Source organism: Micromesistius poutassou (genome assembly GCF_964030765.1).
Source record: "Micromesistius poutassou genome assembly, chromosome: 24".
In the NCBI taxonomy this organism is placed as follows: domain Eukaryota; kingdom Metazoa; phylum Chordata; class Actinopteri; order Gadiformes; family Gadidae; genus Micromesistius; species Micromesistius poutassou.
In genome coordinates this window covers 3,058,663-3,202,841 of record NC_140294.1, presented here as the reverse complement: position 1 = coordinate 3,202,841, position 144,179 = coordinate 3,058,663, and the positions used below count along the sequence as shown (strand labels likewise).

The 144,179-nt window shown below is 44.6% G+C and overlaps 2 protein-coding genes and 1 pseudogene across 3 annotated transcripts; 1 reads left to right on the top strand and 2 right to left on the bottom strand.

Moving 5' to 3' along the window:
* Positions 1-48,856: 48,856 nt before the first annotated feature.
* tmtops2a (teleost multiple tissue opsin 2a) lies at positions 48,857-78,029 on the top strand (the record flags this gene model as incomplete). The annotated part of the gene is made up of 4 exons (XM_084487980.1): positions 48,857-49,214; positions 72,225-72,550; positions 76,598-76,831; positions 77,994-78,029. 4 exons carry the CDS (start codon positions 48,857-48,859, stop codon positions 78,027-78,029), a joined length of 954 nt encoding a protein of 317 aa, XP_084344106.1.
* Positions 78,030-78,751: 722 nt separating this feature from the next.
* LOC311369578 (beta-galactoside alpha-2,6-sialyltransferase 2-like) lies at positions 78,752-112,400 on the bottom strand (the record flags this gene model as incomplete). Its single annotated transcript, XM_084487785.1, has 5 exons — positions 111,829-112,400; positions 110,867-110,964; positions 95,824-95,925; positions 90,190-90,364; positions 78,752-79,014 (listed from the first exon to the last, which is right to left on the bottom strand). The coding sequence occupies exons 1-5, from the start codon at positions 112,340-112,342 to the stop codon at positions 78,752-78,754; spliced, it is 1,152 nt and encodes a 383-aa protein (XP_084343911.1). The 5' UTR covers positions 112,343-112,400.
* A 7,573-nt stretch (positions 112,401-119,973) lies between these two features.
* LOC311369777 lies at positions 119,974-122,270 on the bottom strand (annotated as a pseudogene). Its single transcript has 5 exons — positions 122,261-122,270; positions 121,320-121,732; positions 121,008-121,169; positions 120,720-120,815; positions 119,974-120,292 (listed from the first exon to the last, which is right to left on the bottom strand). The product of its transcript is annotated as an uncharacterized misc_RNA (transcript).
* Positions 122,271-144,179: the final 21,909 nt, after the last annotated feature.

Genomic DNA, 144,179 nt, shown 5'->3' with positions numbered 1-144,179 from the left:
GCTCAATGTTCAACCGATTTTCAAACGGTTTGGTTTCTTACAAACTACTACTATTTGTAAAGGGAAATCTTGTACCTATTTTAGATTATTACATTTTTTTAGAACATAACATAATTATTCATAAGTATGCAGTGTCATAAAGTTACATCTCTGACGTTTATAACGAACCAAACCATTTGAAAATCGGTTGAAAATTGAGCAAGTTATGGTTATTTAAAAAGTACATGTACCACTACCAACACAATGTTATGGGTTAGCGAGCTTACTGGGGCAAGATGGCCGCCGGTGCGGACGTTCGTCTCCATTGGCCAGCAGCGCGGACGAGACATCTAGTGTTCTATATCTATGTGTAAATCGGCCACGCCGACATGTTCTATTTTACCCAGGTAAACCTTTGGTCCGTCTTGGTTTGGGTGGAAATGGCAAAGAGGCCATGTTTGTAGTGTCTAACTTATCTAAAAACTCATAAGACCTTATATGGTGTTGTCCACTATGTGGAGAAGAAACCTTTCATAACTGGTGTTAGCTTGTAACATGTGGTGATAATAAAGCATAGACTAAGATAATTTACATCAAGCTACAGTACATTGAAATCACATTTATAGTATGCAATGTGATTCATCTAAAGTCTGATGAGATGCTGATGCTGATCTGATGGCTTTATTGAATGTGTGTAATATTCTTTATTACACAGCTCTTCTTAATGCTGTAGAATGCTCCATTCACTTGCATGGGCCTTCCCAACGTTCGGCGGTCAATTATTTTTTTGATAATTGACCGTTGCTAAGCATAAATGACCGCTGTCAAGGAAAGTGGATTTTTTGCCTCTGATTCACATCTTTTGTAGCACTCTGCAAGTAGTCTGGTAACTTATCAACCCCAGCGTATTTGGTTGCTAAGCAACGTCACGACGAATATTGAAAAGTGGAGTAATAGACTATGGCCTTAGTGATCATTCTATGTATTGTATTTTTTGTACACACAAAATCAAGAAAGTGCAGTTCAATTGCCATAATTAAATTAAAGCCAGATCTCTGAAAAATTACAGCAAGGAGGCTTTGTTTACACTGCTAAGGGATACAGATTGGTCGCAAGTATTCAATTGTGCAGAGGTGGATAAAGCTTGGGTATACTTTAAATCATTGTTTCTGGTAGCGGTTGACACTCTTGCTCCAGTAAAAAACATTAGAATTAAAGTCAGAACAGAGCCCTGGATAAATGAAAGGTCATTTTGAAAGCCACGAAGACAAGAAATTATCTTTTTAATTATTTTAGGAAGAGTAAAGATGAGCATTTGTTCATGGAGTATAAAAAACAAAGGAATGAGGTAAACCGATTGATTAAGAGAGCCAAGGTAGGATTTTTTAATGATAAAATAACAGAAAATAGGAAGCTAGGTAGTTAGCTAATAGGTAGCTTTTAGGATACAGCAAAAGAGTCAAGACCAGATCATTTAACCTCAACCTACGCCATCAAACGCCGCCCCTAGCACCAATAGGAATTGTCGCACTGCAGCACCGTTGTGGTTATGTTTTGAAAGCAGCAATCAACAAACATAGTCGGTATAGGTTACCATTACATTATACCAGTTGTTGACTACATATATGTAGTCAACAACTACATATATGGCCCATATATGGCCCTGATGCCCATGATCCTCTGTTTGCGCTTACAATGATCATCACATTAATTCATAGTTACTTATGTCCTGTCGGGCACTTTGTTTATGGTTTAGTCACTTCCCTATTGGAGACGCTAGGGAATAGAACAGTGGCGTGTAGCTTAGCGGGGCGGCGCCGCTGGTGTGGGCTAGTACGTCGGAAATAATGGGGGCGTTCTTTTTGACACTGTGCTCCGCTTTGGCGGTGTGTGTTGGGCTTTAGTCTCTCATCAAGATAAAGCTGAGGTAGAGAGGTTACTGAGTGCAGAACTTCAGAAGGTCAGTACATGGCTCTCTGAAAACAAGCTGTCCCTCCATTTAGGTAAAACTGAATCAATACTTTTTGGATCAAAATCAAAAATGAGGAAGTTCACATGCTTCACGTCGGGGTCTGGTTCGCCCTGTCTGGGCTTATTTTCCAGATAATGACTGGCGTTCTATACATTATCCCTTACATATTCTTCTGGTGAAAGACACAAATATAGGGTCAAATTTTATGCTAAAGAGCTTTGTCAATGCTATTGATGTAGGTGGGTATTTAGGTCATTTATTGAAGGGGAAAGTTGTCGATGCATGGCACTAGCCATTAGCCATTTCTTCCACGTTAACATAGGTATCTTAAACGCCAGACTCGGTTATGCTCAAAAATAAACATACTGGATCAAGCCAGAGTTAAAAAAAAGTTAGATTTGTCAGTAGGGATCTGTTCCATAATGTTGTCAGACACTTAGTACACTTAGTACAAATCCACCATGTTTGTGGGTAAACAATCACTGTTAGAAGACCGACATTTATGGGATGCAGTTGCCCAAAAGGATTACATTGCAACCAATTTTGCGAATTGAGGCTGCAACGTCATTGCTCAATGCTGGACCAATGTCAAGGATTGTTGTCTGCATCAGTCCCCAATACCCAAAATGAAAATAATTGAAAATAAGCTCCAGGTTCAGAAACGCAGAAGTTATACTTTAAGGCGTATTTTTTTACAGTTTTGTCCCCCATGGCTTTTTATACCATCCTCCAGGAATCCAGGTTTTTTCCCTCCCTCCCTCTCCCTCTCTCTCACTGTTCTCTCTTTGTCTCTGTTTCTCTCTCTCTATCCGGGTTGACCCAAGTGAAAGCCTCTAAACCGTTACCTCATTTAAAAAAGCTTATAAAAAACAACCTTCTCTCATGAACTGGGGATGAACTCCCTCATCCCGACCCCCAGCCCACCCCAAAACAAATCCTGCCCTAAAATGGAACCGGCACGGACAGCTTTCTGCTGAGGAATGTTTGCGGTCATGGGAGGGGAGTTTTGGCAGTGTGTCAGTAAGGTAAGGCCTTAACGCTTCTAGGGTTCAGTGTTCGATTCCCACCCATGATATGTACACATTTGCAGTATTCTACAGCGCTTTGAATAAAAGCAACCAGATTGCATTTATCTGTTTAAAATCCATCTACAGTATATGTCAGTAGGATTTTGCTGAAATTCGTTAATGTATTTTTTTAAACAAAGCTTTACAATAGAAAGCGTGAAAAGGATTTTTATTAAAGGTTTTGAATGAATGTGTTCCATTTTGTCCAGAGTGGTATTACTTTAGAAACCAGACAGTAGAATGTACATCCTGGATTCACTCAAGGCTTCTACAGTTACAGGAAACTCAATTCAAATGTTGTGCTTTTTTATACGAGAGTGCAAGGCTAGGGAACATTCAACATTAAACAATTTAGGGCCAAACCATTTTTATTTGTCTGTATTCTTTCTTTACACAACTGTGGCCGATGTTCGCTGTTGTTGTGTTACGGGGAGGGCTGTCATTCCACCATAACCAAATTAAGTCTATTCCAGCCCTTAGAAAGCAACTTCAATGTATTTTCATTGTGATAACCATTTGCCAATCGCTTTCATTGTAAGTGAAATTACCAAGACAGTCATCATGTAGCCACCTGACCGATTATGTCTGTCCGTCTAAATTAGTTTATTGAGTCCTATTCTGCTTGACCCCCACATTGCTGCTCGCAGCTATATTTATTATTAAGGCATATATATATATATGCCTTATATATATATTGGCATGGACCCATAAGGCTTCCGTAGGGCCATGACATCAAAGGTAGTGACATCATGCGCGGGAAAATTTAGTTAGAAGCCTACGTAGCAACACAGTTTTTTAAATTCTTATTTTGATTTTATGCCTGTTTGCACCGTTCCCTTTTTACAAGTAAAAGATCAAACTAACTCAATAGACGTGTCATTTATGGAGTCAAGCTCATTGCTTCTTAAAGCTTACCAAGTGTTGGGAACAACACGCTACAATAACCTTTTAAATCTCAGTAGTAAAAATGACATTTAAAAAAACATTTTTATCCTTAAAAACTAAACACGTTTTTTTCTTAACCCTCAAAGCCAGTGGCGGATCTAGGATGGCCAGGGGTGAAGACTGAATCCAAGCCACCCCATTGGCCACCCTTGTCGTATTTGCATTTTTGTGGATTTTAATTTATTATTTTTTTTTTTGAATACATTTATGTCTGGCTCTTATGTCCACATCTGGTGAACAGATTCCCTCTAATATTGTGGAACTCACAAAGATCATTGAACCATTTAAAGAGGTATTCCATGAGCTATTCAGGTTATGCAAAAGAGCCATTTGCCATACCTGTGAGTACAGCTACCTGTGAATGGAGCATTTCCACACTCTGGTCAAGACCTACCTTAAATGGACCATGGGTGATGTTCAACTGAGCGATCTAGGAGTTTTAAGTGTATAGTCAAGACGAGCAAAAGCCCTGGATCTTGGTGATTATTTTAATCGCTTTGCGATTCGCTTTCACACCAGAGGTGGAAAAAGTACTGAAAAAAGCTACTCAAGTAAAAGTACCGTTACATCACTGAAATTGTACTCAATTCCAAGTACAAGTATTGTAGTTAAAATGTACTCAAGTACAAAGTACTATTTTCAACACCTCAGAGTTACTTTTTTACTGGTCATATTTAATGCTTCACCAATCATAAGTTTTCAACTGCAGGGGGGATCCAATATCTCTAATTAGGGTTAACTTTGAACAATGATGTTGAGCAATTTTACATCCTGTCATAAGACATCAAACCCAACAAAACATACATTAAGGCCTTCTATTTTAGTCTATAGCCTACTTTGACTTGAAGGAGTGTCATGACACTATATGCTTGACATATGTGATATTAACACTCCTCTTATCTCTGAATCATTTGTTCAATAGCCTACAGAAAATTACAAAAATAATTTCAAGTCCATGTCTGAAGTTTGATTTTGAAGCTTGACATAACAAGACAGTCAGCCATTATCCATTATCCATTCAGCCTACCGACTACACCCTAGTCTGACTACACCCTAGTCTGACTACACTGACGGCTGAAAGGTAGGCTTATTGCTAGTTGAACTCTCAGGCCAATGCAGCATGCATCTTGTCATTCTCGACATACTTGCCTGCATTTTACATTTGCATTTTACTCAGTAACTTGTGTGGTTTAATATGTAACTAAGTACAATACTTCAACCAAAATTTACTTAAGTAAAAGTACTACTATTATTCCTACAAAATACCAAAAAAAGTTACTTTCCACCTCTGCAAACCACAATAATCGCAGAATACGGCTGTTGTAAGCTGAATCTATGGCAAGTTAATGTATTTTGTATGTTAGAGGCAGGGATTCAAAAGTTTAAAAAATTAATGTTTTTGCAATTGTGTAATTTTTTTCTGATAAATGCACTGCATTTTGACTTTTTACTTTTACAGTGTTAGATCAGAAGGTCGAGTTAGTGTTTTTTTTTTAAACAGACCTGAAAAGCTGAGACCAACCTGCATTTGTTGTCTTAGAATCTGAGTTTAATCTATACACAAGACGCCTTTAGAAATGTGACATTTAAAATGAGTCAGAAATGAAATTCTTCTTGAATAAATCAGACTTTGTTTTTAAAAAATATTACCAAACTGTCTCTGAGTCTCTGATGATGTTTTTTGATAAGAAAAAAAACACTCATCAGGTAACACTCAGGTAACTGCAAGAAATTGATAAAGTAAAAGTGTATTTGACAATTACACCACTGTCTGAATTAATATTATGATGTAGAGTTACAGCGTGTACATGCTTTAAATATTCCCTACATTTCAAGATGCCTTATATCATATTTAGATTTATGTGCCACCCAAAAATGATCTCTGGTCTCACCTTGGCCCACCACTGAAAATGTTCTAGCTCCACCACTGCTCAAAGCACACTGCTGTGTCAGGGCGGAGGGATGTGAAAAAATGTTTTGGAATGTTTGCATCCCAAATACACTTGAGTCCTATCTGAAGCAAGTGAAAAAATCCAGCCAGGCTATATACTAAGTACACTAATTCTAAGTTACGAGTATATTGTGGTTTAGATCCTAAATACACAGTATTGGGCTATGGAATGGACAGAATTTCGGCAGAGATGCCACTCAGTCTGAGCTGTTCCTTCTCACCAGAGATAACAAACAACATGAGACCTATAGCCCATTTTAAGAAACTCACATCATTGACCTTGCCTGAAGTCTTGGCCACGTTCACACTTGCCTGTCATAACAGCGTGTTCACACAATGTTTATTTATGCTCCCCAACACCCTGCTTGATTGACAGGTGAGGCTTCAGCTGGCCTGGATAATTAATGTCCTGAAATCTCTCGAGTTCCGTCACCCTTGGGCGTTCTGTTTTTAACTTATCATGAGAACAGAGAGACACGCGCTATCTCCATCCCCCGTCTGTCTTCTGTCCCCTCCCCTCCCGAGACGAGGAGATGTTAGGACACTCAAACACCCTGGCCTCTGTATATCTATTGATCATCGCCTGAACCGTAGCTCAAAACACTCCAAATCTTTCATCACTTTCATCTCACTCACAAACATCTCTCTCTCTCTCATCACCCACTCACACTCCACTTCACTTGCACTCATCCAATCCACTCACAGATTATTCTGTCATCTCCTCCTTTGATCTCGTCTCCCTCCGTCAGTCTCGGGCCAACTGAGGCTGCTTCAAACCAGGCCATCATCCACACTCACTCCCACATTGGGATCATTTTGTTATGATTATTACTCTTGTCCCCACTCAAGAGTATCCCCCCGACCAAAGAGTCCCTGTGCTCCCTACGGAGGCCTGGGAGGATCATCCGGGACAGCAGCATGCACATGGGCCCACCTGGGGGGAACGCTGGGCCGCTTAGAGTCCCCAGCAGGCTGAGCCATTCTTTGTTTCCCTCTGAATTGTACAGAGGAGATTAGCGGTAGAACTCAGGTCCGGTTCATCAGGCGGCACATATCAGTGTGACCAGTGGGGAGCATTAAAAAGTTAATGCTTTTGTAGCTTTTAATGGGCTTTTCTTTAAATGGTGAATGTTGTCAATTGGCTCAGAGTTTTTTCTAAGGCAGCTTTCCAAATTCATCCCCCCACCTTCCAACAGCTCAGGTTTCTGGATTTTATTTCTGGATTTCTTCCCTCTAGGTTTCATCACTGGTCTTTAACTTGCCTGTTTGTTAGTAAGGCAAACCCCGTAAAATCTTCTTTTGTATTATTGATACTCTCTGAAATGCATGTTCAACATAACTATTCCATCGCTATGGTATATCCAGCCACCTCGGGTATATCTTTATAATTTGCATTTTTGCATTAAAGTGTGGAGACGCACATGTGTGTTTTGTACATTTTAAGAATGTTTGTGGCTGGGTGCCATGTATTGGTCTTCCATGTGTTTTTTGTGGGTGTGCTTCTTTGTTCATAATAATATGAGTCATTATTTGTCAGTTAGCACTAGTCTCTCTCTCTCTCAGTAGTTTCAGATTGGCCGCCCTGGCCACACCATCAAAGAAGAACCAACAAGCTCTCCTGGCTAGCGTTACCAAATGTCCAAAACAGAACACATGTGCAGATCACCTTAGCGCTAGGTGACCGTCAGAAGCCAAGATGTGGCAGTAGCCAAGTAAGGTTCCTCCCTCATCCTCATCCTCATCGTCGTCCGCTTATCCGGGGTCGGGTCGCGGGGGCAGCAGCTCAAGCAGGGGGCCCCAGACTTCCCTTTCCCGGGCCACATTGACCAGCTCTGACGGGGGGATCCCGAGGCGTTCCCAGGCCAGTGTTGAGATATAATCTCTCCACCTAGTCCTGGGTCTTCCCCGGGGTCTCCTCCCCACTGGTCGTGCCTGGAACACCTCCCAAGGGAGGCGTCCAGTGGGCAGGTTATGGCAGACAAGTAAGGTTATGGTCTGCAATTGAATGTCTGAATTCAATTATAAATGATTCAAGATTCAATATGTTCAAGTACACCCTTGTAAAAGTCCCATATATGCAAGACCAAACATAATAGATCAACATTAAACATATGTGTATATGTGTAGCAGAAAGAGGTTATGAAAGCAGAAGTGGGGATAGAAGGGTATAGATAGAAGTATAAAAAGCAATATAGGTGGCATATGCAATAAACTATTATTTATTATCATTGTTATTTAATTATTGCACTGATGGTAAGTTTACATAGATGTTTAGATTGCGTCTGTGTGTGTGCATGCGTGCATGCGCGTGGGAGTAGTGTTCGTGTTTGTGTGGATGTGTGTTGGCTTTGTGAATAATTTTCATAGCCTGAAGAATAAAGCTGTACCTCAGTCTGCTGCTGTGTGTGTGTTTTGACCATACTAAGCTTCTCCTGCTTGAGGGCAACGTGGGGAACTGGCTGTTGCGTGGGGGGGCGTGCTGGGTCCTCAGTCCCTAATGACTCCCTCAGACCTCCCCAGGCAGCGCTGGGTGTACAGCTCTGTTAGACCGGCCAGCTCAGGCCATGTTCACACCTGGGATCAACATGCGACTCGGGGCGATCCATTAACAAGCAAACAGCTCTCAGATCAGGTGTGGATTGACCCCAAGATGCATTGAAGCCAGACCACCTCCGAATGTGGTCTGAGTGGCACTCAGACCACATTCGGAGGTGGTCTGGGCGCATATGTCGACATTCTTACGACGGTGTATATGTGAATGTGTCCTGGGCTTACTTGAAGGACCCCCCCCCCCTACTCAACTGACGTCCTCTGCGTAAGCAGGAGTACGTATTCATCCGTGCGCAAACAGCGCAAGCAGAACAACAAAGGTCTAAATCATAAAATCAAGGAAGCTGGCTTCAAAAAATGTAGCCCTAAGAGATTTGTTAATCATCTTTGGCGATTTCGGCAAAGTATGCATTGTTTTCATTTCTTCTTATTTTCTTTGACGGCAGTCCGGGCCCGTGTGTGTGCATCGCTGCCTCCCTTCGGTTACGACTAACAACACATTTGGTCTTTGCAACTGGAAACGAGGTACACGTTTATTCGCTTATGGAGCGTGGAGGTAACATCTGATCACACGTTGTCACTCGAGATGCATGTGGTGACACATGTCAATGAGAGGTGTGAGCTGACGCACTCAGAGCCGTCCACCTGTGATCACTTGTTAATGCTAGGTGTGAACAGGGCCTCGCATCCAGAGACGTGCTGGGGTGTCTGCAAGCCCCCGCCTAGTGCCTTACGGTCCCTCCTGGTAGAGCTATCATCCCAGTCTCTGTTTTACAGAGCTTTTACTGAGTCTGTTCAAGGACAAGAATGCTCTGTGTAAGATTGTGAATGTAACCTGTAAGATAGTGGGAGTGAGGTTTGGTAGCCTTACTGAGTGTTTTAAGTACTCAGTATCTTAATCTATCAAGATATAAGTGACTTAAATAAATGACTTACGGTTTAGGACACCCAATGCCCTAAAACAGAGGTACATCAATTATTTTTTCCCTCTCTCGATTCGAGCACTGAATGCACATAACAGAGGTAGACAGCTTTGTCTCTATCTGTCTGTATTGTTGTTGTGGTATGTGTGGTCCTGCTGCAAACAAATTGCCCGCTTGGGACAAAGAAAAAGACTGACCTGAACTGAACAGTCTGTCCCAGGCTCTCTATGGGGCCCCGTTACAAGGCCCTGAGGATTTGGGGCTTCAGGCTGAATTTCTTCAGGTGCCCGAGGATGTACAGACGCTGTTGATTTATTTTGTGCATTGCAACTGCAACTCTCTGGCTTTATTTGCTTTGTTTGAGGGCCTGGAAATTTGCATATATGATGACAATCAATTACAGAACAATATGCAAGCTAACAATCCGTTAAGGAGAGAAAAAATATTCCTTATTGTTCTTATTTCTTATTTTTCTCTTCCAAATGAGGCTAAGAGTTTAGTGTTAAAGAGGTCAAAAACAACAACCGATAATAACAATTTTTCCAACTCTCAACTTCGTCGATCTTTATGCATGCTTTGATCTAGATCACTGTGTGTGATGAGTAATACTCTTTTACCATGCATGGTTTAAAGATCCAATGTGTAGAATTTTGTAGTATCTAACAGTGTGGTTGCAGATGGCCACCAACTAAATATTTTTACCGGCTTTCATTAATTTTTGATATTTTTTGGTTCAGTTTCAAAATCTTCTGCCCTCCCTCTTTCCAACTCTGAACTCTTACCTACAGCAGCTTTAAAGTAATTAGCTGTAGCGTCAATTAGTTCAGCATTAACATGATGTCACCACCCTATCGGATCCTTCTCCCTTTCCCGAGCATCAGCTGACGAGATTATACTTCAAATCACTAAATGACCCCATGTTCCCATGCCCTTCATTCATAATTTTTTCATCGCAGGGTTTTCTATTGCAATGTAGTTGTAGACTAAAATTGTCATTGATTTATGATATAAAGGGTTAGCAGTGCCCAAGTTAGAATCTAGGCTGAGAGGGCATATAGGCCTGAATCGTGCTGTCCTCATTTCATTGTGCGTGACAACAATGGCTCAAGTAGAGGCCCTGTAACCACGAACACAATAGCCTATATCAGCTGCTCGCGAGGTCAACAAACAGATCTGGTTTGCAGGAGAAAACCATTGTTTGTTGTTGTCAGGTCTTCGGCGATGTCAGCAACAGGAAAAACCGTAGAACGGCGCCTCCCTGGGTCCTATAATATCACTGTCTCCTTCAAAATCCGATATATACGGTTTTGTGTCGCACAATGACATGTTTGCACGACAATTACTCAGAGAGTCACATTAACGCATCAGTTTGAAACCTTGCACCAAGGCCGTGTGACACACACATGCGGGGGTTACGGGAGTGGACGTATGGGTGTGAAACCCAAGCTTGCGTGATTTGACAGCTTGTTGCCTATGGAAAGGGGGGATAGATGGATAGATCGTTTTGCGTGGAGCCATGTCGCGCTCCTTCTGGACAGGATGAAGACGGCGGACGAAGAAGAGGGGGCGGCATTAGCTCAGGAGGTAGAGTGGGTTGGCTGGTAACCGCAAGGTTGCTGGTTGGATCCCCGGCTCCTTCTAGCTGAGTGGCGTGGTGTCCCTGAGCAAGATGCCTCACCCTAATTGCTCCTGACGCGCTGGCTGTCGCCCTGCGTGGTTGACTCCGCTGTCGGTGTGTGAATGGGCGAATGTCTTGAATTCATTGAATTCCATTCATTCAAGGCCATCACTTTGGAGAGAGTGAAAGGGGTTTTGTCCTTGTGTGGGGCAGCTGAATTATTATTCAAAAGTTTGAGAGGAGAACTCAATGTTGAAATGGTGGCAGAATGCGACATAGTCCTTGGATGATTATAGTCAAAAGTAATCATGAATGTCTTCTGGCAAGGCGATAAGCAGAGTAGAAAAATACACCAGAGTAAATCCTGTCCGACCAAATAAGGCAATGACTTCCTCCCCCTCACAAGTACTGCCTGTGCAACGGACAGCAGTGAGTCGCTAAGCTTCAGGTGCCATTCAGGTGCAGATTTACTGCTTTATTAGGCAAGAGCAATAAAGCAAAATGTTGTAACATATTGGGTTTGTGTTTAATATAATTGAGACTTCCCAAGCAATTTGTACTCAATTGATCTTGATTTACAGTGTAAATTAGGGTTTACAACTGCAGATATCCAATGGAATATTTCCCAAGACAGGTGCAGTAAAACCTGGAGCTGGTTCCAAAGCGCTGTCCTGTGAGGCAGGTGGCTCCTGGCTCCTAGCACAGAATGGGTTAAACGCAAAGAAGGAAATACCCCATTGGGATTAATAAAAGTTAAAAATAGTAGTAATAAGGGGGCTCACCGGGTAGAGCGCGTACCATATAGGCTCAGTCCTGAACGCAGGGACCCTGGTTTGATTCCTGCCTGTTGTCATTTGCTGCATGTCCTCCTCTCTATCTCCCATACCTTCCTGTCTATATCACTCTATCATAAAGCATAAAAATGCAAAAAGAAATTGTTGAAAAGAATATATACTGTATAGTAATAATTTGGCACTTTCGCATTTTCAAGCTCTGTTCCCACTCAGTTTTCAATAAAATAACATTGCTTGACTATTTTGCCAATTGCCTTTCCAAATGGTAAATGGTCCTCATTTATATCGCGCTTTTATCCAAAGCGCTTTAGTGTTGACTGACATTCATCCATTCATGCACACATTCACACACCAATGCCGGAGTCAACCACGCAGGGCGACAGCCAGCTCATCAGGAGCAATGAGCAGTGAGGCGTCTTGCTCAGGGACACCACAATACTCAGCTAGGAGGAGCCGGGGATCGAACCAGCAACCTTGCGGTTACCAGCCCACCCACTCAACCTCCTGAGCTAATGCTGCCCCCAAATTGCCACAAATGCAGCAAACATTTAGTTTGGACCACAATGGAGGCCAATATTGAGCTGAAGAATGTGCAGAGGGAGCAGAGGAGGAAGATCAGAGAGGGAAAGAGCAGCTACAGGAGGAAGATGGAGGACCAGCTGCAGAACAACGACGTCAGGGGAGTCTGGAGGAACCTGAATACCATCTCTGGGTTTAAAGGAACCACCTCCAAGCCTGTGAGGGACCTGCAGTGGGTGAATGACTTGAACCTTTTCTTTAATAGATTTGATCAGTCATTTGCCCCTCCGCACACACACAGACACCCCTCTTGAGACCATCGTCACCTCTCTGCCTCACCCCCTCCCCTGCCCCCGACTCAACAACACTCAGCTCCCCCCCATCTTCAACACCCAACCCCCCTGCTCCAGTCTGACTCTCGCCACCAGCCAGGTACAGGGAGAACTGAGGAGGCTAAAGATGAGGAAGGCAGTGGGACCAGATGTCATCAGTCCAAGGCTCCAACTTGAGCCTGAAACTGGGGAGAGTTCCAGAGCTGTGGAAGACATCCTGCCTGGTTCCTGTGCCCAAGACGCCGCACCCCAAGGAGGTGAACAGCTACAGACTGTTGGCACTGACGTCTCATCTGATGAAACCGCTGGAGAGACTGATCCTCGCACACCTTCGTCCTCTGGTGAGCTCGTCGATGGACCAACCGGTCTGGCATTGGAGTGGACGACGCCATCATCTACCTCCTCCACAGATCCCTCTCCCACCTGGAGACAGCTGGAAGGACTGTGAGGATCATGTTCTATGATTTCTCCAGTGCTTTCAACACCATCCAGCCCACACTGTTGAGGGACAAGCTGGAACACATTGAAGTTGACCCTCACCTCGCTGCCTGGGTCCTGGACTACCTCATAAACTGTCCACAGTACGTGAGGAGTAAGGACTGCCAGTCCAACACGGTGGTCTGCAGCATGGGGGCCCCGCAGGGAGCCGTCATGGCTCCCTTCCTTTTCACTCTCTACACTGCAGACTTCAGGTACAACTTCTCACACTGCTACCTCCAGAAGTTCTCTGACGACTCTGCGGTCGTCGGTCTCATCAGGGATGGGGACGACACAGAGTACAAGGGACTAAACCGGGACTTTGTGGACTGGTGCCAGCGAAACCACCTCCAGATCAATGCGGGGAAGACTAAGGAGCCGGTGGTGGACTTCTGCAGGCATAAACATCCCCTACCCTCACCGGTGAACATCCAGGGGGTCGGTGAACATCCAGGGGGTCGACATTGAGTCTGTGGACTCATGCAGTTACCTGGGCCTACACTTTAAGGGAAGGCAAGGCAAGGCAACTTTATTTATATAGCACTTTTCATACACAAAGCAGACTCAAAGTGCTTCAAGTAGAAACATTGTCATACAATAAAATAAAATAATAGATAAGTTAAAGAAAGCATAGGCAAAGTTAAAAAATGAGTAATAAAATAAAAAGGATAGAAAATAAAGGCAAAGTTAAAAAAGCATTTTAGAAGGTGCAATGTATTTAAGAAAAAACTCTGGTCTCTCTGGTATCTCTCTCGTATCAGATCAACAGTCTCTCTTGTATCAGATCATGTATCTCTCTGGTATCAGATCATGTATCTCTCTGGTCACATTCATACAGCGTTTATTCAGTGATTTAGCAGAAAGCTAAAGCAAACATAAAAGTCTTCAGTCTTGTTTTAAAAGTGGTCAGGGTTGGGGCAAGTCTTAAATCCTCAGGGAGGATATTCCAGCTAGCAATAAATTTAAAATTAACAATAAAATGGACTGCAGCGGGATGAACAACGTCCTCTACAGAAAAGGCCAGAGCAGACTCTTTCTGCTGAAGAAACTCGGGTCCTTTGGTGTGCTCCTGAGGACCTTTTATGACTGTGTTGGCATCAGCCTTTTTTTTTTTTTTTTTTAAGTAGTGTGCTGGAGCAGCAGCATCGTATGAGGGGCCGTATGGGACATTATTCAGTACTAGCATGCACATACACATATGAAACCAAACTCATTCACATACTATACTGAAAACCTTGCACACATACAAGTGAAAAGCTTTTACACAACTGAAACAATCGCACAAACAACTGAAAAATGATACGCTCACATACACAACTGAAAAGCTTGCATAAAAGCTAGTGAAACCTTTTACATGGACTACTGAAATGCTTTCACACGTACTAGTAAAATGTGCTCATAAACACAGCAGAAAAATTCTCTCACATACACATATGAAACCATTCACATATTATCCTGAAAACCTCAGGGATGTATGTGAAAGTTTTTCACTTATATGTGTGTGAGGATTTCAGTGAAAATGGAAGGCATTTGAACAGGAAGGCGTTTCAGTTGAACAGGAAGGCGTTTCAGTTGAACAGGAACGCCTTCCTGTTCAACTGAAACGCCTTCCTCACACACATATAAGTGAAAAACTTTCACATACATGTCTGAGGTTTTCAGGATAGTATGTGAATGGTGTATGTGAGAGAGAATTTCAGCTGTCTATATGAGCACATTTTACTAGTTGTTATGAGAGCTTTTCAGTTGTTTCAGTTGTGTATGTAAAAGCTTTTCACTTGTATGTGTGCAAGCCAGGTTTTCAGTATAGTATGTGAATTAGTTTGGTTTCATATGTGTATGCGCATGCTAGTTCTGAATAATGTCCCATACGGCCCCTCACAGCATCGCGCCTGCTGACAGGAAGAGACTGAACAAACTCATTAAGAGAGCCAGCTCTGTCCTGGGGTGCTCGCTCCACCCAGTGGAGGTGGTTGGTGACAGGAGAACATGCCCCACCCCCTTCACGAGACACTTATCACTGAGCAGCACCTTCAGTGATAGGCTGAGACACCAGCGGTGTGTGACGGAGAGGAGCCGCAGGACGTTCCTTCCTGCAGCAGTCAGACTCAATACAATCAGCATTGCTCTCGCTGACACACACACACACACACACACACATTTGTACATAGTCCATTATTATTGTATTTTGCACTACTGTTATCTGTTCTTTGCACTATCCTCTTGTTCTGTTCTCTCTCTTGTAACCCTGCAAATTTCCCCATGTGGGACTAATAAAGGATTATCTTGTCTTATCTCTTATCTTACAGCTTTTGCCCATTGCTTGAAGACTATAGACACATGCTTAGACCAAAGTAACACAACTTGAAGTTTTTGTTATTATACCTTAAAAACATGTAACCATACCTTAAACAAAAGTGCTGCTTTGCACTTTAGTTGCAATTCTGCAACACACTACACACTATTTCATACATAAGACACTTAGTTCAAAAATGAAATCTCAGCTTACTATTGGGAAAACACATCTATTCAAAATACAAAACACATTGGATAATTGAAAAATACTTAGACACCTGAAAACACTTACTAACAAAACTAAACACCAAAAAACAAAGGGCAATTGTGCACGTCCCGGGGCAGCGCAGGGGAAATATATCATTATGTGCTGCCATAAGCCTTAAGCACCATCATACAAAAAATAGGTCCCTACAATACCCAACATATTATCACATTTCTAGATGCACTTCATGATGCAGCTGTACAGGACAGACCAGAGCAGCCCAGGTTTGTTGTTGTCTGGGATAATGTTAGTTTCCACATTGGGCTGTTTTGGACCGGAACTGGTTCACCAACCATAAACAATTTGAAGTTGTATACTTACAATTGCCGTGTTTTTCCGTGTTTACAGTACAGTAGTGTATTTTTGTTTTAATTTTGCTTAAACTAAATTTACTGCACTGTAAAGTACCATACTGCAATGTACAGTATTGCGTATTAGGGAGAAGGAGAGGATGTGGAGGAGAAAGGGGAGCCAAGAACACAACAACTGAGGAAATCAGAGCGATGCTTTTGACCATGTTGTCAGCAATGGGATAAGCATGAGGGAGTCTGGGCCACAGGTTTATCCACATCTGGGCTGCTATGCTGTAACAGGTATAGTCCCGATATTTCAAAAGGAACTCTTTGTAACTAAGTGCTGTAGTCTTACTACTACAGTAATACATACATTACTTTAACAATGATAAGGATCTAGCCCTAAAACCATTCTAATGCTTGGATAGTGTCTGGCTAGGACAAAGAGAAATGCTCACTCCTTTAGAGTTTTTCCTTTTATTTACTAGGGCATGGGGCAGTAGATTTATCTTCACTAGTTGAATCTACTTTGCTCTGGTCCATAAATGTTATGAGCGACACCTTTGTTGGTCCTGTGATGACTCAGAAACAGTCTACAGGGACAGTAGTTCCCAACCTTTCACATACTGCCACTTATGCAAATGGTGACAAATAGATGCAGTGCAGTGGCTGAGAGTGCCAGCTACAGACACATGGCCATGTAAGGCCATATTTCCAGTGGGAAACCCAGTGGGTATATTTACCAAACACTATTTAACACACAATGAAACATTACAATGTGAAACATATGATAGAATGCACAAAGCAACAGTACTTTTTTAAATAATAAGAAGCCATGCTACTTTATTCACTGAACAATATTAAAAATGTAATGATCAATTATCAACGTTATATTTTCTATTATTCTAAATGTTTTCTATTTCAAGAATAAACCCCACGTACCAACTGTCAAAGTCATAACAAATGTATGTATCCTGTCAAATCTTGAATCAGCAAATGTAAAAATAAAAAAAATCACACAAATTTAACATAGTCAATTACATCTTCTTTATCAAACTTTGATGGATGACTAATAATAATAAAACACATTTCATTGTGTGACAACTTGATGGCTTTTCTCAATTTATGATTAGAAAAATAAATAACTACAAAATAAAATTAAATATAAAAAGCCTTGGTGGAGCAAAAAGCTTTGCTTCACCAAACTTTTTTTTGGAGCAAAAAGCTTTGCTCTACCAAGTATGAAATAAGATTGAATTATAAAGAGCAAGAGGTTGTATGGGTTGTGGTTATTTCATTTTTTGTCTAGCACACATACACACACTTGAGACTAAACACAAATCGGGGCCTTCGCAATCCTCCATCCTGGAGGAGCGAAGGTTTTGACTTGCAAAGTGTTTCATTTCCCCTTGAATGAAGGTGGCTGGCATCCGCGACGCCCTCACAATGTCACATTGATTAATGTCGTCAAAAAACGCTTGGCCGAGTATGCTAACAACATAAAAAACGACCTTCCAGGGATCGAGTTTCATTATTATTATGCGGTTTGATAAAAGGACAACGTGAAATTATGAATGTATGAGCAAAGTTGGCGGAAGGACATGATATGGACATGAGACAAAAGACTATGTGTCAAACACATTTAGCTCAGAAGTTACACACCGCCACTGCCTTTTGGGGTGTGTGCTGGCCTTCATTAGGAATGCAGCGACATTTTAAGTTTCCAAGGTAATTTTTTTATGTGTTTGACCTCCTCCATCGTAGGTTATTGGATGGGCAGATATCCATTTTGTCAAATGTATTCACTCTAGCAAGTGGCCGTTATGGTTTCCACTCGATCACCTTGAAGTGGTCATGCTTTTGCAGTCGGCCTGACGACCTACCTGAACGTTAGCATAGTTTATCATGAGTCAATATAGTGTTTGTCATTAAATAGTGAGATGAAGGGCTAACTGTAATACTATCAATAAAACATACTTTTGATTTGTGCCTTTGTTGAAGTCGCAGATATTGCAAGATAGCAGAGATCTGATGAATAAATGTATGGTAATTTCAATAAATGTAATACAATTAACTTAATGTCCTGTGTATTATTATGTGGAGTTTATTTATTAAGGTGTATTAATTGATCTAAATTAAACCAAGGGAGGCTAGAGTGTTTGCGGTCACCTATTGGATACTGGATGCATAACAATAAAAAGAGTCAACTATTTTGTTTTCTCAATGAACAAGGCGATGTTAAGTCATGATAAGGGTGTTGAATGGTCCGATCAGATACAGTGGGCCCTTTCTCTGCTGGCTATCCCATATCCTGCTACTCGCAATCGACACTATTGTGGAGAATGGTTGTTTTCACCGGATAATGGAGGCCTTTTGACAGTGGTGTCAAAACACAGTTGCCTATATTGTGTGTCCCTAATGACTCGTCAGCTCCATTTCATCAGCACTAGACAGTGACACCACCACACATTGACCATGCTGGAGCTCTGAGAAAAATGAATTAAACATACCATTTGTTTTCCGTGAGGACAAATTGTTATCCAATTGTATTAGCCCCTGTGTTTGTTTCTGCCATCTCTAATCAAGGACTGGCTGTTTTTCACTTTAGTTCCTGCCATAGCAAAGACCTTCCCTGTCATGTTTGATCAATGTTGTGCTCCCTCACTACCAGGCCCAGACTTATTGCATGTTTGGCACACGTTACGGTCCACAATGTTGTTGCTATATTTGGCACATCTCCTGAGATGGAATGAGCTTTAATCTTTCGCTGAAGCTGTTAATGGCCCAAATATGTCTGATCTCAAAACGGCCCAAAATAATTCATGAATTTGGTCACCCATGGCAATGCCTAAAGTGTAATTCCGGCGAAAATTGAACCCAGGGTCTTTTTCGGCATGAAAACACAAAATAAGCAAAATAAGTAGCCATTTACGTGGGAGCGTGCAGTGAGTATGGACTTCCTGTAAACATGGACCTACCGGTAAGGCAGAGACTTGTAAAACAGTCTTTTTTAATAAACTCCCGGTACGCTAACTAAGTTGTTGATGCTTCTTTTTATGTGTAGGGACCCTAGTCATGCTACTGCAGAGGTTTGGTACTATTTTGAGCAATATTAGTGGTTAAAAATGAAAGAAAGAAGAAAAAAATGCAGATTTGGAAGCGTTCGCACTGCCCCTAGCCAATAATATCAAAGTCATTTGGGCTGTTGATCCGGGCAAGCTCTATATTCGTTGATCAATGAAAAAATGTCTCTGGAGGGCTTATTTTACGTTTTTTCATGCCGAAAAGACCCTGGGTTAAATTTCCGCTGGAATCACACTTTAAATTGGCTCACTGGCTCTCCTATTCCCTATTCCCCATATAGTGTCAAATATACAGTATGCTCTTTATGGAATAAGGATAAGGGGTGGGGGGGGGAGTTGATCATGTGGAGTGTGTGTGGATGCCGGATGGTTTAAAGAGTCAGACTGATTGGACTGAGGCTGCACAACGCTGTTACATTGAGTAATCAATGTGCACAGGATAAAGAGCCATCAGCACTCACACTCAGGGAGATCTCCGGCATGGCAGCACATTACACCCCCTGCTCTGTATATTATACTCAACCTTGGCAATAAACCGGTTTCAACATCACCACCCTGTGTCTTTGTAATGGAGGAGCCCTGTAAAGCCACATACATGGCGCATAGCAATGGACCTTGTTACAGAATGCTATTACGTGCTGGAACGCCATCAGCCTGATGTGCATTGGTTGCATAAACATGGCAACATGGGCTGGGTGTCACCGTGTCATTATAGCCACTTTGCATAAATAACCCGTAGGTGTCAGATCTTCTCTATTGGATGAATCAGATGAGAATGAAAAACGCCGGGCATAATGGGATTTAGTGTCCAAATAAGTGAGTGATCAGTTGTACATTTAATTGAGTGTGCATTATGGGTATTAAGTAGTGCACTTTATAGGTTATCTGAGTTGTACGCTCACATCTTGGACAACACTATGGTTAACTTAATTATGTTCATGTTGAACCAAAATAACGGAAAATACTTTGGTATTGTGTTGACTAACATTATTATTGGGAGACCACTCATTTTTTTTCAATAATATTCTAGCTATGCAAACACAAATACAAATACTCCAATGTGTGAATTGTGATAAATCAACGTTGACACACACACACACACACACACACACACTAGTGTGTTCGCCTCACACTAAAGCACACACTGACATATGCACACACCTTATTTATGGTATTTGCCACCAAAGTCCAACAAACCCCTAAGCCAAGGTTATATTCAGCACAAAGTCTCCAAAAAGTCTTTGCAGGAAAAACTCTAATCAATATTCTCTCCTGATATTGTTCTGATGACCTACCCCGTCTACTAGTTCAAACACATGGCCCAAGGCAAAAGGGGCCAATTGTTTTACAGCTATATGAATCCATATACTTTTTTTAGTGTATGTGTCAAAGGTTGTCGCCCTTCCTTCGCACTTCAACCTAGCCTGTGCCGGCACCTTTCAAGATTCTAGATGGTTTATTGTCAAATGCACAACAATTACAGAAGCAGTCGCTGGCAATGAAATTCTGGAGTCTTAGGCTCCTTCAACGGTTCAATATAAAAAGATGTGTGTATGTTCAAGGGCATGGCCTGAGCTCCAGCTATCCAGCTACTTCATCTACTCCACCTGCTTAAACTGCACACCTGCTATCAATTCACTCTAGACCTTACAGTACTTAAACAGCCACTTCCCTCCCACTTATCAGATCGTATGTTGATCTTCAATGGCAGCATCGCTCTCAGGCCACTTAGTGGAAGTCTAGTTTTAGAAATTTTGTCTTCAGTTCCACATCTCATTTCCGTCTACCCTGCTTGCCTTTCTATCAACCATCTTGCCTGCCTGCTCCTCTACTTCCCAAGTTTATCCCATCATCCTGTTCATTGGATCTTTGCATATGTTCAAGACACAGTAGTGTAAATTGTGCTTTATTTGATTAATATCAGTAATTATATGGGTATATAAACAGGTGTTGTCTGGACAACTAATGTTGAAGAACTAATTTGATACTTGCAACATAGGGCACATTCTCATTGTGGTGGTAATTGCCCGGTAACTGCCACCAAGCCAACCACTCCACAGCCATGAGTGGACCAATACTGTCCTCTTCCAAAGCCTCACCATATAGCAGCTGTCCCCCTCCCCTATAGGATGTTTACCTCTATTTAGATTTGTGTTCACAAGTCGGACAACCCGAGATGACATCTTTTATACAAAAGCCTTTCAACGAAATGTCGATGAAATGGCCCAGAGTCACATTACAAACATGCCACCAGAAATGAATTGATGCTTTTCATTGTTTTATCTGTGATGCCTGAACATGCCTAGATGCCTGAACACAGATAAAACAATGAAAAACATCTCACACATTCCCTCATTTCATGCGTTGATAAAGGGAAGGGGTTGCAACGCTGAAGCACATTTCCATTCCCTCCCCAGACTATTGGCAAATTCCATTGGGCATAAATTAATCGCCTTAAGCTATAGGAAATGTCATCACTGTCTGATATACTCAGCCCTCAAGGCAACCTCAGACCAACTACCACTGGTTCTTCTGCAGTACGTTCTTCATACTATTTCTGTCTGTTTGGCGTGTCGTCTATCTGCATAGAATGTAGCAGTGGGATTTATAGAGCGTAGTCAGGATAATATGATGTACATTCATCCATCAATGGCTGTCCATTCCTACTGCACAAGATGAGTATCCCAACATAACTCATCCTGCTTATTTTAGTACAGAGTTGTATCATGAGAAAATAACTTGATTAACTTCTTGAATTCCAATTATGCTGAAATGTCATCAGAACATTAAAACCATTGAATCTAAAAGATTCTGGAGAGAAGGTAATTTCAGTTTCAGCATTTTCTTTCATGCTTTTCTGCACAATTTTCCTCCAACCCCTTCCACTTTCTCAGAGGTCTCAAATGGGTTTTGGATCACCAGCCTGTCAATATATGGACGGTATATTTTCATAAAAAGAACAGACAGACATTTTTGGTTTCTGCCGGTAGCAGACGCCCTTTTGAAATTGAAACTGAGAGGTTTCAGACTAAACGCAGTTTGCAATTTGTCTGGTAGTGTCAGGCTGACATACGCCGGAACGACACTTCACGGGACTAAAAGGTTCCTTCAGCCCCATGTGGTCTACATTTCTGCCACAGCTCTAAAGACCCGCGACTGGAAGTTTGCGGTTGAGGGGGATTATGATAAGTGGGTGGGCATTTTTGGAGACTTTGCTTTTAGAGGTCGTTTCCCTGTTCGAAAACAAAGTATGTGAGCATCATTTCAGAAGAAGTTGTGATACAACTGCACACTGTCCTGTTATTAAAAGCAACCTATATTCACGTCCACGGTGAAAGTAAACATTGGCTTTTAGAGATTGCTTTCGAGATGAATGATCAAAACATATAACAGAAAGTGATGAATGATACAAATGTAGTTAACCAATATGGATGCTATAAGAGGACTGATTTACTTGTCACAGTGAACAACAAACTGTTGGTTCGCAGCAGCAGATGTAGAAATGGCAAAACAATTAAATGCTTTTAGTACTCAACGAATCAGAGATTTTCATAGCTGAAAGCCCGGAACAGACATGTTTTAGGGGTTAACTTATGTCCCCGTAACTTAATTGAATCCCTGGTTCCTGCAATGGAAACGCACCTACTTCCTCCAAAGGATCCTAGCTCCTGGTTAAAGTTCCTGTGGTGGAAATGCGGTTATAGACACCGAAACCCACCGGTACAACCATAGTCATTGCTGTTCGAAAATTAAACCATCTTAGGAAAAACTAGTGTTTTAACGATTGAACACAAATGATTACTGATGAAATTTTTTTTTTTTCAAAATGCCTTGGCATGCACCACAATGACAGCTTATATGGACCGCTCGCCACATGTTAATTGGCTACGTGCACAACAATGGCGTCTGTTTCCGCTTGTGACCCGAGTGTGTGGTTGAGTATTTCCGGAATACTTCCTGATTGCAGCGTTTACAACTAGAACGGGATACCGGCAAGTTTGTTTTGTAGTTTTTCATACGTGTACAATGAGTGTATTTACAGTTAAAGAACGGCGATTTGCCTACCAAAAGGTACAAAATTCAGTGCTCCATTGTTGTGTGCCAAAATGCACAAATTCGCGATACAATAGGGAAATAAGCTTTCATTCATTCCCTGTTGATCCGGTACGGGCTGAGTGAATGAGGAAGATCCGGAGAGAAAACTTGAACCCTACCTAAAACATTTCCAACCTCGCATTTCCTGGCATTTTGGAGATTGATTGAGCCTGCCGTGAACAGCAAGATGGTGCGGATTACCAGCACCAAGACTGCCTCTGCCAGCAGCAGCACAGTCTCTCACCCAACAACGGTATGTAGACACTCAAATTGTCATTCTGTTACATAGTGTGTCATAATGACCAGTGCTTGGGGGTTAACTAATTACAAAGTAGACCTATAAAGCTACACAGATACTTTTGGAATTATATCTTCTTCTAATTTAACTTAACTAATAATAATAACAACAATACGTAATAATGTTAGTCAGCAAGGTTACTAAATCTTTTGTATTTTTTTGTTTTCACATTTCAACAGAAACTTCCACCTATTGAAGAGCTGCTGCTGTTCCTGATGCATCTGTCAGTTGGTTAGCCTCTCAGGGACCTTGCAGAGAGGTTATACACCACAGCACTGCCAGTTGGATTGTGTCCACTTGGACAAATTTCCTTCATTGCTTGCTGGGAAGCAAGTGTCTGTGGATCCCATCAGAAGTTGTCAGAGCTCACCTATCACCGGAGTTTTCTGCATTTGCTGACACACAGGTGTTGCTTGAGGTGTTGAGATTTTCTGCCAAACACCATCCTCTCTTCTCCTGCAGTTTTCAAGCACATGCTACATTCAATGCAATGATTGGCATGGCTTTATGCGGGGTAATTGGCATGCCATTACCTTTGTGTCAGGGCTTTATGCGGGATCCCTGAGTGATTGTGAAATATTCAAGCTTTCTGGAATCACAAAGCTGCTACGGCCAGACATGGCAATCATGGTGGACAAGGGCTTCCTTGTGGACAACATTGCTGGCTGTAAGGTGTACAGACCTGCCTTTCTTGCTAAAAAAAAAACAAATGAGTAGGGAGGATGTCAGGGAGACACAGGCGATTGCATGTCTGAGAGTGCATGTGGAGAGGTGTATAAGGAGGGTGAAGGAAAAAAAAAAAAAGGACGTACCACTGTCTGTATGTGGGAACATTGAGCAGCTGTTCAAGGCGGCCTGCTTCCTGGTAAATTACCAGAACGGCCTGCTAGTAAAGGGATGGGCAACTCCACAGTAAATTAAAGATTAAAAAACTGTCTGTGTCATTGTGGTCTTTACACTAGATTTTGGGTTTTACTGACATAAATTAAAACACACTAGATACATAGATAAGACAATTTATAATTTAATAAAGAAATATTGCAGATTAACAATAGACACATACATTCATTAACAACTCATTGAATCAACCCAGGTAAAAGTGAAAAAAGCAGTAATCCCCTCTCTCCCTGATAACTCCACCTCAGCATCCTTATAGATGCTTGGGGGTTAACTAATTACAAAGTAGACCTATAAAGGTACAAAGATAATTTTCTTATATCTTCTTCTGATTTAACTTTATAATAATTACAACAATAAGTAATAATTTGTTGTCGTCAGTCAACACACATGCTGTCACCCCTGTTTCTGGAACCAAACAGTAGTCGTGATCAGGTGCCACTGTGACAGTTTCCATCTCGGAGTCAGAACCTGAATCCGGGATATCACTCTCAGCCCGCAGTCGCCGTTCCCAAACACTGGGTCTGGGTACAGGTAGTTGATAGCCATTTTATGCAAAGAGAACAGGTATTGTTCCCTTCCATAGCCTTTTCAGTCCCCCAGCAGTCACGACAACATCAGTGACATTAAAATGCCTACTACAGACCCAGGTGTTTTAGGTAGGGTTGAAGTCTTCTCTCCGGATCTTCCTCATCCCCGTACCACGGGATCAACAGGGAATGAATGAAAGCTTATTTCCCTATTGTATCGCAAATTTGTGCATTTTGGCACACAACAATGGAGCGCTGAATTTCGTACCTTTTGGTAGGGAAGTCGCCGTTCTTCAACTGTAAATACACTCATTGTACACGTATGAAAAACTACAAAACAAACTTGCCGGTATCCCGTTCTAGTTGTAAATGCTGCAATCAGGAAGTATTCCGGAAATACTCAACCACACACTCGGGTCACAAGCGGAAACAGATGCCATTGTTGTGCACGTAGCCAATTTGCCATCCAAGGAAAAATAAACTTCCGAAAGCAGTGTCACAATTAACTAGGGTCCTAGAACTACAGTCCTCAAACAGCCTCCTGTAGTGCAGGAACATAAAGTCAAACAAGACGTTTTACATGTCAGGGGTTTGTCTTCATTAGTTCCAGTAGTCAGTTAGTCGTCTTAAGGTAAATTAAAACCCAGAATCGAATCGCGTTTTGTCCTGTGAGGAACATGCTGGCAAGAGTTTCTTCAGCGAGGAGAGGAATACTAGGAGGAATCCCTTTTTTATTTCAATACATTTAGCACTGTTGCACTGCACTCAACAGCCCAGGCAGACAAGGATCTGGCATGTTTTAATCATGATGCCACCATGAAGTCATCAATCAGTGCGTTTACGTGACACTCAAGAAAGTCGACTTATTGGCTTAGTCCAACTATGATTGGATTACTAAGATGCATGTATACACCTTAGTCGAGCTATACTCGAATCTAATTGGGTTACTCATAGTCGAATTAAGACCCCTAGATAATGCGATTCATAGTCGAGTTAAGCGTGCATGTACGGAGTCGAATTGGATTATGCGTTGAATTGCATTCTGCGCATGGTCGAGATCTTTTCCCAGGACTGTGAGCCGTAAGTAGAAGGAGACGATAGTCGTGTTGTTGTTGTCGCTGTCAGAAAACGATTTATTTTAAAAGGTGGCGTAGAAGATGGAGGAAGCCGGTGAATGTAGTTACCCCCTATAAGAATTGTGTCCCGGCTGTGGGAGCGCGCATGGCATGCATTCATTAAAGGTGGACGCACACAGACACTACGCTTCTATTTCACCCAAGGCTGAATTAAAAGTACATGTTTTTCTAAATGTGGGTCATCAACGAGGTTGTAAAGTAGTAACTTTGGGCACATCTGTCAAAATAAATGTTTTTTTCTCCCAACATGTTTACAATCTTTATTCATTCCTTGCGATGCGGCGGGGAATGCCGTATACGGACGGGCGGCGGAGGGGCTGCTCCGGTGGGAGAAAGATGTTTTCAGTAGACAGCTGTCAACTCACTTCGGATAGGCGATTTATTTAAAAAGCTGGCGCAGAAGATGGAGGAAGCCGGTGTCGTGCCAATGTAGTAACCCCCTATAAGGAGTGTATCATCAACATGCATTCACTACACACTACGCTTTGATTTCACCAAAGGCTGAATTAAAAGTAGGCCCTACATGTTTTTCTAAATGTTTCTCATCAACAAGGTTGTAAAATAACTACGATCTTTATTCATTCATTGCGCCGCGGCCGAACTGACGGGGGTATTCTCTGATATTAGGAATCTTACAGACTGCGTCGGGTTCTCTGACTCTCTGGTACTTCCATAACAAGTAAAGACTCCTAGTGGGGTTTATCTCGCCCATGGGGAAAAAGGAATTGGGGGAAATTAACTTTGGCTTTGACTCTCTGAAGTCCAGATTGAAACGAACATGGAGGAGAAAGCGACGTTTCAGCAGACAGCTGTCAGTTCACTTCGGGTCCATATCATTTCTCCGACGCTCCATTGTTTCGACCTCTCAGTCGTATGCGAACTCCTCCACCGACAGACCAGCCGGAGGAGTCCGCATACGACCGAGAGGTTGGGAAATGATATGGACCCAAAGTGAACTGACAGCTGTCTACTGAAAACATCTTTCTCGAATGCTGCCTGATTTTGTTGTTGCTGGTGACGTAAAGAGGTCAACCGGTGGCTCTATTACCACTAGTTGAAATGGGTACAGCGCAGTGGCGGCTGGCCCATAGAGGGCGCTAGGGCACCGCCCCCCCCTCCCCCACCAAAGAAAATAAAATAAAAAATAAATACAATTTTGAACCATTTAATTTTACTTAAGAATGCACACTGAATTAATATTCTAGCACTGTATTTATATTTCATGGCGAAATTCAGGCTCTAAACAGACTCATTTGACTTCTACAGTCACTAGTTCACGGCGCCCAAACCCGTCGTTCACTCTAGAGTGGCCATATCAATTCTGATGCCATTCAGTTTTAACAAAGGGTTTGGGGCGCTGGCATTGGAGCCCAGAAACTGGATACCTGGCAATGACAACGTTAGGCCTACTTTTAATTCAGCCTTGGGTGAATTAAAATACGCTGCCGTATCTAGTGGAATAGCCTACATTGACTATAATGGTTTCTAATGGTTTCTAATGTCTTTGGCGAACGTTTTTATTGCCGTGCCATTTCCGTGACAGTTCCGTGACAGTTCTGGTGGAAATTGCCCTTCACTAAACATTCCGAAAATATCTATCATGTTGGATAACCCCGATTTTGCGATCGGGTGCTCTTGGAGTCGATGAGATTAGGACACTGGGTTTCAGCGGCCCTCACAACACCCACCAACCCCCCTTCCCGTAGGGTGACCACCCGTCACCCGTAGCGCGTGCGTGCACGCACAGCGTTTGAAGCCCAATTCATGCGTCCCGCAAATTGAGACCGTGTCACACATAATCAATGCTTGCTCAAAAAAAAGTTGGTCGCTCTATATCCTGGAGCCCCTGGCAGCCAAATGAACATTACTCGACAGTTCAGCACGCTACTGTTGCCACACCCACCTCTCAGTTGAACTGCTGACTAGGTTGTTGTCAACTTTTTCGTTGTTGTCATGACAGCGCACGCACGTGCATACCAGACACAAACTGGGAAGGAACTTTTAGATGCGCGCTTTCCAATTCGAAAAATGGAGGAAGAGACTGAGTCTGAGGCACCGCTACCACCAATTAAAAAGGTGAGAAGGTGTGGGTACAAGAAAGACTGGGAAAATGAATATTTGTGGCTGAAAGGTGTTGAGGGGGATACCGAGAGGGCTTTTTGCTTTGCTTTTTTTCTTTGCAAAACGTCCTTCTCAATCGGACATGGCCGGGGAATACGATGTCAAACGACACAGACTCACGGAGACTCACAAGAAACGTATCATTGTACATTATAATTTATTTAAAGTGAATAAATTGTAATGAAAAATAAATCAAATTAATTAGCTTAAGTAAATCGTGAGTGGAAGTGCATCTGTGTGTCAATTCATTGAATGTTCAAAGTATGAATCTTTATTTAGAAAAAAAACACACATTGGTTGGCCTATTCATGAGCATACATCAGTAATTACACATGTTTAGGGGAATAGGGCATTATTAATATACCATATAAGGTGGTATGAGCTAGAAATGGGTAAACCACTATCCATCTACCAACCACTATCAGTGAGTCTGCCTGTGAGGTGGGGGCACCGCCGCGCCAGACAGTGTCCCCCATTGTCCCCCCGAAACATACCCCTTGTCCCCCCTTGGGCTTATTAGCAGGTGGTCACCCTACCTTCCCGTGAGGATGGACACTGGGTTTTCAGCGGCCCTCACAACCCCCCCACCCCCCCTTCCCGTGAGGATGGACAATGGGTTTTCAGCGGCCCTCACAACTCCACACCACCACCACCACCCCACCCCTTTCAGTGTGTGCATATTGTATATAGTTCTCTGCAAACCTATGGTGGCATCATGCAGTGGCGGTTCTAGGGGGGGGCCAGGGGGGGCCAGTGCCCCCGTAACTCTGAGTCCGGCCCCCCCTGTGGCCCCCCCGAACGAGCCAACCTCACCGCCCGTCAACAATCGCGCCCGCAATAGCGCTCGTCCGCGATCCAACCCCCCCCCCCCCCCCCCGTCAACAATCGCGCCCGCTACAGCGCTCGTCCGCTACCCCCCTCCCCCCCCCCCTCAACAATCGCGCCCGCAATAGCGTTCGTCCGCGACCCCCCCCCCTCAACAATTTGGTTTGTGCCCCTCTAACAGAAAAGCCGGCCCCATCTCGGCCCCCCCATTAAAACCGGTCTAGAATCGCCACTGGCATCATGCCTTCAGTGTGTCTTGAACAACCACACATAAAAGGTTGCCCATTTATATGAATTTTGTTGATGTATTTGCACTTTTAATCTTGCTGAATTCTACAAGGCAAATAAATTCATTTAAAACTTAGTTCCCCCGGCCCCATTCGTCTTTGTAAGGAAATGTTCTATTTTTTTTGTCTTTATTATTTTGTCAAAATGCACCAGAATGCTTTGTATGTGAAAATCACAAAAAAATCTTCTGGGGGAGGATGCCCCCAGACCCCCCTACAGGGGTTTGGTTTACAAACATTCAGCCCCACCTAAAATAAAATTCACCAGCCGCCACTGGTACAGCGTCACCTAACGTACCAGGGTATGACACGCTTCGGCCAATGAATCGCTTTACTCACCGCCATGTATACGCAGACAATTGCAGTTGTCCAATTGAGGAGCATAGTCAAACTATGGCTTTAATCGAATTAAGCTGTGCATGTAAACGTACTGGCAACTCAAGTCGTGTCTGAAAGTGTTTTTCATTTTGCCATTGAGGTCGCAATATAGTCCTCTACATATAACTCCAAAGATAGTGTGACAACCCTCTCTCTCTCTGTCAGCTGTTTCTCCTGTCTGCTCATCTGTGCAGGGAGCCAGTGGGCGGGGCTGAGGGTGGTCAGCTGATGTGGTGCACCTGTGCAGGTTGGGCCTGCAGGCGTCATAAGTTGACCCACATCAGCTTCTCTCGCTCTCTTCATAGTTTAGCTTTGCTTGGGCCCTTTTGGTCTTAGTCTTATGTTTAGCTCTATTGTTGCAGCAGCTATGTTGCCGTCTTGTTTCCACCTTTTCTCATGTGCAGGTGACAGTCACCTCATTAACCACTTTGATCATCATCTCGCCTCTACCAACCAGCTCAGATTCCACCAATCACCTCATCATTTCCCAGCAAGGGGATACATGCTACACATGTTCAACTAGGCTAGTTCTCTCCATTTGTCTGCTGAAGTTAACCTTGTTTGTGTCCCTGTAGAGTTTTGATGGGACGCTAAATCAATAGACATTATATAGATGGATAGATATGTCCCTTATATTTTCCCTTCTCCCCCTGCTTGCATTTATTGTGAACCGCTTGATAGCCCCATCATGTCAATAATCCTTGCGGTCTAGGGACAGGTCAGACAGAGGCCTCTCTAACAAGTAGTGCGGTTCTCTGTTCAGAAACATTTGGGGAGGAGTGTTGCTACCCACTTTATCCTTGGGGGGGGGGGGAGGGGGTCTAGCTACTGCAGATGCTACACTTAAGTACATGCTACACTACATGCATGCACAACACAATTAAGTACATGCTACGCAATTAAGTACAATGAATGAATACAACCTGCATTAAGTGCGTTCATTAAGTGCCAGGGCGTACAACAAACAATAGTGCAACAGACAAATAAGGGACTACCCAACGCCAAATTGATGCTAAAATTAAGCCTTCCCCCCCCTCCTCCTCCCACTCCCCCTCTTTCCCATCCAAAAAACGAAATACATAAACTGGACTCTAAAACAGGGTTACCATACTGGAGGACCAGAAGAACCTTATCTCCCCCAAAGGGCTGAGGACAGACAGACAGGCTCCAGTTGGGAAAAGGAATTGACATTCATTATTATCACTTGCAGCTGCTGGACTCCCAAAAGACAAGAGGAGCCCAGAAAGCTCCCCAACCCCTTTGTTTGCTCTTGCAGTGGTTTGAAAAAAAAGGTGCCCTGAATGGGTTCAAAACAAAGCCGTTTCCTTGATGTTTCATTACTGTCCTGTCTGGGGTGACACAATACCTAAAAAAGAAAAATACTTTGCTACCGTGACTGGCGGAGGTGTCAGCGGACACAGCCATGGCGATCTGAAGCAACCAGGGGGTGTGCAAGAACTTAAAACATTTTCAACTTTTTTCTTACTTTTTCAAAGGGTTTGCTGGGGCTTGAAAGAGGTTAAAAGAATTTAAACTTTTTCAATGGGTTTGCTCTGTCCATATGGAGTTTCATTTAAAGGTACAATGGTGCTCCTGGTAGTGAGAGTGTGGCTCTTATCTGAAAGGGACACTTAAAAAAAGGCTTCAACGATCTGCCTCCTGAGTGATGGGAATAGAGAAATGAATGCTGGTGTGAGACATTGAGTGTTGCTGTATTCACCTCAAACTGAATATATCTAGGATTCTACATTGTCCATATCTGTATTCCATACGTACCGCTCATTTGATTCACGTTCCCGAACAGACCTGTGGCTGACTGCAGTCTCAGTACCGAAAGTAAATGTATTCAGCACAGTGTAACAACACTCCCCTTCCGTCTTATCCATGACGGGAGACTCACGCACTGAGGGGTTGACACTGCTTGCTCTTGCTCATTGCTCATTGACAACAGAGTAGAGAACTGAGACATTAATTCATATTTTTCAATGCAAAATTCTGGAAAATCCTGGCCGGGACAAACACCACTGTTTTGAACTTTGTGTGGATGTAACGCCTCTGACACGAGAGAAGAAAAACAATTCCCTTGTAACCAATGAGCACCAGTCGCAGCTATGTTTATGTTTTGTTTATGCTTTAAAAGAAATACAGTGGGCAGCAAGACTCTGATTGTGTCTAAACAGAGAACAGCACCACATGTTCTAAATGTATAGATGCCTCTGTCTTGCCTGTCCCAAGAACATTAACATGGTGGGGCTAACAAACAGTTCACCATAAATGCAAGCATGGGGAGAAGGGAAACCAAAGGACATTTAGCAATCCTATCAAAACTCTCCTAGAGAGGCATACAAATAGAGAGAACTAGCCTAGCAAAAATGTGTAGAAGGTCTCCCCTTGCTAGGAACTAATGAGGTGATGGGTGGATTTGGATGATGATCAAAGTGGTTAATTGACTGGTACCTGCACATGACAACAGAGGGAAACAAGACAGCAACATCCAAGCAGTGGCTGTAACAATAGAGCTAATCCCAAGACTAATCCCAAAAGGGACCAAGCAAAACTAAACTATGAAGAGAGCGAGAGAAGCAGATGTCATACATTGCTCCTCATAGCCTTATGGAGAATACGCTTACATCACACTTGTTTAGGAACAACTTCTCAAACTGAATACGTCTAGAACTCTATGTTGTCTACGTCTGTGTTGTCTATATGTATGTGTGTGTATTACACTAACTGAATGGGTCTAGAACTCTTATGTGGTGTGTCTGTATTACCTCCTAGTGACTACATTAACAACTCTATGTTGTCTATGTTTTTATATATATACAGTGGTGGAAATGGCCAAGTTTTAGTGGCGAAACCATAGGGATGGTTGGGGTCCAGTCTTAGTGCGGGAAAAATAAGATAATCACAAAAAAATATTTACATTAATGTAAACAAATACTCAAGTGCATTTCATGCATGATAATGTAGGATATAGATTTTACTCATTCCAATTAATTTTACTAATTTACTCACTCTCTCTTCCAGATGGCAATTCCAATCTAGTACTAAAGTTACTTGAAATTAAAAACATTGCAGGAACCTACAGATTATTTCCTGATTATTTTATTTTATGAATGACAGACTTGATGAAATGACTTATTCAGCTTCCAAAAACATGTTCTCCTACTTTTCTCTGCTCTGCGACTCCCATGCTGTGTCCTGTCCTGTCCTCTCCTCTCCTCTCCTCTCCTCTGCTCTCCTCTCCTCTCCACTGCAATGCTTCCTCTCTCCTCCCCTCCACTGCACCCATATCTCCTCTCTGTATGATGAATGACGGACAATGAGGAATAACATTGATCATCACTTTTAGGCTGCCATGCTGTCTCCTCTCCCCTCCACTGCTCTGCTGTACTCCCCCCTGCATACTCTCTCCAGTCCTATTCCCTGCATTGTCTCCTCTCCTCCTATCTAGGGATCGACCAATATGGATTTTTTAGGGCCGATACTGATACCCATTTTTCAGCCTTAGTCTATGGAGCCGATACCGCTTTTTCTCCCTCAAATTACATCATAAAAATGATACAATGATGTTAACAAATGTTACACGTCTCAATTTAAAAAATTGAACATTTATTGAACTGTCTGTAAATCATGGCGGGAAAAAATATTAAATATTATATAATTTTTTTTAAATCTGCGAAATAAATCGGCCGATGCCAATACACGTTCGATAATATCAGCCGGCCGATATATCGGTCGATCACTACTCCTCCCCTATCCACTGCATGCTGTCTCCTCTCCTCCTCTCCTCCCCTATCCACTGCATGCCGTCTCCTCGCCTCCTCTCCTCTCCTATCCACTGCATGCTGTCTCCTTTCCTCCTCTCCTCTCCTATCCACTGCATGCTGTCTCCTCCTCTCCTCTCCTATCCACTGCATGCTGTCTCCTCTCCTCCTCTCCTCCCCTATCCACTGCATGCCGTCTCCTCTCCTCCTCTCCTCTCTTATCCACTGCATGCTGTCTCCTTTCCTCCTCTCCTCTCTTATCCACTGCATGCTGTCTCCTCCTCTCCTCTCCTCTCCTATCCACTGCATGCTGTCTCCTCCTCTCCTCCCATACTGGTTCATCTCCTATCCTACTATCTTCTCCTCTCCTCTCTGGGGGTAGGCTATGTTTTATTTAAGAAATGAACAAAATAAGAAATAAACAAAATGATATATTTGAATGCACAACCCTACATATTTGTTCGGAATCCCCCTCCCCCCCTGTGTATATACACTCACTTATTTACAACATCTGGCCACCATTACATTTTCTGTGACATGCACGTATAATTCCTGTATGTTAAACAGCAGGGACATGAACATGTTAGCTGAATACAATATTCTTAACCCCCCTGAAATGATTGGTTCTTTGTTCCTCTGTGAGGAACGGGGCGCTGGGATGAGATACATTAATAACAACCTAAAAACTGTTTGTGTTGCTTACGAGTTTTAGTTATAATGTTTAATGTACACAAACCCAGATGAGAATGTATCATCTTAATGGTGCACTTTAGTCATTTACCCATTTAGAGGCAATTATTTATCTGGCTTTTACTCCAAACCCCAGCACACTTGTTCCTTCTTCATGCTCTCTTCTTCTTTTGTTGAGTGTAATGGTCATGGCTAGCTGCATATCTCTAGGAATAACAAATAGAGAACCAGAGTAAGAGTTCTTTAGAATGTGGAATCTATTTAAATTATCTAAATTATCTACCACATTATTGAGTGTGTGAGTAGACTGAAGACTCCAATAGTGTGTGTGTGTGTGTGTGTGTGTGTGTGTGTGTGTGTGTGTGTGTGTGTGTGTGTGTGTGTGTGTGTGTGTGTGTGTGTGTGTGTGTGAAATAGGGCATATTATATATTACACAATATTATCAATTTAAGGACTTTTCACAAGTCTGATTCTCTGCGATACAAAATCCAGAATGGACAGAGAACTGATATAAAAATGAATTTCAATTCAATTCAATTGTATTTGTAAAGCCGTTAATCACAAAGGGCTTTACAGGCCATATATTTATGACAGCCCCCTGACCCTAGCCCCCCAGAGAAGCTTCCATTATGTTCCCACTAGTCACAGCTGGTTCAGCAGAAAGTTAGTTTCCTTCATAGGTGTTGAGCGAACATCAAAGTTGACAAAGGGACAAGTGTTTTTTTCTGCGACGACAAAGAAGAAGCCAAATGTGAAGGCCTCATATCTTGAAAACATGCCGAGTTACCCCTTGCTGGAGCTATATGCAGACGATGGTAATGCTGCTGGTTTTCACCATTCTCACAGAGACCACTGAGAATTTATTGGAAACAGTTAGCAGAAATGTCCACAATCCCTGGGGGCTTGGTGTCAACCGCATGAGCTTCTGAGTTGTGTTCTGCTGTCATTAGCGACAGCCCCGTGGTCCGGACTTGGTCGCTGAGAGGGTTGGGAAGAGGGTTGGGGAGAGGGAGCCAAACAATCCGTCAGGGAGAAGGGAAAGGCGTAGTCGGGGTTCAACAGGCAGGAATCAGGATGTGACAGTCCCTACATTTTACATCCCAATATTCTCTAGCAATCTCTAAAACACTCTTTTGTGGTTAATATCTATATAGATATATAAATATATCTATATAGATATATATATATCCTATGAGAAAACTACCTCCTTGAACAGCACTTGATTCAGCACTGATTCACTGGATGAAGGTATGCTTTTTGTTCACCCTCTCTGCCTCTGCCAAAGTACTGTGTACTGTGAGTACTGTGATTTGCAAGTTAACTTGCCAGCTCCACCACACTAACACTCTTCCCCTTAGGACGACTTTGGCATTCATTTGTGGAATCTAAATCAGGTTATCCGTACGGCCTTAATGGTAGAGCTTTAGGGCATCAACATTGTCTTCTGATATTCGCACTTGGGCAGCGCATGCTTAGAATTGCGTACACAGACACTCAAGGTACTATTCAGATGAGTTGGATAAATGGAACAGCCCTCCATATGGTGCATATTCAGTCCATGTAATGTTATACGTTATTTGCAACTTGTCACTCGCTATACTGTAAGATCTCTTCTGGAACTTTTTTTTTTGATTTAAAGGTACTGTAGCCTCAGTAAGACTTACAATCTGTAATTAGAAATAATCTATACTGGTTTACTGGGTGTGAATCTGTATACATCTGTATGAGAGAGAGAGAGAGAGAGAGAGAGAGAGAGAGAGAGAGAGAGAGAGAGAGAGAGAGAGAGAGAGAGAGAGAGAGAGAGAGAGAGAGAGAGAGAGAGAGAGAGAGAGAGAGAGAGAGAGAGAGAGAGAGAGAGACCTCATCCTCATGAGCGACAGCTGTATATTCATTGCGCATGTTGTTCTTTTTCAGAAGGTCTCTTTTTTGTACATCACTCAAGATTATTATTATCATTATCACTTTACACACATGTAGCACAATGACGTTAAGGGACACACACAAACATATGCAGTCACACACATATATGTTGTACATATATGTGGATGGGAGATGGCTGGAGTCGATTCAAGTCAAGTCAGTTTTATTTGTATAGCCCTTCATCACAATTACAGTCTCTAAGGGCTACTCCTGGTTCCCTTCTCTGGACAAATATCTCTGCAAAACGACTGCATGAGACACGGACGTCTGGATATAAGCCCTAATCCAACACCAAAAGCCTGTCAACCTGTCTTGGTTCAACAAAAACTTTTGGATAAGAATCCACCATTTTTTTGTAAGCTATACTCGGCAATATCGAGAGGAATCGAGAGTTGTAGTTCTGTAAAATCCCCTTTTTTCTATGAATTGGGGACTTATTTCATTAACAGTGATAAAATGGCATTGATTACTATGTTGACGATCACAAATTACCGTTTAAAACAAAAAAAACTTGGTTTTGGTTTCACTGGCTCTTTAATCAATGTAAACATACCGTAAGCTATGCTGATGAAAACTTTGTTTGCCACATCTCACTTAAGAACCGCTGCGGCACTTAAGAACCGCTGCGCCACAAGGTCTCCCCATAATGACGAATCATTTCCTGATGAATTACTTTGACGATAATAAACAACATTCCAATGCTACTATGCTTCCCTAATGGAGGCGATCATTGCAATGTCGAAATGTATGCCCTGTAGACAGAAGGAGAGAGAAATTTGAAAGGGAAGGGACCTAAAGTCCTTTCATTGGTTGTCAGTTCTAGAATAGATTTTAAGATCCTCTTTTTGGTGTTCGAAACACTCAATGGATTATTGCCTGAATACTTGTCAGACATGCTTCTGATGTATGCTCCTTCTAGATCACTCAGGTCCCCTGGCACTGGCCTTTTAGTTGTTCCCCGTGTGTGGACAGGGACCTATGGGAAGGCGGCCTTCAGTTCCTATGGTCCTCTCCTCTGGAACAGCCTGCCTGTGGAGCTCAGGATGTCACAATCTGTGAACGCCTTTAAAAGAAAAACATACCTATTTAGCTCAGCATTCTCTTAATCCATTTTATTTATTTAGCTATATTTTCATTGTATTGTTAAGCACCTTGTATTGCAATTTTACACGAAAGGCGCTATATGAATTATGAAGTTGAAGAGAGAATATATGAAGATATTTTCCACCTTGTAACTTCATGCTCAATCCTCTTACAAAGGAGGCAATCTATAGCTTTATTCCTTTTGTTCCCGAACATTATTACAAGGAGTATTCAATATCCATCCTTGATATACGTAATAAATGTACTTTTTATTATGTAATAACTATACAATTGTAAAAAACTGAATATATACACACACAGCAACAACAACAACAACAATTGCAATTACAGGACTAAAATAAATAAAGCACTCAGGCTAACTCATTAGCTATGGTCTGTGAGCCCGAGGGCCCAGACTGGTCCTGTTGCTTTCTCTGACATCCCGTCAAGTTCAACAGCGCTAGTGGTTGACGGCTTTAGTTGTTAGTTATTTAGATTTTCTTCTGGAGAGCCCTGCCACCCATAACCCACTGAAAACAAGGTTATATATATTATACGCATTTGATAGCCTAGGTCACTTCGTTTTGCCATAATGGGCTGGTACTTAATGATTTTATCGTTAAAGGCAATGTCCATGTAGAGATCATACACACAGCCTATTTTAAGTTACAGCACTTCCCTTCTGTCTCTGTCTAAAAACACAACATCAGGGGTGTTAGGGATGTTACAAAACACATCAATAGAGCTGCTAAACCATAGCTAAACTGTGGCATAATATGTGAATGTTTGTACATGATCACATTTTCTGGAAATACTTCCTTAACAGTGCTAGCAATAAGATTGACAATTCGGTCATGGCACGCAATATAATAGTCTAGTACAGCCATTTACAATATGGGCAACTGATTTGAGTTGACGGCCAGAGTCTGAGTGCATTATACAGTGTGGATGGTGGTGTGCAGGGTACCATAATGGCAGATTGTATTTGGTAGGTAGCACCTGCAGTCTGGCTTTGACAGTGAAACAGAGGATGTCCTCCCAACAGCAACATTTGTGTACATGGAGTGTGAAGCAGAGTTGTCAGCAAAGTCTAGGCGTGCCTGCAACATTTGCGTGCATTGATTACTATGTGAACTCAGAATGCGTGCCTGCATTCTGAGTTCAGTCCAGTGTTGTTTTGTCTCTGTTTGTTTTATGTTAAGAAGGAATCTCCTTGCTGTAGTGTGTGTTGTGCCTCGTTGTGATATATAGTAGCCTCTGCTGTTACAGATAGGTCTGTGACAACTGCATCAGATGCCTGTGGTGCTGTGTGTGAGTTGTGTTGTCTCCATTCCAGCTTGAATGCCATTCTGTTGCACAGGTCATTTAGGTCTGGACACACACACACACACACACGCACATGCACACACACACACACACACACACACACACACACACACACACACACATGCCCAAGCTGTTGCATGCATAATGTGGTAAACATTTGTCTCATGTGTCAATACATAAAGATGGAGGCGCAAGCCAAAGCGTATATGTACACACGGTATAAGGCCAGAGAATGAGTCACCTATAGATCAAACAAGATCTGAAGACACACAGCAAAGGGCACCTTGGCCTGTCCACCTACCAAACCATCATCATCATCATCATCATCATCATCATCATCATCATCATCATCACATGACCTTTATCGCCGTTGCCTAGCTCTGCAGAGAACAGAAAGCCTATCTTTAATATACAGCCTCTCTTTAATATACTCTTTTAATTATTTTTAATTTGTTGGGTTTCCGTCACACGAGTTACCTACAATGATTCAATATCAGTTGCTTTTTTCTAAAATGTTTATTTTTCTGTATCGTCTTAACCGGCTGAAATTAAAAAATTCCTCTGCGGTGTTTTGAGCATATTGATTTTGTGTAGCGGTGAGAGAGGCAGAGGTGTCCCGCTATTGAGAAATAATTCACATCCTTGGAATATTATTGACTGATCACTAACAGGTATGAGACATTGCTGAGGTACAGACAACATATGTAAAATAAATACTTGCTTAACTGCTTTATGGCAAAACTGACCTGATACAACTACACTATATTCTTGTTGATGTTGTTAAGCAACTTAGTAAGGTATCGGAAAACTGTCAAATTGTCAATGTTATACTGACCTCAAGGAGCTAATGGTGTGCTATGGTATTGTAATTATTGTGCATAGGAATACACAATCTTGATATCCCTTTTCCATTATTCTTCTTCCGACCAAACTTGTGGAATTAATGTGGCCAAAACTACCGAATCAATCAATCCCATTCAACATCTGTCACAAAGGTCTAGGTCCATACATCTGGGCAATGACTTTACATATCTGTAAACTTTATACTTTTGATATTCTTGAGATATTCTACTTTTAAAATACTATTTTTTACAATGGCCGTCCGCCCATTCTCTGACACTTACTACTATAGACTTTGTAACTTGGTAAATTTTTTATCGTTAACGTTCTTTCAAAGGTTTAACAAATCAAGACACTTGTATCTTATAATAATCTGAAAACAGAATTTTGATTACCTTTTTTCATAATCACTGTTTAAGTTCCATGTCCGCCTCGTTTTCAGTTGGTCTCATTGATTTACGCTGAGGGAGGAGCAGGAGGACGTGCAGGCAGTGCAGCCAGATTGGGCAGTTTTTGCCGCTCAATTTGACTACTTTTTACGATGTTCAGGCAGCGTTGCCAGTTTGGCAGATTTTTCCCGCCCAATTTGACTACTTTTAAAAACGTTAGGATGGAAAAATGAGCATTAGGCGAGTACATTAAATTTCGGCTGGTTTTAAAAACAACTGGCGGGATTATTATAAATCTTTCTACAAACATCAATCAATACCATACCTTTCATATGGCATATCGTTTGTGCAGCTAGTACCACTATTACTTCAGCTACTACTACTTCAGCTACTACTACTACTTCAGCGACTACTACTACTACTACTACAGCTACTACTACTACAATTACTACTACTACAGCTAGTACCATTACTAGAACTACTATCTTCCAGCTTTGAGTATTACAGTTTAGCTTCCAGCTTTTGTAACTATGTATTTCAGCACTTTGCTTCTACAGGTAATGGAATTCAGCGTCAGTCAGTTTTCGATTTCAGCTTCCAGGTTTTTCAGCAGTTCACTGCAATACATTTGACCTTTCAGATTGTACAGCAGTGCAGGGCAATACATTTGACCTTTCAGATTCTTCAGTTCAATTAGTTTTACATTTCAGCATTTTTAGCAATGCTTTGCGCTTTTCATTCAGCTGTCACTTAATTTTTTTTCCAACCATTCAATTTTTTTTTAATGGTGTGCATTTTTACATTGTTTACTCCATTTAGACTTTTGAACTCTGTTCAAATCCCTTCACTTGATTTAAGCCATTTAACGTTTCTTTACGTCTTAATCTATGTGCCTTTATTAAAACATATTTTCAACCTCACTTTGTACTACAGCACTCATCGCATTTTCTGCAGGAAATTACCTCCCTCATCTTACCCACACAAAACAGATAATTGTTCAAAGGTTGTGCAATTAAGAGAAGACAAGAGACTGAAGTTGATGGTTTCTATGTACAGTGTCTGATTTCTGTCCAAACATAACTCAACTCATCCACTCAACTATCAATCTTTGCATTGGCTATACAACCCTCAACCCTCTCTCTGTTCTAAGCAGATGTCTTTACCCAAAGCAACATGCAAAAAGATCATAAAGATCACAGGCATTTCTATACACAGAAATCCCTTATGCGTGGGATTACATTTTCTTGTTATTCATGTTGTGCGAAATATTTATGTGTATTCTGTATTCTGCTCGGGCCAGTATATTATAACGGCCTCGCGTGTCGAATACATCGCTAAGAATAACTCATACTCAACCATGCATACTAGTTGTAAGAAAAGTATCACAGAGCGAGCAAGTCCTCCAACACAGCGTGAAGACACTCAGCCGTTCAGCTTGTTTTAAATGCTTGTTGAAGTCGTTTAAACGTAGACTCATTTATGAGACATTATTACTATATTGCAACCTGGGCCTTAGCAAGGGATTGGAGAAATAATGAGGTCTAATGGGTGGGGTGGGAGGGGGGGGGGGGGGGGGAACTCATCTCTGAGAAATTCTCACCTGCTGATTTTTTTTACATAATTTATTCAGTTTTTACTTTCCAATTTAATTTTTAGCAACAAAAAAAAAGCCCAAGGCCCAAACCTCTGTGAGCTGGCTACGGGCATTATCTCAGGGAACAGTCGCATACCTTGTAACCTGAGCTGCTCTTAATGTTTTTTTCCTCATATATACATATACATATATATATATATATATATATATATATATATATATATACGTATGTATGTATGTATGTATGTATGTATATATATGTATGTACATATGTATGTGTATATGTATGTATGTGTATATGTATGTATGTACGTATTGTGGCAGCCCGGTTCACGAATGGTACTCACACACACACGGAATGCACCACACTCAGATTGCAGGGTGAGCCGAAGCTGGCGTTTATTCGGCTCAATGGGTACAAGGTAATGCAAAGCGAATACTAGAATAACGGGGGTCTCCGTGAGACTCTCTGACATCTACTGGCTCTTTGCTGGTCCTTCTTGTTCCCCCCGGTGTGCGTCTATGCTTGTCTTTTATGCCGACTCTTCCCCCCCCCGGCCAGGTGCGTTGCATCTCGGTGATTGCGCCGGGTGCCGACTCCCGCTCTGCTGCCGACTGGTGGGTGAAGGCGGTATACCCCGTCAACCACTACCCCCCGGTTCCCCCGGGTGGGGAGCGGGTTGTCACATCCCTTCCCCGTTAGCTGAGGCCTCCGGTCCCCGGGAACCCAGCCCAGGCAGGCATCCCGGCGTGACAAGGCGTCGGCGTTCGCGTGTTCTCGGCCAGGTCGGTGGTCCACCTTGAACCGGAAGTCCTGGAGGGCCAGGAACCACCGCGTCACCCTGGCGTTGGAGTCCTTGGCGCCGGCCATCCACTTCAGCGGGGCGTGATCGGTGACCAAGGTGAACTCCCGACCTAGGAGGTAGTACCTGAGTTTAGACAGCGACCACTTGATGGCCAGGGCCTCTTTCTCCACGGTCGAGTAATTCCTCTCATTGGGCAGGAGCTTCCGGCTGATATACGTGACAGGGTGCTCCTCTCCAGCCCGGACCTGGGATAGGACTCCCCCCAGCCCCACCTCCGAGGCGTCGGTGTGCACTATGAGGGGAGAAGTAAAGTCTGGGGTTATGAGCACCGGTTCGGAGCACAAGGCTCCCCGGAGCGACTCGAAGGCCTTCTCGGCCGCCTCCGTCCACCGGATCCGGTCTGGCAATGTCTTTCGGGTCAGGTCGTTCATAGGGCTGGCCAGGGTGGCGAAGCCGGGTATAAACCGCTGATAATACCCGACCAGCCCTAAGAACGACTTTACCTGTTTTTTGGAGGTCGGTCGGGGCCAGTCCCTGATGGCAGCCACCTTGCTCTCCTGGGGCCTGACGTTTCCCCGACCCACCTGATAGCCCAGGTAGGCCGTCTCCTCCAACCCGAGGCGGCATTTGGCCGGATTGGCGGTGAGCCCCGCCTTCCGTAGCTCGCCCAGTACGGCCCTCAGCTGTCGGATGTGGACATCCCAGCTGTCGCTGTGGATGATGATGTCATCTATGTAGGCGGCGGCGTAGGCCCGGTGCGGCCGCAGGATCTGGTCCATCATGCGTTGAAAGGTCGCCGGGGCTCCATGGACTCCGAAGGGGAGAACGGTGTACTGGAACAGGCCCTCCGGGGTCGCGAACGCCGTCTTCTCCCGGGCGGACTTGGTCAAGGGTACCTGCCAATATCCCTTGGTCAAGTCTAGGGTGCTGAGATACCGGGCCGGTCCCAGTCGCTCGATCAGTTCGTCCACCCTTGGCATGGGATAGGCGTCGAAGTCGGACACCTCGTTCAGCCGTCGGAAGTCATTACAGAACCTGTAACTCCCGTCAGGTTTGGGTACGAGGACGACTGGACTGGACCAGGCGCTGCGGGACTCCTCGATGACGTGCAGCCGCAGCATCCGGGCCACCTCCTCCTGGATCGCCGCCCGTCTGGCCTCCGGGACTCTGTAGGGCGGGACTCTCACCTTTATTCCAGGTGCCGTCCGGATGTCGTGCTGGATCACCGTGGTCCGACCCGGGAGCTCGGAGAAGACGTCCTGGTGTTGCAGGACCAGGTCGGCGAGGTCTTGCTTCTGGGCCGGGCTGAGGTCCTCTCCTACCGGGACCACCGGAACTCCTCGTCGGGCCACCAACCCCAGGGGTGCCGGATCGGGCGGATCCCCTCCCCCCTTCCACTGCTTCAAAATGTTCACATGGTATAGTTGGGTAGGCTTACGCCTCCCTGGTTGACGCACTCGGTAATTTACCTCTCCAACTTTCTCGACCACCTCGTATGGCCCCTGCCATTTGGCCAAGAACTTGCACTCCGCCGTCGGGACCAGGACCAGCACCAGATCCCCAGGCCGGAAGACGCGCAGCTGGGCTCCCCGATTGTAGACCCTCGCCTGGGCCTGCTGGGCACGCCCGAGATGTTCCCGGACGATGGGCCAGACCTGGGCCATTCGGTCCCTCACCTGTTCGACGTGTTCCACCGCGGTGCGGTGGGGTGACGGTTGACTCTCCCAGGTCTCCTTGGCGAGATCCAGGATTCCCCGAGGCCTCCTCCCGTACAGAAGCTCGAACGGAGAGAACCCCGTAGAAGCCTGGGGCACCTCCCGCACCGCGAACAGTACATGGGGCAACAGCTGGTCCCAGTTCTTCCCATCTGCGTCCATGGCCTTTTTCAGCATCTGTTTTAAGGTTTTATTAAACCGTTCCACCAGGCCGTCCGTCTGGGGGTGGTACACCGACGTCCGGAGCTGTTTGACCTGGAGAAGTCTGAGCAGTTCTTTTAGGACCCGAGACATAAAACAAGACCCCTGGTCCGTCAGTACTTCCCGTGCTATCCCCACCCGGCTAAACAGAAGCATGAGCTCCCTCGCTACCGCCTTAGCGGTGGCCGCGCGCAGGGGCAGGGCTTCAGGGTATCGGGTTGCATAGTCTACCAGCACCAGGATGTACCGGTGTCCCCTGCTGGTCTTGGGAAGGGGGCCCACAATGTCCAGAGCTATCCTGTCAAACGGAGTCTCTATGATTGGCATGGGAATAAGCGGGTTCCTAGCCGAGGAGCGAGGAGCTACCCGCTGACACTCCGGGCACGTTTGGCAGTAACGTTCTACGTCCCTCTTCACCCCCGGCCAGTAAAATCTCGCCAAGACCCGATCCCGGGTTTTGTCCATGCCCAGGTGTGCTCCCAGGAGGTGCGTGTGGGCCATATACAGCACCTTGCTGACATACGTCCGAGGGACCACTAATTGCTCGGTCACCGCCCCGTCCTTTTCCACCACCCGGTATAGCAGAGCCCCCCTGGTGCTAAAATGTGGGTGTGGCAGGCAACTCACCGAGTCCCGGGTCTGTCCGTCGTGTGCGAGGACATGGCTCCAGGCGTGTTTGAGGGCGTCGTCCTGCAGCTGGGCGCTCGCGAACTGGCCCGGCCGAGTGGTTCCTACCCCCCCCTCCGGTAGGAAGTCCGAAAACTCGGTGAGAGGAGAACTCTCTGCTTCCTCGGGTGGTTCGTCCAGGTCTGGCGCCGTCAGGGTATCCGAGGTGCCGGGTCTGAGCCGCTGTGGTCCCGAAGCGTGCCCTCCCGAGCGGGCTGGAGATCCCGGTGGCGAGGGTCCGTCCCCTTCGGGCCCAGGGTCCTCTGCCGATGACTCCTCCTGGGTCGCTGGTATCCGGATGGCCCCATACGCCGGCCGCCCCTTCCTCCTCGCTCGGCGAGCAGGCTCTCCCCTTACCCGATTTTCCCGCTCCGGATCCCAGAGTCTGTGGAAAATCGGGCAATCCCTCCCGATAAGAAGGGGTACCGGCAGGTGGGGTACGATCCCCGCCCGGGCTGTGAACACCCCGTAGGGGGTCCGTATGACCACGTGGCAGGACCCATAGGTCCGGGTATCCCCGTGTACACAGGCCACCTCCATAGGTTCCCCACCCTTCCCCCCCGCTAGTTCGGGACGAAGGAGGGTCACCACACTCCCCGTGTCCAGGAGGGCCTGTGTGTCCTGGGTCATAACCCGTGCTGGGATGGTCGGGGACCCAGCTACCCCCTGTGCCCAACAGGTGGCCAACATACAGGGCCGGTACGTACCCTCGTCCGCATATGCCGATGGCATCGACACGTCTCTGTCCCCGGGACAGTCTCGTGCCAAATGCCCCGGCTGACCGCAGGCGTAGCATCGTCTCCCTTCTCGACCCTCCCGGGACACGATCGGCGGCTCCGGTGGTGGTGTCCGCGACGCCGTCAGGGGTCCCCTCCGGTCTCGTCGGTTCTCGGTCGGCCGCAGGCTGGTCCGGGGACTGGCGCTGAGATGCTGGGCTACCTGCCAGTTCTCCAATTGCCGGACCAAGTCGTCTACCGTCTCGGGATGGTGGTGGGCCAGGATCCTCCTGGCGTCGGCCGGCAGCTGGCGAACGGTGTTATCTATGAGTACCCGATCCACCGGGCTGGGTCCCTCACCCGTGGTCAGCCACCTCCTTACTAGCCGACCATGCTGGGCGATCTGGGTCCGCACTGCACCGTGGATGTCGAACCGCCAGTCGTGAAACCGTTGGGCGCGGGCCGCGAGGTTGTGCCCGTAGTAGGCCAGTATGGCCTGCTTGAGCGCTGGATACTGCTCGGCGTCCTCGGGTGGTAGATCCTGGCTCGCCTGTTGCGCGGGACCGGTGAGGAAGGGCGAGATGATGTGGGCCCACTGTTCCGCCGGCCAGTTCTCCCTCCGGGCGGTCCTCTCAAATACCTCCAGGTACGCCTCGACATCGTCGTCCGGTCCGAGCTTGGTGAGTCGGCTGGTCGGAGCGGCTGTCGGCGCGACCGTCGGCGCGGCGGTCGCCGCGTCGCGGACGGCATGCTGCGTGAGCCGGATCACCGCTTCGCGGAGCAGAGCGAGACTTTCCGCCGTCTCCCGCTGTAACGCGGCAGCCTGTGCCTGGAGCTGTTGTTGTCTCTGAACAACAGAGGGAGCGGCGGTGCCGTCGGGGTTCTGCATGATGGATTGAGTGGGTACGTTACCGTGTGATAGGTAGCGGGATCGGTGCCCGCATTCTCCACCATATGTGGCAGCCCGGTTCACGAATGGTACTCACACACACACGGAATGCACCACACTCAGATTGCAGGGTGAGCCGAAGCTGGCGTTTATTCGGCTCAATGGGTACAAGGTAATGCAAAGCGAATACTAGAATAACGGGGGTCTCCGTGAGACTCTCTGACATCTACTGGCTCTTTGCTGGTCCTTCTTGTTCCCCCCGGTGTGCGTCCATGCTTGTCTTTTATGCCGACTCTTCCCCCCCCCGGCCAGGTGCGTTGCATCTCGGTGATTGCGCCGGGTGCCGACTCCCGCTCTGCTGCCGACTGGTGGGTGAAGGCGGTATACCCCGTCAACCACTACCCCCCGGTTCCCCCGGGTGGGGAGCGGGTTGTCACAGTATGTATGTGTATATGTATGTATGTACGTATGTATGTGTATATGTATGTATGTACGTATGTATGTGTATATGTATGTACTGTATGTATGTATGTGTATATGTATGTATGTGTATATTTATGTATATATATATATATATATATGTTTATAGATATGTATGTCTGTATGTGTATACTGTATACATGTATGTATGTATGTATGTATGATATATATATATATGTATGTATGTATGTATGTATGTATGATATATGTATGTATGTATGTATGTATGTATGTATGTATGTATGTATGTATGTATATATGTATGTGTATATGAAGAAGAAGTGGGCAGGAGGGACAGAGCTGACAACCGTCTTGTTTAGACGCGTGACGGTGAGGTCTCCCAGTGCTTGGCTGAGCTGGGGCTTACAGGAATTAGGAAGTCTGCGCTCTAAATTGAAGTACCGTATCACCCAGGCTGCTGGCCCTCAGGGACCCCCAAGACCCCCGCCCTTACACAACCTGAGGACCCTCAGCGGGGCCAGTTAAAGGGCCGGTTCCACTAAAATATTAAAATCTTTCCCATCATAATAGAAGCTAGCCAGGGGCCGTTCAGATGCATTTTGGGAGGCGGGTAAACAAGCAAAATAGGGGCCATCCCCCAGACCCACACAACCACAACCACACACACACACACACACACACACACACACACACACACACACACACACACACAACCTAGCAGCCCCTCCCCCCACACCCAATGAATTAACTCGAGATTAGCAGTCCTACTCTGAAAATCATGATAAATAAATACTATAATATTAGTGTGCAATTTTAAGTACAGCAGACCTACAGCTGTATGATATACATGCGCACGAAATCGACACATTTCCAATTGATTACGACACACCCTCTTCTAATAAAACGCTCCCAGCTCTTCTGAAGGCACCGCTCGTTCAGTTACAGGCCTCATCTAAAAGTTGTTTATTTTTCATTGTTGCGTTTAATCCACGATATTGACATCGTTTGAACAGATTTTGCTCACGCATTGGTTTGAACACATTGCGTTGGTCACGTCGTGACAGTACATCTGTAACGCAAGCCCACTGCCTTGGAGCGCTTATCCCTCTCGTTTAGCACTCCGGCTCTACGCCCCTGGTTTCTTTATATTTGGGGATTATTATTCATTGCATGTGTGCGTTTCGGGTCTCTTCCTTCATTTAGAGTCATTGTGATGAAGGGGTTTGTAAATACGACTCGACGTGTCGTTGGCCATGCATCCACAATCAATCGTGCCTCATTATTTCACGTCCGAATACATACAGTCTGACAGCAGCACGAGAGAGAGAGAGAGAGAGAGAGAGAGAGAGAGAGAGAGAGAGAGAGAGAGAGAGAGAGAGAGAGAGAGAGAGAGAGAGAGAGAGAGAGAGAGAGAGAGAGAGAGAGAGAGAGAGAGAGAGACCCTCTCTAACATATGGATCCAGCGCAGACCTCGGGGGTGGGAAGGGTGTGTGTTTGTCACGTTGAGTAAAAAAAGAAAAGAAAAGTATCCTTACATGCACGTGCGTCATGTAGGCCTACACACGCCTCTGAAGAGGCGGTATATAAACCGTTAGCCGGGGACGCAGCGTCCGTTCAGGTAGTCCGTCTGAACGTGGAAATAGCGAACGAACTGTTATCCTCTGGACAGAACCGAGCCACTTTTGGCATTGACACTTTTACACTTTGTTTTTACTCTTGATTGTGTCATTAGTCACTATCTGTGATATTTCGATGTGTTTTTTAAGTCACGGAGTGAAGTAATATATTTAGAACAATTTAAATGTTTAAGAAATGTGAGGAGGAAAAAGCAAACTGGGGGGTCGTCACTTGGCGCGCGATGAGAAACGCTCTCCAAACGGGGTCCACGTGCTGCTACCGATGCCTGCCGTCGACCAGGTAGTACCGCTTTCTAGGTTTAAACCAAAGACGTTTTTATTCTCCAAAACACAAAAAGTGACATGAGGACTTCACTGGGATCCGAAATACTCCTGGGATAACATCACCATCCCGCGCGCCATGTCGAGACGGCTCGCGCGCCCCATCCATACTGACACCGCACACCACCTGACGATGCAGCTGTCCGCCACGCGCCGAGATGAAGCACGCGGCTCTCTAACATAGCGAGCAACAAACAAACACAACAAACAAAACAACACCCAGAATGTTTCCCGACGTGGGGAACGCGAGCGTCGTCTCCAACGCGAGCGACGACGAGGACCTGCTGAGGTGGAGCGACCGCCCGCAGGAGCGGCTGACGCGCACCGGGCACACGGTGGTCTCCGTGTTCCTGGGCTCCATCATGGTGTTCGGCTTCCTCAACAACCTGGTGGTGCTCGTGCTGTTCTGTAAGTTCAAGACGCTGCGCACGCCCGTCAACATGCTGCTGCTCAACATCAGCGTGAGCGACATGCTCGTGTGCGTGTTCGGCACCACGCTCAGCTTCGCGTCCAGTCTGCGCGCGCGCTGGCTGTACGGGAGGCACGGCTGCATGTGGTACGGCTTCATCAACTCGTGTTTCGGTGAGTGGCTCCTGCAAGTGGATGGTATTATTTGTGGTGTTGGTGAGTTTATTCGCCCTTGGTAAAGTCCCCAAGGAAAAAGGACCATAACGGTCCTATTAGTATTCCTAGTAGTCCTCTCTCCCTCAAGCTCAATGGCCTATTTGGGGGCCGCTGGCCGCTGAAAATGGTTGGTTTATTATTATGATATATATGTAATAAGTGGTATATATTAATAGTACTGTAAAGGTTTATTTATTCCATGTCCTTTAGTGTATGTGTAATTTGTCTTCTATACTCTATGGCAGCTAACATGTTAAGCTCAAATTCCTGAATACTTGAATACTTGTCGACGTTGGCTCTAGGGTTCGTTTTGGTTCGTTGGAGGCCACCAGCATGGCTGCTGAGGCGCCTTGAAGCTTGTCGTGTTTACTTTGTGGATGGGGAACTGTCTGTATGTGCTTGAAAATCTGTTGTTCATTCACTCACACGGTCGCAGAACACGACACGCTTCAAATGAGTTGTTTACACTGTCACTTAAGCGTGACAGTGTGTGGAAATAGGTCGACCTCTTTCTGACAAAACATTTAAATGAAGCAATCATCTAAAACATGACAAAATGTGCCTGATGTTGCGGAACATTTATAAGTGACATATCGAAGGCTTTTGAAGTCTGGTTTGCATGGCAATTTTTTGGGGGGGAACTGCTACAATTTCTTAATTGAAATCAACATAATGGATGCTCTTATTTGAAAATCACTTTAAAATCAAATGCATTGCATGGTTCACAGCGGGAAGTGAACCCCAGACACATGTGATACCATGCTCTGCCAGACAGAACCACCTGACGCCCTCAGAGAACAGTGCTATATTAAAGGTCCCATGACATGACACCAGGTGTGGTGTGATTAGCCGTTACAAGCCGTTTTGGAAATCTGCCCCTTATGACATCTAGGTGGACACGCCCACCTGTGATGTCATAAGGGGCAGATTTCCAAAACGGCTTGTAATGGCTAATCACACCACACCTGGTGGCATGTCATGGGACCTTTAAGGTCCACTACAGATGTCTTTCTTTTGTTTGTTCTCTGTGCGTCTCTGAAGGGGTTCAAGAAAATGTCCCTTTAAAAACGGGCTCAATTAGAACAAACAAGCAAGCCTTCTAATTGTAATACTTCTAATGCTAGTCTAGCCTAAATAACCTCCTCACAGAACATTTTCAGTTATAGGTGTAATTAGAACATATTAATGATGTTACGATCGTATCAAGGGCTTACATCATGAATGGTAAAAGCTTGCATTTTCAAATTGAAAATAATGAATAATTTAATTGTATCATTAAACTATTAAATGTAATTTTTCATTCCTGAAACACTATGTAACCACACACACACACACACACACACACACACACACACACACACACACACACACACACACACACACACACACACACTCTTCCCTAAACATGTGAGTGTGTATGAGGAGCAGGGTTCCTATAGCGATCAGGGTGTGCTCTCCAGAAGGGCTCACATGAGGATTAAGTCTGGTAGAATCCAGACCTGGAACTCTGGTACGCCCCCACACTCCTGCACGCACTCAGGCAGTCGACGACATGATTCATCCACTGTGTCAACTAGGGATGTTTAAAATGAACACCGTTTTTACCGGCACTGACATTCGACCGACCTCCTCCATGTTCCCACTCCCTCCCGCTCCCTCAGATCCTCTTCCTCCATACGCCTGTCTGTCCCCTCCGCCCATCTCACCGCCGCGGGGCGCAGAGCATTCAGCCGCTCTGCTCCCCGTCTCTGGAATTCATTACCAACCCCAACTCCCCCATTCCCCCATTTCAAATCACAACTCAAAACACATCTGTTTAAAACTGCCCAGTCCATCTGATGCCAATCACTATGTCTCTTACTATTGTTTTTATTTGTTATTATTCATCAGTTTTTAATCACACATTTATTCTCATCGTTAATCCTTGTCACTGGAGCTAGCATCCCTCTGGTGTCTATCATATCGCGTCTTCATTTCATCCGGACGTTTTTCTGTCTACCTGCCGGAGTGACAAAACACACCGACCAAGCCATGTTTTGAATACATCACCCCTGGATTTCTTTACCTGTCAAACAGTAACGTCTGCATGCTGTTGGCTGGCGGCAGGTGTTCACGGTCACAACAGATGCCGCGGATAAGCAAAGCTAATTCCATACACTGCCTCTCCCTCCGCACTCCAAGTGGCACCAATCACCGTGGACATCAACAGGCATAAATAGACAGAGATGGTAATGAGGCGAGTGGATAGTAATTAGACTCTACCTGAACATGCCGGGGTCGTTGTTTTCTAGTGTCCTTATATGGTGCAGCAGCCCAGCCAGCAGGGCTGTTAAGCGTCAACGCGGCTCATCTGCACGAAGCACGTCGGCTATAGGTGTGCGTGGACATCACAGCGCGGGACGATGGAGTGTCAACCCTGTGAAGTAGACGTGTGCTCGGTGGGTCGGGGGACGGGTTGTTATTCCGTTGGTTAGCCCCAAAGGTTGGGTTGTTTTAAACTGTGGCACAGCGTAGGATTTGGGCATTGCTGTAAAAGAGCTCTTTGAGCTCAGTCTTTTTCCCCTGAATAAACAAATCTATATATAAATGGAAATACAGGTTTGAGGATTTTAAGAACGTATACAGGTTGAGGCTGTTGCATTAAAAGGCAACTGGGATGATGAGAAAATTCCACTTCATCCTTGAAATGAAAACAACAATTTAACAGCAATTCAGTACAAGTTTCCATCCAAGAGCGGCTTATTTACTTACTGACATACTTTATGGCATTAGAGTAAACCTGAAGAAAAAAATTCTTATTTTCAGCTATTTCCACCACCAAAATCCGTCTTATTTCCCCTTTCTTCGTTTTTACTGCTGCTGCAGTATATGTGTGTCTGTGTATGTGTGTGTGTGTGTGTCTGTGTCTGTGTCTGCCTGCCTGCCTGTGTGCTTGCGTGCGTGCTTGTTGGTGTATACATATACAAACCGCCGTTTAGGTCATTTCTAGGGCATCTATTCTTGTACCTGATAACTGGTTACTGTTTACAGTTGATAAAGACTCAGATTTTTACAGCAGAGTTCTGAGATAGAGGTTGTTTTAGCCAAAACACTGTCTCTCTCTTCTTTTGGTTTGTTCTAAAAAAACATGGTTCATCTAACATTTAGCTTCGGGCAGTATAATGTTTTTAAATCGTTTTATTTTCACCCATTTCAAATTAACATTGGTTTCTGCACCTGCACCCTTCCCATGGAGAATGTTGTTAAATAAGAGATTGCAGGTATACAAACCTCAACAGCAGTAAATGTCAAGCAGCCGTAGTTCCTGCAGAGAGGTTTACGACCAGATTGTGCCACTTAACCATCATTTTGCAGCCACATGGCTACCCTTGCAGGAGCCGCCTCCCCAACACATATTTCAAAATAAACCCTCATTCATATGACAAGAGCTGGAAAGAGCTGCTAATAAGAACAGGCTGCTTTCATTACAAAACAAAAGTAGCCTTGCTCCCTACAAATACAGAGTGTACATGAATTCAGGATATCTATTCAATTCAAATTCTTATTTTTCGGATAGGAACTGTGTTTGTGTTCAAGGACCATAGTGCAATAAGAGAAGAGACAACATAAACGGCTTATTATGGTCCCGCGTTCACGCAATGCAAGACGCTTTGATGCAGTCGTGGACCTTTATGGTTCTGCGTCGGGTTTTAGTGAGCAGACCAATCACAGCCATTGCGGCTGCGTCACCTCGACGGAAGGTTACAATTTTTGGGAACCGCATGTCAGGCCCTTGCGGTGGATGCAAGGACCTCTGGGGTCCGTAACCCCCTTGCGTTGCGTGACCGTGGGACCATAATCAGCCCTTAAGTGTACGACACAACAAATCAAGTGCATGTTCAAAGCTAACTAAAGTGTCCAGCAGAATGGGCGCCTGAATGGTTAGATTACACTGTATATTGTAGCGTTCACTATAGTTAGAATAAATGCATAAAAATCTATATTTATGTTTGTATGTGTATACATTTATATAGCACATGTTTATCTTACAAGGCAGGTTTTACACAGAGTTGTTCGTCGTGCTGGAACATCAGTGTGTGTGTCGGTTTGTGTGTGTCCGATTATGTGGGAGTGACAGGGTGGGATGGGGGGTGGGGGGGGGAAGTGGAAGTCTCAGAGTTAGTGAGAGGCAGCGGGCTTGTTTGTGAACTATTCAGGTGGCTTCAAGGTTTTGGTCTTGATAGACCGGAGCGCTTTGCTGGACGATGCATGCTGCTTCCTGTCAGTCAGGAAGCTAGTATTCCTCCTGCTTGGATAATATGTCCTGGAGAAGAGTGGAGACGATGGTGTTGAATGCGAAGCCAGAGTCCGCAAACATGATCCTGGTAGATGCAGCGTGAGTCTAGCGCCCTGTCCCAATTCTCCCCCTTCCCCTAGATTTGAGCCCTAACCCTAGATTTTGCACGTTCCTGCGAAGGGGTAGGGTGTCCCAATACTTAAGGGAGCAAGGGGGAGTGCTGTTTTTCCCTTAAAATCAACCCTTCAACGCTAGCCAGCTCGGTAGCTGACTTGCAGCTAAGGGCACTCAAAGTGTTCTTGTTAAGGGGAGAGAAATGGGACTGGGCCTAGGTGCTGGGAGATGAAGAGTCCCATGTTGACTACGTCATCTACAGACGTATTGGCTCCGTAGGGGAACCGTAGTGGGTCAAGAAGGGGGTGAGTGAGGCTTGAGGGGGGGTCAGCAAGAGGCACTCAAAGGTCATCGTGACCACAGACGGCAGGGCGGCAAGAAGCTCAGCAAGAGCGAATTGACTGGTAACCTGAAGGTTGCTGGTTCGATCCCGGCTCCTCCTAGCTGAGTGTTAAGGTGTCCCTGTCGCCTTGCACGGTTCACTCCGTCGTCGGTGTGTGAATGTGTGAATGAATGGTTGTAAGGCGATGACGGTAGTTGTTTTGAGGCCGGCAGGTAGGATGCATTGGATGAGTGAGGTGTTGTAGATGTCCTTGAACACTGCTGGTGTGAACAGTGATTAAATAGAAGGGGAGACAGTGTCCAGCCCAGCTGCCCTGCAGGGGTCATTGTTATAACTCACCCTGGTGGTGCGTGCTTGTAAAAGGCTGTCCTCACAGAAGCTGATGTATGTCCCATACATCATAACCACTGTGTGCTTCCAGGCTGTTGGAGGCAGTCCTAATAAAGTCCCAGTCTGTCTTATCATGGTTTCTATGCGGCATCAATTCTGATCTCACCACACATGGTTTAGAAAGTTGTAGTTTCTGCCTGTATGCTGGGATCGGATTAATAGCAGAGTGGTCGGATGGCCTCGGAGCCAGGGAGGGACTACCTAATGACCTCTGACGGTGCTGTAATGATGATCTAAAGTGTTCTCCTACCTGGTCAGCCATTTAATTAACAATTTATATTTGGGGTGTTTGTGAGTTAAGTCGCCCTTGGTAAAGCCCCCAAGGACCATAATGGTCCTATCAGTATTCCTAGTAGTCCTCTCTCCCTGGAGAGCACCATTACTATTGGGGGGCCGCTGCTAATAACATATAAAGTAATAGTTGATAAAGCTTGATTTCCTGCCATTCAAGTTAAAATATGCATGGGTTATCAATTGATGTACTGTTATTAACTACAAATGATTTGCTTTGCTAAAGGTGGAATTGGTGTAAGTCCCAGGGACACATGAAGGGATGTCAAGGGACACAGAGGGAATTCATTTGTTTGTCACCGTTCTCGTCATGTGCAACACATCTGAGACAATTATTGTTATCCACATGCAGAGGTTATTTAGTGTCAACTCGTTGTGATACTGATCCTTCATGGACAATTAATGAACATTCCATGGCAATCAGAGAGCGGCTCTGATTGAAATAAACATGTCTATCAAGGCACACACACTCGTTGGGGGTGTTGATGAATGAATGTGTTGGTGATTAATGAATAAACACATGTCTTTCCCCTGCAGAGTTGTTTTGGTTGACATCGCTTTAACTGGATGTGTGTGCAGACTTCTACATCGTCCCTTATATTAGGTGTACAAAAGGATTTATAGAATATATGTGCAGAAAAAATTTAGGAGCCCCCACCAAAATGGGAGGAGAACCAATAATAAATGGAGATATTCGTTATTGAAAGAGAGCGGATTTTGAATAAAAGGTAGATGTATTTCCCCCATTTCAAATCACAACTCAAAACACATTGGTTCAAAACTGTCTATTCCATCTGATGCCTATTGCTATGTCTCTTACTATTGTTATTACCAGTAGCGTACCGTGGGGTTCAGGGCCTTCAGTAACAAACTCCAACACCCAACAACGCCCCCCCCCCCCCCCCACAGACATGCCCACAAATATCATATTAGGTGCCGATACAGCCAACAAAGCCATATGTGCATCACACTATGCCACACTAACAAGACAGATGATCTTCAACAACAGCGCACATGCACACCACTGTGCTTTACCGCAGCTAGACTTGTGCTTTACCGCAGCTAGACTTAAGCAGCATCACCATCAGATCTTTTATTATGTCACTCCGCAACCAGATTGCACATCACACACACGACACAAAAACAAGTTTTCAGAGTTATTGTTATATTGTTCACCGGATGCTTTCGCAACTTCAACCTCAATGGATTCAATTAAGTATAGCGACAATATTACAAGTGCACGGCCTCCAGCCCACGAGTAGTTGAGAACGGGTTCATTTAACATAGGCCTACTTATTAAGCGGCATCACTGAAACACAGCATTACCGTTTAGCCTACTGCCCAAATTCCAGCAATATATTTAAAAAAACAAAAAACTTTAAATGACCTCATGCAGTCGGGCGTCCTGTTTTAGTTTAATGAGCAGCTCCTTCTCGATGGCAATAGATGCTAGAGAGTCGGGTCTGTCCGGTTGCATTCCGCGACTCCACGAGTACGTTTTAATGCTCTTGAGAGTTGAGAAAGAACGCTTGAAATTAACTCTGTCTTCTCTCCAAACGATCGCCTTGAAAAAGGCAAACGAAGGAGATCAGAAACAGGATCGCTAGGTGGTGTGAAGGCGCTGGCCATAGTAATTCATATCAACTCTCTCTCACTACCCGCCAACGTTTCAAACTTCCCTGATGACATCACCGGGGGCCAGCACCGGCATATTGCTGGGCCCTGGGGGCGTTCTATCACTACACATCAACATTTGATTGGCTGATGACACATGTCAGTCAAATTTATTATCCAATGGGAGGTGGTAGCTTCAGCAGAAGGCTAGCAATACTTCTAGTGCTGGCCCCGCTGGTCCATGTAGCTGTGATGTGTTATTCAGCTGAGCTCAGCCCTACAAAAAGAACCGTTTTCCTTCTGGAATTATATTGTAATGTACTGAAAGAAATATGGAATTAAGATGCGTTCAGACACACATTAATGTAATAAAAAAAAAAAATATATTATTTAGATTTTGACAGGGCCAGCAGAGAAGGCCCTGCTGGCCCTGACGGCCCACCACTGGTTATTACTTTTTCTTTATCTTATTGTTTTTTATTTTTAATGACTTTTGTGTATCTTTGTACGACGTCCTTGAGTGCCGAGAAAGGCGCCTGCAAATTTAATGTATTATTATTATTATGTAGAGAAAAATTAAGTATATTAAATGAATTTTATCCCGCAATCAAGATAACCTTCAAAAATTGCTGTTACATTTGGCAAGCAAGCTTACTGACAATGAATGCTTAAATAAAATGAAAATTCAACTTCAACTCATGGACATTGTATTTCCATAAGTGACCAAATGGCCACAAGTTTACAGCTCAGAATGCATACACAGAATGCAGTGTAATATGCATACACTGCATATTTAAAGCATTCACCAATAATCCCCTAAACCACAATTATGCATTCCCCCAGGAACAGCCCTACAGAAGAGCAATGGTAGTGCCAGCCCTCACTCACAGTGAGGAATAATAATGGATTATTATCAATAACACTTACTATTGCAAAGACATGCTAATACAATTAAGTCACTTAAGTCACGAATGAAAGTCATGTTTAACTGAAAGAAAAAGGTTTGCTTCAAAACAATTATTTTGTTATTGACACAAATTCTCAAAATTATATTTGGATTTTGAACAGATTAAATCGTGAGAGCGTATGCCACCAAAACAGTCAAAATTTGGAAGCGCGCCCTGTCGCCACGTTTGCTCGCCTTAACAGTTACTCAGGTCGGATGAGCGTCATTCAAAACATGTGGCTGTGAGACTCTTCACACCACAGCCAATTAAGCTGCATGTTGCTGGTTCACCAGCTGTTGCGCTCTGCCTTTCACATTGCATAGATTTGAGCAATCATCTCCACCTCACTGGAACATGATTCGAGCAGACCAATCGATTGAAGATAACACAGAGCGACCGAGGAATGGTAACCCGCAATGTCGTCTGGCCACTTTGGGTTAGATTACAGATTTATAAAGAGAGGGATCTGAAAAAGATCACAAGAGAGCCAGACAAATACACCCTCCCCCTCTGCAGCCTTCCTCCCTACATTTCTCCACAATTGAGAAGGTTTCTCTCAAGCACCTGTGGTGGAGCTATTATGTTTTTTGCGATCATGTGATTGACAGGCAAGATGGATTTGATTAACCGATCAGGGAAGAGATGCCTCTTTTTGTCTGAAATCTGCCTTGGACTGAAATCTAAATGGGCTCATGCAGAAGCAGGCGCAATTAAAGGAGAATTTCCCCGGTGGAGACATGAATCTGTATTGAAAGTGGGTCATATATTTAGTCAAATAGTAACATAAATTTCTAATTTGGTGCCTTCTTGACCGAGAAAAGGCAGACTTTTTGGCGTTTGTGGATTGAAGACGACAACTCCCACAATGCCAATCAGCGTTCACTCCCTGAGGGACGTAACATAACAGCCAATCAGCGTTCACTCCCTGAGGGACGTAACATAACAGCCAATCAGCGTTCACTCCCTGAGAGACGTAACATAACAGCCAATCAGCGTTCACTCCCTGCAGTCCAGAGTGAATGGAGCAGGAGGAGAAGGTGATTGTTGCCCTTTGCGGTCTCCCGGAGCTCTATATCTAAATAATATAATAATATATAATATATAGGTATCTATATAATATAATATAATATATAATATCACAGCCAAAAGCTGTGTGCGCCTTCGGATGATATTATGAAATAAAGACTGCATCGGGTTCTTGGACGTCTCTGGTACTTCCACAACAAGTAAAGACTCGTAGTGGGGGTTATCTCGGCCAGAGTCCTGCATGGCCTGCACAATTTGGATAAAACGGGTGAAAAATAATGTACTGTGTCGGACATGGGTGCGAGTCGGGTCGGACAGCTGAACACAGCAGGTCGGTGGCGGGTTTTGCGATGGCGAGCGAGACTTTTCCGGTGCTGGATATGTTATTCAGTAGAGGAGGAGTCAACTAAAACCGTGTGGATGATGTGCTTTTTTTGCACAGCAATATAAAGCAGCACGCCAACACCAGCCAACACGGGTACGGCCGGGTGCGGGTTAGCAAAATAAGACCCGGGTACTGATTCTCGGCCATGGTGGAGAAAGAATTGGAGAAAGCAACTTTGGCTTTGACTCTCTAAGTCCAGATTGAACCACGACTTCAGATTGATGTGCAAGGACCAGAGACGTCGGAGAACCCGACGCAGTCGTTTATTCATAATATCATCCAGGCACACACAGCTTTTGTATTATATATATATTATATATTAAATTATAGATGTCTACATATTATATTATTTAGATATAGAGCTCCAATGATGCAGGACGATTCAAAAATATGACTTTTCTGACGTTTCTAACGATACAGCTTAATGCAAATGGGTGAAGTGTCCCTTTAAGCAGAGCCGTTATTCTCACAGTACACTTCACTCACTAATAGCTGACAAAAGGCTATGACACTTCTAAAATAAGCTATTTAAATAATTGCTCTTACCGACAGCACCTTTTAAGGTACTATGTGTCAGTGAACGTGAACATAGAGGTATGCACTTATAGGCACTTATAGACACTACAGACATTTCACCTGTTTTCCAGCAAAACCGATCTGGTTCAAATATAATCCAAATCGGCCCACACAGGCTGTTCTGTGTAATGGAGATTTGGGGAGGCATTTTAACTGAAATTTCAACCTCTTCATTCAATGGTTATTTAAAGAGATTTAGGTATGTAAAGATCCTTAACATACTCCCTTTAAAAGGAGTAACAGGATGCACATTGAGGAATATTTTAAGAACATTTTCTAAACATATCAACATTTCTGAATATAGGAAGATATTTCCAGTTACCTGTATCTGTATTCACAATAGTGGCTATGGATAAAAACATCTCCTACATGACCTACCACTATTTGCTGGACAGGACTAAATGCAAGATTTTTTAACAGCTTATCAGAGAGTCCAGTCCATTTGTGTCTAAACTTAACAAAGCAGGGATCAATACGTTTCATAAAATGACAATAACATTGACAGAATATATTCCATTAAACATTGGTGCAAAGCAGTGTGTACCATGGGGAATATGACACTGCTTTGCACCCACTCCATTTGAATCAACTTTAATCATATGTTGGTCTCACAGTTTGTCTCATTAACTTTTAGCTCATGTTTTACAAGAGAGACATGGAGCACGACGTTAAAACACATAATGCATAGCACGTATTTAACGGAGCATGCAGCATAGCATATAATGTACACATCAAAGAAACTACTGCATAGATCACACAGTACAGAACATAATATAGAACACAAAGCATTGAATACACAGCATAGAACATGCAGCATATAATTAAGCAATAGATCACGACAGGCTGTGGAATGTTCTCATTATACCACAGTTAAGGGGCGTTGTCCGTCCCGACGCACAGCAGAGGGACGGCGACCCCTTAACTGTGGTATAATGACTGTGGTATAATGAGAACATTTCACTCACGGTTACCTAAGTATGGTGAAATGAAAGTCATAGACACCCTCAATTTTGAAAAAACGAGAAAGTCGGAAAAGCATTTTTTTAACGAATACAAAAATGTAGTCCCTCCTGGCTGCCTGCAAAGTGTACGGTGGTTGCTATGCAACACACTGTAGCGTCCTTCAGAGAGAAGGCTAGAGATGGTAGCTTGGTTTGCCGGCAATTTAGCCTACTATCGAGTTCACTCACCGTGTGCCTATTGCTTTACATTTAACATTTCCACCCTCTCCAGCAATCAACATATTTTTAGGCTTCAGTGAACTATGCTATTGCTTTTATATATAAATAAACAACAGTTCAAGTTAGGCACAGAGTGATACGGAACTCCGTAAACAGAATGGGTGTCATAGCTGTGTGTATACACTCATTATACAACAGTTAGGAACCAATCAGATCGCTTGATTTAAGCCACCCGTTTTATAATATACAGCATAGAACACCTAGCATAGGCATAGGCGTCAGTTACGCTGGGGACGAGTCCCCACCAGTTTTCGTCAAGATTAATTTTGTACCCACCACTTAAAAAGACAAAAAACTTGAGTTTAATTATTATGGATTATTACACGGCTCTTCTCAGTGCTGTGGAATGCGCTGTTCACTTACATGGTCCTTCCCGACTTGCAGTGGTGAATTATTTTTCGATAATTGACCGTTGCATAATGTCCGCTGTCAAGGAAAGTGGCTGTGATTCACGTCTCTTGTATCACTCTGCAAGTAGTCCGGTAACTTATCAACCCCAGCGTATTTGGTTGCTAAGCAACGTCAACGTCTTTGGCGGACTATTTCTCTGCTGATCAACACTACGAATGGTAATAACAAATGAATTGTAAAAAGACACACAAAAAAGGCGCGATCGGGATTGTTGACGGGGCGGGGTGGTTGTTGACGGGGGGGCACGCGATTGGGATTGTTGACGGGGGGGGGCGCGCGATCGGGATTGTTGACGGGGGGTGCGCGCCCTAGGATGTTCATGTTTAATAGACATGTTTCATTTGGGCGCCCCCAACACATTTTGCCGCCCTAGGCAATCGCCTAGTTTGCCAATGGCAATCGCCGGGCCTGAGAACAAGCCCCTTCAGGGCGAGACACCTTCGCATCGCGCGGTGTCCGGTTCGCCCTGTCCGCCCTGTCGGGGCTTATTTCCCCGATAATGACCGGCGTTCTATAGATTATCCCTTTCTTATTTTTGTATGAGCTGCCAGCCTGGCTTGGACAATGAATGAGGTATTAATACCAATACTCTTTGGCTGGGATGCAATGATGAGGCATCAGACAATCAAGTAGTTTTAGCCTGACTACATGAAGGTAAAAAGCACCAGAGCAGTTTGGTTGTACCATGGACATAGAGAGCGATCACCTGTTGAACTAAATGGATGTGGCAGGCTACACCAGGGGATGCATCTGCAGGCCACTGCCACATAAATAAAGGTAAGATGCGATATTTATTGCTTAAGATTTGCTGGTACTGTGGTGAGGTGTTTTGTGTTTTTTTGCACTCAAGTGGTCGGCTGTTTTAACTCGATTGAAGTTAGCCATAGCCACCAAGTAGCCTAACTTATCCATGGTTTGCGTTCATACAGTGTTGGGTAGTGGAGATGACGATAGTGGAGTAATTAGTGGAATAACTGTGGTGGGGCGTGCATGAGTTTTGGTCAGAATGCCTGATGTAGATTGGATGGATGCGTGTTGTGAATTGAGAACAGCCAGCTCATGATGATGATACAGTGTTCAGCTGTGCAACAAATATCTTTTGCTTTTTCAATCTGTTTCGACATCTGTAGTGCTGTGTGTAGCCACACGTTTGCCCCTTCACAACTTAAACACGTAGTTAATTTGCTTTCCTAGCTCCTCTTTGTTTGTGTTGGTAGCTTTCCACTGTCGGTGGAAAAGCCACAATAGTGGGTCATAGAATATGTCCAATGCTTTTTGGAAACGCTTTCTTCATAAAACGTGTCAGACATCAGTTTTTTGTATACCTTTTATTGGGAGCGCACCTATGTTCCCCGGGTCCTATGTTCCCCGATCGCGACTGTATTTTTCGTAGGCGGAATCCGGAAAAGGTTCCGCCTCAAGCACTAGGATTGGACAGGCAGCCTGTCAGGCAAACTCACACACTGACTCCTCACCCTAAACCTAACCCTAACCATAACCGTAACCCTCACCCTAACCCTAACCCTAACCATAACCGTAACCCTAATATTCATGATTCTTCCGGATTCCACCTACAAAAAAAATATTCGCTCCCCGGTCACATACAAAGTGGGTAACATAGGACCCGGGGATGACACCCTTTTATTCATTAGTAAGCTACATGCGTATGCCGTCTTTCAGAACCTTTCATTACCTGCATTAAAGAGAAAAAAAAGATTGCATCCTCATTGTACCCAGCACTTCTGAAAATGCACTTTCGAATGCGTCTCTGTCCCCAGCACATTTCAAACCAAACTGACGCCCATGAGCATAGGGCACGCAGGCCGTTTCCGTGACACTGGTTGCCCTGGCTGCCTTTTGATCTGCGACCAGTAACCATTAACCTTATCAGCAGTAAAAATAAACGTATCTCTCTGGAATGTTTTTCCTGATTGTGCAGAATGTGCATTGATACCAGAGAGGTCAAGCATGTTGTAGAATACATTCAAAGGCCATCTTCTGCGTGTTCCCCCTTTCACCAGATAGCCCCTGGTCATCTTGTCTGTAACGTAATCAGCCACTCTTGTGGTATGGTTTCGGGTGGTTTTTGGAAGTAATCTACTGTCACCATCAATTGCTACTGTTCATTGCACTGCACTGAGTTGGGAGACATTTTATTTGCCTGGTACATTATGAGGCAGGCACGTAGCCACATTAGGGCCAACGTGGGCCAGTGCCACTATGATTGGCTGCTGGCCCACCCTATCAGATGTGCAAAATTTGGCAGTTTGAAAAAAAAAATAGCCCATATTAAAATGTCACACAAATGTGTGTGATAAATTGTGTATCAATAAAGTATCATTATGTTACAAATATTTACAGAAATGCTCTTTTTGTTAATTTTTAATATTCTGATTGGGTAAAGATAGGCGGCCGCAGTGTTCTGAGCCCAGACACCCAAAACGACTTGCTGGAGGCTGCCGCAGCTCTGCTGCTGCATGAAATTGAGTGTGTTAAATGAAAACAACAAAACATTCTATCTGTTGATCGCCGATTAATATGAAGACCAGGCAAAACGTGAGCTTGTAGCAGTCTGCATTCTGTATATTCACCGGGGAATAATTAAACAGGCAGTGGGTTGTGTTGCGACTGAAGACATGAGTGCAGCTGACATATCTCGCAAAATTCTCAAAGTGATCGAACCTCTGCAGCTCGACCCATCACTGCTGATTCAGGCTGGTGATGGGCATCTCTCTCCCTCTCCAACCCTCCCTCTGTTCCTCCCAATTCAGTGGCCACCAGGACGGATTTAGCTCCGAGTTCATCTCTCTCTCTTTCTCTCTGTCGCTTGCTCGCACACTGCACTCACACTCACATTCAGCACACACGCACGCACCGAATTGAAAATCCCCGAAAATCCCAGAAATGAACTCAATAGCCTTCTTTGTTAACAGAAGTTCCTTCTTCAGAATCAATGTTTTGGGTTCAGGCTGTACAGACATGCATGGATGATGCCTTTAATTCCCCCTGGGGGTTAATCGTCTGATCTGTGATGAAGTCACGTGTTGTTTAATCTTGGGAAAATTGCTGTACTGCCTATATCGAAATAAAAAAAATGTAATGTAAAAAATAGTGGCCCACCCTACTTCGCAAAAGTCCACCCTGTTGAAAAATCCTGGCTACGCTACTGTTATGAGGCATTTCAATACTTAATCAGAGTGGTTGGAAAGGGTTGTGGTTTGGAGCGAGTGTGCATTTTGGTATTTCTGCACGCTTTTCGTTCATTGTTCCGACCAAGGTAGTGGTGTGAGCCAAAACGTTGTTACATTTCCACCTAAAAAACTTTTAGTAGTATATATAATAGTATTGGTAAACTGTGTTTACTTTTTTGTTTAAGTCATATCAACTTTTAGGTGATGCGCATCAGGTAGCACAGCAGGACATTGTATGGAGGATAAAGACAGGGGTAAAACTGAGGTTTGAGTTTTTCAATCAGTCATGCTAACTTTAAGTGAAATGCAAATGCATGGTACATTTAGAATAATATATGCACTTTTGTCATATGCACTTTTAGGTGGTATGCAACAGGTAGCAAAGTGTGGGCAACATCATGTACGAACAATACGTAGAATAAAAGAAGATCAGGTCATCCGACTTAAATAGTTAGGGAAAGAGCTACAGGGTGGTCTGTTGGGCAACGACAACTGGACAACACAAAGAGACAGTCCAGCAGGACCAACGAGACCAGAGCTCTGGCCCTCCATGATGCCAAGGAGAAGGCAGAGGCAGAGCGGAGTCCCAGAGAAGGAACTTCGGTTCGGTTTCAGAAATAACCAAGGAAGAGGCGTGGGAATAGGCACTACAGAGGACAGCGGGTGAGGGGAGTGAAGCAGAGGGAGAGGTGGAGGCGTGTCCAGGCCCCGGAAGGGAAGAAGAGCAGTGTACGGAAAGTATCGCACCAGACATTGTATCCATGCATATTACACAAGCCATACGCTATTTAGAGTAGAAGGTAATAACTCTCCTGTTGGAACACGCCTTTTTCCAGTTAAAAAGAAGCAGCAACATCAAAGCGTGTTGGCTGCTAAAGTAGATGGTTTTTGGTGCGCTCCCGACGGCAAGCCATGCTTACCGGCCTGGCTTTTCCCTTATTTTAAGTTGGCACACCTTATCTTAAGTTGACACATTCGAGAGTCCACATGTCAAAAGGAGGAGGAGCACACTACAACATGGGTTTACCAAAGTAAACCAAAGTAAATAATAAGTCAAAAAAGTTTGTTCAAAGGTGTGTAGTATGTGCTTAGTGTACCATAGGCTGAATTGAGCACCAACTGCTCCATTCAATCACCTGATGATGGACTTTATAGAATTTACACCAGTGCTGTGTTCCAATATCCATACTTCCATGAGTACACTATCCGCACTCAGTGAGTGTGCAGATTTTCAGATGTCAGTGTTCCAAATCGAATACTCCATGGTGCACTGACCGGAAATCACGATCGGCTCGTCCCCCACTATAAACATCCCGCTTTGAACGGTGAACTCTTTACGCCTAGCAGATATAAAAAGCTATAAAAGCTCTAAAAACGACAAAATGACTCCATTAATGCAGGCTATGTGGAAAATGCACAGACGTTGGCTCAGCCTGGCGCCGCCTCTTCCTCTACCTAGCTAAGTAAGTTTCAGTACACTTCTTTTCGCCCCATACTTAATTGGAACACCCTACGTACTCAAACTAAGTATAGTAAGTACGGACAGTATGGATATTGGAACACAGCACTGAGCTACCAGAGGAGCCCCCAAAAGGACTATTGGAAGGAAGCCAAACGACAGCCTCCTTAAGCTCATAGCAACACAACAATAATGCACATACAGCCCTTCATTCAAGATAACAAACCCCAGTCATCATGGAGGACAATGGGAAAGAGAAGAAGACTACTGTTTCCGTTCTGGCACTGTAGAAGTACACAAGAAGTCCTCATATCTATTGAGCATGAAAAGCTTCAGAACCTTTTTCCAATGTGGAACATTGGAAAGAACATCCCAAAACGGTTTGGCATGTACATGAATGCTGCTGCATCAGCCATTGATTCACTCAGTAGGGTGTATTGATTACCCCTTGTGCCAGCGGTTGGGGGGTTACACACTAGAAGCAGTCTCCTTCCCAAAGACAACAACACCTTGTGAGAAAATCCCCAGGGAAGTCACTTAGGCTGAATTGGCCCTTGGCTGAATGGACCCTGTGGCCATATAGCACTCAGAAGGCAGAGAACGTTTGCTAGAAACTGCTCAATCGGTCCACAAGAAAACACCTAGACATACACAGGTCCCTGGCGCCAGTAATGCGTCACATTCAGTGACAGTGTCACATTCATTGACACTGTCACATTCAGTGACGCCCTTTAAGAATGGCTTCGTGCTGCTTTCACATCTTCTCAAAGAGTGATAACATTTAGAAACAGACGAAGCGGACTCAGCATGGGGTCGTTTTGATCTACGGTTGATTAAAGACTCAAAAGTTAGATATTCCCGGTCGGTTTGATTTCACTTTAAATTTGATACACTGTATGTGTGTTGAACTTTCTGGCAGCTGAGGTCGACATCACAATCGCTTTGATGTGTTTTTCAAATTGATTAGCATTAACACATTGAAGAAATTGTTTGGTTCGTTAGCTAAATATTTAGAAAATAACCTTCAGCTAGCCAAAGGTTGTGTCAACGATATTTGTTCAATGTTATTTTAAAAGGTGTTGATCTTATCATCTGTTTATTTCACATTTGTGTAGTTGCAATCATTTGGTGTCCCAGTGTTCAGAGGTGACTGATGCTCATCATTGGGTGCTGAGGACTTTAGAAGTCACACTAACGGGCTGTACAACAGTGAATTATGCATTACTGGGTGGTAGCCAAACACGACTCAAATCTGAACTAGGTGACCATTTCACCTCAACATTTGATTTAGTTCAACATTATGTAAGATATTGTCGTGAGTGTATTGATTTGTTAACGCCCATTGCTCAAAAAACCCACTGATGAAATCATTTCAAACAAACAAAGGATTGAGGAACTGCAACAACAGCCAAATTTGCCAGCATTAATAGCCTTTTAAGGTAATTTGGCCTCAAAGATGAGTTATATACCCTTGTTCCTACCTATTACCATGTATAAGTGTGTTTTTTTTTTTTAAACCCGCTAAGGGTAGGAATAGGCGATTGTTCTCTTCACCATTGCCGGTAGACGTGTATGCCTTTATTGCCTCTATTTGTTTCTGATGTGTCACGTTTAACGTCAGGAACGGGCACAGTGAAGAGGTATTTTGAGTGGTGCACTTCTGAGAGTCTTATCTCTTATTGTGGAAGAGAGTGGTTTACGTGTATCAGATGCTAGTTTTTATGGGGTCAGAACAGTCTCATTAATAATGAATGCACAGAGAAGGATTCACAAATGTATTTTGTGATTTATATATAAATTACTCTCTTCTCACAAACACATTTCTGATCCACACACAAATGTGTCTTGTTTTAAATAAATGTAATATAAATCCATAAATATATGAATTAAAAAAATACTTGCAATTTTCATCAAAAATGTATTTGGATGTTGTTACATTTATATACAAACTGTTAAACTTGAATTTACAAGACGCTTTTCATTTGTGTACTTGCATTTGTGTGTGAACTGGTCTGTATTTATATGTGGATTTTTGAGACTCCCCTGACAGGCTGGATTCACAAATGCATTTTTCCCATAGACATTTGGCCGAGAGACACGGGAGCCATGTGATTGGCTGAAAACGAGGCAGGCATCTGATTGGCTACAGAAAGTTCCTTGTTGAAAAAAATGCATTTGTGAATCCAGCCATGTCAGGGGAGTCTCAAAAATCCATATATAAATACAAAGCGTCAAAAAAAAAAAAAAGCGTCTTGTAAATTCAAGTTTAACAGTTTGTATATAAATGTAACAACATCCAAATACATTTTTGATGAAAATTGCAAGTATTTTTTAATTCATATATTTATGGATTTATATTACATTTATTTTAAACAAGACACATTTGTGTGTGGATCAGAAATGTGTTTGTGAAACTTATTTTTGTTTATGGATTTTACATTTATACTTGCCGATATCCATTTGTGTGTGCATTGAAATGTATTTGTGAGAAGAGAGTAATTTATATATAAATCACAAAATACATTTGTGAATCCTTCTCTGTGCATTCATTATTAATGAGGCTGTTCTGACTCCATAAGTTTTTGCCTGCTAGATATAGAGCATGCTAAAAAGGTTGGCGTTTTGACACATTCCCCAGCTTGCTTTGTGAAACTAGCTAAAAGCAAACCTGGACTTCAAATCATGTGTTGTGGAGAAAGCCACAACACATCAAATCACAATGGACACATAATGAGCAGCATGTGTCTCGAGACACGCGCTGCTCATTATGTGTTCATTGTGATTCTCCAGTGGCTACCACTGGTCACATCGGATGGCCCATAGGTTGCCAGGTTGGAAAAGAGGAATCAGCCATTTATTGCTATTTTTCATTGATTTCATTAATTTGTTAGATATTTGGATGAGGAAAAGTTACGTTAGAAGATGCTTACACTCAAATTGTCTGGAGTGAAATTGAATTGTTTTGAGAGAGAAAGAAATGCTGAGATTCTCTGAGACACTATTTCAAATAAAGGAATCCTAGTTCATGCAGAATGCAAGCAAACAGACACCGGGGCCAAAGATGACTTAGACATAAAGGGTGAAAACATTCTTACTCTTCTCACGTTTCCATTGCTCTGTTTACCACTGTGTGTGTGTGTGTGTGTGTGTGTGTGTGTGTGTCACTCAAAATGCCTTCTCCTCATACATCACTGAGATGTTGTTTTTCCAGGTTTGGTGATGATCAAAAAGGGAAGAGGTGGGGGGGGGGGGGGGGGTGGTCTCTGCCTTAAGTACAATTTAATTGCAAAAGATGTCGGGTGGAGGCTTTTATCTAAAGTGCCTGCATTTTCTGTTCAACTTTTCACATTGTTAGTGGAGCTATATAACATGTGTTTGATCGCTCTATGGATTTCCACACCTTGGGTGTCACTATTCAAATTCAGTGGACTGCGGCAGTCTTGTTCATAAATGGTCTTCATTAATATTGCGCTTTTATCCAAAGCGCTTTACAGTGTTGACTGACATTCATGCACACATTCATGCACACATTCACACACCGACGGCCATGGGCGTCATCAGGTTTTTGAGAGTGTGGGGGACATATTTAGACGGGGGGTCTGGGGGTCCTCCCCCAGAAAAAAATTTAAAGAAGTAGATGGAATTTCCCGCATTCTGGTGCATTTTACCATGTTTTTAGATTTAAAATGATCTCCCTCTTTCATTGATTTTCCTTGGAGCTGGCATGGTCTGAAATTACTGACTACTATTATGTTATATATATATATATATATATATATTTTTTTTTTAAACAGCCATTGAAAACGTTTACATGTCTTGATGATATATAGGCTAGGTTTTTTATACAACAATGTAGGCTATTAGGCACGAATATTTGATATTTGTGACTTTGAATATTGCTAATGCCAGAGAATGTCTCATAAGGGTGCTAACATTCTTATCAGAAAAGCTGGCTGTGTTTGGCCATGGAAGAACGCAATTAGCTTTTTGGCCACTCAATGGAAAACTTGGGCAACTTTACTTTTCACTCTCGTGTCGCTGTCGTTGATCCAACTCTCAACATAGGCTTGCTTCGGTCGGCTTCGGTGCGTGTTTTTTGCGTGATGCTGCTTTGTGTGTTAAAAAAAACAGGAAAACGCGGAGTGGATTTCTATTTATATGGGTATTCCCCCAACTGATAAAGTGGAACGGATTTGATTGTGAAGCGATGGAAAGAACGCTGGACTAATAGACCAGTCATGCACTAATATTTTTGATGGCAAATGTGGGGGGGTCGAAATGACTTTTTTTCAAGGGTGGGGGGGACGTGTCCCCCCCCAATTATATTATGGTGACGCCCATGCCGACGGCGGAGTCAACCATGCAGGGCGACAGCCAGCTCGCAGTTAGGGTGAGGCGTCTTGCATAGGGACACCACGACACTCCGCTAGGAGGAGCCAGGGATCGAACCAACAACCTTGCAGTTACCAGCCAACCCGCTCTACCTCCTGAGCTAATGCCGTTCATCGTGAACCTTAATTCCTTCCCCTTGGCCCTGCTTGGTCTGATGGTTTTTTTCATTTGCAAGATGGTGATGGTGTCCCAAGGCTGTGATATAGCCGCTCCTCGTTAAATCGGTTTAATTCGAAAAACCATTCTCACCAGCCCCGTTCCCACCGGGATTAACAGGACACGTGTCACGTGTTTCTCTTTGTAGAGACGTGGTTCTCTTTGTAGTCTTTGCAATTAATCACGACACGTGTCATAGTGACATCAATATGAGGTTTTTCTGCAGATTTTTATTATTGCTTCTTATTATTATAGATTATTACAGTCTTCGGTACACATATTCAGTGATTCAAAAACAGAAAGATCAGTCTATCTATCTTTGTGTCTTCATTCTATTATTCATCATGCCTCATCTTTGTGTCGTTTGTTTTTCTGCAGTTGTATACCTTTACAGCTCCTCATCTTTGACTGTGCTTTAGTTTCTTATTGGAGTTGTTTAAGTATCAAATTACTTATTATTGTGATACACAATGTGATTATTGGTCCATCAAACCCATATATAAATAACATAAATACCAATACATGAAATCCTGAAAGCTCAACACACATCAGGCCCCAACCCTCAACATTGAGATAATCTGCTTGTAGAAGGATCTTAAAATGGTCTTAAAATTGTAAACACATTCTGCAATTCAAAAACCTAATTTTACAACATGCATGGTTGTAGATAAATAGATTAATATGATAATTGTCCGTTTTCTCCTTATAAATATTTTGCCCTAATAACCTTACTTATTGTGGATACTTTTTACTTTTTACACAATATATGCTTATATCTATCTCTATTAATAATATATTCTACGTTTCAGCGAAAAAAATAACCCTTGTTTTTATAATTCCCCATAACGAATGAAACTCTCTCAGAGTGCCAAACCAAACCGCCAATTAGGGCGAGCGACATTCCCCTCTGTTCCGCTGTGACCAACGAGACCCCCTCCCCGCACGGGGGTCACGTTTCGGTCGGAGGGCAGGAAACACGGCGTTCAGGCTAATTATCTCAGAGCGCCAGCTAATCGCTAATTTATTCCCGCTCCCAAGATCATGGCATCGTGTCCGATAGCCGTCCTCTTCGGGGAATGGCTACTCCGCAGAATCGTACAGATTTTCTTGTGGTTCCCTGAGACTTGTCTGTGCTTCTGTGTGCAGAGCTCATCGTAAAACGCCACATTTGCTTCATTAGTGCAACAAATTAAGGGTGGGATTTCAGGGTTATTATCTCGCTACGATGTAAATTCGCAGAAAGTGCTATCCTCTATTTCCGAAAGTACATTAAAATAACGACCTAACGTAAATGAGTAGGCATCCGATGTCGCTGGGTTGGATTTGAGCACTGCATGTGAATGTTAATCTCTTGCAGCTTGAGTGGTTTACTCCTTATCTGACTTATTTCTCCCCTCGTCTGGCCATGGTCTGTGAGAGAGGTTGCGGGATTAGGCCACCCCTTTGAAGATTGTAGGAAAAAAGTTTGCTACCCTTTGCAAAAAGAGCCCCATGTTGGCAACCTGAAGTGGACACATACCTACCGTTACATTCACACTCACTCTTTCACTAAGGAAAGATGTATTTGAGCAAAACAATACAATCACTTTCCTGGTACGGCTTGACAGCCCGCTTGTGATCATGCAGGGAAAAGAAAAACCTTTTAAACGTTTAAATTGTGACAAACTGAGAAGCGAGGCTGCACAACAGCCGTTGCGACGTCATTTGCCGCGATTAAGGCAATGTCTCACAGACACACGCACACACACACGATTCCCTTAGCTTTCCTCTTCTTGAAAGTAGGCGGTTCTTTATTCTGCGATTCATCATGCCTCTTTGTGTCATTTGGCTTCTGCGTTTGTCACGTTCACAGCTCTTCATCTTTGACTGTGCATTCTTTTTTTATTGGAGTTGTTTAAGTATAAAATTAGATATTTATGTGGTAAACAACGTGATTATTGGTCCATACATAACTTACATTAACAATACATGAAACCCTCAGCTCAGCGCTCAGGACTCCAACCCTCATCATTCAGACGATCCACTGGTAGAGAAATCATAAAATATAAAAAGGAGTCTAAACAGCCCTCTCTCCCTCCCCCTTCTCACTCCCTCTCCATCTTTCTCTCTCTCTCTCTCTCTCTCTCTCTCTGTGTCTCTCTCCCGTCCCCCGACAGGCATCGTGTCGCTGGTCTCCCTGGCGCTGCTCTCCTACGACCGCTACAGCACGCTCACCGTGTACAACAAGCGGGCGCCCGACTTCCGCAAGCCCCTGGTGGCCGTGGCGGGCGCCTGGCTCTACTCCCTGCTGTGGACTGTGCCCCCCCTGCTGGGCTGGAGCAGCTACGGCCTGGAGGGCGCCGGCACCAGCTGCTCCATCACCTGGACCGAGCGCAGCCCCCGCTCCCACTCGTACATCGTGTGCCTCTTCCTCTTCTGCCTGGCCGTGCCCGTGCTGCTGATGATGTACTGCTACGCCCGGCTGCTCTACGCCGTCAAGCAGGTACGGGGGAGAGACGGACGGACGCGGAGGCCTTCCTGCTGGGTGGTGATGATGTGGTCAGGAGAGAGAGAGAGGGGTGGAGAGAGGGGTGTTTGGAGTTGTGGGCCTCTCCGCGAGTCTTTTCTCCTCGCGCGTTCAACGTTTTTTTTTATTTTATTTTACATGATGAAAGGTTAATATTACTGGCATCCGACTTAAAATGATACATTTAATTTTAGCAGGGCTTAAGTTGCGCACAAACACACACACACACATACACACACACACACACACACACACACACACACACACACACACACATCCTCGGGTCTAGGTTGCACGACAAACACACTCGCCCGAAAGAAATTCTAACCCACAAATGTACCAAATATTAGTATTATAATATTATTATTGACTCACCACATCAAGAGACAAGTCCATTTTTTAACAGTGTTTTGCTAGCTACAGGATACATGAACGAGGGTTACTCACTTTATTTACCAGGCTGGAGGGAGATTTTGATGCTATGGGCTTAATCAGGCGCACATATTTGGACTCAATTTCCACATCCGGGTTTAAAAAAGGTATACGGCTAGGTAAGTGCCCTGACTGAGTATTCCCAAGGGAAATACTCACAACATTAGAGACACAGGTTTGCACACTCATGAAAGGCAAAGACGTGTTGTTTCCAATTACAAAATCGTTCTTGAACACCTTCTTGGCTCTCGGCTGTGAACCTGTCCAGCTGTCCAATCACCATAGAGATAAGAGAAATAGCTCTCTTATCTGCGAGCTATTTAAGATACAGCTTCATGGAAACGCCCGGTTTTGGAATCCTCAGCTATCTTCTAGTGTCAAAGTCGTTTGCTTGGTTTAACCATTATGATCCGACTATAATACGTTTGCCTGTTCACTTCTGTTGCTGTTGCAGTGTCGTGATGTGAGAATTGTGTGAGACTGAAGGTGAAAGTGTGTGCCAAACACCAGAAGTGTGAGAGGTGGAAACCGTGCTTGAACAACAGACCAGGCCAAGCATTTGCACGGACATCTTCAGGAATGCGTTTATTTAGTTCCCTTAAGTCTGTTTACACCTCATCAATTATTTCTGAATCTCTATCTGTACATTATGTACAAAAGCAAATCCATTTTCCTTTTCACCATTTCATTCAAACAGTTATCAGTTTGAGAAGTTCTTGGTCCTTTTTGAGCCCTTTTCTTAGAACAATCTGTTTTTTGTGCACTTTCCTTAGTCTCCAGCTGCAATACAATCAAATGTACTTTATTCTTCCAGAAAGGACACACACACACACACACACACACACACACACACACACACACACACACACGTATAGTCAATAGCTAGTAAAGAGTGAAGCAGCCACGTCTCTTTAAGTGCTTGCAGCAAATCGCATCACCACTAAAGCTGTCTTCTGCCAGGCATAACATTGATTAATCACTCCACTGATAAGTGGCTCTGTGTTTTATAAAACCACTGCTGACCTAGGGCACTCCCCTTTTCTGAAGACTGGCCTTTTACAAGAAAGGTGACTTTCATGTAATTCATTTTTTTCATGTAATTTTTCATGTAATCATTTTGGGGTCACTTCCTATAACCTTCAACTACATTTTGTAGTCAATAGATATTGTGACTTTAAAAGTAACATTTTAAATATATATTTTATGGAGAGGAAAAAGGAAAAAATGAAAAAGCCAACGTTGTACCTGCTGTATTTCTGACAGTGTCTGGCTATCTGTTGTGGATGTAATGCGTGTCAGTGTGAGCCATATTAATATCAGCATATGTTATGATGAGCATGCTGTGAATCTGCAGTGGTCATTACGACCTTTACCGACAGCACCTTTAAAAGTATACAAATATACAAACAGGTAAGGAGGCAATGGTGAACATGCCATACCTACAAGTCCTTGTAGGTATAGTAAAGCAAGACCTGTGTGCTCAGACTTCAACAAACATCTACCCCTGAACTCACACTCTGCAGTGCCAATCCATATATCTCTAGAACGGCGCAATAACACCTTGGATATGTGGACCAGTGGAGGCTTCTCTAGTGAGGAGAGGGAGGAAGATCCTCCTTAACATTGTTGAGAATAAAAAGTGTAGATTGCCCAGACTACTGTAATGAATTAATGCCCTTAAATATGCCTTTGTATATGTAATGTTCGTTTCCCTGGGTACAGGGATCTTAGCACCCCCTATCGCCTATTGAATATTACTTTGAGGAGGACGTTCCTCCCTCAGCCTCCATTGACTGCCATTCATTTCTCGGGAACTACTGGCGGCCGGTGGATAACATGGGGGTCAATGGGAGAGAGGAGGAAAGTCCTCCTCTGAGTGGGTGGGACTAGCTAAGGGATCTGAATCGCGTCAACGTCTATTCACAAATAGGCTGGAGCCCTGGCTGCGCTATAAACCAATAAGCAGGAGCCCTGGCTGTGGAGCAGCCCGGAGGGAGGGTTTATCCCCTCAAGTCTCTAGGCTACGAGAACCAACGAACCCGCTTGTATGCCTCGTTTCCACCGAGCGGTGCGCTACTGTTCGTTGCGGTACAGTGCGGCTCTGTTCACTGGCGTTTCCACTGAGCAGTGCGGTTTGTGCGGCTCGGTTCGCTTATATTGGCGTTTCCACTGCCAAAAGTCTGCCGAAATAAACGCTCTGAGACCTTATTTTTCAGTACTCCACCATTGGGTTACCAAGCCGTCTGAAAGGGTGGCGAAAACGTGGAGTTACACTCGCCGTTATTCTAAAATCACTTAAAAAATATCCCATTTGGTATGACCAGGTCACTAATATCTTTGCAACGCAAACAGCGAGGAGGATTGACTTGATCTATAAATGAAGTCCCTCAATCTTATTTGGCTTAACACCATGACCAACATTCTGAAACATCCATTAAAATCCACATTTGCCTCAAACAATGTTAGGCTTACAGCCCATGCCAATAGTTGTGAGATTATGTTCTTGTTGTTCTTTTAATTGTTTGTTACTCTGACCATTCTGTTTAATATTGTGGAAAGGATGTTAGTGAATGATTCAGAGCATGATGTATTTTAAATGGAATCACTTTTGGTCTTGTGTCTTCTTTTTTCTTAAAACATGTGTAGCTGAAAGTAAACATAACCAAATTACAACCAATAGCTTCAGTCATTGAGGGCAAATATAGGCCCAATGATAGGCCCAGATTTTTTTATTTAGTTTTACAAATCAAGAGTAGGCCTGATTTGACTAATTGGCTTTGCATCCTTTCCTTCTGCCCTTGTAGTCCAAGACATGCTGCCCACCAGCTTTCAAAGTACAATGCTGCCACTGGTGGATTTGTATAAATTTTATTAACATCATTATCCCTCCCTACTATTTTGTAGTTCACCAAAACACCCTGAAACAACTTGATTATCACATACTTATGCCACCATACGTCACTAACAATGCAAGCAGGCCAATGGCAACCAAGCGCGCAGTCCTTCCTCCCTCACTTTAAAAACCACCAGCCACCACTGATGTGGACTCATATCAACAATGTCCTTTGACCAATTTTGATACTGAAGGATAAATGGACGATAGACCATTTTAATGCCCGCAGCTCATTCTGAACCCAGTGAAGCGACTTTGTACAGATGGAACGGACATTTGGACCGGAAGATGAACCTCAAGTGCAAATGTCAGCAGTCTGAGTTACCTCACCAAATGTAGTCCTGCTTGTCTTGTGTCCTCTTCATCAGTATCAGGGGAGCTGCACTGTCCTGGAAAGAAAGTGCTGTAAAGTTCAGTGCACTTTATCCAGAAAAAACGCAGCTCTCCTGTTTACTTGTATTATTTTATTACATTTATAACCTTGACGTATGATCCAAAGCCCAATGCACAACATATAGAAAGTTTAACATTCACTTCGCCCACCCAGCTAGCGCTCAGAACCAAGATGGCCACCGCCTTTAGAACCAAGATGGCCGCCCACTGACTACAAAGAACCACAGCGCCTACGACACCTAAAGACCCCAAAAATAACCGAAACCTTTTTGACTCTCAACCCCCCCCACCCTCCCCTGCCACAGGTGGGCCGGATCCGGCGGTCTGCGGCGCGGCGGAGGGAGTTCCACATCCTGTTCATGGTGCTCACCACGGTGGTGTGCTACCTGCTGTGCTGGATGCCCTACGGCGTGGTGGCCATGATGGCCACCTTCGGCCGGCCAGGGATCATCACGCCGGTGGCCAGCGTGGTGCCCTCCATCTTGGCCAAGAGCAGCACAGTCATCAACCCGCTCATTTACATCCTCATGAACAAGCAGGTGAGAAGAATAAAATGCTAAAATAAATACATGTTTATTGTGTTTTTGTTTCGTGACTTACTCCCTGTGCTGGTTGAGCAACATTAGCTGAATCTAGAACATACGAGCATTAGCAGTAGCTTGTTATTTTCAGGCGTTATTACACTTCAGATTTCACCGTCAACCAGCTCATTTACATGAGAAGAGTAAAATACTAAAATATGTATTGGTAAATGTAAACTGGACTGCATTTATATAGCGCTTTTATCCAAAGCACTATTGCTTTGGATAACAATATTGCCTGACATTCACCCATTCATGCACCGATTCATTGCTCAGGGACACCTCGACACTCACAACCTTTTACCAGTCAACCCGCTCTACCTCCTGAGCTTCTGCCGCCCTAAATCTAAATTTTGACGTTTGTTAATGTTTTTGTTTCGTGACTTACTTCCTGTGCTGGTTGATCAACATTAGCTGTTTCTATAACATAGAGCATCAGCAGTAGCTTATGATCAGGCGTTATTACACTTCAGATTTGTCCGTCAAATGTGTGTGAATTGTGAACACAGCTAACGATAAAGATGACATAACAAAACCCAGTGGGCTGTAGGTTTAAAATCAGTTGTTTGTTTTTTATTAGTGACATCATTGAAACATAAATTAAAGTGCAAGGTTAACTGGTGCCTTAAGTGTTGAAAGAGACTGGCAACAAGCTCTCGGTAGCAGCTTAACCACATCTGAAGCCAGCATTATAGGTTCCCTTTTCAAAAGAACATTTAGCTGGCAACAAGTTATCGGCAGCAACCTAACCACATCTCGAAGCTAGCACCATGAACAAATTACAATCTCTGCGGTGAAGGAAGACAAAGCATCACTCTGTGTAACGCATAGACTTGTACACTCTTTGAGTGGAAGTCAGGCCCCTTAGTGCAACAAGTTCACTTTGTGAGAAAATAACACTCTTAACAGCAGCACACACAGGTCTGTTTGGCACACACAGGTCTGCTCATATTTGGGAAACAACCTCCCAATTTCCCAAAAAATGTAATCCACCCTGGTGACGTCACAAAACCATCTGGTACCAGGGGAAAAACAACAAACACAATTTAGTCATCCAGGTCTGTTGCTTTCAACAAACATCCCAATAATAACACAACAATCACACTTTGTGTGATTCAAGGTTCTAGATTTAAAGGGAATTCTGTGTGGAAGTTGAAGGTGGTAATTATTAATATAATAATAATAACTATTCATATAATATGCTGCATATTATTATTTTATTATTGTGGTTTCTTTATCTAATGTCTGTTTGTAACCATTTTGTCTTTTGTAACCATACATTTAAGGCCATCATATTGTTTGTTGAATTGGAAAATGAAACGTAATAGTTCTGTACATCCCTGAAGCCTCCTGACTGTATGAAAGTGGTCTTTTTCCGGTTCCACAAAGACCATGGACCCCGGCTCACTGGGGTCTTTCGGAAGAGATTGTGGGCGACATCCATCCATCCTTATCACAAAAGGTGTAAACACAACGCAGCCGTCCAAAAAAGTGGCCGAAGTTATCGAACTTGTGCTTCATGATAAATTCATGAATTGAACAATGAGACAGATTACACTCCCCTAAAAGGACTAAACGTGTTAGATCCGTCCGCGTTATCGGACGTCACGTTATGTCGATGTGCGTCACAGTGAAAGGAAGTGTACTTTTGTGTAAAAATACGCCCCCAAAAAAAGGTCTCCTTGGAGGCGTCCTCTGAACCAATCGACACGTCGACTCTCCTCTCCATCACCTCCTTGTCCTCCGTTGAAACTTCCAACGCAAAAAAACGTTTTCGCATTTTCAGTCTCGGCGACTTTTTTCTCACCTTCATCGCCCACGTTTAATGTCACGGCGTCCCCCCGGGGTCGATGGGGGGGGGGAGGGGGGGTCAACAGGTCACGGCTGGGCGGTCGGCGCCGGGCAGCCGCCGGAGCCGAACCCCTGCAGGGTGACGCGACCTTTGACCCGGAGGTCCTCGCAGGTCCCGGCGTTCATGCGCTGCAGCAGCTGCTTCTCGTAGAGCAGCGGGTGGTAGGCGCCCAGTGTGCACGCCGCGTCGTAGAACTCCTCGTAGTAGTGGCACAGGTCCGTCTGCCGCGCCGACGGCACGTACTCGTAGACGTGCACCTGGCGGCACAGCGCCATCATCAGCACTGTACCTGCAGGGGGGGGGGGGGGGGGCACACGTCCCTGGTTGAAGTGTATGAAACGATGGGCCTACGGTGTCTGTCTGTCTGTCTGTCTGTGTGTGTGTGTGTGTGTGAGAGTGTGTGAGTGTGTGTGTGTGTGAATCAAGTATATTTAAAATGTCCTGAAATTAGACAGCGATGACATTTCCTGTAGATTAAGGACATTCCTCAACGGCCTTTGCCAATAGTCTCTCACACACACACACACACACACACACACACACACACATATCTAACAACACCTCGTGCTCGTGTGTGTGCGTTTGTGTTATAATGTTATCATTTTAGAATTTCCTTTATCTTTTAAACATTAGTTTAAAATACATGATATACTTTATATACTTTGTACTAGACTTTGTTTCATTTGAAATGTGTGTACATAACACAATCATTTATTTTATCATTCAGAGCCGGTCAGTGCAGTCAGTTTGAATGAATTAAAAATATAGTTGGTGTTTAGTTGTATAGCCTTTGCCCAGCGATAAATTAACTCTACTGATTGCCAGAACAGACACAATAAATAAAAAGAACAAAAAACATTGCACACTTTGTAGATTAGTCTCAATGAGATTCACAACGCGGTGGGCTCAGTTTGCTTGGCTGGGCTGGTCTTCAGAAGGCATGTATATGATGGCCCCAGAGGGATTCAAACTCCCAACCCTCTGCTCTACAAGCCGAGCTCCATAGAAGCGCTAGGACGCTGTGTTTGCAGGAAAAGGCTCAGACAGTGCTGAGCTTTAGGAACAGGCTTATGAGTGTGACTGGATTATTCTTCATGGAATGGTTGTTTTAGCCTCTGTGTGTGTGTGTGTGTGTGTGTGTGTGTGCGTGTGTCTCTCTCTCAATTACAGCATTCAGCTGTTTGTGTGTTTGTGTCGAGTAAAAAACATGGGATGTTTTACAGGCAGCGTCAAAAGCCTTCAGAAAACATTACTGAAAACAAACATTATAACTACTAGAGACAATTGTTGGACTGGAGCTTCAGTTGGCACACAAAGGTCAAGCCACACCTCCAAAGGTCAGCTCACTTCTGGCTCTTCTTCGTCCGCTACGTCACTGGCAATAAAACTAGTAAAAGTAAAAAAAAATCCTGACTCACTCACTGCTGTGACCGTGTCACGTTTCGCTGCTGTATTTTGTATTGAGCAGAAGCAGAATCCACATTAAGTCCCGTAATGGATGCGTAATCCAAAGCGAGTTTTCAAATGCCACTGAGAAAGGCAAAAGTAGCGATAGGATACAGAGATACGAGGTTAGTAATTTGTTTATTCTTTCAATTTTATCTCTATATCACTTCACTGCGGCTGGGTTTTCTAGGGACAGCACACACACACACACACACTTTCACGAGATTCATATCTGGGATCAATAAAGTATCCTCTTATATTGTCTTATCTTTCAAGCAAGTTTGTCATGCCTAGTAAACTACTGTTTAAGGGTTCAGGTCATTGGGTCAGTCCAGGTCATTTCAGTTGTATAAGACTACCATTTCGGGGTCATAGGATGCATCCAGGCTTCTGGGTGACATGCTGTTATTTTGGAGCGATTGATTTACCGACATGTATTTGAGATGAAATCTCCTGATTTCTTTTCTCACCTAACGACTCATCCTCATCAAACCCTCCAACCGCATTTTCGGCCAACGCACAATGTTACTGGAACTGCTTTTCCCTCCAACTTGCTGTCTGAAGACATTATCAATCCACGGTTAGAGTTCATACTTAGAAACCGAGAGGAGGCGAGATCACGCTTTACAGAGTGAGCGTGAGGTGGGTATCTCACCTCACCTGGGTGGGACAGAAAAGCCAGAAAGCTCACCCCACGCCGGCTATCACACTGTGATGAGTGGTGAGGAGCCATTTGATCTAATTAGAGAGCAGGGGGGGGGGGGGGGGGGGGGAATTTGGCGAGGCCACCAGGGTAAGCTCCGCTAATCTTGGGATCAGTGCCACGGAATCTTATCGCGACCACAGGGGGTCTTGGTTGAACTTCTCATCTGAAAGACGGTGCCCTTGGACGGCGCGTTGGGGAGATTACACAAGCCGGAGGGTAGAGCACCCCCCACTGAGCTCCCATCCCAGATTGGAGCAGGTCAGCCCTACTTAGCTTCCAGTAGTGCTGGTGGTGCAGTGTAAAGGGTAAGCAGGTTAAAGGGTAAGATTTACCAGATAAGATTCACTAACTAGATTAGATTGAGGTTCTTCATACTGCGTTCGCTGTGGTCATCTTTGTAAAGGCCATAATATGGCATCTAGGCATTTACTATTTTAGAGCTGCACTGAGCAGAACTTCCTGGCTGTACAAATGAGGATGAAAGCTGAACTGTGGCTCTCTGGGTTCGGCTAATAGTATACCTTAGACAGGATTGGCTCTGGTTCTAAAACTGAGTAATGGAGTAGAGTAATTGGCACTAGAACCACGAAAAGAATCACTTTGATTGGTAGCTTGCCGAAAGACTGGTTGATTTCAGAACTTGCCGTGCGGTGTGTGAACGTTTGATTGGTTAGGCACCAAGCAACAACACTCAACCAACAACAGGACCCGGCCTTTCACTCTGAGATGGCGCGAGTCATCCCTGTCATTTGTCCGCCGTTCGGAAGTCGTGCAGTTTATTGCGACAAGCGATTGTTAGCATCCGATCCATCCCAAATCCTTACATTTTCAGTTTTTGTATTGAAAATCTTTCAATCTGTGTACAACTAGGACTTTGGAGTTCTAGTTGTTAACTTTGGAGCATCAACAGTTTGAATGGCCAGTTTGTGGTCACTCTCAGTCACACTCAGTTTGTGTGTACTGTACACTTTTGTTTCCTTCATGTGTAAGGTGCCAGGAGCTTTGTGCTCTGTGGTAACAAGTACATCTTTTTAAAATTACGTATATTTATGTTGTATGTATATTTTGTTGTTGTTATGTTGTCATTCAGTCGCCGCTAGCCATAGAAAAAAACTAAAAAATTTGCCAGCAAAAAGAAGATTTAATTCCAAAAAGACCAACAACGTCAGTTGTATGGAATTATTTTGGTTACAGTAAAGACGACGTTGACCAAAAACAGGTACTTTGTCAAGAGTGCCTTGCAATTGTTGCAACAACAAAAGGCAACACGACTAATTTATTTTCCCATTTAATTCGCCACCACGAAGCTCCGTATAACGACTGCAAAGCCCAATCTGAATGCCATGCAGAGCCAAAGCAAAAAACTGTTTTGGATGCCTTTGCCAGTGTTGCACCAAACAGATCTATGCAGATGTGTGCTACAAAATCACCTCAATCATCATACAATGATTCAATCATCTTTTTTTATAAGAATCTTTTTTTTGTCATATCGCAATATGTTTCGAAGAAAGATGGTTCCACGTTCACGCAATGCAACGACAATGCAGACGCTTCAACGCAGTCGTGAACTTTTATGGTTCTGCATCGGGTTCTAGTGAGCAGCCCTTGCGGCTGCGTCGCCTCAATGGAAGGTTACAATTTTTTGGGAGGCGCACGTCCGGCCCTTGCGTTGGACGCAAGGAGGCTCCGTAACCCCCTTGCGTTGCATGAACGCGGGACCATAATCAGCCTTTAACCCTCTCCTTCTCCCTCCTCCAGTTCTACCGGTGCTTCCGGCTGCTGTTCAACTGCCGGCCTCACGGGGGCGCCCTGGACACCGGCCAGTCCTCCATGCCCACCGGCCAGACCACCGCGCTGCGGCTCAACCGGCGCGTCTACAACACGCCCACGCCCGCCGGCGCCCTGCAGCCGTCGGGCTCAATGGAAGCCGCGGCACCGCTCGCACCGACTATGGGGGTGCCGGCGGCCCTGGGGGTGAGCCCCGCGTTCCCCCGGGAAGTCGTGGCGGGCCCGGGGAGCGACAGATTCCCTCCAGGCGCCTACTGAACGTGAATGGGACGGACGTTTTGGGTTTTTTGTTGCTCAAGGGGCAGCTGCCCGTGCAGTCGTGCGGTCGTCGGTGGCACAGGGAAAACACAACTCCGGTGCGGTCATGCTGTTAGTTTGTTAATTTACCGACATCGGGAGGAAAAAACTTTGGACTAAAGAGGATTTTTGTTTAGAGTCACCGTTGTGTGTCATCCCCCCCCCTTCTCAGCGCATCCACCTCCCATGGATACCATGGATACCATGGCGATGACCCGTGCTTGGGTTCGACCCTGGGATCCTAGTGTGCCTGTTACCTGTGATGTTAAAGTCTATGCCGTGGTCGCCGTGGACGTGTGTGACATCACCCCGTACGATGCCGTCGTAGCGTGTCATGTTGAGACCCCCCCCCCCCCCCCCCCCCCTTTCCCATGAGCCACCAGGATTGGCCGATGGCATGGCGACGAGGACATGTCTTAAATGTTCCGTTTGGACGTTTGTTTTGCTCGGTTTGTTTTTCCCAACATCCGCTCCTTCGCCTTGATTGTTCATGTATTCAGGTTCAGGGCGAGGACTCCCGTGGAGCCCGTTTTAAAGTCGACGGGGAATAAAAGACGGAGAGAAAACAACATTGTTGTCATTCTTCTGGGGGTGCGGATATGACACCAGGGACCGGTGAGTGTTTTGCCATGGCGGGAGGGATGCGGGGAGGGGGTGGGTGGGGGGGAATCAATGATACTTGGAATGTCACGCACACCCGCAAGGACTTCTGGGGTCATGCCGAGAAAGTTACATCCTAAAGAAAGCACAGCTTCATGGTAATTGCCATTGTACAATCAGTGCGTTTACATGACACTCAAGAAAGTCGACTTATTGGCTTATTCCAACTATGATTGGATTACTAAGATGCATGTATACACCTTAGTCGAGCTATACTCGAATTGAATTGGGTTACTCATAGTCTAATTAAGACCCCTAGATAATGCGATTCATAGACGAGTTAAGCGTGCATGTACGGAGTCGAATTGGATTATGCGTTGAATTGCATTCTGCGCATGGTCGAGATCTTTTCCCGGGGCCGTGAGCCGTAAGTAGAAGGAGACGATAGTCATGTTGTTGTTGTCGCCGTCGGAAAACGAGAAACTGCGATTTATTTAAAAAGGCGGGAGTGCGCATGGCATGCATTCATTAAAGGTGGAAGCACACAGACACTACGCTTCTATTTCACCCAAGGCTGAATTAAAAGTACATGTTTTTCTAAATGTGGGTCATCAACGAGGTTGTGAAGTAGTAACTTTGGGCACATCTGTCAAAATAAATGTTTTTTTCTCCCGACGTGTTTACGATCTTTATTAATTCCTTGCGATGCGGCGGGGAATGCCGTATATGGACGGGCGGCGGAGGGGCTGCTCCGGTGGGAGAAAGATGTTTTCAGCAGACAGCTGTCAACTCACTTCGGATAGGCGATTTATTTTAAAAGCTGGCGCAGAAGATGGAGGAAGCCAGTGTCGTGCTAATGTAGTTACCCCCTATAAGGAGTGTATCATCATCAACATGCATTCATTACACACTACGCTTCGATTTCACCAAAGGCTGAATTAAAAGTACATGTTTTTCTAAATGTTTCTCATCAACGAGGTTGTAAAATAACTACGATCTTTATTCATTCATTGCGCCGCGGCCAAACTGACGGGGGTATTCTCTGATATTATGAATCTTATTGAATGGCTTTAAGCAAATTAAGCTGTGCATGTAAGCGTACTGAGAGAGTGAGTGAGTGACAGAAATGTAATTGAGCGAGCGAGAGAGAGAGAGATAGAGAAAGAGATGAAGAGAGAGGTTAGGGTTTTAAGTGCATATTCAGATCCCTTCCCGAAGTCCTCTGCGTGGGATTCGAACACCAATACAGAACCTGTGAATGCCCCCGAGGGGTCATTATTATGAAAACCAACTGAAGTGTTGCATCAAATTCCATCTCACCCTGACACACCAGCCTCACACACCCCCACCCTGACCCTCGCCTATCATTTCAATGTTTCTCTGTGATTTTATTCACACATTTTCTTTTCTTCATTAATAATTAAGAAAACGGGACCATTTGATTCGGTTGACCTCAAGCTGATTTTAACAATATTTTTGTTCCACGATAATGGCCGCTCTTTGGACCAGATGAACGTAACGACCACCGGTCCACCGTTCAAAGTGAGCGTTGGTGGTGATGGGTGCTTTGTTTCTGCAGCGACGACTGTTGGGCTGTCAGCCAATGCGGTAGCAACTAAAACCCTGGACGCGTTGGAGTGACAGGAATTTCATCAATGCAACCTTTGACGAGGATCAATAGATATGCCGTGGCAGTATTGTACCCCGCTCTCGTAAAGGTCAGTGTTTCATGTCCAGACCACTGAAGGACGGTTAATGAGAGGGAAACAGTGACCCCCCCCCCACCCCCACCCTCCAATGGAAACCATGGCGATGACCTGTGCTTGGAGTGACCCTGGCATCCTAGTGGGTCTGCTGCCGGAGCGGATCTACATCACAGTGCTTGCCACGTTTTTGTGCCAGAGAGAGAGAGAGAGAGAGAGAGAGAGAGAGAGAGAGAGAGAGATAGAACCTGTAGGGGTTTTCATTTTACTTTAAATTGGTGTGTGAGTGTTATATATTAGGTTATTCCAATAAACTAATATATAACATATAACATACATACAGTATGTACATTGACCTGTTTTTCTCAAGTCTGGTACTGTACCGTGGTAAATGCTTAATGAAAGCAGTTGTGGGGTATTCCGCTTCTACCCAATACTAATACTAATTACTAATTTAACAGTTACAAATATTTTTAAGATCACAATTCATTCAGCTGGAAAATATTTTTTTCAAAAAAAGTTTTAATGGTACACATTAACATTTTTAAATGATAACATGCACTTTAAATCTTAATAAGGGGCCAGAGTGCATAAAACAGGATATTGTTGTGTGCCCGTGAGGCCACACGTTGACGCACCTATGCCCTAAGCCTCCAACTGCCCAATCAAGGGCAAGGACATCTGCTATTAATCCGGACAATAAATGAACTCTGTTGAATTGCTGAACTGTTGAACTACTGATCTGCTGTATCAAATATGTTATATTGCTGATCTGCTGTTTCAACAATAAGTGTACTGTCTACCTCAAAGAAAAGCGGAACCATCATGACCATCTGTTCATAAAAAAGTCTGCCATATGTGAGACATCGAAATGCCGAAATATTGGAACTGCTGATCCGCGGTTTCGATGCTAAGTATACCGGTGGCCTCCGAAGAAAACGGGAACAATTGTGCACATCTGCTCATGGAAAAAAAAACGGACTTTCAGTGACACTACCATATATGAGCAGGACTTCCGAATTTAGTGCGGTCATCATGTGGAAAATATCGAGATGTTAAATTGTTGAACTGCTGAGCTTCTGCGTCAGCAAATAGTGTACCAAAGGGCCTCAGAAAAAACAGGAACCTCCATACCCCTCTGCCTCTGATTAAAACTGAATATAACTGTATCATAACTACGCATGCGCCTGCCTTCGCACGCACAAGTCAGCTGGCGACTGGTATATATAGAGCGCACCCAGGACCCTCTCGGCAACACTTCTTCTCCTGCCTTCTTTTACTCACTGACCCACGGGGTCTGATGGAGTCACTTGTTGACTCTATCGGACCCCGAGCACTGCTTCTTCCTCTCCTTCCCTTTCTCCCCCTACTAGCTTATTGAGGCAGCCTCTACGGAGATCTTTAGCTACCGGGATCCCCCTGGTATCTGGCTTATTGAGATAGAACCCACGCAGGATCTTACTACGATTAACGGGACTACTTCTCTTTAGTTTTATTCTTTTTTGGGTTTACTGAGACAGCACCCACGCAGGACCAAGCTGCGACACGGGATCATTTCTCTTATATCTAGTCTTACTTATATTGTTTATTGATAATTTGTATTGTTGATTGATAATTGCTTGTATGGTTTATTGTAACACTGCTCATGCAGTCTAAATAGACTCAATTGTTGACTCTAATAGACATGCAAAGACAGGAGCGTGTAGACCTCTTACGAGAAACCCTAATGATGATTTCATGTTTTAGCCTCTTTTTTAATGTAATCGTAATTTTCTGTAACATTGTGTAAAACTGTATTATATATTAGACTCCGTTAACATTTAACCCCCTTTCTCTTGACAATTCTTTTCTCTGTCATAGTGTAAACAAGTTTTTTGAATCTAAATAAAACTACCTCACTACGTTTTGTAGTAGGCGATTAAATCAGTTCCTCAGTGATTGATCCGGCTCCCCAGTAGGGGCCTGACAGACAGCCCGCAGCTCTCCCAGCCTCTGCATGATAGGTGAGTGGTGCATGACACAACAGGGTTGATGGTGACTGGTCCGGAGAGTGAGGCAATATAAAGAGGTTCAGACTTGTTCCCTGCTTCGTGGCCCACAGGGACTGAGGTGGTAAGAGACACCACAGAGTTCGATCGAAACGCGTGTAGCCTAAATTTAGCTTAACCTCGTAGGGGCTTAAACGAGTGATCTGTGTTGGACACATTGACCAGAGTCTTCCTCCACCGAGCTTAGCCGAGGATCTCTAACACGTACAAAGAGGACCAGCACAGGTTAAGCCCCGGGGCCGAAGAGAAACCAGTATCGGGTACCCCCCCTCCTAGGCGATGGCTCAGGAGAGGTCTTCCCACCTAGTGCGACTGAAGGTTCTCACATAGCCCTCATACTATAAAAACCCATTTTAGGTTGGAACACTCGACAATATAAAATAGCTAATAATAAAATAAAAAGAATTCAGAGGAAGACCTCCCCCCAGACCCACTAAAGGGGTCTAGACCAAACCTGGGTCTAAAATCGATGGGTGACGCAGACAATGTCCCAAAGCTCCTGCTGTCCTCCCGTAGGACAGTGGGTTGCTACTTGGGAGCCAGTACAGAACAGCTCACATTGGACGTCACCGCCACTAAAACCTAACCCCCCCCCCCAGCTCAGGAAGTCCTGCGCTTTCTTTCTGCTCTCAGCACTGCTGTCTGAGAGACGTCAGCAACTGACCCATTTTCAATCAAATTCAGAACTAAGACGAGACACAATTTCGTCCGTTTCCAATTTGGCAGTCGCTTGTTGGAGGTCTGATATAATTTTTTATCATGTAAGTGATATCAATTATTTGCCTGACGTCACCAGACCAGTGCACTAATGCATGTAAGTCTGGAACCTCTCAGGTAATTCTCTCGGCCACGCTGAGGGTTTAACTACCTTATAAGGTGGTTACCTTATAAGGTGTGTTATGATTCTATTACGATTCGTAACGTTGCTCTCCGCTTGAGACTATCGGACTCACTCTTGATCACCACTTTGTGTGTCCTTCTGAGGTTTTGTGTTTTTAACATGGCCGTTGTGTTTTGCACACACACGGCTTCTTGAGTCTGACGTGGCCCTGGAACTTCGAGCTGCTGTACGCTTATCAGGCATCGCTACTGCTAGCCCGTAAAGCGTAGCCTACGTTAAATAGAACATTAGTTATATTAGTGTCGCATTGTTGAAATCGCTCATGTATAATTACACAGAAACATTGCAGCATTTGTATGATAATTATTATTATTATTTGTTTTTAATTATTTCTTAATTCATTCCACATTTTTTGTCCATTAGGAAGAGCATTTTTGTGACCTCACTCCCCCTGATTTCTCTCCGCTAAGTGTTGTTTCCCCCACACTCTTCTGTTTTCCGTCAAACAAGTGAACGTGGTATGAACATGTTATGTGGTATGAACTTATGCATAAGATAATAATAAAAAAAAAAAAAAAGGTTCTACTATTTCTATGATTGAAGGCGGAGCAGTCTAGTTTCCCACCTGCTCCACCCCTCCATTTCTGAACGAATCGCGTGGAGGACGAGTGTCACTCTGTGCCGCACTATATACCCGGGGCCAGTGTTGGTTGGGACACTGTTGACCTTTCAGTGCACGCGGGTGGGCGCCCGGGACATTGAGGGGACAAGCCCGTAAGGTCAAGCCTGGACGGCCACGCTTACACTCATAGAACTAGAGTTATCGTAGCATCACTATCGTTCTCACGCAACCTGCTTTCTAACCAGAATTGGTAGTATGTTCAACATTACATAATTGTCCACATTTTGACCAAACTAGTAAAAGTTCAAATGTCACCTCCGGAATTCTCCATGTCTCAGATAGACCGATTGTACGAGAGACAGAGAGAAATTGAAAGTGATGAAGAGACAAAGAGAGGGATACAGCTCTTTTTAAAACAATTTAATTGCAGTGAGAGGGATGGAGAAAGAGATGAAAAGAGATTTAGACAGAGAGAGAGAGAGAGAGAGAGAGAGAGAGCTGAAGAGCGAGAGAGGTTGGGGTCTCAGATGCCTTCTCTAAAGGCTTCAGTGTGTGATTACTGTTAGAAATTGAATTTCTAACAGTAATTTCCCCTCCCATCAACACGACCCTTTGGGAGGTCCGGTCATCACTGAAGTCCAGCCAGTAAATGAGAGGGAAACACACACACATACACACACACACTCCACAACACCTCTCCGTTGGCCTGTTTATCCAAGAGGCGATCGTGGGAAAGCTCTTCGCAGGCTCATCAATGCTGACGCTCACAATCTGAAATTGGCCGATCGATGCCGGGGTTCACTTTTTCATTTCTTCCCGCTCAGCAAACTGCGTACGAAACACTCGGTCTCTATCCAAGGGGAACCTTCACACTGCTCCACACGCACGCTGGGAGAGAATCAGGGTTCACACGGTCCGCAGTGTGACCCACCACCATTCTCCGTCCACAGGAAAGAATATTGTGACTTTTTGTTCTTAGTACAAAGCCAATCGTTTATTCTTCCTCATCTGATTAGGTTCTCAGTGGCTAGTTCAACTCCATATTATGTTTTAGCAGAGTTTCTTGCCATTTATATTTCCAGAATATATATATTTTTATATTCATTATTATATCAATATTAATTCATATTGGTTATTATGAATGAATAATAACCAATTATTAACTATTAATGACCGGAGAGTTTTCACTGCTGGTTGCAAAAATCACCAACAACAGCGTCGCTCCATAGAAGGCGAATCAACAGCGGAGCGTGTTGTGCGTCAACCAATGGTTGACGTCCCGGTCTCTGCGTCCTCTCGTCTTACGGCCTATGGGTTGGGGTCTCTACAGTCCCGCTCTCTGTGTCCTCACGTCCTACGGCCTATGGGTTGGGGTCTGGTGCTGTGTGTGTGTGTGTGTGTGGAGGGCCGTACCGATGAAGCCCGAGGAGGGCGGGTTGGGCTGGATGTTCTCCTGGGTGTTGGCCTGGATCACGTCCCACAGGCGCCAGAGGTAGGCGGGGTGGAGGATGTAGAAGGGCTGGTCCGGTCGGTCCAGCCTCCGCCTCACGTACGGCGTGAAGAGGTCGAAGTCCGGGTTCTCGTACCACTGATCGGTAGAGGGAGAGGGGGGGGGGAGAGAGAGGGAGAAAGGGGGAGAGAGAGGGAGGGAGAGAGGGAGAGGGGGAGAGAGAGAGAGGGAGGGAGAGAGGGAGAAAGGGGGAGAGGGAGAGAGGGAGGGAGAGGGAGAGAGAGGGGGAGAGAGAGGGAGGGAGAGAGGGAGAGGGAGAAAGGGGGAGAGGGAGAGAGAGGGAGGGAGAGAGGGGGAGGGAGAGAGAGGGGTAGGGAGGGAGAGAGGGGGAAGGAGAGAGGGGGAGAGAGAGGGAGAGGGGGAGGGAGACAGAGAGAGAGAGGGAGAGAGAGAGGGAGAGGGGGAGAGAGGGTGAGGGAGAGAGGGGGAGAGGGAGAAAGGGGGAGAGATTGTTGATACATGGTTGAACAAGACGATAAAAGAAACATCAAAATGTACCAGTTTGATTGTTGATTCTATTTAGTTTCATTTTCAATACAATTCCAAAACACCTGAACATCACAAGTTCTTCAGTACAAAATATTACTAAGGAAATCCCAACGAAGGTACACATACACACAACATAAACAGCATCAGTCACACCATGCTGGTCATTCTTATTCAAGGGATGGTCTCATACATGACTGTACATTCTGTTTTATCGATATTATAAAACCTTAACCTTTCCAAATGTATGAATCATCTCTCTTCTCCACATTTCTTGGAATGGAGAAGAATCAATCTTCCACATCTCTAGGATATGTTTCCTCATACCAAGTGAAACAGCCTGCTTTTCATACATATGGCCAAAATAAACTCATCCCTCCTAAGATAGCTGTGGCAGGAATGCTTCGCTAAGTGCTTTTAGATGCCATAGAAACATCCAACATATCTATCCCAGTGGTGTATAGAGTACAATAAATCATACTGCTGCTTTCGATGTAGCTGCAGTTGGCATTAATATGCCTTAACTTGTCAGTGTGATTGGCAGTTATTTGCATACATGTGCTATGTCTCCTTGAGCAGCAGGAGAACCACACTAGCTCCTTCCAATCCAAACAACGTTTTGCAACCAGCATTACCACCAGTATTGCAGTATTCAAACAAATAATATAGTATCAACCCTCCAGACCGCAACCGTTTTGGACACATGCAAATAAATAACAAGCAGCGCAACCAAACAAATGTCGGATACTGTGATACTGCCAATAAGGTCACCTATGCTCCGATACTAATTAGTTGCAACATTCAGACAACCTCAGTACGTTCACCAGCAGTAGAAATATAGAATAGAATTCTCAAGGTTTCTGCGGTAGCTTTCGCTTTTCATTTGCGCTTCTGTGTGTGTGTGTGTGTGTGTGTGTGTGTGTGTGTTTTATTTTTTACCAAAATAATTCAGATCTGGACCACAGAAAATATGTGCTTTTATTGTACTGGTAGTCATTTCATTGATTGTTTTTAACCTTGCAACACACGACGTGAATGCATGACATAATCTTTAGAAAGTGTGTTACGGCCCGTAGAGAGAGGTCGTTACAGTCAGATAACTGAACATCCTTTTGAAGTAATTTACTAAGGCTAATGAGCTAAAGGCTCATTGCCTGAATACACGGAAGAGATGAGTGTCAGACTGTCAGACAAATGTTGTGCTTAGCTTATTTATTATCCGAATAGAGTTGCATTTTGGAAGTCGTATATATAACAGGTTTAGTAGCATAAATGCCACTAGGTAGCTGTTTTAGGGATGTTGTTCAATCTTTTTTATAATTTCGAAAATTTAGAATTTTGCATGGGGTGATGGTTTCAAGATACATGTTTGCCTTGTATCTACATTCTTCCAGGTGTTGTCTATCTTAGACCCCATGGGTTTGCATCCGGACATTATATTTGTGGATTTTTTTATTGATTGATTATGTGATATCACATATATATAATAACAAATATAATAACAAATAAAAAAACATACAAATGTATTTTATAGTTTTAAATTTATTTTCTTTTAACTGATGAAAGGTTAATATTACTGGCACAATAATTACACATTTTATTTTAGCAGGGCTGAAGTTGCGCGCACGCACGCACACACACACACACACACACAAAAACACACACATGCACGCACGCACGCACGCATGCACGCACACACACATGCACGCACACACACACACAAAAACAGACCACACCACAAACTTACTTTAATCTTCCCAAAGCGAGCAAGAAGTGTAGAGATGTTTTCGGAAGGACTTTAAAGAAGAAGTCGGTAAACAAAGAAAGGTGTAAATAAACTTCATTCCATTATCTTCAAACAAAACACTTTACTTGTGACTCATTGAGGTTCGATTAACATACAGCAATATATGGCAAGGACCGCCAAGCCTGGACAACTGCATGGAATCTTTGTTTTTCATGGACCCACGTTTACTGAAATCCATGATATTGTTTTTTCTATTGAATTGAATTAAAATCATGGATTGAACTAAAATCATGGATACAAATGAAATAGCCGTTGATTATAGCTTAATTAAATTGTTGCAACCGATACAAGGGCGTCAATCAATGATTATTACCCATCCCTAATAAGATTGAGCTCTGATGTAAAATTAATAAAGGGGTCTGAATTTAACATCAGCATTGATGGCGTCGCTGCATGTGGTAAAGTTTCAACATGAGCACAGCCCAAATATTGTTTGGTCTCAACCTTTGCTCCCTGTCAGAGATCTTTCTTTTCGTCTCCAATTTTTGTGATTCATTATTTTGAAAGATAAAGACAGAAGGAAAAATGTTATGATTTTGGCCTTTGTGGCTGTTATTAAACGGCATCAATCTTTGGGCATTGACAAGTGCAAAGAGATAAGGCAGCTGTAGCATGCACCTTGAAGGATGAGAGAACGAGATTTTAAAAATGAATGAGTTCCTTGATGGAATCCAAGTCTGTGTCATTGGGGATGATAATGATAAGCCCAATATTAACTATGAGCAAATAGTGTTTGGTTTGGCATTATGAATAGATATTTCCAATTTTTAGACTTAATAACTGTGGTTGTGTGTGAAAAAGTGAGTGTGTGTGTGTGTTTGTAAGTGTGTGTGTGTGTGTGTGTGTGTTTGTGTGTGTGTGTGTGTGTGTGTGTGCGTGCAGACAAAAACACATCTATATCTCTCTCTTTTTCAATGAGACAGACAGACGATGACACAATGACACATGCATGCCACACGCACATGAATATAAATCACAAACGCCCGCTCTAACATATTGTGGCGACCGTGGGCGTGGTCGTCGTGTTCAAGGTGCCGCAAGGGATCCTGGGACAATCACTGTTTGGGACAATCACAAGTTGGACCTCTGGCGCCCTCATAGGTCCTTTGCAGCAGAGACATTGTGTGGGGTTTGTGTGTGTGTGTTAGTGTTACTTTAGTGTTAATTAGTTATTTAGTCCGACACCGTCAGTGTGATGGTCATGGCGATCTGTTGAGTTGTGTGTTTTTGTGTGTTGAATAAAGGCAGTTCCGTTGTCGGGTGGTGTATGGGGTGCGGAACTGCATAATTGCTTAAACCTGGGCTCCCGTCTCATCCTTCCCGTGCTGCTCGCCACAATATAAACATTTATAAAAAATAACCAAACCAAACTCTAACTCACTCCAACCCTGTTTTCTATAATTACAGCCCACATCAATGGCAGATGAGTGCCGTGGCACTTTCAGGTCTGACTGCAATCCCACATATTCATTCAGAAACATGATGCACTTTAGTCTGAGAGGGTAATACATTTTAGTGTTTCTACCGTCTACCACAATGGTATTTCTGTTCTCTTACTTCCTACGAGCCATGTACACCATTCCCCGGAGCGGGGACAACAAAACCATGACCCCAACAACAACAACAATGACAAGGGGACTTAATATCTAGAGTTGTTTTTTGGGATGCAGGAATCAATACCCGAGGCATTCAATGGAAAACGGATATCCCTTTTTTGCAAGTCTGCAAGTCTCTCCCTCTCTCTCGTTTCTCGCCGCTAAATCCATGTCACAGGAATGGATATGGCTGCCGCCAAAGCATGCTGGGAAATCGATGCCATCTCTCTGGCGCGTAACGTACATCCAAAGCCTGCGGCCCCAGGTGATTCATCGTGAGATGCGCGGCGAGGTCGCCTCGGTAGCACGTGTACGCGTGTGTCGCTCTGTGTGACCTCTCGCTGGCGGAGCGGTAGCGGTCGGCCGCGTTCCCCTGGAAACCAGCACGCCGTGTCTCCATTCGTTCGGTTCACCTCGCTTCTTACAGACGGCGGATTAAAAGGTCTTAAGGCGATCGTAAGGCGATATATGTGTTTCTTCACTGACACTGTGAAGGGACAATATTCTTCCTTTATCTCATTCCCTGGTCGTCCGTGTTCACCCGCTGAGCAATGCACTGCAACGTGGAAAAAGGGTCGCTTCAGGTCGGCTTTGGACTTTTATCATGCTACATCGGTGCCACAATAAAAGCGCGGTGAAGGGCAAAGATGAATAATGAAAAAAGTTGACCCTATGAAAAAAACGTTTCCTAAACAAATGAACAGGTGACATCCCACATAGTTATAGTAATAAGTAATAACACTCTTAAATAAATAAATATAATACTCTTCAGCTCAAAAGACTGCAGGGCTGGAGTGTAATTGCCTTTGGGATGTGCACCGCATTTGAATGCGATATACAGTCAGTTGATACATTTATCATGATCCCCTCTTGGATTGCTTTTAAATTAGTTATTCTGCTTGTGTAAACGACCCTGGGATCAATTCTCAACGGGCCTGTTGGCTCTCCGTGTGATCGTGTGCTTGTGTTACCTTTTAAACAATAGAACCAACAACATAACCAATTGCGTCTCTCTCCTGTCACTGACCTTTGATATTACTATTAATGTTTCGCTCATTATAACACTGGATTGTATGCTCTATTTATGAAGCGTCATTGTTATGTTTTCATGTGTCTATTTGTGTTCATGTGCTTTTCTGAATTTATAAACACTTTGTGATCGTTGGCTATTTTTACTGTATTCTTATGTCCCCACTTTTATCTTAAAGGTCAAAGTGGCTTTGAGTGTGTTAAAAGACAAATGAAATAGAAGACAGATAATGTGTCCATGTGCATCGCAAGATGTTTTCTATGAATTATTATTAGAATTATTATTCTTCTCTATTTATTGAGGGAGGGCCAGATGACATCCAAAACAGTGGGCTACACTGAAATCAAAGCACAGCAACATAAAAACGACCATGCTAATTAGTAACAAAAAACCACAAGCGACAGCCGCCATGGGGGGTTCAAAAGCATCCAACTCCAACCCTTACCCTAACCCTGCTCTTAGAACTCGAATTAACTCATGAATACATCGAGCCAATGAGAAAGGCTCAACAACGTGACACGCAAAAAACACAAAACACCAAACCGCGAGAGCATTTTTTTAAACAACATTTACAAAATGGATGCACAATGTTGGAGCGAAGGGCGGCTTTTGGGCGTACCTCCGACAGGTCCAGGGAGTAGGGCGCTGGGTCCCACGCCACCAGGGTCACGTTCCGGTACAGGGAGCTGGAGTTGAAGTGATGCCTGCGTCGGGCCATGATCTGGGTGGGGAGGGTCGTGGGAGGAGAGGGAAGAAGAGAGTTTCTGGGTGGGTGATGATGAAGCCATCTACACGGCACGCCATACTGTGGAGGCCCCTCTGACACCATCTGACGAAGGTGTAGACTCAATGTACGCACTTATTGTATGTTGTACGTCCTTGCACTTAAAACTACAACGCAGTCTCACTCAGAGTTCGTCAAAAATTGACGCTTGTTCAAGGCAAGGCAAGGCAAGGCAACTTTATTTATATAGCACTTTTCATACACAAGGCAGACTCAGAGTGCTTCACATATAAACATTGTCATACAATAAAAGAAAACAATAGTTAAGTAAAAAGTAAAATAGATAGAAAATAAAGGCAAAGTTTAAAAAACATTTTAGAAAGGCAGAGTTAAAAGAAATGCATTTTAGAAAGTGAGAAAATAAAGGCAAAGTTAAAATAATAAATATTTAAGATTTAGCAGAAAGCTAAAGCAAACATAAAAGTCTTCAGTCTTGTTTTAAAAGCTGTCAGAGTTGGGAACATTGGGAACATTTCAATACAACACAAAGGTATTCGAATGATGGAAAATCACCAAATAGCATCTGTTTCCCCTGAAATACATTTTTAAATATAGCAGCAACCCCTCCACCTCTTTTTCCAGATCTACATACATCAAAAAAGTTATAGTTGGGAGGAGCTGTCTCTATCAGAACGGTTGCACTGTTATTTTGTTCTAGCCATGTTTCAGTTAAAAACATAAAATCCAGTTGAGAAGTGGTAATAAAATCATTAACTAAAAAAGATTTGTTATTAAGAGACCTAACATTAAGTAGACCCATCCTGATGGTGTTATTGATAGGCTTTAAGGTTGATTTGGGTTTGGAGGGAATACGTATGAGATTTGAGAGGTTAGCAGTGCGTCTAAGTTTCCCTTTGTTTACTCTCTTAGTGATTACAGCAGGAATGCAAAAGTTGCCATGTTTTGATGTAGGCAACCTTGGGTTCAACAGATTATGCAAAACTTCCTTTGTGCTGTGTCTACGGCTGAACCCTTTTTTGTCTCAGTAATAATCAGGACTACTATCAGTACAGGGAGGGGCGGGCTGGGGCGCCCTCCGCTTGGGTGTTATCAGACTGTGGTCATGACGTGGGGATGGTATCATTGACGCAGATGCAATTTTGATGCCAACATTTCTCAGTTTCTTAAATTCATCTGGAAAATCATAAAGGGAGGAGACAGTGGAACTGGAGTTGTCGTTGTGGCTATGGGAGAGATGAGGCTGGTGGTCATCATCAGCGGGAGACAGCTGGAGGTCAGAGGCAAAGGGGGGAGGCATGGTGTCGATGGTGTCGGGCAGGCTGTTGTCTCTCTTCAAGGTCTGTGGTCTGTCTGCTATCTGTGTGTCAGATAGTGGGACAGTAGATGTGTGGGGGAGGCTGTAGTCTCGCTTCTTCTCATGGTGGGAGAGTGAGAAGAGAAGATTGTCCCTTAACAGTTTTGAGCCTAACCTGTTTGGGTGTAGGCCATCTGCTCTGAAAAGGTATTTGCGCCCCCAGAACAAGTTGAAATTGTCAATAAAGCCCCTTCCTCTTTCATTGCATACTCTTGAAAGCCATGTATTCAGTGCAAGTAGACGACTGAATCTGTTTATTCCCCTGTCAACTGCTGGTATGGGTCCACTGATGAATGACCTAACGTGTAATTTGTCCAGTGTGTCCAATAGTTCAGTGAAATCCCTCTTCAGAAGTTCTGACTGTTCTCTTCGAATATCATTAAGTCCTGCATGCACAATAACCTGTGAGATTTTGGGGTTTTCCAATATAATTGTGGTTAGTTTCTGGTTGACATCACTAACCATCACATCTGGGAAGTAGCATGTTTTGATCTTCTTACCGGTTATATCCTTTATGGTTGAGTCTCCTACAATCAGAGTGTCTGGTTCATCTGCTTTCTGTGAGATGGGCCCTTGTTGACTTGAGGTGGCGGTGGCAGACGCATGCACAGCTCGACTCCGTGGCGACTGGTTCTTGTTCCGTCTCTGTCCCCACCGTCCGTCCGGACGCATCCTGGGGCTCAGGGGTGCACGGGTGGCAGATGCATGCGCAGCTGGCCTCTCTGGCGACAGGGTCATGGTCGGTCTCTGTTCACACCATCCGTCTGGACGCATCTCGGGTCTTAGGGGTGCGTGGGTGGGAGGCGCGTTCGTGGACTCCTGGAGTGGCAGGAACCGGTTCTTCAGCGGCATGGTAAACTTCAGCGATTGGTTAATCCGGCTGATTTTAGCTTTGGGAAGCTTAGCATTTGGCGTTGAGTGAACTTGTTGATTCACTTTGGAATGTTGTTTGGGCTTAGCGCCGACTCTGTGCCAATGAGAGGCAGTTGGAATTGTCTCTCTCTTGTCCAGCTTCGGGAAGGATACAGTGTAGCTTTGATCATCCTGTTGTGTATTTGTCTGAGCTAGCTCAGCAAACTCACCCATCGGCACTGTATCCTGGAGGAGTCCTTTGCATTTTTCTAATGCTGCTAGCCTCGCTTCAAATAGAGCCACTGTCTGTTGCAGTTTGGTGCAGTCTGTGCATTTCCCAGTCTCTGTGCCTGAGACATCCGAGTACAGAGGCATGTTGGCGATAGGAAAGTCCAAGGCTTTTGCTGCGGTCTGATCCGGTAGTCAAAGTGCCAAAAAGTATTGTTGAATCGAGCAATTGAGGTTGACAGAAACAAACTATATATTCTTAAGTATTATGATCATGAAATAAAATAAAATAAAGTAGACCTGAACGATGAATTAAGTAGTTTTTGCCACTGTCTAGCGGAGCTTCGGGAAACACGACCTCTCTCTCTGCTGTCTCTTATCTCTTTCAGGGGCTTTTGGTGTGCTGACGCGAAGGGTGTCAGCACGCCAAAAGGGTGAAGGGTGTCGTTGTGCTTCTTCTTTCGACGCAGGAGGTTTTCTACTCATTACAATGTAATCCCTCCGCGGCGAACAGTGATAAGTGTGTATCCCTAACCCTAACCCTAACCCTAACCACTACTACCCTAACCCTAACCACTACTACCCTAACCCTAACCACTACTACCCTAACCCTAACCACTACTACCCTAACTATTGGAGAATGTGCTTGTGTGTTTTACTGGGACCACTTTATCCAGGACGGCAACTCCGGTCAGAGAGTAGACTCATACACAGGGAACAGTTCTGGTTGTTTATATCTTCAATATTGCGAATGACATCAAGGAATCAAGCAATGGATGAATGATGAATGGTTGAATGAATGGATGAATGAATGAATGGTTTTTCTGTAAGACAGAATAAGAAATAGACAAATACTTATTACAAGATCCACCTAAAACATCGGGCTTAACACCCCATAAATGCTATACAAGCATAACAAATAGTTTCCACATAGACACGTTAACACGTGCAATATAACAGCCGACAACGGCGCAGCCGAGTGACGTATACACAATGCTACACGAGGTACAGGCTCATACAATAGCTACCCAATTCGTGAGTGAATCAACTAAATAGCAGAAAACAGCTCAAACATGAAATCACGCCCACTAATATGGAACCGAATTGCGGACTGCATATAATATTTATCCTACGTAAATATTCATAAATATACGTGGTTCAGTACATTACTCACTCTTCACGAACGCATTCTTTATCGTGGCGTGCTATGCGGTCGCGCGCAACAAGCTCTGACGTAGCCCCGTACACCTAGTGACTCTAGGACCCCACGGCGCTACCTGGGCTGTCCCAAATGCCTGAACAGAAATAACGATATATATATATACGCATTATATACGTAATACAATAAACAAACTAATAGGGAATTTACAACAGCCACCCCCTGAATAGCATGGCTATTATGTAAACAAATATAAATTCCCTAAGGCGCTACAGAAATCCCTGGATCAGTGTCATCGTCTGGAACAGCTGGCAGCCGGACAAGGCGTGCCACTGGTCGCAGGTAAGTCTTGTCCCCCACTTGGACCTCAGCAGACCGAATGCATCCATCAGCACTGGCATTCAGCTTGACCACCTTCCCAACGGGCCAATGAGCACGTGGCAGCTGAGGATCGACGATCATCACGACAGTGTCCTGGAGAAGATCATCAGTAGGTTGGCGCCACTTCTGACGGACTTGAAGAGACGGTAAGTAACTTCTGAGGAATTGTGTCCAGAAGTGATCCACCATCATTTGACAATGACGCCACCGTCTCCTGGTGAGTGGGTCCGGGGCATAGGACACCTGTGGCAAGGAGGCGTCCCGCCGCCCCATCAGCAACATGTTTGGGGTCACAGGATCCGGATCCCCAACGTCTGACGACACGTATCCTAAAGGCTTGGAATTAAGGATGCCTTCCACCTCGATTAAGACAGTGAGCAGGACTTCTTCTTGGAGGGACTGAGCGCCAATCACCACCTGCAGGGCTTTCTTGACGGATTGTATCTCACGCTCCCAGGCGCCACCAAAGTGGGGAGCTGCTGGTGGGTTGAACTTAAACTTGATCCGTTGCTTAGCAAGTCTCTCTTGTAGCTGTGGTTCCATTGCAGCGAACGCCTCCTTCAGCTCTCTCTCTGCACCTCGGAAGTTTGTTCCCTGATCCGAGAGAACCTCGAAAGGAGTGCCTCTACGTGCAATGAATCGCCTCAATGCTAGGAGGAAGGCGTCGGCGTCGATACTATTCAGCAGATCCAAGTGGACACATCGAGTGGTGAAGACATTTAAATATGACACCCCATCGTTTCTCACTACGCCGCCCGACCTTGATGACGTATGGTCCAAAGCAGTCCACTCCCGTCGAGAAGAACGGAGGCCTGAAGATCCGCAGGCGGGCAGGAGGTAGGTCCGCCATCACTGGAACCACTGGTTGCCCTCTCCATTTCCTGCATTCCGCACAAGTCCTCTGATGGTGCTTGATAGCCTGTCTCCCACGCAGGACCCAGTACTTGCGCCTGATCTCGGCGAAGACCCTATCGGGCCCTGGGTGGAGTAGTCGTGCATCCACGTCCTTGATGAGGAGTTTTGTTATCGCATGGCAGGGATCGAGAACTATGGGGTGGATATCGGTTGAACAGGAGGTGTCCATACGACGAAAGCGTCCACCGACTCGGATAAGACCCATTGTCGGATCCATCTCCGGTGTAAGCGTACTGAGCTTACTGCTGGGCAGTACTGGTTTACCAGCCCTGAGACACTTAATCTCTCCTGGGAAGCAGTCTGCTTGGCTGGCCTTCAGCAGGAGGGCTTCGGCGTCAAAGGGGTCCGGTTGAGGTAAGGATGGGTCAGCCGCCGCCCCATCAAAGAACTTCTGGGTGGCGTTGACCAGGTCTGTCCAGCTGTCGAACTGTGTGACGTCTGGTGTTTGAGGTGCCAGACTCGTCTGTGTGAGACCGCAGAAGATACTTTGCTTGAGCTCAGCAGCATCTTCTGGCTCTGTGAAGGTGGGAAGCGATGGCCAATTTTTAGGTGGATCACGGAGGAACGATGGCCCTTGAATCCACCGATTTGGTGCCGCCAGCTCAGCCAAGGTCTTGCCGCGGGTGAGATCGTCGGCAGGATTGTTGGCCGTGTCCACATACCGCCAGGTGTGCACGGATGTCAAGTCCTGAATCTCTGAGACTCTGGTTCCTACGAAGACCTTGAACCTGCAGGACTCGGATGTCAGCCAGGTTAAGACTGTGGTGGAGTCAGTCCAAAGGAAGGTCTGGGTGATGCTTAAGGTAAGCTCTCGATGAATGAGGGAGGACAGCTGGGCCCCTGTCAATGCTGCACAGAGCTCCAGCCGTGGCATCGACTGCTGGCGCTTTGGGGCCACCCTAGACCTTGCCATAACAAATGAGACATGAACGGTGTCGCCACTCTTCGTTGTGAGGTAAACTACCGAACCGTATGCCTGCTCGGAGGCGTCACAGAAGACATGCATTGTATAGTCTGTGGCTTCAGTGGCGATGTCCTGTGGTGCGTAGGTTCGCGGTAGGGAGATATTCGCCAGCTCGGGGAGCTCCCTCTCCCAACTAGACCAGGCCGCGAGGATGTCAGGAGGAAGGTTTGGGTCGTCCCAGCTCCTCTTCTTCGCCCACAGTCTCTGGACGAGAACCTTGGCCCTCGTTGTGTAGGGAATGATGAATCCAAGAGGGTCATATTGTCTGGCCAGCACCTTGTATATGTGGCGCATGGTGGGAATCTCGCTCTCCATAGGCTTGGGCTTGTAGCCAAGTTGATCAGTCGGACAATGCCACCGTAGACCCAGAGCCGGCTCTTGAGGGTCGGTGCTCTTCTCAGCTAGCCATAGCTCTGTGCTCTCTGATCTGGCAGTGGAAGGCAGATGGGAGACAACAGATGGGAAGTTACTTGCCCACTGCCGGATTTCGAATCCTCCCGAGGCTAGACACTGCCGCATCTTGTCCACGAGGAGCTTGGCAGCCTCGGATGTTGAAAGGCTCTGGAGACAGTTGTCCACGTAAAACGACTGCTCTATGGACTGCAGGATGTCTTCGTTTCCCTCTGCGTGGTCTTTGACGTGCTTCTGCAGCGCAAACGTTGCGCAGCATGGGCTGCTCGTTGTACCGAACGGCAAGACCTGCCATTGGTAGATGTTAGGTTGCTCTTCTTTTCGCAGGTTTCTCCAGACGAACCTCAGCAATGGCTGGTCCTCTGGTAGGAGACGAACCTGGTGGAACATTGCCCGGATGTCTCCACTGATGGCGACAGCAAACTGCCGGAATCGCAGGAGGACCCCGATGAGCGATGGTCCGAGGGTTGGACCCGGGAGGAGTTGCTCATTAAGGGAGAGGCCGCAGTAAGTGAAGGAGCAATCAAAGACTAGGCGATCCTTGCTGTTGTGATGGACGAGGTGATGGGGAATAAACCATGACTCGCTGGACTTATCCATCTCTTCTTTGCTGAGCTTGGTAACACACCCTCCATCGATGAGCTTTTGGATCTCTGCTTCGTAGACTTTAGCTTTAGCTGGGTCTTTTTCCAGTCGTCGCTCTGTGCTGCGGAGCATTGGCATGACTGCTTCAGCAGCGGCTTTCAGCAGTGGCGCATCCTTAGCCCGGAGCAGAGGTGTGGCGTACCGGAATGTGTCTATGACCTTTACCCTTTCAGTGCGTGCTTCCAGGATGCTCACGGCCTCTTGGTCCAGACGGGACCGTACTGCTAGCTTCTCGCTTCGAAACGGGAGCACGTCGAGCTGCCAGAGACGTTCGACATGTTGGTAGTAGTCGTCTGGTGCTGGCTTGAGAGATGTGAAGTAGCATGAAGCAGCATGAGACCCGAGACCATCTGGACCCTGGAGCACCCAGCCGAGCGCTGTGTGAACAGCTGCGGGTCCACCTCTGGGGCCGAACCTGACAGGCTCCTTCGCTGTGATCAGGTGGGTGCAATCTGCACCGATTAGCAGTAGCGGATGTACCTTACTGAAGTTCTGAAGCTGGAGGCCCCTCAAGTGGTGATAGCGCTTCTGAAGTGCAGTTACGGGGTAAGATTGCTCTGACAGGGCTAGCCGACCCGCTGTGAAGGCACCCTTAACCAGGTGCTGTTCTGAAGGATGTGCCAGGGAGGCCACATGGAAGTTGACCGACGCACCAGTGAGGCGAGCCACGTCTTGGCGGATCGTCCGCAGAGCGAGAGATTCGGCTTCACCTTTGAGTTCCAGGTGACGAACAGCAGCTGGCAGTATTATTGTGCGTTCGGCCCCATCGTCAAGGATCGCGTAGGTGTGCAGCGACTTGCTCCCATGGCTAATGATGATTGGCACCACCTTGAGGTACACCTTTCCTCCTTGCTTGGAGTTGGCGAGTGAGGCGCGATCCTCCGGCGTAATGAGGTAGACGCGGGGACCTGGCTTGGCGATGGTATGGAGAACTCTGAGGTGAACCTCATGACATTCACTGCACACTTTCTTCAGGGTGCAGGCGTCTTGCCCGTGGTTGGTGCGACCACACTTACGACAACGCTTGCTGTCTGCTATCCACTTCTCGACCTCTTCCGGTGGGCGTCGGATGATGTCTGGACACTGTGATAGGTAGTGATCGGCACTCTTACAGAAGAGACATATCTTCGTGAACTTCTGCTGCTTGGCCTCCGACCGAAACCTGTCTGAAGGCTGATGACTGTCAGATTTAGGCTTGTCGGAGCCATGATAAACTGAGAGGTTGCGAGGCCTGGTCACAGGAACTTGCCTATCTCTGTTGGGGGCCTGTGGCCCTTCAATCCGATGGCGCTGTGCCATTCTTGCGGACAGTCTTTGAGTTTCAGCCTTTACCCTGAGCCAATCTGAGAGGTCTCGGAGGTTGTACGGGTTTAGGCTGTTTGTATTGAGGCGACCTTGAGCCTGTAGATGCTCCACGAAGCCGTCCCTCGATTGTTTAGGGAGCTTACTGAGGAGCCGATCGACATGGCCGGTCGACATCACTTCCATCCCGTTGGGCCCTTCCAGCGATGCAAGCATTCCCACTAGCAGGTCGACACTAAGGGCGAAGCTCTGGAAGGCTTTGGCATCTCCAGCTTTGAGGTCAGGAGAGTTCAGGATCGCGGCAATCTCGCTTTGCGCGAGTTGATGTGGCTGTCCATATTGCCGCTGTAAGGCCTGCATGGCAGCGGTGTAGGGCTGCGCATAATGCCTGCAGGACTGTGCTATCAACCTGGCTTCATCCAGGACCAGGTGCTCTATAAGTACACGGTACTTGTAATGCTCAGAGAGTTCAGTGTGTGGACTGAGTAGGTGGTCCAGCGCCATCTTCAGGTCAGTGAAGTCTCTCTCATTGTCGTTGACCAACTTAGGCAGTTTCGGTACTGGGACTGGCTGCCTGGGAGGCTGGAGAGTGGATGGCATTTGTGTTGGTGTATAGCTGGGCTGAAGGGCATACTGGACCGGCGGAGCTGGTACAGGCTGATACGGTGCTGGACCAGGTGCTGGAGGCACCAGCTGATAGGCTGGCTGAGTTGTTGTAGCAGGCTGGGGCTGGTACACCGGTTGTGGATGATGGCTCAGCTGGTACGGTGCTGGACCAGGTGCTGGAGGCACCAGCTGATAGGCTGGCTGAGTTGTTGGAGCAGGCTGAGGCTGGTACACCGGTAGTGGTTGATGGCTCAGCTGGTACGGTGGCAGTTGATACACTGGCTGTGCAGGGATGACTGGCGGAGGCTGATACGCTGTCTGCGGGGGAGCAGCAGGTGTGTATGGTGAGGGCGCCACTGCCCATGTGGGTGGTTGATAGGTAAACTGCTGAGGCCTACTAGGCGTGCCTAGTGGGTGCTGGCCCACTGGCTGGAGAGCAGCTGCAGCGGGTAACTGGTGTGCAGGGTACTGCAGTGTTGCAGTCTGGGGTTGATATGTAGGCTGTGCAGGCGTAGCTGGAGCATATTGGTATGCAGTCTGGGGTTGATATGTAGGCTGTGCAGGCGTAGCTGGAGCATATTGATATGCAGCCTGAGGTTGATATGTAGGCTGTGCAGGCGTAGCTGGAGCATATTGATATGCGGCCTGGGGTTGATATGTCGGCTGTGCAGGCGTAGCTGGAGCATATTGATATGCAGCCTGGGGTTGATGTGTAGGCTGTACGGCCGTTGGCGTGCTGGCATACATGGTCTGCACAGGCGATGACGCAGCGTGGTTTGGCTGGTAGGCAGGCTGGTACCCTGGTGCTGTTGACAGCTGTTGGCCCACTGCTTGCGTCGCCTGGAAGTTAGACTGCGTCATGACCATACTCGTCGCAGTGGGCACTGGCGGCCTAGGAACTGCTCCGAATAACGGTGCAGAAGTTATTGTTGACGGTAGGGACTGAGTCAACGTGTAGCACTGTTGCCTTTGGCCTGGCAGACAAACTGTTGTCACTTGAGACTGTAATGCTGCAGTTGTTGTGCACAGCGGTGGTGTTAGCAGCAGCTTATCTTGAGGCTGGGTAGGTGGTCCCAGCTGGGGGAATAATGGCTGCTGCTGAAAGACACGGCTGTCTGGTTGGGGGTCTAACCAAGGTGAGTGGTTTGACGGGTCGCCCAGACCGATAGATGACGTGTGCTGTTGCGTAGGAGGACCTGGTCCGCTTGCGTTGTAGCTGCATTCCGTTAAGCGCCGACTGTAGCAGCTCTGTTCGGAGGGAGCTGGCGATTGGGGCCCCACACACGTGTGCAGGTGGCTGGGCAGATTACTAGCATACGATGCTATGTCCCATTGACTCGCCTTATCGACTGCTCCTGGTGAGAAGGGACAGGGAGGAGGCCCGAGCGCGGTGTATAGCTGGTCACCTGTAGCGGCAGACTCGGTCTGCAGGCTGAGTGACCGCAGCTGCTGTGCGCTGGCGCTCTCGCTGTCGTCTTGGAGGGGGGCAGTATAAGGCATGAGGGACTGTGGTAAGCTGACCTGATAGCCCTGCATGTGTGCTGGAAGCTGTCGCTGCCTTCCTTGTCCTTGTGTTCCGCTTCCGGTTGCTGCTGTTCTCTGTGCGTCCATGGCTCCGTCGTGGGTGAAGTAATTCCGGTTCGAAGGACCAATATTGGAGAATGTGCTTGTGTGTTTTACTGGGACCACTTTATCCAGGACGGCAACTCCGGTCAGAGAGTAGACTCATACACAGGGAACAGTTCTGGTTGTTTATATCTTCAATATTGCGAATGACATCAAGGAATCAAGCAATGGATGAATGATGAATGGTTGAATGAATGGATGAATGAATGATTGAATGAATGAATGGTTTTTCTGTAAGACAGAATAAGAAATAGACAAATACTTATTACAAGATCCACCTAAAACATCGGGCTTAACACCCCATAAATGCTATACAAGCATAACACATAGTTTCCACATAGACACGTTAACACGTGCAATATAACAGCCGACAACGGCGCAGCCGAGTGACGTATACACAATGCTACACGAGGTACAGGCTCATACAATAGCTACCCAATTCGTGAGTGAATCAACTAAATAGCAGAAAACAGCTCAAACATGAAATCACGCCCACTAATATGGAACCGAATTGCGGACTGCATATAATATTTATCCTACGTAAATATTCATAAATATACGTGGTTCAGTACATTACTCACTCTTCACGAACGCATTCTTTATCGTGGCGTGCTATGCGGTCGCGCGCAACAAGCTCTGACGTAGCCCCGTACACCTAGTGACTCTAGGACCCCACGGCGCTACCTGGGCTGTCCCAAATGCCTGAACAGAAATAACGATATATATATATACGCATTATATACGTAATACAATAAACAAACTAATAGGGAATTTACAACACTAACCCTAACCACTACTACCCTAACTGATGAAGAGAAACTGAAGAGAAAGGACATGTCGGCCAGCGAAATATTTGATTTAATATTAGAGCATGATCATGGGGAAGTATAGGCAGCAAAGTTACCAAAGATACATTCAGTGAGACAATGGGTGGACAAGATTCTTATAGGGAAACGTTTGCATTGTGGGTAGGGAATATACAGTTAACAAAGGTAAGTGGGATTGACCATTCTGGAGCATTTAGGATTAGCGGGAGAGGCCAAGTTAATTTTCAATACACTATGGGGAAAGTGGACATGTCTGCAAGTCTGTGAGACAGGGCTGCAATAGTTAAACAAATCTATACAACAAAGAAGTCAGTCGATTGGCCTGGCCTCAGTATCAGACTCAGTGGCTCCAGTGGGAATGCAAATCTGAACTCTGAAGGTCCAAGGAGAATGTAAACAGTTCCTTTTAGATTGACTAGTAATTATATAAACAAGGTTAATGTAAGGTTTATAATTGTGTATTATAGTTATACCCTAACCCTAACCACTACTACCCTAACCCTAAATGCACACGTGGGAGCGCTTTTCCTGGGCGTCAGATATCGCCGTGGAGGGATTACAAACCCCCTTTGTCGAATGAAGATGCACAAGGACACCCTTTGCGTCAGCAGTTAACGCCGAAAGCCCTTGGCGTCGATTTTTCGACAAACTCGGAGTGAGAATGTGTTGAAAAGTAGTACCTAGCATTGCGTAGCGTCTTATCCTAGCTATCTTTGTTATATACGGGGAATGTGTTAACCTAGCGATTGTCAGTCCTTGGCACTTGGTTCTATGAACATCCTTACTGAACCGACAGTGATATAGTGTTTCTCTTTGTTCTGACAAAATGTACTTCATGTAAGTCGCTTTGGATAAGAAAGTCTGCTAAATGCCCTAAATATAGATGTAAGGTGAGGGATGGAGTTCACGTTTTGAGTGTACACAGCGGTGTCAAGGGACTTATCTCTACTGCTCAGATGAGTGTAGTTGAATCGCTTTTTTGTGTGTCTGTACTTTTAAAATGTTTTCTCTTAACTTTTACTTTAAGCAAAAATGAATGTCTTTTAAGTGGCTATGAGGAGACACCGTGGCGATTGTGCCACTGGCCTGCTGATAAACGCGCTTTGCTTCTGCAGTATGATGAATTCCACGTACTGGGTGTCAGTGGCGAGGCTACTGGGATCACTGGGAACAATTGACATTTACATTGACGTTTACATTTAGGGCATTTAGCAGACGCTTTTATCCAAAGGGACTGCCAACGCTTCACACACACTCATCCAAACAATTTATGCTTGTCGCCCAAAGGTATCGCGAGAACAACCTAAGAAATCTTTGAGATTGCTACTTTAAGAAATAACCTACTTATTATATAATACTCATCTAATCACAGTAACTGTACCATTTTCCAGTATTTTTTGGGATTAACCTTTTCGGAATGACCTACATTTTTGTCAACTGTCTGTCTGTCTCTGTTTCATAAAACCCGATATATGCAGATTTGACGTGAGCAGCATGCTTCTTGTTACTCTTACCAAACAGTCAGTACTCAGCACCCCACACTAGAAATAGAGCGTGAGGCCACGCGTCATCACACGCTATAAAGTACACGGCAGAGAGACTTGTCTGTGAAACTTAAGTTTCCCCTCAGGCTAGCCTGGCACCCTCAGCGTTTAACCATTCCCACCAGATGTGGCAGGAATGATGAAATGTGATGAGGGCAGGAATGGGCTTGCAACCCTATCAGGCTTCTGTTATTAGGTTCTGTGTGTGTGTGTGTGTGTGTGTGTGTGTGTGTGTGTGTGTGTGTGTGTGTGTGTATTGGAATGACCTGCATAACCGGGCTTGCAACCCTATCAGGCTTCTGTTATTATGTTCTGGGTGTGTGTGGGTGTGTGTGTGTGTGTGATGACATGCTGAGGGCAGGAGGAGGGAGGGAGCTAGAAACACTGTATTTTACAGGTAGCCATTAAGTCCTTTGGATATAATTACTCAGTAATAACTACATGTCTTAGCCAAGAATATGGTTGTTTGCACAAAATGTTCGAAATAAGTTATATTTAGTAATGAGCAGGACTTAACGAGTGCTTCACCAGTAATTGTAGGTAATACCATTGAAGTACAGTTGAGATGACCCTGTGACATATAGTTGTCTGCCTTAGCTTTGCAGCTAAATGTCTCCCTCTAGTGGTAGGAAACATGGCCATCTCTTGACCATACAGCCATGAGGCCTCCTGCTCCTTACTCCAGAGTTAAGAGACGTTTTTAACAGAGGTGTCATAGTAGGACTAGCAAAGGTGTCACCCATGACACGAATCATGGGTCTGCTCTTTTAATGTAGGGCCACAGAGTCGCTCACCAGCTTCCGCAAGAGCCTCAAGGCTCAAGGGCTGATTATGGTCCCACGTTCACGCAACGCAAGGGGGTTACGGACCCCTTACGTCCTTGCGGACCCTCCTTGCGTCCACCGCAAGGGCCTGACGTGCGCCTCCCGAAAAATGGTAACCTTCCGTTGAGGCCACGCAGCAGCAAGGGCTGTGATTGGTCCACTCACTAAAACCCGACACAGAACCATAAAGGTTCAGGACTGTGTCGAAGCGTCTGCGTGGTCGTTGTGTGGCGTGAACGTGGGACCATAATCAGCCCTTCACTTGTTCAGAGTTCACCTGGACTCTGCATAGCTACTCCCCTTACCCCCCACTGCCCCTTCTCCTTCCTTACTCTCTTAAAAACACCCCTCTTACACATGCATTGGTATGTTATACAATTGTATGTTGTCAACCTGGCACTTAGAAATAGAACTTAACTTTGTGTAGTGTCTTATCCTAGCTATCTTTGTTGTATATGGGGAATGGGTTCACCTAACAATTATTAGTGCTTGGCACTTACTGTACCGACTGCAATATATTGTTTTTCTTTCTTCTGACAAATGCACTTAATGTTAATGTAAATGTACCAGGGCACGGGTAGTCTACTACCAGTGGTACGTAGAAGTACACCTGGTGTGTGTCCTGCGATGACACCTCTGTTTCTAAGGGTCAGAAGATGCTGAGTAAAATGACAAATGTGACAAAGGGAAGGAAGAGAAAGTGAAGAAAGAAAAGGCGAAGAAGGAAACTCTCCTCAACTCTTGTTACTCTTACCAAACAGTCAGTACCCATCCCATGCTAGAAATAGAGCGTGAGACCGTGCAACATCACACGCTATAAAGTACGCGGCAGTAAGACTTGTCTGAGAAACTAAACTTTCCCCTTGGGCTAGCCTGGCAGCGAAATTTTTTTTCCCAAACAGGTTTACCTATTCTCGCCTCTGATTGGTTAGAAGGGCTCTCCTTTATATAGTGTTTCGATTAGTCATAGCTGTTTGCGGGAGTTTATGGTTATGGTTAGGGTTAGGGTTATGGTTATGATTATGGTTAGGGTTATGGTTATGGTTATGGTTAGGGTTAGGGTTAACCCTTACCCAAACCCTAACCCTAACCCTAACCATAACCAATCGGAGGAGAGCCAGTCTAACCAATCAGAGGCGAGAAAAGGTAAACCTGTTTGGGAAAAAAGGTTTTGCAGCCTGGCACCCAGCCCTCATTGTTTAATCATTCCTGCCAGATATGGCAGGAATGGGGATATGAGATATGAGGAGGGTTTATCCGTGGTAGTCCATTCTCTCACCTGAGAGTTGATGAGGCGGATGGTAGTCTTGCTTCCGACGTCCCTCTCGTATCCCCTTGTGGGTGCTGCGTTGAAGCGCAGCACTGCATCATGGGAATCTGAGGACCGCGGGCGAAAGATGTTGAGTTCGTGAGTGGCACTCTCTCTTTAATGAAAGGCAGCAAAAACAGGATGTTTTATTGTTTTTTCTTACAATCGTAACCTGCGCATTGCTTAGCTCTGCAAATGTCGGTTATTTGTGACAGTTTTGTGGTCATTCTTTGTTTTTCAGTCATATACAGTAGGGAATATTTATTGGAACATAGGCCTACCTTCTCCTTCATCATTAACTATGGGTGAGGTTAACCATCCATCTGCAAACTAAAGATCTGAACCTGCTTACAACTAGATGGCCTTACAATTATCTAGAAGTACAACACTCTCTAAATGGACAAAAACTACTTATTGCCTAATGTGCAAGGTATATTGGAATGCCTGTTGCCAAAGCTTAATATCTTTGATTAATTCTCCATGTAGCACTTTATAAATCTATTTTATAATAATTTAATTAGGACTGTTTTAAACGGTGTCACCTTGAAAGGTTTTTTCTGTTGACTTTACACAACCACAAAAACCACACACACGCACACACACACACACACACACATTAATCCAAACACCTATCTATATGCCCACACACGCACACAAACCCAATACTCCACATTTCACATAACTCTTAGATTAGCGCACAAACACACCCACACACACAAACACGCCCACACACACAAACACGCCCACACACACACACACACACACACACACACACACACACACACACACACACACACACACACACACACACACACACACACACACACACACACTCAACGATAATTCAACATAAGAAGATGAACCATTTGAGTTCCTTCAAAAACAGAACAAAAGACACAAAAAGAGACGACAGCACTGTCTCCGGCCCTTACCGATCTCCTCCCCCAGGGAAGAGTTCAACATGGCGCCCGCCGACATGACCACCGCGCACGTCTTGAACTCTGACCCCGGCGTGGGCGGAGCCAGCGGTCGCTGGGGCACCAAGACGGACCAGCCGAAGCCGGTGAACGGCTGCTCGCTGCCGTTCAACGTCTCCAGGCGCGCCTCGCTCTGCAGCTCGCACCGCACTTCCTGGCCACTCCTTGGCCCCCGCCGCTGCCCCCGCCGCGCCTGGAAGGCCACCTGGTGCTTGTTTGCGCTCAGGTAGTGGTTGCGTGCCAGCTGGAGCCTGGGGCTGAGTAGGCTGTGCGAGGCCGAGCCCTGCCACAGCTTCTGCCCCAGCGCCCGGCGCTTCCAGCTGGAGCCGGCCGCGCCGCAGCGTGCCTGCCCCGCGGCTTGCGTCGTGCGGGTCCCCCTCATCCTCTGCTGCCAGCCCGGCTTCACCCCCTGCTGCTGCTGCTGCTGCTGCTCTCTGCGCCTCCTCCGCTCCTCCTCCTCCCGCTCCATGCGCCTCCTTGACCTCTCCTCCTGCTGCTGCTTCTCTCTGCGCCTCCTCCCCTCCTCCTCCTCCTCCTCCTCCTCCTGCTGCTGCTGCTTCTCTCTGCGCCTCCTCTCCTCCTCCTCCTGCTGCTGCTGCTTCTCTCTGCGCCTCCTCTCCTCCTCCTCCTGCTGCTGCCGCTTCTCTCTGCGCCTCCTCTCCTCCTCCTCCTCCTGCTGCCGCTTCTCTCTGCGCCTCCTCCCCTCCTCCTCCTCCTCCTCCTCCTCACCACCCCCCTCCAGGCCCCCCCCGTCCCGGGGGTCCAGCGCCGAGCCCTGGGGCGTGTCGGGCACCTCCTCCGTGCCGGCGGTCCCGGGGGCCCGGAGGCAGCTGATCGGGGGGCTGTTTCCGGGCACCTGGACGGAGGCCAGGCCGCGGATCTCGGTGCGGGCTAGGGCGTCTCGGACCCGGCCCCATGCCACCGCCTCGGGCCCCTTGTCCTGGGAGAGGGAGAGCAGGAAGAGGAGGAGCCAGGAGGCCAGCAGGGCTGTCAGCAGCAGCTGCCTCCTCCTCAGCTTCATGTCGGCCCGTGCCCGTGCTCGCCCGCCCGCCTCGCTCTCTTGGGGGAGGGGTCACCAGGGGTGAGGGGGAGGGGGGGTGGGGTCAATCAGAGGCTGCAGGGCCTAGCAGAGACACAATAGGAGAGGAGATTGGAGGAGATTGACAAATCAGGCACCAGGAAGATAACCCTGATTAAGATGTGTTTTGATACCATTACTGTCGTCTTTCCGGCACGTTTGGGAAAACACAGAAATAACTTATTAGTATACCTTTATACATTACATGGATAAACATTTCCTAGAGACCATTATAACAGGGAATGGAATAGATTAGCTCATGGGTCGTCATTTCCTAATCTGTGTGTTTGTGTGTGTGTGCCAGTGTGTGCATAATCGTGTGTGTGTCTGTCCACATGTGTGCTGGTGTATGTATTTGGGTGGCCTCGCCCTTGTGTGTGTGTATGTGTGTGTGTGTGTGTGTGTGTGTGTGTGTGTGTAGGTGTGCATCGCTGTGTGTGTTTGACCTCTTTTATGCATGTGTGTCTGCACGCTCTCATGTGTGTGCGTGTGTGTGTTTGTCTTAAAGATGAGATCTTGCGTTGCGTTACATGAATCACCACAGACGAGAACTTCTACTTCCCTTTAATCAGACAATGGACAAAAGGAAGTGCAATACTGAACTATTGTCCTCCATTTAAAGGACGATTCCGGTATTTTGAACATTGAGCTGCCTTTCTGGTTTGTCTAGGATGAAGTAGAGTGGTTGACACTGAAATTTTTGACGATGGGTCCTGTCTCGGGTATTTAGCTAATTTCAAATCGCCCCTGCCTGATTCAGAATGGCCGTCTTTGGGCAATCACAAACCTGTCCTTAAAACAACTCTTAAAGTTCGTTTTCAGAAATGTGCAACTCACCGAGTGGTTAGTGGTGTTCATTGATGTTCCAAATCAAGTATTGTAGCGAAATACAGTTTCTGTCGTGTTTTATTTGGCATTTTGTAAATGCGTGTGCGTGTGTGTAAAATGTTTCGCAGATGTATGTTCACATGAGTCACCGGGAAAATGAAATTATTGGAACTGTACACACTACATACACGCTACAATGACTTCAATCACCAGCTGCTCAGCTTTAGTTGTTTTAATATTTGATATATTTTATGGTATACATTCATATAACATATACCACAGTGAAATGTCAGGAAGGTATTAAAGGTCCCGTGACATGCCACCAGGTGTGGTGTGATTAGCCGTTACAAGCCGTTTTGAAAATCTGCCCCTTATGACATCACAGTTAGGCGTGTCCACCTAGATGTGTGACGGATAGATGATAGATGAGCAACGTTTGCTACAGTCCACTGGGTAGGCTGGTAGTCTGATCTATCAAGAATACATCTAGGTGGACACGCCCACTTGTGATGTCATAAGGGGCAGAGTTTCAAAACGGCTATTAACAGCTAATCACACCACACCTGGTGGCACGTCATGGGACCTTTTTAAGGTAAAAGCCCAAGCCCAATTGGCTTGGGTGGTTTTACTTGGGAGCTACATTGCTATGTGTTACAAACACACACACGCACACGCACACGCACACACACACACTATGATACACAGACTTTGTTCAGCAGTCTGGGTTGAAACTAAACTGATGATGTCTGATGACCACCCGAGTTGCAATGTGGGAAATCTCCCAGCTTTCTCGCGGCATTCACCGGGGCACGCCCTTTTGTTCAGTCCCACTCGGGATTCTGAGAGTCCATCGCGCTCAGTGAGGTGGACCGTACGACTCGGAAAGCAAAGACGGCTGCGACCGTAAAGAGATGTATTTTCTTTGTATTTGTACCACGTTGGTCAATTTAATGTAGATTTGAAATGCTCTTCAAGATTCAAGATTCAAGAAGCTTTATTTATCCCGAGGGAAATTGCTGAAATTGCTTACACACTTGATTACATTGCTGCTTTAATCCGGTCACCAATCGATGCATTGCACATGCATTGTCTTGCTGTGCGTGCAATACAATGTAAAGTTGTGTTGTTTGTTTTCGAGCTGGTTTGCTAAAGAGGCTAATGTATCCAACAATAGCAATGACTAGCCAATGACTCACAAAGACAAACGGGAACGCTATAAGTGCTACAAGCCAGGAAACCATCTCGAGTCATCTCGATCACACCATGAGTCAGTCTTGGTTAAGTTTTAACTAGTGTTATTCTTTAATAGTTGCATGCACTATTCTTTCAGTTGACTTTTCGTGTTGATTTAAGCTCCAGGATGCAATTACACTTGACGCCGTCGCTCGCTCCACAGTTCTTTAGCACGCTACTGAAGAACTGTGCAAATACTTGGAATACAAACACACACACACTATGATACACAGACTTTCTTCAGCATGTGAGATTTATAGATACATTTTAGAGAAACGTTGTGTCAATGAAGTGGATGTTAATTCTTAAAAACAAGGATCAGTAAAAGGCTTCCAAGAAAATAATGTGCAATGGCTTATTAATACATAGTCAAAATAGTCTAAATGGGATTCATATCAATATTTGTATACGGTCTACAGTCAGCTAAAACATACAATAAAGAAAAAACGACAAATAGATGAATAGATAACTATCGTTATATTGTTTTATGTATATCGTGTTGTTCTAGGGAAACACTTACATAGAACAACACACTTGGTGTTCGAGTGTGGTCTCCTCTGTGTGTTTTGGAAACTGTTGCGAAAGTAGTACTGTTGCGAGGAGTAGACTGTGAGACTGACGCAAAGGGGGAGGAACACTGGTCGGGGGGAGGGGTGGGGGGGAGATGATTAACACTATTTCACTCCCTTACGACATCCGACAGCTAGCAAGGACACAGAGACCAAAGGTTACAGTGTACACAGCCTACTACAGATGTACACTCTGTTGTATTACGACCTGATTGAGAGAGAGACAGAGAGAGAGAGAGAGAGAGAGAGAGAGAGAGAGAGAGAGAGAGAGAGAGAGAGAGAGAGAGAGAGAGAGAGAGAGAGAGAGAGAGCGAGAGAGAGAGAGAGAAAAAAACACACAGCAGGAGAGAGAGAGTCAGTGTGTTTACATGACACTCAAGAAAGTCGAATTATTGGGTTAGTCCAACTATGATTGGATTATTAAGATGCATGTATACACCTTAGTCAAGCTAAAATCTAATCAAATTGGATTTCTCATAGTCTAATTAAGACCCCTAGATAATTTGATTCATAGTCGAGTTAAGCGTGCATGTACGGAGTGGGATTGGATTATGCATTCTGCGCATGCTTGGGATCTTTTCCCGGGGCTGTGAGCTGGAAGTAGAAGGAGATGATAGTCGTGTTGTTGTTGCCGTCGGAAAACGAGAAACAGCGATTTATTTAAAAAGGTGGCGCAGAAGATGGAAGAAGCCGGTGAATGTAGTTACCCCCTATAAGAATTGTGTCCCGCCAGAGCAGCCGGAGGAGTCCGCATACGACCGAGAGGTTGGAACAATGGAGCGTCAGAGAAATGATATGGACCCGAAGTGAAATGACAGCTGTCTACTGAAAACATCTTTCTTGCCGACTGAGTTTGTTGTTGCTGGTGACGTAAAGAGGTCAGCCGGTGGCTCTATTACCACTAGTTGAAATGGGTACAGCGCCACCTATCATACTGGGGAATGACATGCTTCGGCCAATGAATCGATTTACTCGCCGCCATGTATAACCAGACAATTGCAGTTGTCCAATTGCGGAGCATAGTCGAACTATGGCTTTTATCGGATTAAGCTGTGTAAACGTACTGAGTGAGAGAGAGAGCTGGGCTAGGGAGTTTGTATCAGCATGTCACAGAAAAATAAAAGTTTCCCTATAACATTGGATATATATATATATATATATATATATATATATATATATATTAAACATCTTTATATATATATACAGAGATGTATACATTTGGGAATGAAAGAGAGGGGATAAGTCATCTATGTAATCGATGGTCGAGGTTTCTTTGAATTACAGATTTAGTCTATGTAATTAATGTAATCATACGTACTTGTTTGTCACCACTATTAATTTATAAACATATTTAATGACATTAATGGCTATGTTTTTGGCAAGTCTGAGTGAGTGTGGTGTGTGTGGGTGAGGACTAAACCATTGCCTACTTCGAACAAGAATCGTACGATTTGAATTGATTGAACGAATTGAACGTGAGTGAGGGTGTGATGGCTTGACTCATTCGTACAAACAGTAATCCTCCTGATTCCAAACTTAGAGAAACGGGCCCGAAAACCGTGACTCCACTATTAATTAGTCTAAACTAAACTCTGTAGTGCTCTGTTTACATACCATTGTGTCTTTCTTAAAGGGACACAACGCATTTCCGCCTAGCCAATTAACATTAACCCTCATATAACTAAGTAACTAAGAACCCTTATATAATCGGCACACAATGATTTTCATAAGAAACATCTTATTATATATTTTTCACTCAATGATAACCTTGTCGATTACAATTGTGGTCGTTCAGGCATGTGACTGCTGTTGTCTGTGTGTCTGCACTGCGGGATGGTGCAGGTTTGGTGTGAATGCACTATTGAGCCTTGCCCGCACTTCCACGGTGTGCTTAGACGGTGTGAAACACAACCTTTGTTTGGACGTTGTTTGGATACCGAGGCATCCTGCCTCTTAACACAAGCCACTCTCACACGTCCGACTGCAGCGTGGCTTAATGGACTGACGCGCGCACACACACAGTGACACACAGCGAGTGAGTGTCACAACACACTCACAAAGGGAAATTGGGGTTGTCAGTGCTTCGGGATATCGTCTCGGGATCAGGAAGTAGTTATAATGGGTCGTCTCGCACACTGGCAACCAGTGATAAAGATAAAGAGATAGATAGATCATTTATTGTCCCCTTGGGGAACATTTTTCTCAGTGAATGAGACAGAGACACATGATCGTTTACCACGACAACAACATAAAAAACAACCACTGACAACACCCCAAAATCATATTTCCCACGTAATACAAGGACACATATAAGGACATTAGACTTTAGACAGACATGACATCAACACACAATCCCCTGGCAACAGGTCGCAAATTGCATAGTGGCCAGTATTGCACATGCCAAGCGATTGTTGGATAAGACGTTTACGATCCCTCCCGTGATGATGATGATGATCATCATCAACATACATTGTGTGTTTCTGTCAAAAAGAAAGACAGTCGTAAAAAAAAAAATGGTGCACATGCTCGCACACTCACATACTTAATATGCCTAGAGAGAACACTTGAAGTGGTTCTATAAGAGAGACACAGAGAGACAGAGAGCAGAGGGAGAACGTCCAAGTGTCCATTCACTTTAGGAGAAAGAGAGAGAAGGAAAGAGAGCGAGAAGGAATCAATGCGAGTGCTTACAAGAGAGAGAAAAGGAGCAATATAGAGAAAGAAAGAATGAACAGAAGGAACGAAAGGGCAAAGAAAGTAAGCTGGGAGAGGCGAGGGAGAAAGCAATCGTGAAAAGTCAGAGAGAGTGAGTGAGAAAGAGAGAAAGAGAGAGAGAGAGAGAGAGAGGGATCCAACACACACTGTCACATTCTGTCTCTCCGCTCCTGAGTTTGCAACTCATTGGAAGAAACCTTTGAGATTGTCAGGATTACACAACGCTACGCAGCTCATTGACCACTTGACAATTGTACTGTGCACTGTAAACCCGAATAAGTTACCAAAACTCAAAAAAATTTAGGCAATCAATTGCCTCAATTTCTTTAAGTTGATTAACATAAAAGTCACAATTTTCCAGAACTTAGTAGGTTGGATGACTTCCACTTGTACCTTTTGATAACAACTGAATTAAAATGCTCATTCAGCTCAACTCAAATATTTGCTGTTAATATGACTTAATATTTTTTTGTTAAGGCAACTCAAATATTTTCCGTTAATATGACTTGAAAGTTTCCGGTTTTCAAACCCACTGGAGTAAGTTCACAGAACTTAAAAAAATAAGTTCCCAACAACACATTTTGAATGCAACAAAACTCAATGTTTATTAGTTTTGTCATTAAGTATCCATTAGTCAAATATGTTTCATCGTTTACTTAACATTCGACTCAAAACTTATGTATTAAATTGAGTCTAACTGACTTAATATCTTAGTCATCAACATCTGCTATTGGCACACTGCAATGTTAAAATGAAATAAATCAACATTTATAAAAATATATATATATATATATATATATATATATATATATATATATATATAAATAAATTGTTGAGCTGCAAGTAACTGAACAAATTATACAATACATAAAAATAAAAAAATCTGATTCTAGCCTTCCAAATGTGTTCTGTGGTCACTAAAGGCTGTAGGAAATATATATTGATCACACAACTAATCAGTAAGAAAAATACGTAATCAAAAACAACAAATACCAAAATGAAATCTTTCATTACAGCTATAAAAGAAAAAAACACTGCTTTTGGCTAAGGCCAAAGGCAACAGGGCAGCAAATGGGATGAAATTATATATATATATATATAAATATATAACAATTCTTTAAAGGTTGTATCAGCGATTCTAGGCCGAAACATGAATGATCACATTCATGTTAGCTGCCCGCCTCATAAGCAGGCCGTCAGAAAAATGAGTCTCTGTAGGCAGCCTGTGCTCCGAGATCACACACAAAAACAAATGGTACTACCAACCACTCCAAACCAAAATAAATATTCCAAACAATCACCGACAAGGGGTAGGTGTTTGCCTCCACAACACCCACCCCTCGTCAGTGATTGGTTGGAATATTTATTTTGGTTTGGCAGGCAGCTAGCGGATCATGAGGAAAGATCAGATGAATGTGATCATTCATGTTTCGGCCAAGAATCGCTGATGCAACCTTTAAGAACATCTTCACTCTAAACTCTAAAATGCAAATGCAAAGTGGAATTTGGAGCCCACAATGGTTAAAAACAACATTGAATCATAGAAAACATTAGCCTTACGAAAAATAGGCATATTGTGTATTGGCTGAACACCTGCATAGTGCAGTAACTTTTGAGGCAAAGGTCAACTTTAAACTAGCCTTTTATAATGTCTGGAATGCTGCTCTTTCAGAGTTTCTACATCATCAACTCATTCTTGAGGGTCTGCAACCTGGGTGACAGTTTACCACCTTCTAGACCAAGTAAAATCTTTTGAGTGAATTCAAAAGTGTTGCTCAGTTTTTTTCGGATAGCTGAGGTGTAGTGCATAGATCAGTCCAAAGATTACCAGGAAGGCATCGGCAATCTTGGGGAGGCTGACCACGGCATAATTTTCAATGATGACAGAGATTCTCACAGGGTGGTAGTGAACTGGACTTTGGACTGTGGCATGGTTACTGATGACAGTAAGGAGGCCCACTGCAACACCATCAAGCTCTGGCTCATCAGACTCGTCCTGAAAGAATGAAAAAGAGATACTAATCACAAACTAACACATGGAACAGAAGACATAATTTATCTTTCTTTAACCAAATCCCAATGAAATCCAATAAGGGAGACCTGGGAACAAAGCCTCTCATTTCAAGAGGTGAAAAACATAAGATCGATGTTCTGCACACATAAATCAGCCAAATTACCATAGAATCTAAGTGGTGTGGGAGACTGAAACCAAGCTAAAGGACATTTACAGGAAATTGTTTTTCATCTTATTACTTTGAATAAAATGCCAATACAGTTCCTTTATAGTGAGGAGAAAGAAAACAGACTACACACTAAAACTGTTTGGGTAGACTATAAAAGGTAAGTCCTAAAACATGTTCGTTTTTTGATTAACTGTTTACATAATACACATAAGAATCTGTTAGTGACTTAAGGAGACTCACAGTGCAGGTTCTGAAAAATCCATAAACGTCCTCTCGCAGATACACAGGAAGGCAGTGGAGAACCGTAGTGCGCTTGGTGTGGATGTCATGGATTTCCTATTCAGATAAAAACAGAATTGTATATACACAGAAGAGTTCACTGAACAAAGCTGATTTTAAACAGTCCAATCAGAACATATGTCCACAAATAACAAATAAAACATCTTTAATGCAATCAGACAAATGGCAAACACAAAGTGGATTAACCACTGGTTCAACGTGGAATGGAATGTGTAATAATCTATTTACCTGTTCATCGTGGATTTTTAAAATTTCAGCCAGAGCATCTGCTGTCTTTCCAGTTTTTGATGCCTTCTGTCTGGTCATCAGTCGAGGAAGATGGCGGTCAAGCTAAGCAAAGAATGTGTTGGGCAGGTTCGGATTCGTAATCCGCTGGAACTCTGCATACAACTAAATTGAAATAACAGCAGGAGAATACAGCAACACAACTTAAAAAAAAAGTTCAATTTGAAGAATCCAGCATACATTTATAAAGCAGAAAATAGCAGCCAAATGAGTAAGAATCATAATTTTCACTTTAAAAGAACTGATCCATATTACCTCAGACTCCATTATGAGAGCAGGCCAGAGGTCCATAAGCTCGTTGACTGGTGGGGAGGACATCACTATGGTCTGCCGGTGTAGGGGAAATGTGGTCTCCATCATCTTTCTAATGAGGGGCAGGTTCTTCTCAGTCTTCTTGTTTTCATCAACAATTGATTGCCTCAACTGCTCAAGAATTGAATCCTTTCCTTGGGCAAAGTTGGGTAGGAAGTTTACTTCTGCTCGCTTGGGTCTTTTAATGTTGGAATGTGAAGGTTCATTTTCAGGATTACCTCTACTTCTTTTTCCAGAATTTACAGTGACCTCTTGACATCCAGCTCGTCTCATCTTGTTCCTATAATTGCCCATCTTAAACTTGATGCTGTATTTCCAGCTGAGATTTCTGCTGAGACGCTCTGGAGATGACACATCTGAAAGTGCAACGGTAGATGCAATAGAGCTTGAGTCTTGTGAAAGCGAGATGTGCACACAACAGCTTTTTGCGGCAATTCCTCAATGTCTGCAAGGGAAGTAAGTTTCCCGTCGAAGTCTGGATCTTCATAAAGCAACTCAAAGTCAAGGTTGATTTCCAGCTGTTCTTTTATAATGTTGATCAGTGCATCAACACTGGCTGGTCGTGAGCTGAGTTTTAATTTTCTAGCCAGGTCTTGCTCTACAACGCAGCTGCCATTGTGCTATTGAAAAGACAAAATCAGGTTGTAAAGAGAGTAAAACAAGAGTACCATATAAATTTCTACAAAGTGAATAAAGACAATAACTGAACAATTACATTAACTCACTTATGTCTCACTTGAATGAAGCGCTTGAGGGTCAGCAGCAGTGAGCCATCTATTTTGTATGCTGAGAGAGGGACTGTATCATTCAGACAAGAATGCAGGTGGATTGACAGGCTTGTGTTTGCAGTTGACAGCTCATAGGACAGTAGATGTTCTACATACCAGGAGTCATAATCACGACATAGAAAAGATACATTGTGATTTACAAGGAAGATCTGTTCTATTTTGCAAAATTTGGACAGTCCGCCAATGACTCCTACAGACAGAAACATTCCACAGACATAGTCTGTGCCATCAATGGTCACATTTGATGTCTTGTAGATTGTGTCACTAGTTGTTTGTGCTCTAATGTGTACTTGAGCAACCTCTGGTAGAGCTGAAATCAGAACAGATTCAATCCTGGATGCCTGAGTTTTTGGCTTGAAAAATGATGGTGCAGCAAGATGACATGCCATCATGTGTTGGTGTCTGATTGCCATCGTCTTCAAAATTTCAAAAATTTCAAAATCAAAAACTTCAAATTTTTGAAGTTTTGAGCGTCATGCACCACTCTTTTGAAAAAGCGGTGCTTGGCCTCAAACCGCATGGTCCAAACGTGCAGCAAGGGCCCAAAGCTCTTGATTAGAGCAGGATAGTGCTCCACATAATGATGTTTAGGACGGAGCCTAACCTCAGGGAAAACCTCTAGCAGTGCCTGTCTATGATCACTGATTTTGCACTCAAAATAGTCCAAGGTTTCATCAGTAAATGATGGGCACAATGCTAACTCTACCACCTCTTTCAGCTCCATCAAAACTGCCCACGCCTTATCACCCTCTGGTACTACACTGCCAACAAGCAATGGAAGAATTCGGAGCAGAGTGGCATTTTCATGTCCATTACCTCCAATCATTCCTCGAGAAAGAAACGTTTTGGGAGGTGGCTGAGGCCTATCCACTTTATCAGTGTGCTGATATGGGAATGAGGTAATCTTGTTGTTCAAATACTCTAAAGTGAAGTACTTCTGCCGGATCATCTCAAAGAGAAAGCTCCATGGGAACGATACCTTCCAGAAGATTGTGGAGTATATCAGGAGGCCAAAGTGGCTGCTCAAAGTGTCACTTTCTTGCACAGTTTGCACATGCAAGTCATGGCTAGCTTTGGTTCTCTGAGGAAACTTCCTCTCTAACTTCAGTTACTTGAAACTGTTCAACTGAGCCCATACAGAATCTGCAAACATGACATCTAAATGACTCTACAAAGCCACCTAATCCATGAGCAGCCAAATTGTCAGCAGAAACACAAAATACAGTGCCTCTGACATTCTGACCGACTCTTTCGATGAAGACACCGTCTTTTTCCAGGGTATGAACATCACGCAGCAATGGAGCAAGTACAGCTGCATATCCATACTTATGGACGTCCGTTACTAAGTATTGTTAGCTGTATAGCATGTAATGCTGATCTGTATTTTGGTGGGACATTAGCGAGGACCCAATATACAGCGCAAAATTTGTGAATTTTGCGTGATGTGCCAAGCGGATTGCAAATTTCAAGATCATCAATATATAGCTGGAGTGGTAGGATGAGATCCCCCGTTGACAGCAACTCATTTTCAAGGAAATGAGAGCCATTGGAGCATGATAGATATTGACCAGATGCAGTATTTGTTTCAGTAATCTTGTTAAGAATGTCTGTGTTTTTAAACAACTCTTGAATCATCGAAAGGATAGGAACATACATGCTGGTATGTCCAGGTTCCTCCAACTGATATTCCACTGGCATTACATAAGGATAGTTGCGCTCAATAAAGGTTTTTCTGCGCTTATGTGAACTCAACTCGGCACCTTTAGAGATTGATGTAGCCAGAACATTGCAGTACATGACAGCGGTAACAACTTCACTCAGTGTAGGTTCTGTAATAATGTGACCATTTCTTTGCAGTATGTCACCAACTGCCTCTTTGATCAACTGCTCAGATAAGGAGAAGATCTGATTCAAGTGGTCTACTATTTCCTGAGTAACTGTGTTTGAGACATGGAGGATAGCCTGCATCTTTAGGAATAAGGAAGATACGTTTCTTTTAAGTTGATTTCTTAGACTGCCAGTGTCACACTGATAATTCCCCACTTCTCTGCTCGGGCCTGGGCATTCTTCATGCAAATCACTTGTTTCCTCAGAAATACTGGGTTGAAGATTATGGGGTTCCTCACTGACAATATCAGTTTGAAAGTCTGATGCAAGAACACCTTCTTGGTGTTCTCTACTTTTATGGGAATTGATAGCTGCAATCCTTATATGGGCACGTCACTGTTTCATGATTTTTCTAATGCTTTTTGAGATGACTGAAAACTGTTTTAGAAAAGGGTTGCTGATATGTGCATAAAGGGCATTTAAATAACACAGTCCCCTGACTTTGCTCTGTACAACTGCTAGGTTGTGCTGTATGATATCTTGACAGATGAGTACTCAGTGCATTAAGTGTCTGAAATGTACAAATGCAATCAGTGTAGAGGCATGGAAGAGGGCTGATTCTGGAATAGTGGCTGTGCTGCAGCCTGTAGTGTCTAAATAACTGTATTCTGGAGGTGAAAGAAGCGGCGCACAACTTACAGTTCCAGATCATTCTTGAACCAGCAACCTAAAAAGCAAAGAAAAAAAAAGACAAAGTTTAGACCACGATATAAAACTATTAGCTTACCAAAACATGATCATGGTACAGCTAACACTGCTTTAAAATTACAACATGTTTTCCCCAAAACGATTTGTTTTATATAACGTCTATAGATGGGAAATAGCATAAGTAGACTTATTCGTCCATCTTGGACTCCAATACTCCAGCCAATACAAAGTTAAGCAAAAATATGATCTGTGCAGTGCCAAATATTAAATATCAATTAGGAAAAATTGTATTTATGAACAGAACACATTCATGAATTGTTGACTTGAATACAGCAAAAAGCTATATTTTGATCAAACAGGCAAGTAGAATAAACGACAATACGTGTATATGGGAGAGCAATTGAAGTTATTGGTATTAAGACAGAAAGGGGGGGTGAGAAAGAGGGGTGGTTGATAGAAGAATTCACATTCATTGGATTACCTGGTATCTTTATCACATCGCCAGTTATCTTCCTTAACTCTGGCTTAACTTCTTGAAACTGGAACAGATAGATGCAAAGGCATTAACTGATCTGAAAATGAACAATTAAAAGCATTCAAAGAGTGTCATATTATAAATACTTCAATTTATAAATTGTCCCGTTAATGATCTTTTCAGTCGATCCCAAAGTGTCAAGCTACTGACGCCATCAAGCAAAATTAACATAACTGTAAAAAGCAGACACACTTGAACTTTACTGCATGGTAGCTTGCAAGCAGGGTCGTTTAAAACTGACGCAGCACACGTGGGCGGGCAGTTGACTCGTGTTCTGTTAACCATGCGATATACATGGCCAATATGATTTTCGGTGTACGTGTATGGAAAAACACGTTGAAATTGCAACATATTTTAATAAATCTTAATTATATGTTGAATACGTACAATCAAATGGCACTGATAAGTTGCCGAAAATTAAGAAGTGTGGCAAAACGTCGGCATTATCCAAGCTCCCGACTTAATTGGTTAGCAAGCTAACCATGCAGTGTCAAGTTACATGGCTATGACTTGTGTTGTAGGCCTACGTGTATGAAAAACACATTGAAATTCCAAACAAATATTTAAAAAGTCTTAATTGTATGTTGCATACTTACAATTCATCAAATGGCGCTGATAGTTGGCGAAAAAAAGTAGTATAAACGAGTATAGATTGGATTGACGTTCAGGCGTGCAGCTCCTTCTCTCCTTTCATTCGCCCACTGAGTCACACATGGCACCTTTACCATGCGTCTCACGTCGGGTGACGTCAGACGAATTTACGTAGAAACTGTAGACTTCTAAATACCCTTACATTTATCATTTTAATCTGTGGTTACTAGGGCTGTCACAATTGCTAAAGAATGACGTTCGAATCCCTCTAAAAAAAACAAAACATATATTCAAAATTCGAGTATCTATATTTGCGCATTATGTCAATAACAGGACAAACTAATACAACGAGACATAACTACTTGTATAGGTCGTTTATTTAAGTTTAAACATATTTGGCAACATAATATCTTCACAAAAACAAGTAAATTAACTAATGGCCAGCAGACCTCGCGCTCTCTCTCTCTCTCTCCCTCTCTCCTTCTCCCCCTCTCCCTCTCTCTCCCTCTCTCTCCCTCTCTCCCTCTCTCTCTCTCTCCCTCTCCCTCTCTCCCCCTCTCCCCCTCTCCTTCTCCCCCTCTCCCTCTCTCTCCTTCTCTCTCTCTCTCTCTCTCTCTTAGTTAGTTATAATAACAGATTTTACGTTTTCACTACTTATTCCAATTAAACCATTCAGGTTTAGCATGTAATTACTTATTTCTATTAAGTTATACTTCAATTAAGTTTTTAAGTAATGCTTACTCTTACACAAAATAGTTAAATTTAATAAAAAAATATTAGTTACAATTACTCAAAAAGGAAGAACATGTTACACCAACTTGACATAATTAAGTTAGTATAACTTTTTCTAAAACTTTGAGTATGTACTACTTAATCTATTTAATTACTTTGAACGTTCGGGTTTACAGCCGCTTAGTGGCGTTCCAGCTGTAGGCTACTATCTCATCATTACATAAAAGTGTGTCGCTGTGTACAGGTTACAGGCTACTCTGTGGTCTAGAGAATAGACAACAAAGTGGACACACACACACACACACACACACACACACATACACACACACACACACACACACACACACACACACACACATACACACGCATCCTTACACAAACGGTGTGTTCTTTGATTGATAATAATATAAGAAAGTTAGATAATATAACAGTTTGTGTATTTGTCACCAACAGCAAATGACTGCAGTGTCATTGAGTTTGCTCCCTCACATTCTATAAAGGAGGAAATACTACATCATATGTGAATCACACATTGTATTTGACATCAAGATTACTGTGTGCTGCTGTCGCTAAACCCACCCAGCCGTAGAAAGGAAATACGTCATCCACAACCAACTGATAACATTCGCTCCAGCAAATTGTCATACCACAAGTGTTTTTGTCTAGTTTTGTTTTAATAATTCACCAAAATGTGAAGTGAGTGAGTGTGAAGTTTCACAGGCAGACCCTACCAGAAGTTTAAAGAATTAAGTATGGAGTGGACATTACAAACTAAGATAGTAGATTTTAATCTGTCTGTCGATAGAATGAGAATAAAATAAATCCATCCACAACTCTATTTACCCTGGGAAGTGACTTCAAACACTGCAATGGTAAACTCAACAAAACAAATCAAAAATATTATATACTTATAGTTGCTACTGACTTCAACGTTTTGTGACAACAACTTCACCATTGTCTCTGGTGATGTTTGGCAAAGTGGCAATGGTATGATATTTACTCATTCGAATATAAAAAAAGAACTAGACCTATGTTAAATATTTTGTGTTGTCCTTACATTATACTAAATGTTCAAACCTAGAGGACCATAATATGACTTTAATGGGATGAAAGGGAAGCACACCTTATAATATATATCCACCTGATAAAATACTGCAAATCAATGCCCTAAATCCAAATCTGTTCATTTATTTTTTAAAGCTGGTCAATTTGTTATCAGGGAAGAGTGGTTTGGTGTTTGGCTAACTGGTCCCACGCTTACCATGGCAACTGGTTCTCTCTCTCTCTCTCTCTCTCTCTCTCTCTCTCTCTCTCTCTCTCTCTCTCTCTCTCTCTCTCTCTCTCTCTCTCTCTCTCTCTCTCTCTCTCTCTATTTTGTACCTAGGCAACGCTCAACTGACTGGTCAAACTCTGCCTCTCTCGGTTCCAAGTTGGCAAGGGTCCTCATGGCTAACTTTCTGAAGGGGGGGGGGGGGGGGGGGTGGTGGGAGGGGGGGCACAGTGGGCAGGGGGCAGGGTGCGGGGAACTACCGGTCTGAATAGTCTCTTCTCTACACTTGGATTGAACCCACTCTCATGTGCTGTTTCCCATTGTAGGCCTTGTAATATATATATATATATATATTAGACAGCAAATTATATATTATTGAATATTATTATTGTACACCTACTGAATATATACATTGGGAGCAATGGGCAGGGAGTTATTCTGATGTTACATTATTATATATTTATTATATACCGCTGTCTTAGTGAGTCTTTTCAGTAGCTTGATTTGTGGAAATAACAACAAACACTGTAAAGGTTATGGAGAATAGTCTTGTAAGCTAGACATTTTAAGCTTAGATAGGCCTACACTACATTTGTCAGGCCACAGTACACAGTCGGGGCGCGATTTTTTTCCCCAAACAGGTTTGCCTTTTCACGCCTCTGATTGGTTAGAATGCCTCTCCTCCGATTGGTTATGGTTAGGGTTAGGGTTAGGGTTTGGGTAAGGGTTAACCCTAACCATAACCCATAACCATAACCCTAACCCTAACCCTAACCATAGCTCCCGCAAACAGCTAGGACTAATCGAAACACGATCTAAAGGAGGACCCCCCCATTTTCTAGTAGCCTACCGCCACAGGTCGATTCAATATTGTCAAATAATTCCGTATCCATTATCTCTCTGGTAACAGATTTTTTTTATCTTAGCATTTACGGCCCGAATGCCGTAAGTGAATACCGTCTATGTTGTTATATTCAACAAAGCGTAGGCCTATCGTTTGTGTAATGTGTACACTTGATCACGCAGCCGACAGTCTGACTCTGAACACGTTGAGCTCGCCCCGCTATAAAAGTTAAAATGTGCTTCGACATTTGACACAAAAAAAAACACATCCTTTTACTCACCAAAACTCTGGTGGCGAGGCGTCCGGTCGGGGTCTGTTCTGTTGTGGCGGAGTTACATAGTCGCCGGACGGGACTGATGAAGGAGGGTACGGGAGCGGACTGTTCGCGAGGACACCACGGTTCCATCTGACGCGTGCTGCAGCTGGAGCACGGGAGACTCCGCCAGCTCCTGTGCGCTTCTTGAAGAGCGGGAAACAACAACAAACCCGACCAATGCGCTTCCTCCAGTGTGCGGGAACAACAAGGTGTGTGTGTGTGTGTGTGTGTGTGTGTGTGTGTGTGTGTGTGTGTGTGTGTGTGTGTGTGTGTGTGTGTGTGTGTGTGTGTGTGTGTGTGTGTGTGTGTGTGTGTGTGTGTGTGTATATATACCAGGAACTGCATCATGACTAAACCGTAGCCTATGCTGTTCAGTGCGTGAATTATTTATTGAAATGCACGCTGTTACACATTGCCTAACGCATGTGTCCTGAGCCCGCCGCTCCAGTGGTGTATGCAGTGTATTGTTATATGCTTATACGGCGTATTTCAAGTCTATGAGGGAGAATTGGCCAACCACAGGCCAACTTTAAAATATAACTGTTACTGTAACTGAACTGATATGAGCGCCAACAAAAATACATTATCCCTAGCACGATAAGCCTGGGTCTACACTGTTTCCTAATATAGGAGACAGTGTAGACATTATTTCCTATAATGCTGCAAAGTGCGAAGGCAACCTATTGTAATCGTTAGTTTTATTATTATTATTCCGCCACGTTTGACTTACACAGCCTAAACTGCTCGCACGCTTTTTATGAAACTTACTACAGTTGTAGAGGCTGACTCAAGATTAACAGAGAGCAAATGTTACACTGATTGGCACAAAGGTGGCGCTATAGCAACAGTCCAAAAATTCCCCAAGGATCCCAGGATTTTTGACTTAGACAAAAATCCTATAGCATCTGTCATCTATGGACCAATGTCTTGGCACAAAGGTGATTGGCACAAAGGTGGCGCTATAGCAACAGTCCAAAAATTCCCCAAGGATCCCAGGATTTTTGACTTAGACAAAAATCCTATAGCATCTATCACCTATGGACCAATGTCTTCAACCTGACATAAAGCGAAGTCTGTACACAATAAAGATTAAAGCACCCAGGAGCCATTGACTTCTAAAAAGGGTGTGGTTTAAAACGCGTAAAGACTTAAATGCTTATATCAACATCAAAATGGACTCCTATGATCTTGAGTCCAATACAAAAGTTGTTCAGAATCAAATTCTAAACAAGATAAAGTCAACATATTTTCAATTAGGGCGTGGCATCGAGATGGGCGGAATGTTTGATTTGAGTGGGACCAACTTAGTGGCTGTTGGGGACCAAAGTTCCAACTGCAACTTAATGCCAAAAAGCAAGGTTAACTTAAAGCCAAAAAGCAAGGTTAACTTAAAGCAATCATCATCATCATTGTATCTATATCGGGAAAATCCTACTCTCAATGTTGGTGACTAAATGTGGGGTTAACTTGAGTCAATCATCACACAAACTTGGTGTACTTAAAAAAGCAATGGTCAAGGTTAACCTGGCTAAATCCATATGGTTCATCCATATAGGACCATAGGGGGTACTACAGCAATTAATTGAAAACTTTACAGATTCATAACTCCTCAGCCATTTGACTTAGTCATGAAAGCCTATCACCAGATAAGCTGAGGCTATTCAATAACTGTCAGTTATGTTATTTTTAAGGTGTGGCAAGGAAATGGTTCCAAGGGACGGTTGATGGTAGCTTCCAAAGAAGTACCTTTACATTCCACCTATGATTTCATTAGCCAAAGGTATTACTTCAGGTTTCCTGATGGACAGGTTGGTTGCTCTTAGTAAGCAGAGAACCATTCTGCCCCAGCCATTGCCAATTTAGCCCACAATGATATGTTTTCGCTTGTTCTCTACCTGGTAGGATATTTTAAACTTTGAACTCTCCAACCCAATGTGTTACATCTATCGCTAATTGTGATAGGGCTGGCCTTGCGGTGGTAGAAGGAAGGGAGGCAGTGCAACTGATGTTGGGAAGGTAGTTACAGCTGTTTATTCAGTGTAACAAAAAATCTCAATGACTAACTAAACTTGAACATAACTTCAATAATCCAAACTCAAAGAAAATTAAAACTGCGCGCAGTGATGAACGGGACCTCGCGCCGGCTTGCAGCCGCCACTACGAGGTCCCGTTCATCACTGCGCGCAGTTTTAAAAAAAAATCGCGCCGGCTTGCGGCCGCGTCACGTGCCGTCGTAACATGTGTGCTGGCAAGATGTGCACATGTTAGGACCGCACGTGACGCAGCCGCAAGCCGGCACGAGGTCCCGTTCATCACTGCGCTCAGTTTTAAAAAAGCGCAGTTTTAAAAAAAATTCGCAAATTTATGTAATCTGTAGAAGCAGAGGTGCCCTGTGGTGTCCTGCTGATTGTTTTGACATTAACATGTATGACCACAATTAACTGAATTACATGTTCATTAACCCTACATCAATGATCCGATAAATTCCCTAGGAGGAGTTCGTTCAAATACAAGGCGAAAAAGTGCAAAAATTCCATTCAAAATGGCCAACTTTGGCGGTACGCCACGGACACGCCCTTCAACGTACAGTCACAAATAGCACGATTTTGTTTCAGCACCACTTCATGACTGTACTGACCAATTTGGAAGCAGATCTGATAAATTCCCTGGGAGGAGTTAGTTCAAATACAAGGCGACGGAATTCAAAAATGGCCAACTTTGACGGCACGCCACGGACACGCCCTTCAACGTACAGTCACAAATAGCACGATTATGGTTCAGCACCACTTCATGACTGTACTGACCAATTTTGAAGCAGATCCGATAAATTCCCTAGGAGGAGTTAGTTCAAATACAAGGCGACGGAATTCAAAAATGGCCAACTTTGACGGCATGCCACGGACACGCCCTTCAACGTATAGTCACAAATAGCACGATTTTGGTTTAGCACCACTTCATGACTGTACTGACCAATTTTGAAGCAGATCCGATAAATTCCCTAGGAGGAGTTCATTCAAATACAAGCCAAAAAAGTGAAAAAAATTCAAAATGGCCGCCAAAAGTGAAAATTAGAAATGCAAATAGCCGACTTCCTGTGGGGTTTGGGGCATGGGTCCAAGAGGCTTTTCTGTAGGTATGGGCATATTGTACGTGAATACTGAGTTTCATACATATTGGTGAAACGTGGCGCAGGGGCTGCTTTTTAAAGTTCCTGTAGGGGGCGCTACACACATGAGAAACACGAATTTTGGTATGTGAGCTAGAGGCACCAGTTTACACGTGTCCTGTGAATTTCATATTCATAACTATTACGGTGTCCGCAGAGTGATCGACCCTCCTCTGGCGGCCATGTTGTTTTTTTAAATCGACTTAATTTTTGGTGAGCAGTTAGAACTTTGGTACCTAACGGCCATTGAGTTGGTCCCGCTCAAATCAAACATTGCGTCTATGAACTGTGGCTATTTTAGTAACGGGCCACGCCCACTTCGATGCCACGCCCCATTTGAAAAATTGTTGACTTATTCTCGTTCAGAATTTGATTATGAACAACTTTAGTAGAGAGGTCCAACACCATAGGAGTCCAATTAATGTAGATATGTGCAATTTACTATTTTTGGGGTGAAAAACACACCCCTTTTTGAACTCAATGGCTCATGGGTACTTTGAAATTTATCCTACAGACTAATCCTTATGTCAGATTGAAGAGAATGGGCCATAGATGATATGTGCCAAAGGATTTTTGTCAAAGTCGAAAAACCTGGGATCCTTGGGGAATTTACTGTTTTTAACTAAATTCAAAATGGCGGGAAATCTGGCTACCGGAAGTGCTAAGTTAGTATCTGAAAATTTGTTCATTATGAGGATTTGCATATGTGTGCAAAGTTTCATGAGTTTAGGTCCAACCGGTGACGAGTTATGCTTGTGCAAACGTTGAAATTTTGGCATAGTTGGTATAGCGCCACCTAGGGGCGAATGTGAATTTGAGGGCTAGAATATCAAATTTTTCACCAGTCCCACAAAATGTGCCAAATAAAAATGAGTTTTCGAATATGTGCAGGGGGGGAAAAATGCAGTCGAAGATGAGGTAAAATAATAAGAAGAAGAATAAACATGAGGATTTCAATAGGGTCCTTGCCAAGTTTGGCTCGGTCCCTAATAACGGTCCTCCGCTTCGGCACTAATTTAGCCCTTGGCTGGTCCAGGAGCCAGGTGTTGCCACCAGCTCACCTGAGACCCTTCTACCCCCCCGACGTGATTTGGACCTGAATATAACACACCTGGCCTGACCCATCCCCCTTTAATTCAATTAAGTCTACCAGTACCCATTTCGATATACCTAACCCCACCCCTAGTTACACATATCACCCCAAACATGTTTGTCTAAAGACCATCCTCATACACCACTTTTCTGACCTCTTAAATATTCCCCAAGTCCCCCAAAACACCCCTCTCCTCCCACACACTTGATCTCGCCCGTATGACGTCACCCCCACAACGCACAAATGTTCTTCCGGACTTTACGTCGGGTTCTCCCGCAGTCACCGGCACCCGGAAGCCCGCACAACCGCAACGTAAGTGTTTTAACCCCTTGTCTTTGTTCATGCGACATTCGTACCGTGTCCCCTGACCGGCTCCCTTCTAATGTATTTTGTATTTGTGTGTTGCAGGTGGCGTCATGAAAGTGTTGCAGTGTTATGTTTGTGTGTGCCAATAAACGGGTGCTTTTGAATCGCAGTGTCAGTTCTGTTTATGTCCCCTGCCTATGGTAACGGGCAGCCGCACCGTTACATTTCCCCCCTCCCGTACAGACAACGCCTGTCGTCCCAGGGAAGGTACCGGCCCTTCCACGCCGGGCTCCATGCTCGCTCCATCATCCCCCTCTTCCGGGATGCGGGAAAGGAAATCCGCTACTCGGTTCGTAGCCCCCGGCCGGTAGGTCACGGTGAATCTGTATGGCTGGAGAGACAGGTACCACCTGGTAACCCGGGAGTTGGTGTCACGCATCCTCTCCAGCCACTGAAGTGTTCTGTGGTCGGTCTCCAGATGAAACGGTCTCCCCAGGAGGTAATACCTAAGGGAGTCCAGGGCCCACTTAATCGCCAGGCACTCCAGCTCCACCGCAGAGTACCGCCTCTCCCTGGGGAACAGCTTTCGGCTGATGTATGCAACCGGCCTCCGGCACCCGTCCACCTCCTGAAGCAGGACTGCACCGAGCCCCACCCCCGAGGCGTCTGTCTGGACAACGAACGGCCTGTCGAAGTCTGGGCTCAGCAGGACAGAGTCGCCACAGACTGCACCCTGGTTTTCTGTTTTTTCTGTGCCAGCTCCATGTTCTGATGCGCCAGTGCAGACATCTCTTCCAGCCGGCTCCTCATCTGGATGACATACAGTGCCACATTCTGACTCTCTTCTTTGGGCCCCTCCCAGAGCTCCTTCAACAGGTCCAAAGGCCCTCTCACTTGCCGACCATAAAGAAGCTCAAAGGGTGAGAAACCTGTGGAGGCCTGTGGCACTTCCCTGTATGCAAACAGGAGGTACGGCAGCCACTCGTCCCAATCTTTTCCGGTCTGCGACACAAAGCGGCGGAGCATGGTTTTGAGGGTACGGTTAAACCGTTCCACTAACCCGTCTGTCTGGGGATGATAAGGCGTGGTCTTGATGCCTTTAATGCCCAACAGACTGTACACCTGCCTCAGAAGTGTGGACAGAAAATTTGTGCCCTGATCAGTCAGTACCTCTCTTGGCACTCCCACCTGTGAAAATAGCTGCACTAGGCAATTGGCCACCTGTCTTGCCTTGATGTTCTTGAGAGGAAATGCTTCTGGGTATCTAGTGGCATAGTCACACAACACTAAGTACCCCCCTTTACTTCTCTCTAGTGGGCCAACTATATCCATCCCAATGCGTGCAAACGGTGTGTCAATGATTGGCAGAGAATGTAGGTGTGCCCGTGGGACTGCTCTCCCTGAGGTAAGCTGACACTCTGGACATGTAAGGACAAACTTGGATACATCCGTATACATATTTGGCCAGCTAAACCGGCTCCCTATTCTGGCCAGTGTTTTGTATTTCCTCAGATGTCCCGACCATGGGATAGAATGGACCAGGGTCATCACTCTCTCTCTTATCGGGCTAGGCACCACCAAGTTCTCACACTCCCCTTTCACTTGATACAGGATATCATTCTTCAGAATGTACTGTTCTTCCTGCATAACGCTACTCATGTTCTGTGTCCCTTTGACACCCCCTGTGGCTTTCTGAAACCATAGCTCCAGGGTCTTATCTTGCCTCTGCAACTCCCCAATGTTTGTGGGTATGTCTAACTCCAATGCCATGCTTGGTTGTGACCACTCTTGCTTCTCCTGACCAGCTTCAACTGTCATTTTCTGTCTGCATTTCTCCTGCCTTGACAAATGCTTCCGCTCACCTCTACTCTCCACGTCCAGCACCAACTCATCCTCTGCAAAGGGGAGCGCCCTCATCTCACTAGCCCTCTGGGCCCTCGTGACTGCATTACAGTGCTTAACCTGGGGGATTAAATCACATAAAATTGGTAGATCATGCCCCAACACAACTTTATAAGGCAGCTGGGGTGCTACAGCCACAGACATGAAAAAGGTCTGGCCACTCACGGTAAGAAAAATCTCAGCCGTAGGGTAACTCTTAACATCGCCATGGACACAGCATACTTTAACAGGGGGTTGTACCCTACACTCCTCCCCTGGGACTAGACTTTGATGAACCAGTGTTTGTGAACTGCCGGTATCAACAAGAGCCTTTGCAGCTTCTCCATTGACCAAAACCTGAACTGAGTGACCTGTGCCGTTAGGTGTACGTTGTCTATGTGGTGTGTGTGGTCTCGGTGTATAGCACATGTTTGTGTCCTGTGTTTTCTTCTCCTGACAGTTTTGTCTGGTGTGACCTGGTTTCCCACAGTGATAACAGTTAATGTCCTGTCTGGCACCTTCTGGCCATCTATTATAACTTGTGGGCCTACCATAAAACTGACCACGCTTCTCATCACCCCCATCAGACTTCCCTCTGGCTGAGCTCCACCGGCTTGTGCTGGGGCCTCTGGTGCCTAGTCGAGCCGACTGGAACACTTCTGCCAACCTGGCTGCCTCCTCTGCCGTCTTGGGGTCATGCTCTCGGATCCAGATGGCCATATCCGTGCTCAGCATATCCATGAACTGTTCCAGGATGATCATCTCTGTGATCTCCTTCACCGAATGCTTCTCTGGCCTGATCCACTTCTGGAGGTATTCTTTTAGTCTGACATACAATTCTCTTGGTGTCTCACCCGGAATCTCTGATGTGCGAAATCTCTGTCGGTAGGTCTCGGGCCTTATATTGTACTTTTTCATAATGGCTTCCTTAACCAGGGTGTAGTCATCTGTATCCTCCATATCCATGGCGATGAATGCACCGCGAGCCTTCCCGGTGAGCAGAGGCACCAGCCGTATGGCCCATGTGGACTCCGGCCACCTGCAGGTCCCTGCCACCCTCTCGAACGTGGCTAGGAAGTGTTCGATGTCATCCTCCTTCGATAGTGGGTGAAGCTTAGGATCCTTAAACCTCGTCTCTCTGGAGTCTCCCATCGATGACAGCTGCTGAGGTGTGTTGGCTCTTGACGACTCACTGCCTTGAATGTCTCCCACCTGACCCTGGAGTAGCTGGAATTGGTGGTTCATCGCCTTCCAGCGCTGATCCTGGGACTGTACCACTTTCTCCCATCTGCTTTCCCTCACTTCTTGGGCCTGTAGCATCGCCTTCATCATGCTCGCCAGCTCTGCCACTATTCCGTCCGCTGGGCTTCCGGTTCCTAAGGCTCCATCTCCCTCTGTTGGCCTGGTGCTGGTGGTATCCACTCTTTCATCCTCCTGCTGGGAACGGGAATCGCCTTCTTTGGCCGGCTTGACTTTCGGTCCCATCTTTTACACTGCCCCCTGTTGAGGCTTTCCCGTTACTTCTGACACCAATTGTTACCAGGCTGGCCTTGCGGTGGTAGAAGGAAGGGAGGCAGTGCAACTGATGTTGGGAAGGTAGTTACAGCTGTTTATTCAGTGTAACAAAATGTCCGTCAGGAGGCAAAAAAAACAAATGAATAAACAAAAAAACTCAGAACCCCAAAAAAATCTCAATGACTAACTAAACTTGAACATAACTTCAATAATCCAAACTCAAAGAAAATAACGGTCCTCCGCTTCGGCACTAATTTAGCCCTTGGCTGGTCCAGGAGCCAGGTGTTGCCACCAGCTCACCTGAGACCCTTCTACCCCCCCGACGTGATTTGGACCTGAATATAACACACCCGGCCTGACCCATCCCCCTTTAATTCAATTAAGTCTACCAGTACCCATTTCGATATACCTAACCCCACCCCTAGTTACACATATCACCCCAAACATGTTTGTCTAAAGACCATCCTCATACACCACTTTTCTGACCTCTTAAATATTCCCCAAGTCCCCCAAAACACCCCTCTCCTCCCGCACACGTTACACTAATCAAAACAGCTATGCAAAACTATACGGTTAGAATCTCCAGAATACACTGATCATCCTGATCAAATTTTGGATCAGTGTTCCCCAAAAACACTAACCAGTGTTGCAAGATTGAGCTGTTCCCCTCCCAATTGGGCTACTTTTCATCACTTTAGGCTGGAACAGTTAGCATTGGGCGGGTACATACAGTTTGGGCTGGTTTTGAAAAAAAGTGTTAGTGAGATATAGCGAAGTGCCTTGTGTACAACCACCAACTTAATAGTTATTGCTTAATTTGGTCACATTCAGGTGTTTATTTTGCTTGAGCATTGGTCTTTTACATGCCTATTTTGTGTGCTATGTATTAATGTCCGCTCATTTAAGAGTAAGTAAGACACATTTTCTGCTGCTGTCAGTGTGTTCTTTATGCAGACCTTGCGAGGTGTGCGTGTGTGTGAGAGATAGAGGAGAGTTTCTTTGTATACCAGGTTCATTCATGCAGCCCCTATGGAAAAACAATGTTTCCAATATCTATGCTATTTCTATGCAGTTTCACTCATATGAACAATCTTTGACATCATAATATTTAAATCAGGCTAATCGTTTGCATGTTTGTGATGTGTATAGCCTACGTGTGTGTAAGCATATGTTGCCATTCCGACCTGCCATGGCACGTCAAAATAGCAACACCAACTGCGCTATCCGCTAGTGCATTTAGACCAGGAATTTTTCTCAGTCAGTCAGTTGCACAATTGGATTGGCGCAATGTTTAGATCTGTAAAATAGCACCAAGTATCATTTGCGCCGGAACACGCCTCTGCTTTTCGCCGACACGCCTCTCCAGGCGCAAGTGTATTGGTGCCTGGCGCCTAGTAATCAATTAATTGAAAACTTTAAATACTCATCACCTTTTGACATACGGTCATGAAAGTTTGTTGGCCCATCACCAGATCCAAGCTGAGGCTATTCCAACATTGCCAACCATATGCAAACAAAAAAGGTCTTAATTGTCTTCGTCGTGATGGTCTGCGTCACGGCCCTAATGGTCTATCAGGGTCTTCATGGTCTGTGTCAGGGTCTTAATGGTCTGTCAGGGTCTTAATGGTCTATCAGGGTCTTATTGGTCGGCTTTAGGCTTGGCACCCGTAAAATGCTGCTTGCAGCTTTAATTATTATTGTGTTTGCGGCCTGCATGTCAAACAGGTTCTGTTCTGCTTTCCTCAAAACATGCAGGTAGCAGACATGAGAACAGAGCAGCAGGCTGGCATCAGTTCCTCCTGAAGGCTACACTGAACCCCCACCCCTCCGTCTCTCTGATCACATCCCATTAAAAAATGTGTAATTTGAAGTAACAAACAGACAATGGTTGTGTTTGTGTGCCTTTGTTAGTGTGTGTGTGTGTGTGTGTGTCTGTTTGGTCCATCACTGTGTTTGTTTTGTGTCTAACTGTGTGTGTCTGTTTTGTACATGACTGTGTGTTTGTTTTGTGTGTAACTGTGTTTTTTTTGTGTGTAACTAGGTGTTTGTTTTGTGTGTCACTGTGTTTGTTTTGTGTGTAACCGCGTGTGTTTGTTTTGTGTGTAACTGTGTGTTTGTTTTGTGTGCCACTGTGTTTGTTTTGTATGTAACTGTGTGTATGTTTTGTGTGTAACTGTGTGTCCGTTTTATGCGTCACTATGTTTGTTTTGTGTATAACTGTGTGTCCATTTTGTGCGTCACTGTGTTTGTTTTGTGCGTCACTGTGTGTATGTTTTGTGCGTCACTGTGTTTCTTTTGTGCGTCACTCACTGTGTGTGTCTGTTTTGTGTATAACTGTGTTTGTTTTGTGTGTAACTGTGTGTGTGTTTTGTATGGAACTGTGTTTGTTTTGTGCGTCACTGTGTGTCTCTTGTGCGTCACTGTGTTTGTTTTGTGCGTAACTGTGTGTTTGTTTTGTGCGTAACTGTGTGTGTTTGTTTTGTGCATAACTGTGTGTGATTGTTTTGTGTGTAACTATGTGTTTGTTTTGTGCGTCACTCTGTTTGTTTTGTGTGTCACTGTGTTTGTTTGTTTTGTGCATCACTGTGTTTGTTTTGTGTATAACTGTGTGTGTTTGTTTTGTGTGTAACTGTGTGTGTTTGTTTTGTGCGTAACTGTGTGTCTGTTTTGTGCGTCACTGTGTTTGTTTTGTGTGTAACTGTATGTTTGTTTTGTGTGTAACTGTGTATGTTTTGTGTGTAACTGTGTGTGTCCGTTTTATGTGTCACTGTGTTTGTTTTGTGTATAACTGTGTGTCTGTTTTGTGCGTAACTGTGTGTGTTTGTTTTGTGTGGAACTGTGTGTATTTTTTGTGAGTAACTGTGTGTGCCCGTTTTGTGCATCACTGTGTTTGTTTTGTGCGTAACTGTGTGTTTGTTTTGTGTGTAACTGTGTTTGTTTTGTGAATCGCTGTGCGTTTGTTTTGTGTGTAACTGTGTGTGTTTGTTTTGTGCGTGACTGTTTGTTTTGTGTGTAAATGTGTTTGTTTTGTGCGTCACTGTTTGTTTTGTGTGTGTGTCTGTTTTGTACGTAACTGCGTTTGTTTTGTGTGTAACTGTGTTTGTTTTGTGTATAACTGTGTGTGTCTGTTTTGTGTGTAACTGTGTGTGTTTGTTTTGTGCGTAACTGTGTCTTTGTTTTGTGCCGAACTTTGTGTCTGTTTTGTGCGTCACTGTGTTTGTTTTGTGCGTAACATTGTGTTTGTTTTGTGCATAAGTGTGTGTGTTTGTGTGCACATAAGTGTGTGTGGATACTGTATACTGTATACACCGTATCCTCTTGCCCAGACACAAATTAGCGCACAAGCCTATGGAGAAAACATCACGGTCAAACAAACACACAAACCAACAAACCGCCACATAACAAAGTAACGTGTTTATTTCAGGTTCCTGCGCCCATATTTGGAACTTATTGTGTATGTGTGTGTGTGTGTGTGTGTGTGCGTGTGTGTGTGTGGCGCCCATGTGGAAACAGTAGGCAGCTTGTTTGAGCGCGGCCCCCAGATACTGGCCCCCCAAAACCCTTCTAGGGTCCCATCCCACCCAGCACCCCATGCCAGCCGGAACTAGGTTGTTGCCGTGACAACCATGGTAATGGTAGAGGTGTGCGAGAGAGTCGTCGCATGCATGGGTGTGGGGACTAGCTGGTTGCCATCTCCTTGATGTGCCTGCGATTATATCCCTGGCTATGGCTTCTTTCTGACTGGGATAAGCATTATTTGTATCATAGGTATACCAAGATATCTGTACGTTGGGGTTGGGGAGTTTGCTGGGTTAGCATTTGCGTTATGTTAGCCGCTTCCATCGACCTGCAGAGTCCTAGCTCATAAGTCCTAGCTCATCCTAGCTCATCAGCATGTTGTGAGGGCGACAGACTTTGAATCACTTCTTTGAATCACTTTTTGACTCACTGAGGTCATAAAAGATCCCAGGGCACTTTTCGCAAAGAGTAGGGGATTCCCCGGTGTCCTGGCTAAAACTGCCCAACCCGACTGACTCAGCTGAGAACCGTCCATTCCATGATTCATCGCTACTGGAAACGCGACTGAACGAACAAACGAACGAACGATTCTGAATGATTCTTCTTGGCGAACTGACCAACACAAACTGAATCAAGGAAAATAATCATCATCACTAACGCTAGGTGAATGTAATATTTAATCAAACAAATCACCCAAAGAGAAAGAACCAAACATATATTGTACATTTTGTGAGCAACCATCACTTCCTCCTCATATTTCATCTTTGGTGAAACCATGAAATGGCCCTCAGTGTTCAAGAGTGGACCACTGAGTAATATGTATTTTTTTATTTTATATATAATCAACATCTCCACTGTGTACATCTGTGCATGCGTGTCAACAACAACTTCTCTTTGTGTTTGGGAAATTATAGTAGACATTGTGTACTGCACCTCGTGTGCGTGTGCGTGTGTGTGTGTGTGTGTGTGTGTGCGCTCGTTAGCAAATACTTTTTTTTTGTTGCAAAATCCTACAAGAAAGTCCCCCCGCATCCTCCATGGCGGAGGATCTGTATTTTGCAGCCTTCTATTGCTGCCTTTTGTTGAATCGGCGGAGGAGTTGCGACCGCGACACAGTATGGCACCGCGACCCGGAGCTGAGGCATGCCTCGGTCCAACACAACGGGTCGGTCCCTCTGTTGTCCGGCCAGGATGGGAACCGGAGGGGGGTGTGTGTGTGTGTGTATATGTATGTGTGTCGGGGGGGCGGGGTTCTTATCAGTTTAAGCAATTTTGCCAACTGGCCTCTGTCCCAAAGTCTCTTTTAAGCAGCGCGGCCTCATTCGAAACACACACACACACACACACACACACACACACACACACACACAGAACCTCCATCAAGTGTGATTGCTGAACAAGCCCAAGCACATATTTCTTTAAGTAAAACAAACACAATTTGTGTTTGAGCGTGTTTGCATGTTTACTTGGCCCCCAACAGACGTAGGTCGTATTCAAGGAAGTACTTTAATCTGGAGAACCTGATAGCACCCTGCTAAAAACCAAGGTTAAATGAGGGCAGGTGTGGCAGATGTGTGTGTGTGTGTGTGACACACACGCACACACACACACACACACACACACACACACACACACACCAACACAACACGGATACCAGGTGTCCCATGACTCCTCGGAGAATGTGCTGATATTATATATCTGTGGCTTGGCTGTGGCTCATTATTGCACTCTGACAACAGACAAAGGCATTCGTGTTGGATGAAGCGTGCTGATCTATCCTCACCCCACCGACGGGACTCCCACTGGGGATTGGGTCTGGCCGTGAGGTGGAGGCGAGGGCTATCGGGGGACGGGTTGGCGGGATCTGGGACTGGCCTGCTGCAGGGCAGTCCCACATTAAAACAAAGCTTTGCTCACTCAAATCAAAGGCTTTCCATTCCGGGGAAAGATTTGCGTTATATGCAAAGGGAGCAAATTTAGTGTGGTTTGATAGCCGGTTTGAGCAGCCTCACCTGACCCGAGTCTGACTGATTAGAGAACAGAGCAGCAGGCTGGCATCAGTTCCTCCTGAAAGCCAGACTGAACTCCCACCCCTCCGTCCCAGTTCCACATTACAACAAAGCTTTGTTCACTCAATTCAAACGCTTTCCATTCTGTGAAAAGGTGTGTGCTATATATCTTGAACACATCTAAAACTAAGAGCATTATTTTAGGGTCTAGACACAAACTGGCTGCTAGGCCAAAATTGGATTTATAAGTGGAGATGGTGAAATTACTGGCCATGGTCACTGATAGTGATCTGGCATGGTCAGAACATGTCGATAGAATAATTTGATATCCACTTGATATCCACCACTTCCGTCAAGAAAAGAGCAAAATATCCTTCAAAAAGAGATTGATACTGGTTTAAACTGTATTGTTTTTATTTATTTGTTTTATTATGTCAATAACTGCTGCACTGTTGTAATGTATTTTTACTGTTAAAGTTGTTGTTTATGGACTGTATTGAGTATTACTTGGAATGTGTATTTTATATGGACCCCAGGAAGACTAGCGAACTGCTATGGCATAAGCTAATGGGGATCCTTTAATAAAACAAAACAAATATGCGAGGGAGCATAATTTGTGCGGTTGATGGCCGGTTTGAGCAGCCTTACCGAGTCAGACTGATTAGACTCTGGGGCTAGATGGGGCTGCACCTTGTGTAAAGTAGGTTAGTCAAATTTTAAGAGAAAAAATTCTCAGTCAAATTTTAAGAGTTGACGGCATATGCAAATGGTAGTCAAGGATGTGCTTGGGCAACCCCACGCAAACTCACTTGTGGTGACGGAGAATAGGGGATGGGTTAGGCTGACCCGCCACGACCTGTGTGTGTTTGTGTGTTTATGTAACTTTGTGCAAAAGTCATTTCTAACAACAAATTACACTAAAATTATAGCTGTGCAATCTTACATACACCTTTAAAACACAACAAGCGAAGCAGTTGGGAAGCAGAATTTTAATAAGTAAGCAATGCAATGTCTGCCTCAAAGAGGAAGGCTTCCCTTTGCTGTGGGACTTTCTCATTGATCAGCATCCAGGCTTGAATGACAACCTCCACTGAAAGATGTGATGCAACAGCCCTCAATGTGCGATGTGGGCTTCTGGGACATGTGATTCCTGGAATTATATGCGGATGGTACCTGTCATAGCATGTTAAGTTGCAAATATGTCTCTCTGCTGTCACACCTTTTACTGTTAGATTATACATTATAAGTTACCGTTTTGAGTTTACAGTCTTACAAAATATTGTCCAATTTTATAAAGCAAATATGTCATGTACAGGAGACACCACATGCTACAGATTTATATATAAAACTTGAAAAACTTGATCCTGCCAAACAGCACCTAAATCATGGATCTTATATCAAGTTACATCTTAAATTACACCTTTACCCATGTGGCCAAAAACTGTTACAATTGGGAGCTCAACTGGACATTTTTATAAATTTTCTGGTTCAACTGAACGCATGTTATGCAGAGTAAAACCATATTGAGATCACAATACACTACAGTTTTGACCTGCGCTGAATACACTTAACACAACATTATTAATAAAACAGTTTATCAAACTTCAGGAAAGACCAGATTCACAGCCAATCAAACATAATTAAGTATAATTCCATGAGATCTCATGTGGTGTTTTGACGCACCCTGTTATCCGGGTTAGATT